At 36.2% G+C, this 144,179-nt stretch overlaps 1 long non-coding RNA gene across 1 annotated transcript; it reads left to right on the forward strand.

Moving 5' to 3' along the window:
• Positions 1-25,375: 25,375 nt before the first annotated feature.
• LOC144378313 (uncharacterized) lies at positions 25,376-28,405 on the forward strand. Its single transcript, XR_013440011.1, has 3 exons — positions 25,376-25,732; positions 25,856-26,127; positions 28,156-28,405. It is a non-coding gene; the product is annotated as an uncharacterized LOC144378313 (long non-coding RNA).
• Positions 28,406-144,179: the final 115,774 nt, after the last annotated feature.

Genomic DNA, 144,179 nt, shown 5'->3' on the forward strand with positions numbered 1-144,179 from the left:
AAAGATGTTCCTTTCACCTTTTTTAGCTCTAAAGTTATTTCGGGAATTGTAAAACAAAGTAAAATATTATAACAAAAGATGCTCCTATTTCTCTGTTCTGAGTACTTAGGAACTATTACAAGGGTGTTAGGAGCTGTGGCCAGGAGCTGAAGACAAAGATCAAAATATATATTTCTTATTATCTCACAATATCTCAGAGACTCTCAGATGAATTGATGAAGTTGAATTAGGGAGGGCATCAGTAAAATACTTTTAGCTCTGAATTTCTTTCTTCCAAAGGTATTATCTTAGTTGATATTCTGTTGTTAACAGCAGAATAACTGAGACTGGGTAATTTACAAAGGAAAGAAATTTAGCTTATGGTTCTCGAGGCTGAAAAGCCAAGATCAGGTGGTTGCATCTGACAAGGGCCTTGTGCTGTCTTATAACATGGTAAACAGGTGGAAGGGCAAGGGGCAGCCTTGCTTTAATAACAATTGCTCTTTTGGTAACTTATCTAGTCCCAAAAATGAGTATGATTTCCTTTTAAAGATCTAATTACTTCTTACAGAACTCACCTCTCAACACCACCACAATACCAATCAAGTTTCAATATGAGTTTCAAAGGACAAACATTATTAAAACTACAGTAGATATTATGTATGTTTACCAAATTTATAAAAGAGATAGTGTAATAGTAGCCACTCACTGGGAAATTGTCCTTTGCAGAGTTGCTTGGCTCCTTCTGTCAAGATTTCTAAACTTTAAAGTTGAACCTGAATGATAAAGGTGATAACTATTAAATATTATCTTTAGATTTACAGAACCCAAAACATCTGGTGATCTTCATATACATAAAAGTATTATGTTTGTGTAAAACTGGCCCCAGGAGGTCAAAGTGGATTAGAATGTTTAAGTTCGGTGATAAAAACACAACCCAGCACATGTTCTTCCTGCCAATTTCCCCCTGTACTTCTTTTCTCTCCTTACAAAAGACCTTTCATGGACCTGATTTCTTTTAGATGCTCTTTTTTTTTTGGAGTGTGGTACACTGGAGGATAATATTTTCTTCCATTTTCTTAGGGTCATTAGATTTCCCTTCTGTCAATATTCATTTTCTAAGTATTGGCTTTTGAGTGGTGAGGAGATGGACTTGGGTCTGGCAACAGTAAAGTGGGGTTGTTTTGATTAAATATTGGGGATGAGGCAGAGTAAGTCTCCTCTTTCCAAGCCTTCAGTAACCCCTAAGTTACATTTAAGAATCCCTCATGTTCTGCAGAGAATTGTTTGAAAACACTATATTAGACAATTTCATACTTCTGCTAAAAAGTATTGGGAGGCTGAAACTCTAGACACAGGCAGAGTTTCAGGGACTGCACCTGCTAGACACAGGCAGACTTTTACATTTAACTAATCAGAGAAGAAGGGCATGTCATTGTCCCAGTTTATGATGCTTGTCTATACTTTGGAAATTATTTTATTATGGAGAAACAGATTCCAGTCTTATATGGCTCTTACTAAACTCTTAAATGTGGAATTCAATAGGGAATCAGGGCAAAAATATGGGTTCAAGCTAAAGTTCCTGCTTCTCAGTCAGACCATTTCATTGCTTTCTGAGGGAACCTAGTCCTGTGCTCCAGACAGCTCAAGAAATTGGATATTTCAGGATAGGCAGCATCTTCTGTCACATCAGGTTTCACTTTCTGGACACAGAGCAACTGAGTAAGTAGAGTAGGTAATACAGCTGCACAACGCACGTCTCCTCCCGCCCCTCACCCCTGATTTTATCAATTTCCTGAATTGCAGGGTCTTAGGTTTATCAGTCAATATAGTGATTGTTATGGCATTTATCATGCTGTTGGAGACTTGAGGAACCTAGAATCTGCAGCGCAGACTTGTTAATTTTTAGAATTTTGATCTTAGGTACGTTATGGTTGTTGGAGGAATAAACAAGTCACAGTAGCACTGTCCTTATTGTCAGGTGTGTAAATGCTATCTCTAAATTATAGGTACAAACATACCAGCAACTGTCATAGCACTAATACAATTTCTTATCTGTGGCTAGTGTTTTTGGCAGCAAAATCATACTATCATAGCAACAAAATAAATAATCATAATAAAGTAATCCTAATAAGCCCCTTTCTCAGAATAAGGAATCTTATATTCTATCCAGGAAACTTTGATCTCTCTCTAGGGTCAGATTCACATATTTGTGGGGGTTAGCAGAATGTTCTATTATGATCAATCCCAAAGTGTTCTATAGAAATAACTTTGTCAGCAACTTTCGTGAAGGGAAATAGAGAGAATGGAGTTAGGTTACTTGCTATATGTTAGGGACAGGCATGGGACAGCATTTTAATATTCTTGGAGACAAAATATTCTTGCCTGAGTTAACATCATTTATTGTCAGTGAAGTGTAGGGACCCTTTCTTTGCTTCTGATATAATGAATGGGTGACATCCAGCCTCTGAGGGCACACATTTTCATGGTGCATCAATATTCTCTTGCTTTTGCTGTTACTGACAGGAGATATATAATTGGCCTTTCCTCATTCATGAAGCTTTATCATTTGCAAGATTTCAGAGTTCAATAATAAGATATTTGATTGATAGGGGAAAACTAGAGTTTGAGGGAAACATATAATAGATCATCTATGATGTGGAATCTTACAATATTTTCTAGCAAAATATGATGGATCCCTCTGAATAAATTCAAACCAGGAAGAAACAATATTAAATAATGTTAAATATCGCAATGGAGTTTGGGATACCAAGGTTGATTGGGCTATTTGTTTTGTGATGTTCCCAAGGGTTATTTTGTTGAGAGTTTTGCCATTAAGTGGTCTAATTGTGTCAGTGGATGGGGGCCTTTTCAATTTGCATAATTTCCTCAAGGGACTGCAGCTGCTAATTTGGTGATTAATTATCCATATTACACATTGTTTATTTGACCATGCCTAGATTAATTTCTTTTTCCCAGCAAATCACATTTAGATATGAATTTGCATATCTTGATTACATTTTAATGTCTAAGCTATCATTGTCTCTTCCCTGGACACCTCATGAGATTATAGAAGAGTGCTCAAGCAGAGAATGATGGAATGTCTTAAATGACATTGCACATCAGTGGACAGATAATGCACATGACTTATTTTTAATGAAGAATGTGTTGTTTTGTAATCTAGTGAGTTATGACATCTAATGTACAATATATTTGTACTTTATTTCCATTTTACCAACAAATTTAAAAAATAGATTTTATTAACTTTTGGCATATTACTATAAATAAATACGTTTATCTCTTTGTGTGGGCAAATACTTTATTTATCTATAGTCCTGCATTGTTACCAAAAACTTGGAAGCTGTGTTAATGCTCAAGGTCTCTAATCAGCCAATCTCCCACCCAATTTTTCCAAACTTGAAAGTCACTGGGATTCTGGAGGCACTATAATATAATTTCCCTTAGAAAATTGAGAGATTGTGCCTCAATTTATTTTTTATCCAATAAAGTATCTTTTCTAGTGTTGTCATATTTGAAAAAGTAGATAATAATTAATATTTCTAGCTACATTTTATTGAGTACTGTATCAGTTCCATACCACATTGTTTTATTCGCATCACCTCCTTTTAATTTTTAATCTTTTCTTTATGAGGAAAATATTATTATACTAGTTTTACAGAGAGTTATGCAATTTAGAGACAGAGAGAGAATAATTCATTCAAGGTAAGATAACTAGGAATTTGTGGAGACAAAATTGGGAACTGTTTGATAGTGAGACTATGCTATTGTTCAACTGTATGGATACAGAATACTAAGTGATAAATTCTGTGAACAAATAAGAAATGAATGTCCCACTAAATGGAAGCAGAATGATAAATGGATTCATGTTCTTAATCACCTATGAATGAATGCTTTCAAAAACTGTATGCACATAGAATACTGAGTGAATGAATGAATGAATTGTGGCACAATATTCTTCTACATAAGAGATACAATCATATAAAGAAATCCATTCTCAACCTTCCATCCAAATGTCAAGACTAGAAATAAGAAGGTAAGATCTAAGACCTTTCAGAAGTAAGGATTGGCAGCCTTCAAGTGATGAGTAGGTTGTTTTTAGACTAATGGACAGGGCAAATGTATCCTTGACCTTCTTCTTTGTGCTGAACTCTTCCTAAACCCTATCTACTTAGTGGAGCATAGAAATTGATATTAAGAAAATCTGCATAAAATAGGAACTCCCGTTAACATTTTGGTTTTGGTATCTGCAGGTAAATAATAGTGAATGCCAAAGAACCCTACTGCTTAAATTGGGGAGGAGCTTTAGGATACACTGGCTTCAGCTTTCCTGTTTTTTCCTGATGAGAAATGCCTGAGGAACAAAGGCTCATTTCCACCTAGTGGGAAGTCCCAGGGCCTCATATGCTTGCTTTAGAGCCTACCCACATAAACACTTTTCCAGGGAAGTTTTCACCATTTCCCAGCCATGTAAAGATGTTAATCAAACCACTTAACTTCTCTTTATTTCAATTTCCCCACTTATAAAATGAAATACTAAGAGTATTAGTATATTTTTAATATATTAATTATGTATAATTTTAAATATACTTATGCATCACTATATAATTAATTTCAATATCAATGAAGTATTAATAAATAATAGTAATAATACAAAATTATTCTAACAAACATTACTGCTTATACACTACTTGGAATTTTGCCAGTCATTCAATATGCCCCATACTTTTATTTTCACAACAACTTTTAATGTTTTTGTTGTGAGCTGATGGTCTTATGAAGTTCTTTCAATTTGTTCTTACGGAATTGGCTTAAAAAATTCAAGTTCAGTATCTTTTCTTCCTGCTGTTTCTGGAATCCATGGTTCTTTTTCACCATATAAAATAATATTGAAATTAATCTATTTAATAAATATTTCCCATAAATGAAAATTCTTCAGTACTGACCTAAAAAAAACCCCTGTCATCCATATACAAAATGTGTGAATGAATAAATATAGAATATACATACTTATGATGGTCAATTTTTAACTTTATGTGTCAACTTGACTGGGCTGAGAAATGCACAGATAAAATAGTGTTTCTGTGTATGTCTGTCAGTTTGTTTCTGGAAGAGATTAGCATTTGCACTGAACAAAGTAGATTTGTCCTCCCCAATATGGGCATCATCCAATCCCTTAAAAAGACAGAGGAAGGATACATTCACTCTCTTCTTGAGCTAAAACATCCTTCTTGTTCTTCTCCTAGAAATCAGATCTCTTTGTTCTTGGACCTTTGGACTCTAAAACTGGTACCTGAGCTTTCCTCAGGCCTTCTGTTTCAGACTGGGAGCCATCTCACTGGCTCCCCAGTTGTCAGGCTTTAAGCTTGGACTGAACAACACCACTGGCTCTCCTGATTCTTCAGCTTGCAGATGGCAGACGGTGGGACTTCTTGACCTCCATAATCACATTAGCTAATTCTCATTGTAAATACATTGTGAGCATTCTGTATCCATGACTTCACTTCTGTGGACTCAATCAACTGTAGACCAAAAATATTTTAAAAATTTACAACTGCATTGAATACATGATAGATATTTTTTTCTTTTCATTGTTCTCTAGAAAATGTAGCATAATAGCTATTCACATAGCATTTATATTGTCTTAAGTATTATAAGTAATCTAGAGATTATTTAAAGGATACAGAAGTATATGTGTAGTTATAAGCACATACGGCATAATTTTATATAAGAAACTTGATCAACTATAGATTTTAGTATCTTCAGAGAGTCTTGGGACCAATACCTGGGAATAGCAAGGAGAAATTATATATATATATATATATATATATATATATATATATATATATATATATACTCTTTTGTTCTGATACTCTGGAGAAGAGTGCCTAATACAATTTGGAGGAGAAAAAGCTTGTTTTGATTGACAGTTTCAGAGATTTAGTCCATGGTCAGTCAACTCCATCACTCTGGGCCTGAGATGAGGCAGAACATCATGGCAAAAGGGTGTGATGGAGAAAAACTGCTTAACTCAGAGTTTCTGAGGGGTGGAGGAGGGAGGGAGAGGGAGAGATTGAAGTGCCAGGGAAAACCTGAAGGTATCTGAAGCCATGCCTCCAGTGACATACTTCCTCCATTTACACCCTATTTTCCTACAGTAACTCCCTAGTAGAGTAGTCCTTTCAAATTATTAATCTGTCAAATTTATTAATCCACTGATTAGGTTACAGCTCTCATAATCTAATCACTCCACTCTCTGAATATTCCTGCAGTAACACAGGAGCTTTTGTGGACACCTCATATTCAATCCCTAAAATGATCTAATCCCTAAAGATTAAGTAAAATCACAATAAAGACAAATAAAACAATGTTGAAACTGCCTATAGCAACTATGAATTGAAGTTATACATGGTAGAATAGCTTTGGAGCTGGTAGATGCTACTTAAATCTTCTTTCTACTTTGTGCTAAAGATAGTTAGAAGGTTGATTTAATTCCTTTAAGCATTGGAGTATTTTAGTGAGAACTAAATGCAAATATCTGGGGAAGCATTGCACATACAGTGTTGGGCATAGAGTAGGTGTCCTGTGTCCCCCAAACATTTCTTTCCTCTTTTATTCTTCCTTCATCTCTAGTGGTTCTCCTCCCTTTATCCTTTATTTCCTCCATTGCTCTTTTTCTTCCTTTCTTTTCTTCCTGTAATGCTCCTTTTTTTTCTTTCTTTCATCATCTCTTAATAGTTATGACCATATATCATAACCAATCTCTTGCTATCAGTATTCTCTTTTAAAATGTGTTCACCATTTTTTACAAGGTCTCTCTGAAAAAAAAATTGATTTATTTCTCAAACACTTTTTAATAATTTTCTTAGGATGCATTCTACTTGCCTCTCAAATCCTCTTGCTCTTGACTATGACTTTCATCCCCTCTCTGTACTTCCCATATCCTCTGCTTGCCTACATCACCTCTGCCAGTGCCTACCTGTCCTTCATTACCCAGGACTCCTCAGTATAGCTGGAGTGTGTCACAGAATCATAATGTATTCTCTATATTTTTCTCATTTTGTAACTTAAGTTTCATAACTACTTCATGATTTTTGTACATTCCTTGCTAAAAAAACTGAATATTTTAATTATCTTACAACTTCTTTGCATTTTGTGTGTTTCTATGTGTGTGTGTGTGTGTGTGTGTGTGTGTGTGTGTGTGTGTGTTTCTTGATGGTACTTCTTAGAAGGCAGTCTTAATTCTCTAAAAAAGTGGCCTATCTCCTAAATTTATATGTATTTAGTTAGATAATATTTATTTAATAAATGATCTGTGAGAGATGTCATAAATAAAAGGAATTCATTATGTTGTAGCTTTCATAATCTAATCACTTCATCCTCTGAATATTAGGTTTTTTTTTCTCTCATGAAACTGATATTCTATCAAGGGATTGGCAAAAAATACATAAACAGATAAATAAGCAAGTAGTAGATAGAAACTAGGCTACTTATCCCCTGAAGATTACGGTTTCTGCTTTAAGAAATGGTAAAATGTAGTTCTTCTCAGCCTTTTAGGACTTGTCTGTACATATTAGGCCATGCTCGTGTTCATTACAAGATTACAGCGTTCATGACAATCAAAATGGAAGGACTCTTAGATTAGATGCTGGGGGCCACAATTCTACACACAACTTACACAGATTAAGGTTTCGTCAATTATTCTCATTCAGTCCCCAGTGACCTCACCTATAAAATGAAGGAGTTGGTCTGAGTGATTGTAAAGGCTCATTTGAGCTTGGACCAGTACCTCTTTATGATCTGTGATGTGGCTGTTCATATATACAGGCTCCAGTGAATTTGTTCAAGCCTGCAGAGTAGCTTTGAAGATATTGTAACTGTCTTCTGGGAAGAGTTTTATTTTAATAACTATTAGGACAACAGGAACATTGTGTCTTTTAATAAATTTGTCTGTTCCCTGGTGCTGATAGTATCTTCTGAATATAAATTGTGCAATAGAATATAATAAAGCACCGTTTAGAATTGTTTTCATAATAGTACATGCCATAGTACTAGGCCATAAAATAAGAACCAAAAGTACATCTTGTTCTGTAAGCTCATAATTTTCAGCTGTCTAAAAATTGAGAGTAAAAAAGGAAATTAATAAGACAAAAACATTTCACAGCATGCTTGCACGGCTTTAAAGAAGATAATGTTCTTTTTAGAAAAAAAATCAGGAACTTCATTCTTTTAGAATTTGATAACTTAAAAAATAGCATATTTAATTGCTTTGTTTTTGTGAGTGATTGTCACTCCTCATTTATTTACTTATTTGCTTATTCTTTCATTCTCTTAACAAGCAGTCTTATGTGCCCATTTGTACTTTGAGATTAACAGATATGAAAATCCATTGGATCTTGAAAGAAAGGGTAGTCTCAGAAGCTTCTAGAGCATATAACTTTACAGCAAGAATAAGTAAATGTTTAACTGATGTTGGAACCCTTTAGTTTTGCCCACCTATGGGATTGGTTTGAAAGTGGTTTATTCTAGCAGAATTGCTCAATAACCTTTAGGAGATCATTAGTCATCACAGATGACTAATCATAGATATAAGAACTACATTAGGTACCAAAAGCAGTGTTGGTACAGTTCTGTTGATTGACTTTCTTTTCCATTGAGACTACAGGCATGGGTTTGATTTTTGTGAATGTAGATAATAATGGCATAAGTAGATCACTATTTAAGGTATACATAATTATGCCATGAGCTTCATACCTTTCATTATATTGCTATCACTTTACTGTGTTAGAGGTACAAAAAAGAAGAAATGGCCAGACCATTGTTGTCAAAATGCTAATACAGGAGGTTCACAGCTGGTGGTACTGACAGGTGCCAAGTTGTGATGATATGGAAACACAAAGGAATAGGAAGCAGCTTTGGAATTAAGTTCAAGAATACACTTTTCTGCTCCTTGAACACCGAGGCTCACTCCTTTGGGGCTTCCTTTGCACATGCTTTTCCTCTGTGTGGAATGATTTTCTCCAGGTATTTGATTCCTCACCCAGATTCTTCACTCCATTCATTTGTTTACCAAAATGCACCTTGTATTGAGGTTTTCTCAGGCTATTCTCCTTAAAATTGTGTCTTTATTTCATATTTCCCCTTCCTGTTCTGTGTTTTTCCTTGGCAATTACCACTGCCTAACGTAATTGATATTTTATTCACTTGTTTTACATCTTATCTATCTCTTCCATCTATGGAAAATAAGTTGTAAGTATATATAAGTGCTCTAAAGATGAATTATCTGGATAAAGATCTCAGGCATTCGATTTTGTATAAGCACAATCTGAAGATAATTTTCATCATAGAAATGCTTATATCCATTTCTTAAACCAAAGGCTATTGTACTGTAACAGAGAATTTTGGATAAAAGGCAAATTTACCTGGACATGCATGCAGCTATCACAGAAATAGCTTAGGCCTAGTTGATTTAAGAAATTCTCCCTAGGAAAGCATCATAAAACAAAGCATCATAAAATTTGGTTGCTGTCACAATGTGAAGCAAAGTTTCAATATAGATTATTCAGTTGTAGCTTCAAGTACAATTTCTTTAGTAGATAAGAAATCTGTGGTTCTGGCAAATATAGGGTAGATATATTTGTATATGTATGTGTATATATGTATATGTATATATACACATACACATACACACACATATATATGTATGTATATACTATATATCAATAAACGTCTGCACTTTCAAGTTGAAGTTAATATAATGAATGAAATTGTGTTTTCATCCATCAATACCGAGAAAGTGCTGTCCTTACAAATGAAAAACAAGGAAACATTAAGTTTATATTGAAATATCTTTAAGACAGTTGAATAATAACATGAGAGTGAGTAGGAAATCCTGAGAATCCTTTTAACACATATTTTCAGGACTTATTATGTGTCATCTAACTCTATCGTACCATATGGTATCTACTAAATATTACTGTGTCTACTAAATGTTGCTTTGTTATTGTACTGTAAGTGAAAGCCATATTAACAAGGATTGGGTTGCTTTCTCCATTGTTGATTGTGTTCCTGCTTATCTACCTCACATACCAGATCAAATAGGAAGCAATAATAAGCCCAAACTGGGGACAAATTCAAGAAACAATGATTCTGTGGGATCAATTGTGGGATGATCAGTGTTTCCAGCATCATGCAGCAGGGTGAGGATTTCCCCCAAGGACTTCCATATAGTTGATACAGAGGCGATCTGGTAACCTTCAGATAACTAGTCTTGGGATGATTTTTAGAAATTCATGGTCATTTCTAGATACTGGGAATACTATAGGGAAAAGTGCAGACACAAATGCCTTTCATTATGAAAATGGTATGGTACGGGTAATGGATGGATAAGTAAATATATATAGCATAACATAACATCAGAGATATAGATACTCTGGTCTGAAATTCTGTATCCCCTCAAATCTATCTGTTGCAATAGTCTTCAGTGTGGCAATATGAAGAGTTGGGGATTTGGGAGGTGATTAGGTCATGAGGACAGAACATTTGTCAGTGGGATTAGTGTCATCATGAAAGGAGCCTGAGGAAGCTAGTTCACCCCTTCTGCCATAAGAGGACACAGAAAGCATCATCTATAGGAAATGGGCCTCCCCAAACACAGAATCTGCTGATACTTTGATCTTGCACTTCAGAGCCTCCAGAACTGTAAGCAATATAGTTTTGTGGTTTATAAATCACTCAGTATAAGGTATTTTGTGAAGCAGCTGAAAAGGATTAAGAGTAGAAAATAATGAGACAACAACAGAGTAAAGGGAGGCTGCTCTTTTTTTCACATTTTTTTTATGAGAAGGAAAGAAATGATTTCTCTAAGGAAAAGGCTGGGAGAACAATTTGGTGAAATCATTTGTGGAATGCTGTAGGCAAGACTTCTCCAACCAGAGGGAATGCCAAGATTCTGGGGGTGATGGGGGAGGGAGAGCATTTTGCTGTATTTGAAGGACACCAGAAAGCTGGTGGAAGTGCTACTGCGGAAGAGCATGGGGTGTAGGGTTTTAGAAGTCATGGTCAAGCCTTTAGATTGAGTTCTAAGTAACTCAGAAAGCCGCGGGGTAGGAGGCTTTGGTTTGCAACACAGGGTGGATATATACTTCCTATTTTAAAGGATCATTCTAACTATTGTGTGCAAAGTACACTCTAAGGGATGCCAAGTGGGATTGGAAAACTAATTAGGATGCTATTCCATTGGTGCAGGGGAGACATGATGGTGGCTCACACCATGTGCAGTGGAGAACTGGGAGGAGCTCTGTGACTCTAAGGAGAGTGAGAGGAGGCAATTGGAAACATAGTGTAGGTTTATGACCTCACCTGTTGGCTGAGGTAGAAAATACTTGAGGATAGTGAAGCTTGGGGAATGCTGAAATGAAGAGTTTGTTTTAGGCTCATGACTTTCAACGTTAGGTACCCAACAATTAAGGACTAATGTCAAATGGACCATAGTATAGATGAGAGTGAAACTCAGAGGACTGGCCCATGGACAAAATATGAACCAAAACAAACAACAAACAAAATAAAATGAACTTGAAAATATCTGCATGTTGAGAAAAGAGAACTGTTAGGTGCTCCTATCTGATCCATCCAAAAATACAATGAAAGCAAGAGCTGGAGAGCTGTCAGGAAGAGTGAAATTTAGGTCCTACACAACTTAGTCCTCTGCAGGCTCACAGTGCAGAGTACTTACCAACACACTTTCAGACACAGGGCAGTGGGCTGCTTTCAGCTCTTACTCTTGGTACCTCATGAAGCAGGAGGCCCGTGGTGTAGGACCATTATTTACTGACAACACTACTGTAGGTCAGGTCAAGTATGTCCTTTACATCATGCATATGGGGTCCTGCAGTTCTGGCTGGCTGAGTCAATTAATGATAAGAGCTTTCCCCAAAAGAATTGAGTTTCAATTTTGCCAACATCTTCTTAAAACATTGATTCAAACAAGAAGGCCTTGGAGTTAATACATGAATGATTCTTAAACAGTGGCCGCAAGTCCAGCTTTGATTAGTGAGGGGACATCACCCTCTTTGGGTACTTGTAGCTTGTGCTAAACTCATATGCTATGGCAACCCGTTTTTTTCCTCTAAGAGAACAAAACATTTTGGACCTAAAAATACTTTCCTTTGATACCTCACTAATCCTCTTCTTCAATTTTAAATAACTGGTTTTAACTGGTTCATATCCCCAATGGGTTCATTGGGTCTTATCCTGTCTGTGTGCAATTAATCATTTATGCATATTGTCTTTTTTTGCAGCAAAGCTTCCTCCCCAGATTTATTAAGGCATAATTGACAAGTAAAAATCATATATATTTATGGTGCACAATATGATGTTTTGATATGTTTATATTGTGAGATGAATAAATCAAGTGAATTAACATATCCATCATTTTACATACTTGTCATCTTTTGTGGTGAGAATATTTAAGATTTATGTTCAACAATTTTCAAGTATACTATATATTTATAAGCTATAGTTACTTTAATTTACATTAGATTTCCCAAAATTATTTCTCCTGTCTAACTGAAATCTTTGTATACTTTAATCTTATCTCAACATTCTGCAACCTTCCACTCTCACAGATCCAGGCAACCATCATTACACCTTTTTCTGTCATTTTGATATCTTTAGATTCCACATACAAGTGAATTCTACATATGTCTTCCTGTGCCTGGCTTATTTTTCTTGACTTAATATTCTTTTTTTTTTTTTTTAAAGAGAGAGAGAGAGAGAGAGAGAGAGAGAGAGAGAAGGAGTGAGAGAGAATTTTTTTAATATTTATTTTTTAGTTTTCGGTGGGCACAACATCTTTTGTTTTTTTTGTATGTGGTGCTGAGGATCAACCGGGGCTGCATGCATGCCAGGCCAGCTTAACGCCAGAGCCACATCCCCAGCCCCGACTTAATATTCTTTAGGTTTATACATTTTATCATAAATGACAGTATTTTCTTCTTTTTAAGACTGAATAGTGTTCCATTATAGATATGTGCATTTTCTTTCCCTAGTCATCTATTCGTAGTGGCTCAGATTGTTTCCATACATTGGTTATTGTGAATGATGATGCAATGAACGTGAAAGTGTTGATATCTTTTCAAGTTATTGGTTGAATTTCCTTCAGATACATACTCAAAAATGAGATTGTGGGCTGGGGATGTAGCTCAATGGCAGAGCCTTGCAAAGCATGTGTGAGGCACTGGGTTCAATCCTTGGCACCATATATAACTAAAATAAAGGCATTTTGTCCATGTATAACTATAAAAAATTTAAATTAAAAAGATCTTTTTAAAAAGTGAGATTACTAGACCATATTGTAGTTCTATTTATAATTTTTTGAAGAACAATCACACTATTTTCTTTAGTGGTTACATCAGTTTACATTCCCATCAATGAGTACAAAGGTTTCCATTTTTCTAATATTTTCCAACACCTGGTACCTTGTTTTTTTCAAAAATAGCCCTTCTCACAGGTTTGAGGTCGTATATTATTTTAAAATATATCAGTTGTTCATTTATCTGTCTACTTTTCAGAAATGTCTATTTAGATATTTTGCCCATTTTTAAATTGGGCTACTTGTTTGGGGGGCTTCTTTTGCTATTTAGTTGTTTGTTTTGTATTTTCAATATTAATCCTATATCGGGGCTGGGGATGTGGCTCAAGCGGTAGTGCGCTCGCCTGGCATGCGTGCGGCCCGGGTTCGATCCTCCAGCACCACATACAAACAAAGATGTTGTGTCCGCCAATAACTAATAAATAAATATTAAAAAAATTAATCCTATATCATGTGTATGATTTGAAAACATGATTTTCCAATTTACTAGGTTGTCTCTTTACATAGTTGGTTGTTTCCAATGCTGTGATGAGTTTTAATTTGAATAAGTTTTGTTTGTATTTTTGACTGTGCTTTTGGGATTATACTCAGAGAATAATAATTCTTATTATTATCTTAATAATAATAATTCATAGAAACATACTATGCTTTCTTCAGGTAGTTTTATAATCTCAGATCTTACATTTAAGTATTTGAATCATTTTAAATATATTTTTGTATAAGATGTGAAGCAAGGGAACAATATCATTATTCTTCATGTGGATATCCAGTTTTCCCAGTAAAATTTGTTAAGGAGATTGTTCTTTTCTCTTGTGTCTTCTTTGCATTTTGCCAAAGATCAATCGACTGTAAATGCATGGATTTATACAGAATAAGTTTTCTACTTTGTTTATTTGGTCTATGTGCTTTTAGGTTACTACAATGATGTATCGATTACTATAAATTTGTAATATGTTTTAAAATCAGGGAGTGCAATGCCTCTAGCTTAGGTCATATTGCTCAGGATGGCTATAGCTATTTAGGATTTTATGTATTTCCAAACAAATTTTATGATTTTTTTCATTTCTGTAGAAAATGTTATTGGGACTTTGATAGGGATTCCATTCATCCTTAGATCACTTTGAATAGTTATCATATTTTAACAATAGTAATTCCTTCAACCCATGAAAGTGATGTATCTTCTTATTTGTGTCTTCTTCTGTTTCTTTTATTAATGCTTTATAGTTTTTTAGGATATAGATTATTTACCTCCTTGTTTATTTTTTCCCTAAGTATTTTGTCTTATCTTTTGATTCTATTTAATTCTTTCCTTATTTATAGTTAAATATTTTGTTGTTAGCATTTAGAAATGCTACAAATATTTGTATGTTGATTTTGTATCCTGTGATTTTACGTAGTATTTAGTAGTTCTGACAGCATTTTGGTGGAATCTGAGATATTCTATATGCAAATATATATTATATACAAACAGAAACATTTTTACATCTTGCTTTCCAATTTGTCCTCTCTCCTTTCCCGGCCCCCTCGTTCTTTCTTTCTTTCTTTCTCTTGTCCAATTTCTCTGGCTAGGACTTCTAGTACCATATTGAAGAGAAGTGACAAGAGTGAGTATCATTACATTGTTCCTGAACTTAAAGAAAAAACTTCCATCTTTTCAGAATTAAGAATGTTAACTGTTACCTGCGGACTTGGTATACATGGCCTTTATTGTATTCAAGTACATTCTTTTTATATTTAATTTGTTGAGAGTTGTTCTCATGAAAGCATATGGAATTTTGTCAAATTATGATGCATAAAAGTATAGAAACTTAAAAAGTATAGAAATCAGATGATTTCTCTATTCCATTATTATGGGAGACCAACCTTGCAAGTGATTGAGTCATACTCCCCAGCTGGGTGCTGAGGCGCTCAGTCACAGAAATGTGGCAGAGCTTTCTCCACCCTTCTTGGGTGCGAGGGTCGGGTGTCTCATGCATGGGTGTGTCTTGCTACAGCCCCATGGGTGAAGCTATGCTCACCTGTTCCTTTGTAATATAATCCCTTGTCCTATTTAGGATAGAATCTTCCATGGAAGTGCCTTGTGTGTGTCCCCTCCTCTTACTGTGCCCTTGGGTGTGGCCTACCCAGGTGTCAGTCAACCTGCTGACAGTGGACATCATGAAGATAGACTCAGCCCCCTGAAACCTGACTCCTTGCCTCATTTGAATAGCTTCTCCTCAATAAAAGGGGTCAGCTTGTGCTCTCTCTCTCTCTCTCTCTCTTTCTCTCTCTATCTCTCTCTCTCTATCCCTCTCTCGTGGACCCCTAAGGTCAGAGGAGCCGTCACATTGACCCCAAACAAAAAGGTATTTGTGTCTCTTGTGTGTTTATTTTGCATAGCACAGTTAGCCCAGTTCAACTGGAGTGAGCCCTGAGCCTTTTAGTTGCGAACCAAAACCTGGCACATTATCTTAATATGGTACACTGTATTTATTGATTTGTCTATGTTGAAAAATCCTTATATCCTAAGGATAAATTCCACAATTGTAGTGTATGATCTTTTAAATCTACTATCAAATTGTATTTGCTGCTGTTTTGTGGATTATTGTGTTTATGTTCATGAGTGATATTAACTTGTGATTTTCTTTCTTTTTAGTATCCTTGTCTGGCTTTGTTACTAAGGTTATGCTATCTTCATAAAATTAATTTGGAAGGTTAATATTAATTTTTTTAAAAAATTATAGATTTACCTGTGAAGCTATTAGATCTTGGACTTTTGGGGGGTGGGCAAGTTTTGATTATGGATTCACTTTTCTCATTCATTATTGTTCTGTTCAGATTTTCTGTTTCTCCATAATTCAGTCTGGGTAGCCTGTATACTTCTAGAAATTTTGCCATTTCCTATGAGTTATCCAACTTGGTGGTGTGTAGCTGTTCATAGCAGTCTCTTTTAACCCTACTATTTCTATGGTATCTGTTGTAGTGTCTCCACTTTCATTTGAATATTTTTTCCCCTTAGTCTCTCTTGCTCAAGATTTGTTAATTTTGTTTTTCTTTCTTTTAAAAAATCCAACTTTTATTGTCAATGATCTGTATTATTTTCTAGATTCTATTTTATTTAATTCTATTCTGATGATTTGTTTCCTCTTTCTTCTGAATTAGGGCTATGTTTGTTCTTTTCCTACTTACTTGAGGTATGAAGTTATTTACTTTAGATGTTTCTTTTGTTTTTAATGTAGGCATTTACTACTACGATGTACCTGTATTTTATTTATATATATATGATGCTGAGAATTGAACCCAGTGCCTCACACATGCTAGGCAAGCACTCTACACTGAGCTACAACACACTTGGTCTTATTTTTATTTGTCTCAACATATTTTTCATTTTCCTTATGATTTTTACTTTTATTCATTTGTTGTTCATGAGCAAGTTATTCACTTTTGTGAACTGTGTGATTTTTCTCTTGTTACTGATTTCCAGTTTCACATCATTGTGGATAGAAAGGATACTGGATATTATTTCAGTCTTCTTAAATTCGTGAATTTTTTTAATGCCCTATTTTATGATCTATCCTTGACAACTTTTTACATTCTCTTGAAAAGAATATACATTCTTCTGCTATTGTTATTTGCTCTATTGTGTTGTTTAAATCAGCTCTTACTGATTTTGTGTTTGAATGATCTATCCATTGTTGAAAATGTTAAAGTTCCTATTAATCCTGGGTTGCATCTATTTCTTCCTTCAGGCCTATTAATATTCATGTTACATATTTAAATGCTCCACAATTGGGCACACATATACTAATTGTTATAGCTTCATAAAAAATAAACCCTTTATTATTATACAATTAACTTTTCTTGTCTCTAATGACAGTTTTTAACTTGAAATCTATTTGGTCTGATATAAATGTGGCTACCCCTGCTCTCTTTTGGTTAAAATTGTCATGAGACATCTTTTCCCATTCCTTCTGTTTCCATTTATATATGTCCTTAAAGCTAAAGTGAGTCTCTTACAGGCCAGACCTACAGTGGACTGGACCTGAAGCTTGGGTTAGGCCTGGAGGCTTGGTCCACAGTGATGACTTAATAGTCAGACCCATGAGGGTTAGTCTACAGTCTGGGCTGTGGGTGCTGACCGGGAAGGTACATCTTGGCTGGCCTGAATTCTGTGTCCATGGGGGTCAGTTTGACATGAAAACCCACATGACAGGCCTGGACACTGGGTCTGCTGGAGGCCAGAGCCATCAGAGCTGGCCTGGAGTCTTAATTTCTGCCTAGAACTGGAGTAGCCCTAATACTTGGTATCTTATGGGTTTCCGTGGTACCTGGGCTCCTGGCTTTGTCCTGGATTTCACTAAGGCTGGCCTAGAACTGGAGTCTACAACAAAGTCGATGATTAGTTTATTCTCCTTCCTCCCACACAAATGCTAACTCTTTCTACATTGTCCAGGTTTGTGGGAATGGGGAATGGTGACCTGGATAATGCTTCTATGCTACAATCAAGTGCTATAATCTTTTACCTGACTCCTCAGTTCATATATATATATATATATATATATATATATATATATATATATATGAATGGACAATTCTTCAAACCTGTTTTTCTCTGGGCTAAGAACTGGAAAGCTAGAAAGTCTTAGTCATCATCCCACCCACGTCACTCCCAGTATGAATTTCTTTCTTCAAGCATTGGCTGTTTTAATGGAAATAAAGGGATATCTATTCTAAGATGCTCAAATATGCTGATGGTCAAACCCCGTTTGGCTAGGAAGCATTTACCTTGAGGGAGCAACTTAATTGAATTTATACTGAGATATTTAATGGGCTATGTTTGGCCCTTGGAAATCTCACATGGGAGCCTACACCAAATCACTACACAAATGTCTCCTGTAGGAACAAATTCTTAAAAAATGAAGACACTAGGTCAAAGAGTTGGCACATTGAAAATGTGGTTTGTCCCCTGAAGACTTTTACTTATTATTATTTTATTCATTTTTTTTTTTCAGGGCTGAGGATCAAACTCAGGGCCTTGTACTTGGTAGGCAAACACCCTGCCCCTGAGCTAAATCCTCAACCCCAGACTGTTACTTATTTATGTTCTACCAATAGAATATTTACGTGGTTGTTTCCTCATTTCACAGGTGATCTTGGATACCAAAATTTCTTTTCATATTTATCAGATTTTTATTATTATCATAGTGCAAAAAACTTTCAGATACCCCTCCACTATTTTCCTAGAAAGATTTTTTTTTGTTATTATTGTATTTAATGTATGGTAACCCATATTTTTCTCTCATTTGCCTTTTTGTCCTAAAAGTTAAAGTGTATGTTTTCAGATCATGGCAAAATGATATGTACCATTGATTTGACTTTATTTGAGGAAGTTGATTTGATGTACAGGAATATCTTAGTCTTACTGACACACTTCATAAAAAGATTTGATTATACAAAGTTTTGGGCTTCTTTTGGATGGTGTTTTCAAGTTTGTGAGAGCAGATATAGATATTAAAATATCTTATTATATTTGTAAAGGCTGTTCAATCCATTGCTATGCTATTTCCCTTGGTATGAACAAAACTGATTTTATTGGAATATTTGCCAACCATAAGCTGTATCTATAGACAGTGTGTGTGCTTTATATTAAGCTACTTCAAAGCCTGTGTTAATAGAATCATCAAGTCCCTTCAGTACAGACATACTGTACTTGTAAATTGCTAGTGTATCCTTTTATCTTTCAAGATCTTCTGATGTGGAGAGTGGATAAAAGTTTGAAACCATTTTTAAAGACTCATTTAAAATTTCATCCATGTAGACACAGACTTTATTTGTATTTCTTTTACTCAAATGCCTTTTTTATTAGATTAGTCCACATCTTATCTTCCTTTTAATCTATTCCATGCATTCACATTTTAATTAGGTTTACCATTTTTGGATGTCGAGTAAACATGTAGCCTCTAATAAAGAATTAGATCTCCCTCTCAGCCCAATACAACAATTAAGAAGCATAGAAAAGGTGAAGGCCAGCTGTTCTAACTATTTTCTACAGAACAACTAACAATTCCCCAAAGGAAGAGGAATGGCTGATCTTATTTTAACATGATTTAAATAAGAAATAACACTTATTTAAGGGTAATTACATGCCAAATACAACTGCAAACATTTTGCATGTATGAACCTACTTTACTTTATGCACCCTACTTTTCAGATGAGGAGACTGAGGTCTAGATTAAGGCTAACATGTCTTGCTCAAATCAAATGGATTTTGCCTGGGTCATCTCTCTGAACCATTATGTTGTACTACAGAAAGAAGGAAGTTTGCTTTAAACAACACAGGATTAGCCTTTTGCCATATTTTCAGAAGACAAATGCAATTTAGTGAAATGAATATTTGCTATCCCTTCTCTCCATCACCATTATGCTGCATTAAAGATGTAGTTTTGCCCTTTGCTGTTTTGGTAAGTCAAAGGAGAGCCATCCCTGGGTCTGATTAAGATTTAGTAGCAAATATTAACTTGCAGAAATTGGCAATGATAAACTAATTTAGACTAAAAAGAGATTTTTTTCCCACTTGATAAGCAAGTGAGAAGAGAAAGGAGGATGAATACCCAAGAATTCAATCAGAGTATATTAAAATCCAACACAATAATTAAAACTTAATAAGCACCTAAAGCACACTAATGGAAAACAAATTTCTTTTAGGAAAGCATTCTAAGTAACTTCTTTCTCATTCTTTATGGAATCTTCCCAGCTTATGAACCCTAATAGCAATGAGAGTAGTAATAGTAATAGTGGCAATACTAGCTTAGCAGCAGCTGTGGTCACAGTAATAGTATCAGCATGGAATTTAGAATCAGATTGACTTGACTCTAAAAATCAAGATCTCCCACTCAATTATTTTTGAAGGTACAGAAATGAATCTATTCAAGTGCTAGTTTCTTTAACTAAAAAAGTAAATGTTAAAGCATTTATCTAATTAGATAGTTAGGGATAATTGAGATTATTAATATAATCACCTAGACTACACCTGATACAACAGGTCCTTAATATGATGTAATGCTAGTTTCTTCTCCCCTGCCCCATCTTGTTATTCTTTTTTCTTCAATTAGAATGGAAAGAGCAGGCTGTCTGATGGTTTGCAAAAACATTATTTGCTCTTCAAGATTGGCATGCTCTTGTTTGTATCTCCAATATCACCTATTCCCAAGATCTGAAATAATTATTGATGGGTGCAATATTTTAATTGGACAGGAAAAATAAGATCTAGTGTTTTATTGCACATTAGGATGACTATAGTTATAATAATGTATTGTGTATTTCAAAAGAGTCATAAGGGAGGAATTTGAATACTCTCACTAAAAATAAATTCCATATTTAAGTTGATGGATATGCTAATTACTTTGTCTTGATCATTACATAATATAATACATCATATTATCCCTGAAAATTATGCATATTTTTTACATAATAATAAAAAATTAAATACAAGAAATCAATAAATAAAATAATTATTGAGTGCTTTTTTTGTAGGATTGGTAAGGTCTTTCTACTGTTTCTTTGTTAGTTTAGGTACATGTAAAAATTATTTTTAAACACATATATTCAATTTTCTATTCTTTATAACAAATCATCATGGATACCAAATTTAAAAATTTCATGCACAAATACAATTTATTAGGCCTTCTATGCCTAATACTTTTATTTTATTTACATTTTTTTCCCATGACATTCAATAATAAGACAGTTGGAACTTTTCATTTATAGACTGAGATATGGTGTATATTTTGATGATGCCTGCGCAGTAATCATATTTTTGGTAATAAGTACAAGTGTCAACCTTTATTATTTATTTATTTTACAAAAGACCAATCAAGCATATGCATGGAATAAACGAATGATGTCAACTCAGTGCTGATTGGAAACAGTACTTTTCCTGGTTCCATATACTCTGTCATTGTCACACCCTTCCTCAAGTATACTGATAGAAAATGTTATCAGTCACTCCCCAGTCAATGCACCCAACAGAAACTGATTTTAGCTAATTCATGTAGAAAAATAAATAAATAAATAAAAATTAAAAAGGATATCATGGAGTTGGATGGTAAGTAGAGCAATGGGAAAGGTAATTAGAAGAATGGCAGGAAGATTGAAGAGTTGAGCTTTTGTGAAGGTGAGACTCAGGGAAAACTCCTGATTTTATGTAAAAAGAACTGTTCAGCATGGATGTTCTTCAGGTGATAATGTCTTCCTGCCCTTCATCACACACTCCTTGAGAGTTCAAGTCTTGCAAAATAGAATCTGGTTGTATTAGCTGGGGTTAGTTGGGGGAGGGGAGTGGGCAGGGCACAGTAAATAAGAGTCCCATCATGACTGTGCTCCATGGAGACAAGGTCATGCCATGAATTACTAAAAGAAGAAAAAAAGCGTGAATGGATGCTAAGCCAGCACAAATCTAGAAAAAAAAAAATACCCCATATGGAAAACAAGAAGTTCTTTCTGGCAATGACCCAATTGTTAGAAATCAAATTTTTATAAAATTGTATGCATGTTTTATAATAATTTTTTCAAAAATAATATTATTCAATATGAATTAGAATAATAGGTAATAAAAGATACTGAAGTAGCAATGTTTTTTAGCCATTCTTAGCTACAGTAGGAACAAAGGTGGATTTTATAATTCTGAGTGTGCCACAACCAGCTCTGACTTAGGGTTGATGATATTACCTCTCTGAATATCTAATTTTGTGAATATTTAAAATGAAGAAGTTGGGCAAGTATCTCTTTCAGGTGTCAATCACAACACAAAAGTGATCCCTTGCCCCCCAATTCCTTTTTCAATCCTATCCAAAGTTTACATGGTCAGTTAGGCTGGGGCTATGCCTTCTAGCTTTGGCCATAGGGAGCTGGATTAGCTTTTCTTGATTAACTCATCTTTAACAATAAAAAAAGGAAGTTCCATAATTATTCTCGGCAAGCATCCAAAAATATGCCTCACTACCCAGTTCCAATTAATAATGTGTGACTTGTTAAAAACAGATTTTGTTCATTTGAAGGTTTTAATAGCACCCAGTTTCAACTTAGTTCTCTTGGGAAAATATTTAGCGTGCATTTAACTAGCTTGACACATACAACTAATTAATTTGTCTAAAACAAAATATTATATGAATCATAAAGAACTAAAAATTGAAATAGTGCCAGAATTAAAGCTTGTACCCTATGCTTAATTAGCCTTGGTTGGTTTTTAGTTGTTGTTGTTCTTTTGGTCCTTATTTCTACTAAATAAGGTACGTAGAATAATATTATGTCATCTCCAGATAGAAAATTAAAAATTTATATAATTATGAAAGTGAGCTCTGTATGTATTTTTGGAAATTAATAGAGCTTTCAGAAATATGACTTTGAAGAGTTGTATTTAAATGACACAGATCAAATAGAGAGATTGTCAAACAAATGGGCCTCTATTATTCTCATTTTTAGCCCAAACCTGGAGATGCATAGAAGCAAGAGAAGGGTTGATGTAACTAAGTTAAATATTTGAAAGGCAAAACTTATTTTATATTCAATACTTTCTATTTTGGGGTATAGGTAAACTAATTAAACCTTCAATTCTTTTCTTCCTTTGATGTGACTATATATGTACTATCAAATATCTTGGGAAACAGAAATTCACTGTGTTCTAGTGTGAGAGGGTAACCATTCCTCAAAGTAGACAGAAGATGATTAGGCATAATGAGAGGAGAGAGGTAGATAGATTTTAGTCATGATGTTTCCCCAACCACTGTGCTACCTACTAGCATTGCCTTAGGAAGGTCATTGCCTACACACTAATCAAGGCAAGTTAGCTAAACAGCAATGCCACATCTGCTTTGGGGCTCATAGGATAATATGTAGCTTAGGTGGGGTTCAGATAAGACGTACAGGTAGACTGTCAGCCTCTGATCATTACTTCTTCTCCACACCTATTTCTCAAAAACAGAGGGTAAAAAAATTGTATTCCAGGAACATAATGTTGGTGGAAATTCAAGGTAATTCTTTGTGAGGTAGATTTGCCTGGGTTGAGTCTATAAAGCAAGAAGCCCTGTGTCTTGAGGTACATTCATTCCCAAGTCCCAAACTTATGGGAGTCTGCTAAGAAGGTAGTGAGCTACTTCGATTGCTTCTCCCTGTACTAATGTTGAATACTTCCAGAGAAAAGCATATCACAGGGAACCCAAACTACTTACCTGAGGAAGACAATCACTACACGGGACAGATAACACATTCAATAGCTTGCATTAGAAAAAGCAGAATTAACCAGAAGGAGAAGGCATTTATAAAATGTCTTCAAAAAGACATTTACATAGCCAGGAGTAAGCAGTTACACACAAGAACTAATTTGAAGTATTGTTGGCTGAAATAATTCTAACAAACAAGTCAACAGGATAAGTACTTGAAGAGTAAATTAGGGACCTGAAAGATCAAGTTTCAAAACTCTCTTAATACATTTTAGGAAGGGATTGGTAAGGGATCGAGAAATGAAAAAAAAAAATCAATATGGAGAGTTAAGTCATATGGAGGATAGAAGAAGTCTCAGCAGCAATACTATGGATTTCCCATAAGTGAGAGAAAGAATAATGAATGGGAGGAATTCGTTGAAGAAGTAACCTATTATTTTCTCAGATTACAAGAAAGAAAGCTCTCATTTTGAAGGAATCAATAGAAAGTCAAACAAAAGAGAACAAACAGAACAAAGTTAAACAAACAATAAAATCTCTAAAAACATTGAACTGAATTTTTTAAATTCAAGGGGTTCTAAAAGCTCATTAAAACTACTTTATGAAGAAGATTTTGATTGGTATCACTCTTCTCAAAGCATTCTAAAAGAGTGCAATGAAATATTTTCAAAGAAAAAGAAAGAAATTCTAACAGAATTTGATATTTGTTTAAATTCACACAAATGTAAGAGTAAGATATAAAGTTCTCAAGTTTATAAGATCCCAGAAACATTACTGCAGAAAGATGAGTTTTGACAAGAAGAATCTTGAAAAAGTAATCAATAGAAAGAATGAGGATTCTAGGGGATTGCCACAAGATATGTGGGAACCAACAATGAATAGAATTTAATACACTTTTAAGTAAATGCACATTAAAAATGTCTATCAATAGCAATTCACAATTGAAATTTTATGGTGCAATCAGAAGCAGAGCATATACTAAATTATCTTCTTTGTGAGGAAGATATAAATAATAATATTTAAGAAATTCATGTAAAATAAGAAACACAAATAAGAGTCTTCAATGATTTAAGTCCAATATTTTTCTTCAAAATGTAAAGAGCTTAATGTATGATTTTAATCAACCAAAAGCAGGATATGAGAAAGCAAAAATAAAGGAGTAGTGTGATAAATATGTAAGCTGAAATAAAACGCAGAAAATGGTAGAAATCATCTGTAACCACAGTAAATGTAAACCAATTCAACTTGCTGATCGAAAGTTTCTCGGAGTGGACTGAAATTGTGTTTTTGCCTAATAATTTTAGTTCTCCAAGAAATAGACTTTGGGGCAGAGATCTGTGAGCAGGAAGTCTAGGAAGTGCTCTGAAAAACCACACTTGTTGGCCTATGCCTGTAATCCCAGTGGCCGGGGAAGCTGAGACAGGAGGATCGCAAGTTCAAAGCCAGCCTCAGCAAAAGTGAGGCACTAAGCAACCCAGTGAGACCCTGTCTCTAAATAAAATACAAAAAAATAAAGAGGGGGAGTCTGGGGATATGTCTTATTGGTTAAGTGCCCCTGAGTTTAATCCCTGGTAACACCCCCTCCCCCCCAAAAAAAGAACCACACTGTGGGAAAGGAGAGAAAGAAGATTGAAGACAGGAAGAACCTGAGCCTGTGATCCAGTTTCAACAAAACCCTCAGCTCATTCCACAAGGAATTATTCTGAAGCTGGGATGTCCTTTCAGCTGTGTCTGAAATTGAGGCAAGTTGCTGGCACTTTATACAGTCACATTGACCAGATAGATATTGGGCGTGGGCTGACACTGAGAGGTGACCTTGAGTTAAGAGCTCCATTTGGCCAAGGGAAAATCCCTGGACTGGTTCTCAGCTGTGAGTCATAGACCAGTACCTCTGGCAGAGTGGGAGAAGGGAGTTTCTCAGTCCTGAAGAGGGGAAGGGAGGAGGGCAGCCCAGTTTAAAGGACAGTCTGCCCTTTGAGTCACCCAGTGTCAATTGCCTCATGAAGCGAGTTTATGTATCTCAGAGCAGATTCTCCAAAATTCCAGCTGGTAACCTTCTTCTGAGAAAATGGGACCACAGCTGCTACTCATCATCTTCCCGCACCCCTTCAAGTTCATGTAGCAGGTGTATGTGACACTAATGCCTATGGGCAGTCCAAGCCTCCAGGTGAGTCTGAGTTCATTCCCTGGCTGCTACACTACTTCTTTTATTGCCAAGATGGGAGAGGGTGATAACAAGAAATGCCACAGGAGATCACTAGGTGTCAAATATATTCTCTTCTGCTTCCAGGTGTCATAGCAGTCCTACGTCCCCATGATGACCAAGGTCAAATCTTCCCACCAGGATGTGTCACCTTTCCTGTCCTGATCAGCTGGTCTTTTCACCTGAGGAACCTGAAATAATTAGGTAGCATACAGCCACAGCTTAAAATTTCATGGAAGGATGGTGGCGCATTGCAGTAGAAGTGCTTCCCTCTGGGAACCAGAATCTCTAAATCCACAGAGCCTAGAACTCCAGAGATAAGAATCATGTATTTCCCGAGTGAATTGCTGAATGAAATGGTAAGCTGCTATTTTGGTCCTTGGATTTATGCAGGCCATTATGGTTTTAGATTAGATACTATTGCCTAGAAGATAAACCCTGTCCTTTCTGTGTACCCTCCCAAAGCTGGTAGCTCAGTTTATGGGTAGTGTAGACCACTGGTGGGATCAGTGTGTTCCATGGTATGGGAGGAACATGTCACCTCCTTTGTGTGAATGGAGTTTCTTCCACTGAAGTGTTACTATGTGAAATTCCTTGTTGTTCTAACAAAATTTGTAAGTCCTCATAGAGTGATGTGAACTGAAGCCACTTAGGCAAAGAGATTCAAATCCATGCCAAAAATAAGTGTCAGTATATTTCCAGGACAGAAGAAGTCCAATGTGGTTAATTTACTTGTTACTAGGTGTCAAGGAAGGGCTCTGTTGCTGGCAAGGTCGACATCCTGAAGTGGAAATACCCACAATTGATTACTTTTGATCATAGATAGCTTTTGTGCCAACACTGAGGTAGATACTGAAGCAGAATGATACCAACTGTCCAACTGCTTAATTTTTTAGTGCCTCTTCCATGGTAGACAGTCTTTGATAGGCATGAACATATACACAAATTCTCATGCTTTGCGAGAATTCTTGAATGTCTCTCCATGTGCCTCTTCTCAAGGCTTCCTTGTCATGGATCTGTCAATACTTTATTATTTAATACTCTTATTGATGCTTCCAGGCCATTTGCCACTGCCTATAAATATAAATATATTATTACCTCAGGACAGTTTCCTTCCACACCAAGTGGAAAGCCAGGTTCATTGCCCAAAGCTCTGCCTGGTGGCAGTGTTCATCCTCAACGCTGTCTCACAGGGAACCCAAATAATGTGGCTGGAGGGTAGCTGTAATCCATTTGTGGCCTTCATCGTCAGCATATTGAGCCAAGCCATTTTGAATCAAGTTTACACTTTATATCAGTATCCCCATGTGGAAGTTATTTCTTTTCTCCAGGTGGAATGAGTATACACCAAAGGGCAGCAGTCAAGGGTGACATGAGCGTCTAGACCACCTGCTCCTGAGCTTATTCATGTACTCTGTTGCAATGGAAGCTTAATTCCACAATAGCTAGCTATCGGCCCACACAGTCTGATCCACTTTGTGATTGACTTGCTGATGCTTGCCATAAATTCCCTAAGCATATTTTCCACCATAGGCACCTCTACTATCATAGATTCTTCTGGTGGCATGGCCCAAGAGGCAGGCATGTTTGCTCTGTAGCTCTTATACTTATTGTTATGTCTGTTCTTAGCCTAATTCAAACAGCAGTATCGCTTGGTAGATATTTGTGGTTGTTTTACAATAGTGGGATAGATGAGCTTTGATAGGTTCTCTGTTATTTTTGAAGGGATTTTGCAGCATTGCCCAAATCAGCATGTCCTTAAAATATTTATTAACATATAGATCCTTGCATCTTTTATAGCATGAGTAACCAACACCTTAAAAGTTCTTGTTTATCCTGTCAGTAAAAGTCTTGCTCATCCAGATGAAGATTCTACATTGAAAGAAAGTACTCAAAGAAATTTTGCAAAAATTCCACAGGGTCCAGGTCCCTTCAATCTCTATCATGAGAAAGGATGGGAGAGTTGGTATAAAGTGGTCCATCCCCTGTGAAGAAAATGTGCTTCCTTCTGATCCTGCTTCTGGTCCTGATTCCTAAGATGGATGGAAAATGATACACTTGTCAAATAAGTGGCTGCATAGCATGTACTTAGTCTAGGCTCATCTGTTCCAATAACTTTCCCTACAACTTGAACAGAAGCTACTTTTTGGTAACGTTTGGTTAGTCTATGTAATCCATCAAAATTTGTTTTTTTTGAAAGGACTTGGACTAGTGAATTAAGTAGAGATATGACAAGAGCCATTACCTGCGGGAAGTCATCTATGAGCCATGGTGAACTGGGCAATGTTCAAGCCATTAGGCAGGGAAGCCTGGTTTTGAGAACTCCCAGTCAGAACCCACTATTCTGAGAATGTCCAATTCACGTGGTGCCCTGTCCTGCTTCACAGTTCAAGTTCAAGCACCGCCTCCCAGAGATACGTGTAACTTGTCAAACGCCCATCAGTCTATTTACTGCAAAAGCCTCTGCCACACAAGAAACAAGCACCAAAACAAGACTCCTCCCATTGAAACCTTATCCTTGCCTTTGATGTACTACTCCCCCTTAAATAAAGAATTGGAGCCCCTTTTTCAGTTGTTCAGTTCTCGCTCCCTTCAGGACTGGAAGACCCATCAGATGCTCCGCTTTTTAAAATCTAACCTTTGGCTTTGTCTTATTTCTTGCTGATTAGTTCAGACTTTCAGTTTTCTCAGGCGGCTCACACCTCCTGGGCAGGAACCTGCTCTGTCCATGTGTTGGCCACCCTGTTATAATTACCTGTGTATCATTTAGTTCCTTCGGGGTGGCACCAATCTCTCTCTATCCGTGGGACACAATATTGCTTTGTGTTTATTATTTTTTTTCCTTGTCTTAGGGGTTAGGTATTTTTAGTCTTTCTCTTTGACTCCCCTACTCTGAGAATTTTCCCACCAGAGGAATTAATACATCTGTTCTGCCACCTAGCAAGTATGACCATTCTAGTAGCTGGGGAACTGACTCCATGAATGTATCTAAAACCCCAATGAACTTACTGTAAGCTGAATCTAGACCCTAACTCCATTAATTTGTCCTGTACATCCTCATTCCAACAGGGGCATGATGGTTATGTTTCACGTCCCCAAACTGTGAGTATCAACTCTCATTCAGTATTCAACATATTTTCTAATATCCGAGTAGTCTAAAAGTCCCCCTTCCTCCACTATAGAGCTATTTGCATCAATGGTTATAGTACCCTTTGAAGAAGGTCTAAGAGGATAAGTACAGTGCACGCTGGTGATGGTATTATAGACTACGTCCTCTTGTGGATCTGGCTTCTCCTTCAGTCATTCAGTTCTGGATTTAAAATCTGACTCAGATCTATAAAATGGTAAGGTCATGGTTTTTATTGGAGTGAATACCCTCAACTTCCTAATCACCCATCCTTGAATTATTTCGATTGCATAGATTGAGGAATAACCCATGTGGGTCGCCCATCCATCTTGCCTCTTGGGCACCATGTGTTGTATAAATACCTCCAGAACTCTGTGCAGGTCAGCTCTCCCCCACTCCACCCCCCCCCCCCCGTTCCCCATTTTCTGGCTGCCATTCAGACCTTGCTCCTTATTTCTGTAATTGTAGCCACCTGCCTTCTCAGAGTTAAACACCACCAGCTGGCTTCTATTATTTCGAGATCTTATCACATCCCACTCATATCAATTCTATCATAGTTCTTCTACCGCCAGATGGCGAGCTCCTCAGTGATGTTGATATACTGCTCAATGGTGCATTCCTAATGGTTTTGGAAAACCAAAGGTCTCTGCGTTCTCCCAAGAAACAGTGCAGGATGATAGGTTTTCTAGTTGTTTTACCTATCACTGGGGGAGGCTATAAGCTGAAAGGGGCATGTTATGGTTGGAGCAAGTGTCAGTCAGCAAGAGAATGCAAAGATCCAAGGTGCACAAAATGATCCAGATGGTATCTGTTGCAAAATAATTGACTTTATTTTCCTTAATAAATCAGTTCTTTCTTTCTCTTATATAATATATGTACAGCCAACTTTAACCCAGTGATGCTAACAAACAGGAAAATTAAAAACAAAAACCTTGAGCCAGATTCTTATTAGCATTAAACCCATCTACTTCTAATTTTATTTCTGAGTTATTAAAATCTTTAAATTTATTCTTTTAGAGAATAACATTAACTCTAGTATAAATTCCCGACTAAAAAGTAAGAAGCCTGGGTACTTGGATTCAAAGTCACAAAGATTTTGTCCTATATTTTATTCTAGATGCTTTATAGTTTTCAGTTCCACATTTAAGCTATGGCCAATTTTGGGCTAGTTTTTGTATATGGTGTGAGGTATGGATGTGATTTTATTTTATGCCACATAGAATCCAATTATTTATGCTGTGTTGAAAAGATAATTGTTTTTTTACTAAACTCTCTTCTCTCCTTTTGTTGAAAATCAAATGACTATCTACACATAAATACATTTATATGTATATGTATTTATTTCTGTACACTATTTTGTCACATTGATTTATTTACCTAACTTCATGCCAATACCACCCTGTCTTGATTACTAAAATTTTAACGTAAGTATTGAAATCAGGTAGGGTAAGTCCTCCAACATTCTTTATTTTCAAAGTTTTTTTGGGTGATATAAGTCCTTTACATTTTCATTCTAAAGGTACAACCAAATTGACAAGTTCTACACAAACCCCTCCCCTCAAAAAAAAAAAAAAACCCTTGTAGAGACTTGTATGGGGATTGGATTGAATGTATACATCAAATTGGAGAGATCTGATATCTTAATAATATTGATACTTTTAGTTCAGGAATATAATATATCTGTTCACTTATTTAGGTCTTCTGTAATTTTTCTCAGCAATAAGATGCAATTTTTGGTAAACAGTTTTGCATATATTTTGTGAGATATACCCTCCAGTGTTTCATGTTTTCTTGATGCTATTATAGACTGTATTTTTAAATTTCAATTTCTAGTTGTTCAATCAATGAGTTTATACAAGTATAACTTAACTTTCTACATTGATATTTTATCTCATAAAATTGGTAAATTGACTAATAACTAAAAGTTATTAGTTATAATAACTTTTTGATTGTTTCAACTTGGACAGTGATTTTTTTTTACTAATAAGGAATTTAACTTGTTTCTTTCTAGTCTAAATAATTTTTATTCCCGTTTACTGCCTTAGATAGAAAGTTCAGTACAATTTTGAATAAAAATGAGTGTGGATGTCCTTGTCTTGTACTTGATATTAAGAAATAAATTCAGTCTTCAAAATTAAGAATAATATAAGTTATGGGCTTATTATAGATAGAGAAAGGTTTTTATTTTCAGTGTGTTAAGAATTATTATTTTTAAAATATGGAATGATGTTGGATTTTGTCTATTTTTTGCATTTAATTAGATTATTATTTTTCTTTTTTAGTTTCTTAATGAAGTGATGGGCATGCATTTGTTTTCAAGTTTTTGACTAGACTTGTTCTGCTGAGGTAAACCCCTTGGCACTGATGTCCTATCTTTCAATTTAATACATCGGTGGTTTCGACCTGCTGACATTTTGTTGGGCATTTTTGCATCTTTGTTCAGGAAAAAAACATTCATCTGTTTCTTGTCACATTTTTCTTTGTTTGAGTTTCAGAAAAGCATTTGTTTCATGAAGAACTTGTAAAGCTTTTCCTCTGCTAACATTTTTCTGGTAGAATTTTAATTATTTATTTCTTTTCTGTTTGATAAACTTAACTCATAAATCTATGTAGGCCTGGAGCATTCTTTTTAAAAGACATTAATGTAAAATTTAATTTCTTCAATAAATATAGGAGTATTCAGGTTATCTGAGAAGATTCAAAGTTCACTTCAACCACTGACCAACTGATAGACTCACTTCTGAATATAATAGAGACAAAGGAGCACTTGCCAACACTAGAGACTTGTAAGGGACAGAGGAAAGAAAATAGAATAAAGTTAGTTTCGATGAGAATTTTTAAAATTTTACTTATGAATTATGGCAGTGGGAAAAATGATGTCAAGGGGTTTTCTTAGTCTAATTTTCTTAAATTTATAAGTTAGATTCTTATCAGATTTCATTAACTTCCATATGTCATATAAAAATAAAAAGCTAGATAGCTCACAGTTAGTAATACTGATATAATCAGGGTAACATAAATATAAAGAAATTAAAATCTTTTACTCATGAATTTTTTTTGAAACCTCATTTATATATTTATTCAATTGTTTTCTTAATGCATTCATAAAGGTAGTTATTCTCAACCACCGTTTACTCAAAGAAGTTTATGTGCAAGGCACTGTTCAAGGTTTGGAAATTTAATGCTAAAAATGTTAAAACCAGAATAAGGAATAAAATAAAAAATAAAAACATAAATCTATGGTCATCCAAGATTGCGATAAAATGAAGCCAGAAAATGGGGAAGATAATGATCTAGGAGCTTGCTGTAGATTGGGAGTTCAGACAGATATTAGTATGGACTTTAAGTTAAAACCTCAAGGATAAAAAAGAACTTGGCACAAACAAATTCTCACAAAGGAAACAATTCACGTTGGAATGAATGGGGGCCTATCTGAGGATCTCAGAAGCCAGTGAAGCTGGAGCAGACAGGGAATTGCAGCCAGGGGAAGATGAAGTAAGAAAAGGATCAAACATAAGAGGCCTTTTAGGCCAAAGTATCTTAGTGTAAGAGGAGGGCCTCAAGTAGAAAAGTGACATTCTATGATTGACGTGCTTAGGGGATTACCCCAGATAGTAGACTCAAGCAAGAGTGGAAAGAGGTAATCGGGTGACAGATGATGGTGGTTTGGAATAAAGTGACAGAAATGAAGACAAGCTGATAGGTATGTGCTGTAGGTTCACCTGAATAAGCAGAGGTGCTGGTGGATTGAATATGGAATTGGGGAACATCTCCCTTCAGTTCATTCTCAAACTTTTGGCCTTGGCAATGGTGCATGGTGCTGTCATTTTCTGAGATAGGAAGTATTAATAAGAAGATTTGAGGGAAAGGGAATAAAAACACCTTGTGGATATGTTAAATTTGGAGTCTCCAATGGATACTCCAATGGAAATGTCAAATATGCATCTATATGTCAATGCAGAGCTAGGGGGAAGCTATTCATTGATTTATTGATTCCACATGCACTTGTAAAGAACTATTATGTGTTAGGTAACTGTGTTAGCAGTGGGGATATTGATAAAAGGAAAAAGTAAGATCATCCCTTACTTTAAAACATTTGCTTTCTGGTGGGAGAAAAAGATATATAAAGGCATAATTACTATATAGTACAATAAGTAATATAATAAAGGGGAAGAACACTTTATATATAAGATGATGGCATAGTTGTTTCTGCTAAAGGGAGCCAGTAAAGGATTTAGTAAGAAGGGAGATTTTAGGGAACTGGAGTTGTGGCTCAGCAGTAGTGCACTTGCCTGGCATGTGTGAGGCCCTGGGTTTGATTCTCAGTACTGTATATAAATAAATAAAATAAAGGTCTATCAAAAACTAAAAAAAAAAAAATCTAAAAAATAGAAGTGACATTTTAACAGTTGCTTACAATTTTAAAGTTGGTAGTATTTTATCTTTAGTGCATACATGATGCCAATTGGCTAGAGTAGAACTTCTGAAAATAATCTTGTAAATGTGCATGAGATCATTGAAAGCTGAGCTTAGTACCTTCAGAAAAACAATATGGGAAATTATCTTCAAATATAAATAGAGACACATAGAAGAATCAATGAACTAACTTAACTGCATGGGCTAAATGTAGCACATTTCTCATATGTTGTATTTTGTCTGATTAGTTTTATGATATTTTTATAAAATACAATGAGTAGTTCAATGGACATCAATTTCCTTTTCATCTCCTTTAATATTGTCTAAGCAGGTGAGAATATTTCAAGGTGTATTTTAAAAATAGCACTAAGCGTTCATATCCTTCAGGTAGTTTCTTGGCCTCAAATATATACCAGATTTTATTTTTAAAAGCTTGCTACTATTATTATCTCTTCTACTTAATTATGGACTCTGTTAACTTCGTGTCCTACCTCTGTCTCTTTCTGCTTCACATATAGCCTTGAAAGCAGCAGTGAAACTGTTTGAAACCAAAAGTTTAATTGCATCCTGTGACCTCCTGGAAATTGTGAGGGCGGGAAGGAGATGAATGATTAGGTAGATAATTTTTTCTCTGCATTCCTGGTACAGAGTAAAGAAACAAGGAATCTCTACAAGGAGGATGCTTTCTGTCCCCTGTCTCCCTCCCCAGTTCCTTGCTAGCCCTTGGGATTATCCACAAAAGCCGATCACATCCTTCCACAGAGCAGGGGCTCTTCCCACCCTCTTGGTTCTGCAGAACCTGCCTCCTGCAGACCCTGGTTATTCACTGTGCTCTGGAGTGTAATCCCCATGGGGCTCTGAATTGTATGTGTTGTCCTCCTTTCCTGGGCTGTGAGAATATGCAACTAACAAACTGCTCTTTCGATCTCATCTATCCAGTGTTCAGCCATCCCCACAACCCTAGACGAAGATTTTCTCCATCACCATTGGAGTGAATAGGAGATAATTAAAACAAGTTGATACTGGAATACACACAGCTCTGTGCCCTGGCCTAGCACAGAGCACATTAAGAACAGGGAGAGTGTACCTTTACTACAAGAATAGTGATTGGATGGCAACTAATTGTTCAAGATAACCATAAGAAATATTTTTGGTTCCTATTGTACCATCTTAATCTTTCCTAAATGTCTTGGAAACTTGATGCTGCATGTCCAAGGCTCAAGTTTTCTTCCTGCCTTCTTGCTTTCACCATTTGGTCTAGTCCTTTACCTGTATCCTTTTTTTTTTTCATTCTCAATTCTGCATGAATTAGTTCTTTTTTAATGATACTCTTCTTCCTGGGTGTGTGTGTAAGGGGTGTGGGTGTCTTTCAAATGTATATATCAGTTGTTTTCACACTAAGCTACCATAGGAAAGGGGTCCAGAAATAAATTTTCTGCCCCATCAAATCTTTCCCATTCTCTTGTGGCCCTTGGCTTCTTCAACTATGATGCTTCAAGTTTGGGTTGGAGCCTATTCTTTGGGCATCAGATCCTGTCAAGTTCAATAGTTAAGATGCTTGTATGAGTCTCATCATTTTGTTTGGAGTATTATATATTTTCTATTGCACTGGGCAACTTTTCTTTAGAAATGTGAAAAAAAATTCCTTATAAATCCAAGCATCAGCTACAGGTATTACTTATATTTCTGCTTCTTGGAACAGCATGGTGAATCAAAAGTTGACTAACATCTATTAACCATACAGGTGTGCCTGAGACTATTCACACTATAGGCTGTGACCCAGCTGCAGTTCAGTCTCCAAGTGCATGGGATTTTTCAGGAAAATAAGAGTTAACATATCAACTTTGCAGCTATTGCATGCACATGCGTAGCCACCATAATCACACATGGTATACACATACAGCTACTCATCTCTTTCCCATTTTTACATAATCAATTTCTGCTTTATTCCCCATCTGCCTCCCCCACTGCAAAAAATATTCTATTTCCATTTAACTCTGATGGAAGATGTGCTCCCCTGTGTAGGGGACACCTGATTGTCCTATGAAATGGAGCTGCAGTGAAAATACTTTGCATTGTCAGTGAGGAAAAGATTGATTTTCTGCAAATGGAGTCAAATTGCAACTGAAAGTGATAGCCCCAGAACTGCCTTCCCCTTCTGTCGGACACTGATTGTCTCTCGATGTGCCAGCTTGTTATTGTATGGGCAGAGGGGAATTGCAGCTTGACGTAATTCATAGCAGTTTCACAAGGGGGAGAGATTGGAAAGAGAGATTGTCACGATGCTTTAATTGACAGAGGTTTGCAGCCCACAATGATGGCATGAGCCATTCGAAGAGGAAGGAAAGTATGTGTGGACTAATGTTACATTTAAATGTCACAGAGATCATTTTGAAAATGGTAAGAAACCCCATAATACCCAATTCTAGTCCAAGCAAGTATTTAAGAGAATTGTCTGTAGTAACATGACATTTCCCAGCTCAGATTTCGGTCTACCCTGAAGCTTTATGATAATTTAATTCCCTTTTGAGTCTTTGTAATGCCTTGGTGAATTTCCAAGGGCAGATTAAAGACAGTTCTTGGGGTATGGAATACATCACCATTACCCAAGTTAGGACATGGTAATTGGTACCAATGAATGAACGCATTTACTCTGGGAAGGTTCTGAGATCAAACAGGTCTAATGAAATTGTCTTAAAAGGATTCTTCACATCATTCTTAAAAAGTGTCTGTAACCCCATCAATTTACATTAAAAGTTTCTTTCGGCCTTCTGGAAAGATCAGGGTGGACATTTACTTTTCACAAATCCGAGTGGATGCCGTCCTCTATTACATAAGCTATGTGCATCCAAGCGTGCTCTCAGTCTCTGTTCATCTAAGACATTTTGCATTAAATATTGTAGACAATAGAGTTTTAATGGAGAAGGAAACTAAGGGAGATAGGAACAAAAACTTCCTCTTCTCAGGAAAGCACTTAATTGAATATTAAAATACATTGCAGAACAGGAGCTTTCTGCATCCACAGATTCAGGTTTTGAAGAGTGAATACAGTCATTGTCATGTCAGTGGTGTAAATCTTAGGTAAGACATAGCTCTCATCTTCCCTTCAGTTCCCAGTTGTTCCTTGACTTGGATGCCCTACCACTATGACCCTCACTCACAACAGATAACATTGTCCCTGTGCCTTGAAAAGACAGCAGTGGGAAGCAGAACCCTGCACACATGTCTTCTTCTCAACTCCCTTAACAGCAGCTTCTTGGAGAGGAGACCATGTGACTCTTCCTTCCCTGACTCTTCCTTCCTTCCATGATCTCCACCTGCTACCCCCCAGCTCCTCCCTACACTGTTCCACTGGAAAGTTTTCTACCATCAACAGTGACTTTCTCACCAGCAAATTAAACCAATATCCCCTGCATGGCAATACTGAAGGTTAGTGGCACCTGATTTTTAAATCCACTCTTCCTTTGTCTTCTGTTTTCTTCTAACCCCAAATACCATTTTCTCTTGTTTTAACTACCCCTCCCCCCCCACTTTTTTTTCCTAATATCTCAGATTTTCCCATTTCATTTTGCACCAAGATGTTCCCTATGCTTGCTTGAGATTGACGGGGGGGGGGGAGACATATATTTGACTCTAAGTATTCTTGAAGTCAAGCAATATGTGACCCCTTAATGCTGACACCTCTTCTCTGCCTTTTTAAAATGTGTGGTTACCCCTCTGTTACCATTTCCCCTCCAAGTCTCTACACAGGCATAGGGATAGAAAGTCGCTCAATCAATAATTGGTACATAGTAAATGCTTAATTAAAATCAGCTAATAATAGGTAGATTTAAATAAACTATTATAAATATTTTAAAGTTTTTTATAATTTGCTTTTGCCATTCATTCTGAATAGTGCTTCCCCCTCTTTAAACCAATTTAATTTACATCCAAATTGAAACTATCCATAAATTATCCTGTCATTTCTTTCTTCCTTCCTCTATATTAAATCATTTCTTTTTTTTTTTGGACTTTAGGTCAGTAGCTCTTTATATATTTCAACAGAGTACCAGTAAGCTTTTCCATAATTTCTTACATAATTAAAAAATACATAATTACATAAACGGGTGTCAAATATTTTATTGTAAAGGCAAAGGTATTGCTTAATGAAATGAAATTGGAAGTTACATATTTGCTTAATTTGGTCATTCAATTATTCTAAAAGCTACATTAGCAACAGAAATCACCATGTAAAGCATTTGTGGATTTAGTTTTCATCACAGACACAGAGTCTCACTCCAAAGCCTCTGAAAAGGTTGCTAATGAGACCAAAAAATGAGCCACATCCTCTGGCTGGCATAAGGAGAGCACAAGTATGAAAAAGGAAAAAAGAAAATATAGAGAAATCAAGCATTTAGGTTTGTCAGAGGACCAAAATTCAAGTTATACCTTCAGTACTGCTAGCTTGCTGATAGTACATTTAACATCTCTAAATGGGATTTTTTTTTTTTTTTTTTGGAAGGGGGCGAGATGTTGGATTCAGGAGATTAAACCTAGGGATATCTAAATGGGATTCTATGAATTGGGAAGAATTCCACATATTTCCTGGTAAGTGCTGAGTTGTTCTTTACAAACACTAAGTGCTGTATACATCTAAAAGGTTATTTAAACTATCTTCCATCCAATAAATATATATTATCTCCTGATTAAGTTAAATTGAACCACAGGAATCTCAATTGCCTTTTTCCTAAAAGACAACACCTTCATGGATCATGCAGATGGCTCCTATACTGCCTGAAGCAAACTGTTCTTACAGTCCTATTACATTATCTCCCTAAGTTTACTTTGTGCATCTATAAAACCTTGTTGAAGGAGTTGTAAGGAGTTATTGAGATACTACAGGTACCTGATTGACACATGGTAAACAGTCTACATCTCCACCTACTTTTCTTTTTTTCATTTCCAATAATTCTTTCATGTCCATCTTCAGGAACTTCTTATACTACCCTGTGTTCAAGCTCAGCAAGGTCACACTGTCTCATCCTTGCCTGCTTTCACTCCTCTCTGGGGAGCGTTTTTCTCTCATTTGCTTTTCTGCTCACGTTTGTCCTGCAAAAATATGTGTGCCTCCATAAAGACTGTTCACTTGTCTCCCCGATGTCTGTCACTCCCGACCGTGGAGGTGAGAACTTGATTTCTGTTTGGAATAAATAACTTCTATTCCAAAGCACTCTATGACTGTGTTAGCCAGTTTGATTTTTTTTTTTTTTTTTTACTATGGTTTAAAAAAATGGTAGGCAAGGTAGGACATCTGGCAACATTGGTCACTGTCCTTTAGGAAGGATGTTTCTTTTATAGTGCTAATGTTTGAAAAAAGTCTATAAAAAAAAGCACTTTCAAAAAATAAAGCAATATCTTTAAAACACGTCTAGACTTGAACTACTACAAAAATCTAAGGAGAACAAAGCTCCAGAAAGATGAGAAACTGTTGTTGTGCAAAGAATTCAACTTTAAGTTGCTTTTTAAATAACCGTCTTGATTTTAAAGTGTTCCATTCAGTAGCGTTAAGTACATTTACACAGTTTTACAACCAAGCTCCAGAATTTTTTTCTTCCTGCAAAACTAAAATTCTAAAATCCTTAATCCTTCATAGGTCTCTACTTGCCCTGTCTCCTCAGTCCTGTTTCTAAGAGTTTGACCATTCTGGGTAACTCAAATGAATGGAATCAAGCAGAATTTCTCTTCTTCCCTTGACTCTCCACCTCCCTCTCTCTCTCTTGTGGCTGGTTTGTTTCGCTTAGAGTTATTCAGATTTTCTTTATCTTCATGTTTTCATTGAGGCAGGTTTTGTGATTTTAGGAATTTGTCTCTTTCATCTATGTTATCACTGTGTCTTGGTGTACAGTGACTCATCCTCATCAACAGTTAATTCTGTAGAATCAGGATTAACATCTGATTTTAAAGAGTGGAACATTCTCTTTTTCCCCTCAGTCTGTCTAGGAAAGCATTGCCAATTTTGTTGTATTTTTAAATAACTTTAGTTCCATTGATTTCCTTTATTTATTTTTCTTCTTCTCAGTTTCATTTATCTCTGTTCTAGTAGGTATTATTTTCTTCCTTCTGCTTTTTCAAGACTACATTGTTTAATTTCCAAAAATTTGTGAATTTTAAAGTTTACCATCAGCTGTTGATTTTAATTTCTTCCCATTGTGGTCAGAGAAGATACTTTTGTAATAGCTATCTTCTAAAGCCTATTAAGACTTAATTTGTGGCTTTGATTAAATTTAGGATAATTTAATTTAAATTGAATTTAAACTCTAGAAAATTCTCATGACACTTGAGAAGAACATGCATTCTGTTTATTTATGTATTTATTTTTTCCTTCCTCTGGGGATTGAACCCAGGGGTACTCTACCACTGAGATACCTTCCCAGTCCTGTTTTTTAATTTTATTTTTAAGACATAATCTTGCAAAGTTACTGAGGTTGACCTCTAACTTGTGTACTGCCTGCTTGAGACCCCACGTCTCTGAAACTGTTGTTTTTTTGTAAAACATTCTGCATATGTTAGATGTAGTTGTTTTATTTTATGCTGTTTATGTGTTTTCTCATTTATTTATCTTCTATTTGATTATTCTATTTATTAATTATTAAATGGATTATTAAAATCTTTTAAAGATTATTGAATAACTGTCCATTTCTCTCCTTAATTATACAATATTTCTCATATTTTTATGGTCTACTAATAGGTATGTAAATGTTTGCACTTGTTATATCTTTGTGTTGTTTTGAAACTTTTATTCTTATATAGTGTTCTTCTTTGTCTGTTTTAAGTTCTATAAGTTTAAAGTTTATTTTGTGTTATTAGTACAGACATGCTATTCTCATTTAATTATATTCTCCTCTTTGACTTTCTGTGGTCAGTTTTCACTTCATTATAATATTTTCACCTTCAGAATTTATATTTTGATTCTTTTCACGTTTTCTATTTTTTATCAATATATACATTTCATTCATACATCATTTTATTTACTTTTTCCATATTTTCCTTTAAGATATTTATTTTAAAGATTTCGTCTTATAGAATCATCACTAAGTTGTTTTTGGAATTTTGTTTTTTTCTTAAAAAGGAGACATAATTTACTGTTTCTTTGTCTTTTAATTTTGTTATTGTTGAAAGTAGATATATAAAACCAAAAGTATGGTAATTATGAATAGAAGATTCTTTTCCACACCAAGTTTTTTTTCTCCCTTTCTTTCTTTTTTTCTTTTTTCTTTCTTTCTTTTTTTTTTTTTTTTTTTTTAATTGTCGAAGGCTCTCTCTGTGCCAAGAATACACAGGTGTAAATTGTAGGGCTTCTTAGGTCTTTTCTGAGCTAAATATTTCTCTGGAAATGCAAAACAACATTCTTAATATTCTCGTATGTTTGATTGCTTTTGAATATCCTAGCTTTTGTTGTTGTTGTTGTTACTGGAAATTGAACTCAGGGGCCCTCCACCACTGAGCCACATCCCAGGGCCTATTTTACATTTTATTTAGGGACAGGGTCTCCCTGAGTTACTAAGTGCCTTGCCATTGTTGAAGCTGGCTTTGAACTCTCAATCCTCCTGTCTCAGCCTCCAAAGCCGCTGGGATTACAGGCATGTGCCACTGAACCAGGCTGAATGTCCTAATCTTTAATATACAAATCCCAAGAGGGGATAAAACGTAAACTGAAGAGATTAGAAGGTACTCCCTCTTTCAGTCCTCTGGATGGGAGCTCAACCAATAGAGGAAGGACTGGCAACAATGATGGGAAATGCCAAAATAATGGCCTCACTCTTCACCTGTGAGTCAGAAGCAGTATGATCAGTCCTAAGAAAATAGATCCTCAGTATTTAAAGGACAGAGTTTTGTTTTATTTTATTTTTTTTTCACAGTGTGGCTCCCGCAAGTTGTGTGCAAATTTTTCTGAAATGAGCATATAGCTGCCTAACATGGGGCTGAAGCATGGGTGATGAACAGCTGCTACTGTGCACACAAAACTAACTAATCTATCGTTCAAGTTTTGCCCCTTGAACTTGCATGCCTCAAGTAGGTGCAAGAATTCCAGAGTGATTGCCTCAGAGAGATCCTACAAGCGTACTCTCATCCAGGTGGGGATGCTTCCCGTTCTACCTTCACCCCTGGATCCTTTATTCATTCTGTCTTTCAAAGATATTCCACATATTGCTTTAGTTAACACATTTCATCATAATTGTTTGTATATTTGCCTCTAGAGCAGACCCAAGGGACCTATTATCCTTCCCTTTGTTCTTGCTAAAATACTAGGGTATTCTTTTGAACAGTTTTATACCCATCTAAAGGCCTCTATTCTCCAGAATTCCCTGCTACTAAGACTAACCTCATGGCACAGTTCTAATCAGTGGAGTGAATGAAATATTATTGGTGATTATTAAATAATTTTGATTGTTGGTGTAAGTTGGCCTTCTTCATAACTGGATTTCTGTTGAGAAGCTAGACATAAAGCATCCATTTTGTAGTCATAAGGTAACCATAAAATGAAAGTCTTATAGAAAGAATTGTGAAATAAAAATGTAAAAAGGAAGCTATAGCAACATTATAGAGCTTGTTTATCATTCCTGAGTGTGCACTTTGGATTGTTTTAATACAAAAATTATCAACCTTTTTGGTAAAGCCAGAGTTTTCTAATTTTTTAACATTATAAAACACATAGAAAATTGAAATATTTGATAATTATATAGAAAAGTAAATTTATGGACAAAGTTGAATGTTCATAATGCTCTGTCTACTCTCAGGTAGAGAAATGGGGATCATAAACTTTTCATACCTATAACACATTGGCACAACATGGCCATATTTTACAGCACATCTGTTGGAAATCCCTGATAAACCATAATAGATTGTTCAGGCAGATGAACACAATTTCTTGTTGATTTAGTTTTTTTTTTTAGCTACATGATGAGATTATTCAGAGAAAAACTATCCACTGTTTACCTTGTTTCTCTATCACAACACAGTGCCAGAAACTTAGCAGTACCTCAAAAAATGTGTTTTAAGTAAGTAAAAAAGAAAAAAAAAATTCAATGGTCCAGACTGACTAGATTCTTCACAGTTCTGTTGATTTCTGATTCAAAGCCTTTACTCATTTTCTCTCTGCCTGGAAAAACTTGACTCCTATCCACATAGCCAAATTCTACTCATCACTTGGTATCCTTCTTCAGCCCACCTCTTCTGCGAAGCTGTTTTAAATATTGACTTTTAGGCAAATATCCTGAGATGGATTAGCTGCATCTTTTTAAAATATAGAACTAGGAGAGTTGCACACACCAAATTGGTCAGAATCTCTCTGAAGTCAGCGCTACGCTTTTCCAGAATTCCAAAATTCTTGGAACCACATACAAAGATACTACTATTCATCACAGAATTTTTACTGGATTTGATATGCAGCCCAGCTTATGAAGATGTTTTGATGGTAAAGTAGGATTCAGATGCTTTTATTTTCAGGCTTTTTATTTTCTTGAACAGTTTACTGCTATCTGACTCATCAACCTTTAGCATCGTGGAGAAGGGTCCACGTGTCTGGAAATATTTAGATGCCTCTAGATCAATGCTTACAGTGTTGTCCTGAACTCTAATTTTGACCTTGAACGATGGAATTATTTTTTGTTCACTCTGAAACTTCTTCCTTTGAGTGCTCATTTTTCCTTCTTCTTCTTCAGTATTTGGGGCAAAATATTTGCCCAGGTGTATCTGGTTAGGTGTACTTTTACACCACCCAAAGTCATTTCCACTTGTGTACATATATGCTATCAACTGGACTCTGATTAGACAGTCTGAAGTACTACCTTTCTACTGGGTTCCTTTAGTGGTTTTTGGAAAATTATACAGAAGGTAATTTGATTTTGCCACAAGGAACATTGCCACCTAACATAGCAAGTGCTTTTGTATAGTTAAGATTCCTTCAGTGGTTTCAATTTTTTTTTTTAATTTGTGATTTTTGTGCGAGGGATTGAAGCCAAGGCCACTTTACCACTGAACTATAATCCCAGTTCTTTTTTTTTTTTTTTGATTCTGAGACAGTCTTACAAAGTTACTGAGGGTCTTTCTAAGGTAATTTCCAATTTAATGTATGCATGATTTCTAGAATTTGTAGCCTATAAGGCTTTTGTTATTTGATGGGATTGAATAACTAATTTCTACTCATAAAAATGACAGAATTCTTAGAGATGGCAAAGAGGAGATAAGTATTGAAAAAATGAACACCGGTAAAAGGACCCAAAGTCTCTACCTTACCTTTTAAAATCTATGTGACTTTTGGCAGTAAATATGTTTATTTGAGACTTAGGTTTCTTACTTTTAAAATGAAGAGGGTTCTAAACTTATCTACAAGAACACGGTACAAGATTCACATAAAATATCCAAAGTACTTTGTAAACCTAAGAATTATTTTGAAAATCCAAGCTGTATTTTTTTTTTGTTATCTAGTAGCTACATATTGACCTTCATTTTCCCCACTAAGTGGGAATTAAACTGTTCATATTTTAGAGGCCCATTTTCTATTGGATTTGTTCAGTTTGCATTGAACAAATATTCTGAATCATTGAAATAATTTACCCCTCGACTAGCTCTGTGTTGGTTTGCTCCCAGTTTTGCCTCCCAGTTGAAGTATTTCTGTGCCATAATTTCTACTCCATGAGGAAGGAAATACTGACTTGATTTAAAGCTGAGGTGATAGCTTGGAACTTTTCCTTTACCTTCAAGGTAGACTAGATCAGTTCATAGAGGCTCTAAATCTGTGAGCATTTCAGCACTTAAGGCTTATTACTGGATTTGGTTGGATGTGTCCTATTTATTTACCCTTTTAGTTTCCAAATCTAGTAGTGTTCAATCCTGAAGGAGAAGTAGCTCCATTAAAATGTATTTAAAACAGACTACTCACTTACCATTGGCTAGTCTATTGCCCTGTAAAATTTGCAACTACTTGACTCAGGGTGAGATGTATCATTGGTTTCTTCTAAAAGGAAGCTCACAGGGCCTGTTTACCTATAATGCTGCCACATACACTCAACTTGCAACTGTTTTTGCATTCAGAGTCATAAGGCTTTCTGCAGGTATGGCTCTCAATCAGTTGTAAAATGCTTAAACAGATGGGACATTGTTATTAACATGGATAATATAGTTTCATTGTATTAGAGTTGCAAGTGATTTTCCAGATAATGGCTTAGACAAATGTTTGTGGAATCTGTCCAGTTAATCTACCAAAAATGCAGCCTGACTTTCAGAAGCAATTCTACTGTTATTGAATGTTTTCCATTAAATATTTAACTTCAGTGAATTTCTCACAAGATTGTTGAAGGACCTGTTCGTTTCTCATTGGAGTCGTTATTGTTGCATTATTTAGAATGATAGTTACCTTCAAAGACCCATTTTAAACTAAATAGCCACATGCTTTATTATATATCAGGTGACTCTTTAAAAAAAATACTCTGCAAAGATCTTTTAGAGGTCTCATGGAGTAAAGGTCAAAGGGTTGTTTGATAATTATTATATGAAATGCTGTAATAGGGACCCAAAGATTAAATTGTTTACTCTGCAAGCTATGAACTAGCTACAAAATGTAATATCATCTATTTATCCCATCAACAGATTGTCTCTTATGTAGCAGTCACTGTATTAGAGGATGATGACAAAAAAAAATAGAGAATTCAAGAAGATGAGAAAATGACTGAAGTTTACTCAGGACTATTTGTTGGACTGTACTATTTAATAGATGTATAACCTTGACTCAATTTTCCTATTGAAAAGGGAGGAATTATAACAATAAAAACCTCCAGAGTTGTTGGAAGAATTAAATGAGATATGGCTGTCTAGTACAAATGTAAGCTCTCTGTAGAGGGAGAAAAAGTCAAGCAAACAAAGAATCAAAACTAAGGTTTTGAAGAATTAGGCATTGTTTTAGTCAGCTATTTGCCAATGTGACCAAAAGACCTGACAAGAACAATGAAGATGAGGAAAAGTTTATTGGGGTTTATAGTTTCAGAGGTTTTGGTTCATAGAGGACCAACTCAATTGCTCTGGCCATAGATGAGGCACACCATCAAGGTAGAATGGTGTGGCAGAGGGAAACAGCTCAGGACATGACAATCTAGAAGAAGAGAGAGAGCATATCAGGGACAAAAAATACCTAAAAGGCACAGCCCCAGTGACCCAACTCCTCCAGCCGCACCCTACCTTCCTATAGTTACCATGCAGTTAATCTCTATTGGGGGATTTATGCACTGATTAATTAAGTTTAGGCTCACAAAACCCAATTATTTCTTGAATTATCTTATATATGAGCTTTTAGGGACACGAGAACAGGAGTCCAAAGTAGACATCACTTACAGCTTTCCCAAGATTTCTCAACGGATTAATACCTTAGCACCTTTCTTCAGATTTTATTAGTTCCTAGATTCTTTGTGACTCTTAACCTTCCTGACTTATTAATACCTGTGAGAATTTGGTAAACCACCATATCTACTCCTGGTTTGGGAAACTTGCTTTTCCGGCATTATATCCACCTCAGATTTTTTTTCTAAATTATAAAATATGTACACCAACACTAATACCCCTTCACCAACCAATAAGCAAAAGACCGTGAAAATAATCCCGGTTCTTTCCTGTTGTTGTTATAACCGATTACCATAAATTTAGTGGCGTAAAGCGACACCAGTTTATTAATGTGCAGTCATGGAGGTAAGAAATTTAATTTGGGCCAGGAAGTAAGCTCCTTCTGGAGACTCCAGGGAGACTCCTTTGCTTTGCCTTTCCAGCTTCCAGAGGCTGCCCATATTCATGGACATTGGCTCCCAATCAGTCCAACCTTAGCTTTTCTTGTCATATTGCATTGTCTGACTCTTAACTCTGCTGCCTCCCACAAGAGCCCTTGTGACTATCATAGTCCCATTTGGGTCCTCTGTAACATAACATATTCATAGGTTCCAGGAATTAAAACATGGCTATGTCTGGGAAGCCATTATTATTCTTACCACAATAGCATAGGAAGATGAAGAGAAATCTGATCAGGCAGTAAAAAATATGGCACTTTCTTTCAATAACCATGATCAAATTCATTAGGATCAACTGAGAAAAAAAGTTTAATGAAAAGTGTGAGTTATAGAATTTTGTTTGTAGAAATAGTATTTTTTAAAATAATAGTTTTGAATAAAATAAAAGTTGATCAGATCTAAGATAGCTGGAAAGGGCATAAGAGACATCGCTGATAAATTTGTCTTATAAAACATGCAGGAATATTTAGAAATTAGCATATAGATTCATAATGAAATAATCATAGTTTATTATTTGTTGTAGGAATTTAGAAATCACAGAGAAGTTTCTTGGATATTATTTTCTTCTTAATACACTGAACACCCTTACATGCTAGATGGGATGTAATTTGAACTCTGAGATTCTGTGGTATTGAATGAGAAGCTCAGGGTTGTAGGTTGGAATGCCAGTTGAGGGTTAGAGTGGCAAAGCTCAAGTTTGTGGACTCCAATGCTTGAGGGTACCAGATCCCCTTAGTCACTGAAAATTCCCTTTCAAGTCTTGTTTATAGTATAGAAGCTCCTTGACATTCTGGAAGGCCATACTCTAATCCTACAGAAAAATTTCTTAATTCACAAATAAGCACGGTTCTTATTTTCTTAATTCTAGTAGCACTTGTATTGCAAGCACGGATGTGAGTGGCTACTACCTTCCAGGTGACTCTTATTCCACCTTCTGTTACCACCACCTGAAAAACTATTGTCTTTTATTTTCTGGACCATTTCTAATAAAGGATCAAGTATTTTTTGATCACTTTTGAAAATGAGTTGCCTGAAATTGCTTTGAGGATTATTAATTGCTGTTGAATAAGGAACCATGCACCTGCAGCTATTCAGCACTGGATATGGCTTACCAGAAACTTCTCATGTGAAAGGCAGAAGCTCTGCAAACCAAATCTCCACTCAAGTGCATCTGCTTTTGGAAGGCTCCATGTGGGGTTTATGGTACATGTGCCATCCGTGTTCTCCTTCTTCAGTCTCTTCCCTTGAGGGTTCCTACTCAGGTCAGGGGTTTGATGCTCTCACTCCACTGAATACATTTTGTATGTATCGGGAAGTCAATGTTTTAGGTCAGACCAAGACAAGTATAGACCTAAAATTTGGTACAAAATCTTCAGTTATATCTGGTCTCAAGGATAATACCTTATCTATAAACTATCTCCAAAAGATCCCAGAGTGAAATTACATCATTCTCAATTTATTCTCTAGATATAACCAATTAGTACCCCGCTGTTTTCCTGGGGTAAGACAAAAATCTTCATTTTTATATAAAGGTAAAAAGTCCTGTTTATTGAGAGATAAAACAAACAACCAATAACAAAAATCACCAAACACTTTTCTGGGCTCTCTAATTTTATAGAGACTATGATTTAAATTTTGCCTATGCAAAACAAATCACTGTGTTTTAGGTCATAGGTTTCATGCCCACATAATCCACCTGAATATTTTTCAATCTTCTTCCAAATTTACTTAGCTAATTTCATAAGTACCCATTAGTAGGATCACAAATAGCTTATAAGTGAACTAAATTATCCAGGGAAATTTTCAGTCTAGTCTCTGTGTAGATCACTTCCGATCTGCTTATTGCAATTAGTCAAGTGCATCTAGGAAAACCCTTACTCCATCTACAACACCTTTTTCTCCACCCTCTTCACAAGCAGTTTGCTTTCATCTTGTTAAAAACAGGAAAAGCTGCTATTGCATCTTCTCGGAATAACTTATTTTTCCTTAATAAATTCCATCACGTATGTTACTATTCAGCCAGGGTTATGACTAAGGTGGAAAGGAACCAATGAAACAAAACATTTGCAAGGCACTCTATCATTTTGAAAGATTCCAGTTCCATAAGTCTTTATGACAGACTTGTGCTGTATTTTGTATCAACAGCTTGTCACATGGGTTCCAGTTCAGAGTATGGGTCATTATTTTCCAAATTGAATTTGCTTATCTCTCCCTTTATGGAAAACACTACCCAGGAAGCCAGCTCACACTGCTTTTAAGAGTATTCATCTGAACTCTATTTCTCTCTTTTTTAGAGCACTGTGCACTGGAATTAATAAAATAATGCATGTATATGATAAGATTTATTTTAATCAGACTCTTCTGTTCCTCTGATGCCTGAGACTTCAGGAAAAAACTTAAAACTTTGATTCTTTTCTCTATTTCACTTTGAAAACGCTCATTTTACTGACTTTTGCTGAAGATATATTTTTTTTTTTTAAAAAAGCCTTGCCATTTGGTTCCTTGATTATTTAAAAGTGTTAGGTCTGAGATCCATCCCCCCCTTTTTCCTCCCACATATTCTCAGAGCAAGTGACCTTGTTTCAAGCTGAATATAGTGCTTTGCTTTGATGTTTGCATCCCGCCATCTTGTACGCTCCCATTACTGTTGTCTGTTCTTATTGGTGTTGACGGACTCATCCCTAGGAAACAGCCAACCAAAGAAATTGCCCTAGGCCTAAAGTGCTGGGGACCTTCAGATTTTTATTAGTAGGCTGCAAATCAGAGCTGGAGTCAGGGTGAGCCAGAAGCATAAGGCCATGGCAGGGGAAATTCTCCGACAGAGGATACTGTCAGAACCACACATCTTTCAATGGTTTATCAACCTCACCTTCTACTCTACATCCTCCCTTCCCCCACAAAATGTAAGCAACACGATTTCCTCTGTGCATTTATGTATCCTGTGTATTAGGTTTGGTTTCAGGCAATTATCATCACATCTGGCTGTCTCTAGTTAAAGTGAAACTTATTGAGCTGTTATGGGGCTTACAATATTAATAGGAGGCCAAGTGTAGAAAAAAATGATATAAACTGGGGAAACTTGAGGGCTGGGTAATAGGAAGTATGTCAAAGGTCACGCTGCAGAATGTTTCTGCAGTAGCTGAGATGTCCATAAGGGCAGTTTTAGATGCAAAGTCCTAAGAACAAGATCTGAGTGACCACAGAAACTGTGTAGTCAAAACTGAGTTTTTGTTTGAATTGCAACATCTCTTCGGCTGACACCTCATGTTGAGAGAGGTAGGCCTATAGGTAATAGCCTTGGTAAGCAGTTGAATTGAAGTTCCCATTGGTCTCAATGACAGATCACCCTTATGAATAAGATAACATGCCCATCCTTCCTGTGACTCAGCATTTGGAAAGTGGTACTACACAAAGTTGGGAATTCCCAAAAGTTAAGAAGGGGGTGGGTAATTGAAAAGGAATTTAAATATTGGAAACATATTGAGAAAAATCCACTGCGTGCCTAGGAAACTAAAGATCTCCTTTGTTGTTTATTTGTGCTTTCATTTTCCCCTAGAATGAAACCACTCACAGGGTCAGAAAGAGGCCAAAAATAAAAAGGATTTCCCTACTTATGATTGGTGTGGTCTCCAACATGTCTAAGTTCAGTTCCCATAGAATTTCATAAGATTTCATGCAAGTGATATTATAGAAAAAAGATAAATTAGTGGTTTTAAGAACTAGGGAGACATTTTTACTATAGTGATTATAACATCTTTAGGAAGTGAAAATTGTACAAGTTGTATAATTTATGAATTGTGACATTTAATAACATGGAAGTTTAGACTAGATTTTGGTTTTGCTTAAATTAACTGCATTCATATTAGTAATAATATATTCTTGGTATAACTGGAATAATGTAGCAAAACATCATTTAGGTTTTTATTTTGAGTATTTGTAACCATTAAGTAGCTTCCTGATTAAAAACACAGGCTTTTAATTCCTATTCTTCCCTAATATCGCAGTAAAGGTAAAGAGTCAGAAATGGTAAACACACACACACACACTCACACACACACACACACATACACACACACACACACGTGTGTGTGTGTACGTGCAATAGGAGACCAGATTAGACTGAAATGACAATTTTAGCAGTAAATGGAAAGTGGAGGGAGGAGTTGGCAGACCTAGGAAAGCTATGTTGAAGTTCTAGGTGGAAAGAAAAACAAAATCTGTACTTAATTCTCTCTCCAGAATCCTGGAAGCTTCTGGAAGAGGGCATCATATAAAGCAGGAAAAGTTGTGAGGCTGCCATGAGGAAGGTTTCAGTCTTTCTGGAGGTAGGTAAGTTCTCTTTCCCTGGGGTGTACAGACAACATACTCAGTCATTCTAAGCCTAGCAGGAGACTGGGTGGATTTATACAGAATCAGAACAAGAGGCTCTGGGCTAAGGGGCAGAAGATAGAATAGAAAGCACAAGAGAGAAGTCAAACTGAACACAGAGTATTAGGTCAAAGTCTACACACCAAACTGCACAGCCCCAAGTTCCTGTCTATAGATTGGCATACACCACCACTAGGGGGTAGAAGGGTTCATCTCTGGGCAGATGTCAAGCTTGAGTGTAGGGTTTAGGGTTCCCAATATGAAATAAAAGGGTCCCTAAGAGATCATTGTTAAAGACAGCTCTCTCCATTGAAAGGCTCCATCTTCATTTCAACTTTTAATGCTTTAACTTATAAAATAAATGGACAACCAATGTTGTTTATTGAGAAAGATCCCCCCCCCAAAAAAAACCCCACTAAAGACCAAAGACAAAGAAAAAAGGAATTCAGAAAACATAGAATGAAGAGAACAGATGAAACCTAAAATTAAACTGTAATTTATATTCTCAGATAAATGAGAAGTCATTGCATCCAATAGGGTAGTAAAAATGGAACTGTCAGTTTAGTCAGATAAAGCTCTTGAAAACTAAAACTAGAAATATTAAAATAGAAATGGGAGTTTTATTGAAAGAGCTAGATTACAAAACTAAGGTACCCTCATAGATTCTAGAACATAGCAAAATGGGATTACAACAGGCATAGAAGGATTTTAGTCCTGGACATACAAACATAGTGAGAGGTTAAAAAACAAGAAAGAAATTAGAAATAAATAATCAAAAAAAAGTTTCAAGACTTAAGCACCCAAATATCCAGATCAAAAAAGAAACAAACAAACAAGGAAGAAAGGAAAGAAAGAAAGAAAGAAAGAAAGAAAGAAAGAAAGAAAGAAAGAAAGAAAGAAAGAAAGGAAGAAAGACCTAGCAAATGTTCAATGCAAGGTTTTTTCATAGTGATCACACTGAGGCCAAACATTAGAGTGTTTAAAATTACTTAAACATTTTTCAAATAACAAAATTAAATAGGTCACATCTAAGGAAATAATTTAGTATCATATTGAACTTCTGAAGAGAAATACTTCTCAGCCACAAATCAGGGAAGAAATGCTGATAAAATTCCAAATCTTCCAAAACCAGAAAAAGACATTACAAGAAGAAAAACTTGAGATAAATATCTCCCATGAACATAGATTTAAACATCCTCAATATATTAGCAAGTCAAAGCCAACTCTCTCTCTCTCTCTAATATATATATATATATATATATATATATATATATATCAAATATATCTGTCAGCAAACTAAGTAGAAAAGGATTCTTCAACTAGATGTAGAACATTAGCAACAACAACTACCACCACACCCAGAAAACATTTACCATCATGCATAATGGTGAGTATAACTAAATGCTTTCCCCCAACGAATAAATGTCCTTCTTGGTACTTTTATTCAACATTACAGTAAAAATTCTAGCTTATGCAATAAGACAAGAAAAGGAAATAAAAAGTATACAGATTCAGAGGGAAAACATAAAACTTCATCCATAGATGACATGATTATATAAAAAATATCTCAAAGATTTAACAAAAAAAATAAAATATTGACAGTATAACTGCTGGTGGGGATGTAGAGCAACAGGAACTCTTATTCTTTACTGGAAGGAACACAGAATGGTGTCCATTTGGAAGATGGTCTAGCAGTTTTTTAGAAAGCTAAACATAGTTTTATTATGCAATCCAGAAATCCAGTGTACAACCTTTGTGGATCCATTTGTTTTATTAAATAGTATGCACATATTACACATAAGTTTCCTCCATATCTTTTCATGGCTATATAGCTCATTATTTTTATTGCTGAATAATATTCTGTTGTTTGAATGTATTAGAGTTTAGTTATCCATTTGACATTTGAAATTCAAATCATGGGTACATACCTGTTGAATTCTAGACAATTGTCCCACAAACAGAATGAACTTACTCTTCCACAAGACTCCCCATTTTTTTTTTAAATCACTTGTAGGAGGGAGCAGGTTCAGGCTCGAGTCCAGAATGTTTCACTATCTAAATATGTTTTAGTAGAGTGGGGGTAGGAAGAGGTTTTTCAGAAAAAGTTTTTCATTCAAAGCATCTTGAGAATGGTTTCTCTTTCCTTGAAGGTTGTAAACTAAGAAATTATTTGACTTCTTCTTCAAACTCTTACTATGCAAGCACCGATGATCAATAATCACAATTTTTAATATAGGCAAATAGCAGGCCCAGAGAAGTTGCTGGTCAATAACAATTTTAAAATCCAAGCAAGCACCAGTTCATTCCAGTCTTTGATTAAGGTTTATTTCTATTTATTTCCATTTTCCACAACTGACTTTCAGTACTTCTTGATGAATCTTCTTCTTTTTCCTTAGAAATGCACTGTGTTTGGACTGAGTAGCTTTCTTAGTCTTCTTCCAGCTTTATAAACTTTGGGAAGTCCAACACCTCTTTTCAGTATAAGTGAACTCTGTCCAATACAGTTAAAGTCAGCAGTGTTTCTACCACTATAATTATCTTACAAGTTGACTTTCTTATATGAGTTACTTGATTCCATTGGATAAAACTCCTTGAGACAGGTAAAACTCTACTATATGTTAAGTATAAGGTTTTTCTAGGTAAGCTTTAAGATTCTTAAAGACCTTCATCTAGATAAGAGACTCAAAAATATAATCTTAAATGTTTCTGAGTTCACAAGGTGTCTTATGGTGTCCTTTGATATGATCTTTACCCTGGGACCATGTTTTCTTGGTAATGTCCTAGCTTTAGCCTCTGCCCTGAGACTATTTCTCAGTTTTACCTTCTTTTCGAGGAAAGACCATGATAATAACTGATCTTAATTTTCAACACATCAAGACCTGATTTCTTTATATTTCTTATAAATAAATTCTGTCTGGAGATGATAGTCACTTTTATTTTTTTGCTCTTCTTACTCCTCCAACACATTATCATAAGCAGCAATATGAACCCAGATGATATTTTTGACATTCTGCCTAGGAATCCCTTCAGCCATATTCACAAGTTCCCTAGGTACATGAGCTTCGATTCACATTACCCCAGGTGGCAATTTCACAAATGACTCTAAAAGTACACAATTCATATCTTCTTATCTCCAGTCTCAAAGGCAACATTTTCCCAGCTTTTCCAGAGTCTAGACTAGTTTCAAAAGTGAAAGAATTATGAAAGTATTACTAACTTCCCAAACAAATGAATGTCACTCATTTCAGATTTTCATTATAGCAACACTTGACCTTGAGACAATTATTTTATTTATTTACATCTGTTTATATTTTGAATTCTCGATGCACAACAAATACCCCAACACCTAATGAATTCAACCAACAATCATTTTATTTGTTTTAAAGTTCTGCAAGAAAGAAGCACTGCAGCTTAGAGGTTATTTTGATAGTCTTTCTCATAGGGGCTCATCTGTCTACTGTCCCCTGAATCCAGAAGAGGTTGGTTTAGATAAGGTGCTGCAAGACTTTCATCTCTCTGCCTCCATCTACTTTCTCCTGCTCCATGGCATTTCTCAATGTGAACTCTCCTTACACAACAACTCAGGGCTCAAAAGAGCAAAGAGTGGACACTGCGAGGTCATCTCAGGGCTTGGTCTTGTAATTATATAACATCACTTCTGATAATTTCTATTAGTGTCAGTGAGTCATAAAATAGACATAAACCACATTTAAAGGGAGGGCCCCATACAAGGGCATAAGCACTGGGAAATCTGATCAATTGGGGACCACCAATGTGAAAGGGTACCACATTCCATATTTAACCAAACAGTTTTCTGAAGACTCTAGCCTCGATATATGATTGAACCTTCCAATCCATTCTCTATTCAGTAACCAGGGCATCTTTCAAAAGTACAAATAAAATAATTTATTGCTTACAATTCTGTAGTGGATTTATATCACATTTAAAATGTTTTACAAGATCCCACATACTATATATATTTTTTTGTTTTTATTCTGCCATCCTAACTCTTCTCATTTTCCCTTAGGCGATAGCCACACCGACCTCCTTTCAGTTCCTTGAACATATTTAACTAATTCCTGCTTTGAGATCTTTGTACTAGCCATCACTTCTCCTTGCAATGTTCTTCTTTCAGGTATTTGTAGGTCTGAGCCCTTATCACCCAAACTTCAGCCTCAACAGGAAGACCTTGAAAGGGACTCTTTGTCAATTCAAACAAAGGTGATCCTTTGCCCTTCCTCAATACACAGGACTTAATGTTTCCTATTTAATTTTTATTTTCCTTTGCTCATTCAAATGTAAGATCCGTGGGGCAGGGACTATGTATGCAGGGTCTAATATAGAATTTGTTATATAGTCACACATGTTTGTGTAAATCAATAAATGAGCATCCCTACTTGTGGTGATATTCTTACCACTATTGTTATGGTTGCTTATTTAAAATAGCAATTACAATAGAAATAGTTCAGAAGAAAAACTAAATGTTTCCATCAAAGATGGTTTCTGGATTAATTGTAGGGTCCTTGTGGCCAATCAAGTGGGTAGGGAGGGAAGATATATTCCCAAGAGGTCTCATCACACTCTCTCTTGGCCTACAACTGCATGAGACTTCCATGTCACTGGAATTAACTATTCTTGGTCCCAGTTTCCTATTTTTTTACAAGGCTATTAAAAATTAAAAATAGTATTATAGTGCTTGACAGAGGAATCACCTCTGAAAAATCAGCTGTCATTATGGTTAAGAAGAGAGGGAAAGAACCTCCAGTCCTGGAAGGGATCCTCACCTTTCATCCATCATCTATACGTTAGTCTCCAAATGCTGGACCATGAATGTAGTTAGTGTGTATTTTCTCATTATGGCACACATTAGTGTGTTTCTATTTATTTAAATAGAGATCTCCATCATGAAATGTATAGTAATAACAAGAATAAAAGTAATAACGTATAAGGAAATATTGTCTATGGGAAAATTTTACTTACAATTAAAATGGTTGCTGAATATATCATTTAAAAGCATAGCCAAATTACTTATTGTTAAAACTGATTTTAAAAATTGGGGCATTTCCATTTTTCCATAAATAACCTGTGACACCACCAGGCATTCTTTCAAATGGAAGGAAAATGCTAATATACTGGGATTATTTCCCAGCTCTGTCTTTTTTTTTTTTTTTGTCTTTGTGAGGTCTTCCCATATAGCCACACACTCATTTTCATGGGTGGCATTATCTCAAGTGTTTTTTATTCCTGAAATTTCATGTGCCAAGCACTTCATATAATTTTCAATCCTCATGACAACTGCAAGGCAGGTATTACAGCAGGGGAAGACAAACGTTCTCCTGCAAAGTGCCACAGAGTAAGTATCTTAGGCTCCTTGGCACATATGGTCCCTGTGGTAAACTTTTGCTGTTGTATCATGAAAGCAACATAGAAGGCAGAGAGAGACAGTATGCAAACAAATGGACATGGCCATATTCCAATAAAACTTTATTTATAAACCATAAAATTTAAATCCCATGCAGTGTTCACGTGTCGCAAAGAATTATTCTTTCTTTATTTCCAATACTTAGAAATATAAAAATCATTCTTAGTTTACAAGCCATACTAGATCTGGCCCACAGACCGTAGTTGACTCAACCCTATGGTGTATACTTTAGGAAACTGGAAGGTCATAGAGTCCCAGAACTTCCCCAAAGTGCCTCCCTCAACTATGGGGGAATCAGCACTCAAAACTCAGTAACTCTTTCTCAAACTTGTAGTAGACAGCTGTCTTCACTCTTATTTTTAAAATTAAGTCATAAACGCTAGTTCAATAAAAGCAGGGGTTCAGATCACTTTTTTTTTTTATCCTAGAAATCCAATTGCTACTTACAATATTACTTATATGGCTTAAAAAAATTCTATTTTAAATTCACATTTTTATTTGGGGATTATTTTATGTTCTGGGAACAGCCTAGAATCATATATATGCTCACATATGAAAACATATTTCTTCCTCCTACAAGCATTTAAATGATAGTGTTACAATTTCATCTGTGATGATTAATTTGTACCAATGTGTAAATAGATGCATTTTCTACTAAAAATCAGTTTCTTCTGTGACCTATTCATAGTGCCAACAGTTGCAATCCCTCACCCTTACCTCCCAGTTTGTGGGGAAAGAGGCTTGCTCATCAGCTAGACGGGAGACCACAGATTTCCCCTGGATGATTCAGAATGATCATAATCATTGCACAATGCTCTGGTCTGCCTCCTGTTAGTGTAACTATAACTATATAGCTGAATGAGCATCTGGGACAGAGCAGGGTACAAAATGATTTTCTCAAACCTGAAAAAACAAACAAATGCTTATGTTTCTGCCTGCTCCCCCCCCCACCCACTATGTCTTGGGCACCCCACTCCACAGATATTTTCTCTCTTGGGGAGGCATGGCCCCGTCTGTTTGCTGAAGCTCTACTCATTATCTTGAACTCTAAAAATCTAACCCTTCATAATTTAATTCAAAAGAGAGCATTGTTCCAAATCATCCATTATTTTCAACAAGGGCAAAATAATACAGGCTGTCCAGGGCCCTCGAACACGGGTAATTTATTGCTTTGAAATATTGGATTGAATGTGTTCCCCCAGGAAAGCATTCTTCAAAACCAAATATCAGGCACCACCGTGCAGGAATCAGACTGTAAATGATTAAAAACACGATGGATCACTGGTCAGTTGTTCAGTCTGTCTAGAATCATTATGCTTGGAAGAGAAGTTAAGAAGCTGGGAAAGGAAATCCTTTGAGGTCTATTCTCTATAAAGAAAGAGGATTAAAAAGAAAGCTGGGTCCTCCTCCCCCAACATCATAGACAGCGTATGTATATACACAGACAAACACACACACAGCCATATATTGCTCAAATAGCCCAGGGCTAAGGGTTAAGGATTATAATGGAAAAGATTTAAAAATACAAGTTTGAGCAATGATTTAAAACAGGGAAGAAAGAAGACCAAACACACGAGCATTATTTAATCCTATAAATTTGCTATCGTATGCTCTACATAAAGATGTAGGTAAGAGGCATTTGTTTGCTCACTGTTGTGGCTAGAAGCCTAGAAAAATAAATTTATTCAAGCATGCCAGTCTGTCTGCAAAGACTTCCATTTTGCCTTTTATGGAAATCTCGAACAAAGAAGAGTATCTTTGCTTCTGTCAGGAGAAGAGTTTCAATCAGACTGATGAATAAAAAGCAGAGCTGCCAAAAATGATCCATGGCAGGGTAAAGTTTAGGTGCCCAACTGCCCATTTTTCTATTAAAATATGTCATTAGCACTGGCCTGGACTGATAGAGCAGGGCGATACAGCACTCTAAATTGCTTCTTAATTTAAAAAATATCAATTCCAGGAAGAATTCTGTAACATAAAATGTAGACCCTCAGTATCATAAAACAGAGACTGTTCAGTATAGAAAAAGATTTGACTTTGTAGCCACTGAGTATAGGTTTATGCCATTTACATATTTGATAACTCTATGAGTATGCATGTCTCCCCTGGAATGAAGTCCAATAAAAAAAAAAAAACTTGTGGAATATTCATATCTTTTGTCTGAATAAAGGGGCCCAGTGCGGTCAAATTATTTTATTCAAAATGGGCATCTTCTAATATCTGATACTTCTAATGTTCTTAAATAGTTCTGAGACCTTAGAAAGTTCCATGAAACCTAGATAACATTTGTTGGATAGGCCCTCGCATTGTCACTGGGAATATCTGGGATAGAATGAATATGACTCCCTCAAACCACAGTCGCTGCAATCTTAAATCCTACACCTAAACTCTCCACATTCTCAGTGGAGAAACACAGAATTTGTAGGTTCTGAATAATATTTCCATAAAGTGACACCTGATGTTTGGATTATTATAGACAACAAACAAAACGACAATAAAAAGATATCTACAAGAGTGAAAAATACCCTTCAAATGCTGCTTCTGCTATGTTCTATCAAAGTTGTCTCTGGTGTATCCAAATAGCGTTAACTCCAATCTCCTAGTGGGCTGTTGCTTCCTTCTTTCGCATAGTACTTTGCTGTACCAGAGAAACAGCAAAAACCTGTTTTCAATACATATGAATTTGGATTATCATAAAAATAAAACAGAGAATAGGAGAGAAAGGAAACAGAGTACACCACACCAGAATGTCATTTTATTTTTGTCTAATTTCAAACTAATGGCTTTAAGTCCTTGTCTTCCTTGTTTATTTCTCAAAGATTGTTGTTTTAATAACCTATTGATATATATAGCAATTACCCATCACTTACTAGTTTAAAACAATAAGCATTTATTGATTCATAGTTCTTTGGACCAAGATTCCAGATGTGGCTGAGCTGGGTCATTCCGTCTTATGGTCCCTCATAAGGTTACAGCTAAGACGTGAGCCCAGGCTGCACCATCTGATGACTTTGATGAAGATCTGCTTCCAGAACAGATTACTCACGTGGCGCTGGCAGTTGGCAAAGAGCCTCATTTTCTCCCTGAAAAGTCCCTCTATGGAATTCTTACTTGTTATCTCAATATGGTGGCCTGCTTCCTCCAGGAAAATCAATCCAAAGCAGAAGCCACCAGACTGTAATGACCTAGCCTTAGAAGTCACACAGTTTTGAGAAATTAATTTCCTCACTATTCTATTGATTATTGTATTAGACAACTTTTTGTCTCTGTCACCAAAAATCCATGACAGGAAACACTTAGAAGAGAAAGAGCTCATTTGGGGCTCACAGTTTCAGAGGTTCAGAACACCAGGGTGGAAGAGTATTGTGAAAGAAAGCTCTTTAGCTCGTGGAAACTGGAAAGCAGAGAAAGAAAATGTTGTGCCAGAGAGAAAATATAAACCCCAAATTATGCACCAATGACCTACATCCTTTATCTATGTCCTGCTCACCTGCCTACAATTACTACCCTCTAATCCATTTAATTTCTTAATCCACCAAATAGATTAAGCCACTGATGAAGTTACAGCTCTCAGAATCTAATCATTTAACTTCTAAGCATTTCTGCATTAACATATGAGCTTTTGAGGGATATATTTCACATCTAAACCACAATATTTCACTCCTGGCTTCCAATAAGCTCATGTGATCGTGTAAATTGCATTAAATCTATCTCTAAGATTCCCAGAGTTGCTACAGTTCCAGCATTGCCCATGAGAAACCAGCCTCTACCTCAGAGCAAAGCCTGGCCAAGGAAGGGGGCATGACCCCTGTCCTTGGAAAGACCACAGAGCACTCCTAGGCACACACCCACTCTGCTGAGTTGTTTATCTGCAAATAACAGGAGAAGTCTGCAGAGGGGAAATAATTTCCTGTCTGTGGTGGGTGTGGTCTTCTGGATTCTTGAAATGCTCTTAAAATCGTTTCTATTGACTCTGAACAAAGTGCTTAGCTCCTCTTTAGTGATGGGAATCTATTCAACAATCACACCTTCTTTGGCCCAATCTTACATGTGCTTTTTTTTTTAATCAAACTGCAAGATTTAAAAATCTTTATTTTTAGGTTTATTTTATTTACTATTATTAGGTTCTTGCTTAGCATCTGGATGGCCGTCTTAAGAAACACTTTTGCTTTTCTGCCCAAAGGCCTTTCTGAGAAAGGCTCACCACTCCCTCATACCAACCCAACCCTTACCTGCTCACATTAGGACTCAGCAGGCTCTAATCCCAGAATCTCCCCCATAAAGGTCTTGAATCCCAAGCCTGTGTTGCCTCTCTCTCCTATAGACAGATGGCCTTTATTTGTCAGCTCTGACAAGTAAACTCTTGTGTGTATCTCTGCCTGGTCTCCGTCTTTCATGCCTTTCATTCTCACTTCCCTGTCTCCTGGTTTCTCACTTTCCTTTCACGATTGTTTTGTTTGTTTTTGTATTTATTTATTTATTTATTTATTTATTTATTTATTTATTTATTTATTTATTTATTTATTTATTTATATGGTACTGGGGATTGAACCCAGGGGTACTTATCCTACCCACTGAGCCACATCCCCACTCCTTTTTCTGTATTTTATTTAGAGATAGGGTCTCACTGAGTTGCTTAGGCCCTCACTAAGTTGTTGATGCTGAACTTGTGAACTTTGAACTTGTGTTCCTCCTGCCTCAGCCTCTTGAGTAGCTGGGATTACAGACATGTGCCACTTTATCTGGATAGATTTTAAAATCTTATCTGCTTTCTTCTCCCAATTCTCATGTCAAATCTGGCTAAAATCAGCCCAAAGCACTCATGCCATAGCCTGAATGCTGCATTGCCTTAAAATTTCCTCTGCCAGATTAATAAGTTCATCACCTTTAAATTCAGCCTCATAGAAAGTCTCAGGACATGGACAAAATGTACAGTTACTTGTGAAAATGTAACATAAATGGACTCTACTCCAGTTCCTAATAGAGTATTCATTTTCACTTGAAACTTTGTGAGTATTGTAAGGTCCTTGCTTAGCATCTGGACAGCCATCTTTAGTAACAGCCGCTATCTTAAGAAAAAGTTTTGCTTCCCCACCAAGGGCCTTTCTGAGAAAGGCTCACCACTCCCTCATATCAACCCAACTCTTAACAGCCCTCATCAGGATCTTCCCAGCTCTAATTTGTGATTCTGCCCCCATAAAACTCCCAGAACCCAAGTCTGGTTTTCCCCACTCCATCTATGGAGAGATGTGTCTTTACTTGTCAGCTCTGACAAATAAACTCTCCTGTGTATCTCTGCCTGGTCTCTGTCTTTCATTTGTAGCTCTCCTATCTCCCCGTTCCTCACTTTTCTTTCAAGCATAGTCTTTACTGTCCACATTTCTAACAGTATTCTGGTCTGAACTCTCAAAAGAAATGTTCATTAAGTTCTGCTAACAATATTTTAAGGCTTCTCCAACCTGTGTTTCCAAACTTTCCCAAATTTCTCCCACAAATCCGTTCCAAAGGTGTCTGAACAAAGTGGTTAGATTAGTCACAGCAAGGACCCTGCTTGTCAGTACCAATTGCTGTGGGTCAGCTTTCCATCTCTTTCCATCTCTGTGACTAACATACCTGAAAAGAACACTTTAGGGGAGGAAAATTTTCTCTTGGGCTCACAGTTTCAGAGGTCTCAGTCCATGGTCAACTGATTCTATTGCTCTGGGCATGAGGTAAGGCAGAATATAATGCCAGAAGGGCATAGCAGTGGGAAGCGTCTCAGCTCAAGGAAGCTGAGAGACAGAAAAAGAAAGCAAGGCATCAGAGAAAAAAATATAAACCCAAAGAACATGTTCTCAGGGACCTATTTTCTCCATCAAGGCCCCACTTTCCCACAGTAAGTAAACCTTTCACATTATTCATCTAACAAATGGAATAATCCAGGGATCAGGTCAGGGCTCTCATAATCTAATCATCTCACCCCTGAACATTATTACATTCACAAATGACATTTTTTGGGGGACGCTTCACATTCAAACCATAACATTTATACAAATGGTCCTGAGATAATATGGGAAGATTCCACAAGGGACAAAGACCAACACTGGGTTCATTGTGGAAGCTTCCCTGACAACTGTGTTCAGTTAGTTAGAATTATGTTGTGTCTAACATGGATATTTGCTTGATTTGGCTAAATGGGCTGTTTCATTTAAATCACCTAGTTATTGCCTACTTTAAACATACTATTGTTTTCTAAAGCACTGATCTTTATTATGATTTAAATAATAATGATGATTAATTTAGCTCTGTACTATTGATAATATTTTTATATGCATTATCTTATTTCATCACAAATCTCACTTTTCATAACTTAAAAAAATTTTTAATGACTTTAGCTTTATTATTTCATTGCATTTTTATAAAGAGTCTCACTATATTTTCCAGGCTGGCCTTGAACTCTGGATCTTCCTGCCTCAGCATCCTGAGTAGTTGGTATTTTAGGCATGTGCCTCGGTATCCAGCTGAATTGAACTGCAAAAAAAGAGTTGCAAAGATAATGAAAATAATTCTTTTCTCTCTTTGCATAGCTTCTCCTAATGCTGATCTCTTTCATAGTCAAAGTTCAGTTGTGAAATGAGAAATTAACATTGCCTAATCAACTTAGCAAGAATCTGTCTCAAAATTTAAAAAATAAAAATAAAATGGGGCTGGCAATATTGCCCAGTGGTTAAGCACCCCTAGATTCAATCCTTGGTATCAAAGAGAAAAATGAAATTAACATTGTTACATTATAATAAACTAAACTATAGATTTTATTCATATTTCTCCCATGCTTCTTGGTAACCATCCTTTTTTCTGTTATAGATAATAAACTAAGGTTGCAGAGCATTTACTAATCACATTCCTTATTATTCCTTATTATTATCAGTTACTCTGATCAGTGACTATTTCTCACTCTTTCTTTTTCACTCACAACTTTGACTTCTGTAAGAAGTAGTGGTCAGGTATTTTGTAGATTGACCTTCAATTTGAGCTTGCCTGATCATTTCTCACTAGACTGAAGTCATGGATTTTAAGAAATAATACCAGAGAGGTGATGCCACCTTCTCATGATACAATATGCCTTATTATCACTCCTGATGTTAATCGTGGTTACTTGATGAAGTTGCTCTCTGCCACTGTAAAATTACTGTCTTTCAATGTTCACGCTGTATTCTTCAAGGTGAGTCAATAAATCAAGTCCTATTTGAATGGGAGGAGAATCAAGCTCTACTTTCTGCAGTGAGATATGTCAAAGATTTTGCATGTTTAGTTAAAACCATCATGGAATTATTAATCATTTGGGTGAGAGACTGAGAAGCTAGGTGAATATCCTTCTTCTTAAAGGTTTGTCCACTAATTTTGACAGACATCAGTGGGTCTTGCTGTGGTATTCTAGTTCCTGCATTCCTTCTAAATGCATTCATTGCCACTATTCTTTAAAGAAGAGCCCACTTTATACTCCTCCATTTACTTGTGCATAGAATCCTTTTTTTATATCAGTATAAGCTCATGATTCTATGTTTTATGTATAGGCTTAAAACATAATATGATCATCACTTATTTTAGTGTTCAAATGGTAACACGTTTGGCTACTGGAAGTGTTTTAGGTTGCTGTCTGTGTCTTTTCCATGTGACATATCTCTCCCACACCTGTTTTTTATTTTTTAAAGTAGAATTTTATTTTTTAGAGTAGTTTCAGTTTCACATAAAATTGAGCATTGAGCAGAAGGTACAAAGAATTCCTGCATATCTCCTGCTCCTACGTAGCTTCCCCCATTATCAAAATCGCCCACCAGAATGGCATATTTGCTAGCACTTTCTTACTTTCTGGCATATATATATATATATATATATATATATATATATATATATATATATTTTTTTTTTTAAGCTTATCTCAAATTTTTTTTCTGCCCCAGTTCTGGAACTGTGATTTTTTTTCTTCAAGAGATTCTATTTCTTTTTTATTGGGGAGTGATATTTGGAAGCCAAAATCTGAACATTACTTTTGCTTATCGTTCTTGGGGCAATGAATGTGCAGTTACACTCCATGTGCTCAACTAGGGGCAAAGATCAAAAGTGGAGGGATTATTTTTCAGGTTTCTCCACTGCAACATTATTGATTTTCAGTTTCCAAATTCTGTTCTTTCAAGTGAGTCATTCAATCCAATCCTACTCAAATGGGAGAAGAATTAAGCTCTACCTTCTGGAGGAAGGAGTTTTAAAGATTTTGTAACTTTACCACTTTGCAGATAGAGATAAGAAGTACAGCTGCGTATTTCTTTTACTTTTGCTTGGTTTCTATATGCAAGGCACAGTACTTGGAATTATATAGCATTTCATCTTAAAATTACAGAAGCTTCATGGTAATGGTTCAGATTAACCTCATTGTATAAAGAAAGTAATAAAAACTCCAGGTTAATGCCACACACCAGAGAGGGGGAAACTGAGACTACAAACCAGCTTGGTGGACTTTGAATCATATACACTTTTCTTTGAGGCAGTTTATTTATTTATTCATTTTGCACAACTTTTTTAAAAATTAATTTATTCTAATTTTTTATACATGACAGACGAATGCATTTCAATTCATAGTATACATTTAGAGTACAATTTTTCATGTCTCTGGTTTTCCATAAAGTACAGTCACACCATTCATGCCTTTATACATTTACTTAGGGTAATGATGTCTATCTCATTCCATTGCCTTTCCTGTCCCAATTCCCCCTTCCTTCTTCTCCCTCCCCTTTGCCCTATCTACAGTTCCTCCGTTCTTCCAATGCCTAATCCCCACCCCCATTATGGATCAGCATCCACATATCAGAGAAAACATTTGGCCTTTGTTTTTTTGGGGATTGGCTTACTTCACTTAACATGATATTCTCCAATTGCATTCATTTACCTGCAAATGCCATGAGTTTATTCTCTTTCAATGATGAATAATATTCCATTGGGTATATATACCACAGTTTCTTTATCTATTCACTTATTGAAGGGCATTTAAGTTGGTTTCACAGTTTAGCTATTGTGAATTGCACTGCTATAAACATTGATGTGGCTATGTCCTTGTAGTACGCTGTTTTTAAGTCTTTTAGGTATAGACGGAGGAGAGAGATTGGGAATGGTATTCCATTCCCAATTTTCCAAGAAACTGAAGAACTATCTTTTTAATATGGATTTTGTATTCAACTTGCCAGAATTTTATTGAGAATTTTTGCATCTATGTTCACTAGAGATATTGGTCTGAAGTTTTCTTTCTTTGATGGGCCTTTATCTGGTTTTGGGATCAGGGTGATATTGGTCTCTTAGAATAAGTTTGGAAGTGTTCCCTCTTTTTCTATTTTATGAAATGATTTAAGGAGTATTAGTATTAATTATTCTTTGAAGATCTTGTAGAACTCAGCTTTGTATCCATCAGGCCCTGAGCTTTTTTTGTTGTTGTTGTTGGTAGGCTTCTGATGATGTCTTCTATTTCACTGCTTGAAATTGATCAGTTTTTCTTGTGTAATTCAATTTGGGCAAATCATATGACTCTAGAAATTTGTTGATGCTTTTATATTTTCTATTTTATTGTAGTAAAAATTTTCAAAATAATTTCTAATTATCTTTTGTATTTCTTTAGTGTCCATGATGATACTTCCTTTTTCATCATAGATGTTATTAATTTGAATTTTCTCTCTCTTTTTCTTCATTAGAATGGCTAAAGGTTTATCAATTTTATTTATTTTTTCAAAGAACCAACTTTGTGTTTTGTCAATTTTCAATTGTGTCTTTTGTTTCAATTTCATTGATTTCAGCTCTCATTTTAAGTATTTCCTGTTTTCTATTGCTTTTAGTGTTGATATGTTCTTTTTTTCTGGGGCTTTGAGATGTAATGTTAGGTAATTTATTTGTCAATTTTTTCTTCTTTTAAAGAATCAGCTCCATGCAATGAACTTTCCTCTTTGTACTGCATTCATAGTGTCCCAGAGATTTTGATATGTTGTATGAGTGTTCCCATTTACCTCTAAGAATTTTTTAATCTCCTCTTTAATGTCTTTCGTATCCCATTGTTTATTCAATAGCATATCATTTAGTCTCCAGGTATTGGAGTAGTTTCTATTTTCTATTTTCTCATAGCTTTCTAATTTCATTTCATTATGATCTGAAAGAATTCAGGGTAGTATCTCTACTTTTTTGCATTTGCTAAGACTTGCTTTGTGGCATAATATATAGCCTATTTTAGAGAAGGATCCATGTGCTGCTGAGAAGAAAACGTATTCACTGGTAGATGGATAAAATTATATATATATATAAATTTCTGTTAAGACTAAGTTATTTATTTTATTATTGAGTTCTATAGTTTCTTTGTTTAGCTTTTGTTTGGAAGATCAATTCAGTGGTGAAAGTGTGTAAAGTCACCCAGAATTTTTGTGTTGTAGGTCTATTTGGCGCTTGAACTTGAGAAGAATTTGTTTGATGAATGTAGTTGCTCCAAAGTTTGCTCCAAATTTATAATTGTTATGACTTGTTGATGTATGATTCTCTTAAGCAGTATGTAATATCCTCTTTATTCCTTCTGATTAACTTTGGCTTAAAGTCTACTTTATTTGATATGAGGATGGAAACCACTGCTTTTTTCTTCAGTCCACGTGAGTGGTATGTTTTTTCCCCAACCCTTCACCTTCAGTCTGTGGATGTCTTTTCCTATGAGATGAGCCTCTTGGAGGCAGCAGATTTTGGGGTCTTTATTTCTTTTAATTCAATCTGCCAGTCTATGTCTTTTGATTGGTGAGTTTAGGCCATTAACATTTAGGGTTATTATTGAGACATGGTTTGTACTTCCAGTCATTTTGGTTAATTTTTGGTAATTTAACTTGTTTTCTCCTTTGATTGGTTTTTCCTTTAGTCTAATACCTCCCTTTGGTGATTTTCATTGTTGTTTTCCATTTCCTCCTCATGGAATATTTTGTTGAGAATATTCTGTAGTCCTGGCTTTCTAGTTGTAAATTATTTTTAACTTTTGTTTATCATGAAAGGTTTTTATTTTATCATCAAAACTAAAGCTTAAGTTTGCTGGATATAAGATTCTTGGTTGGCATCAATTTTCTTTTAGAGCTTGGTATATGTTGTTCCAGGATCTTCTAGCTTTCAGGGACTGTGTTGAAAAATCTGCAGAGATCCTAATTGATTTCCCCCTATATATAATCAAATTCCTTTCTCTTGGGCTTTTAAAATTCTCTCTTATTCTGTATGCTAGGCATTTTCATTATAATGTGCCTTGGAGTATATCTGCTGTGATTTTGTACATTTGGTGTCCTGTAAGACTCTTTTATTTGATTTTCCAATTCATTCTTCATGTTTGGGAAAGTTTTTAATATTATTTTATTGAATAGATTGTTCATTTCTTTAGTTTGTAACTCTATGCCTTCCTCTATCCCAATAATTCTTAATTTTTGTCTTTTTATGTTATTATGTTATCCTATAATTCTTAAATGTTCTACTCGTTTTTTTACCATCTATACTGTGTGATCAACTTTATTTTCAAAATTATATATATATTTTATTATCTGAGTTTCTGTCCAAGTGATCTAATCTGTGATTCGTTCTATTGAGTTTTTAATTTGATTTATTGTTTCCTTCATTTCAAGGATTGCTTGTTTGTTTGTTTTTTTAAGAACCTCTATCTCCTTATGGAAGTAATCTTTTGCTTATGTAGCTTTTTATCAAAATGATCTTTTGATGCCTATTTGCTTTCTTTATTTCACAGAACATTTTAATCATGTACATCATGAGCTCCTTGTCTGTTATTTCTTCTGCTGTGTTGGCCATGGGTTATAATAATTTGGTATCTTTTTTTGTCTGGGGCACTTTCTTCTCTTGTTTTTTCATGTGTCTTCCCTTCTAGCCCTGTGGATCTGAGATATTACCATTTTACCCTATAGGCTTACAGTGTCCCTGCAGGGTTGGAAAACCTCTCCTTTAGGGGGAGAATAATATTAACAGATTCCAATACAAACAATATATACAGCCTTAAGCCAAATAACTGCTATTAAGATGTTTATGGTTTTGTCACAATATACAAAAACTTTGAGTTTAATTATTATCTACAATATAAACAGTAGGTTTTCAAAAGAGTCTACAGTTTCTGATAGTGGACAAAGAGAGAACCAGGGGTGGAGTGTAGGATGAGATGTTAAGGAGGTCGTAGGTGAGGATATAGAGTTATTAGATCTTAGTGTGAAAGACTAAAGAACTTGACTAGTCGCAGGAAAAAAGAGAGAAAGTCATTTTGGGGAGACAAATAAGTGGGAAGACCATAGAGAGAGTATAAAACACAAACAAACATAAAACTTAAGAAAAATAAAAAATTTAAAAATAGGAAATAAAATAATATACAACACAACTGCAATATACACTTCAGAGATCCTAGTCCTCAGTAGCCTAAATCATAAAAAGTACTTAGTTTCACAAATGTTGGGAATGTGAAGATGGGAAAAGAGAGAGAGGGAAAAAAATAAGAAGAAAAGAAAAAAGAGGAAAGAAAAAAAAATCTTGAAGAAAAATAAAAGGATTGTTTTTGTTGAATTTCAGTATCTTTCCTGCTTCCCTTCTCATCCAACAGGTGGGGTAGTCTGTTGTTTGCTGCTATCTCCATCCTCAAATGGTGAAGTTTATTAAGGTGGAAGGAATGGTCTTGGAGGCCAGCTCCTTGAGGTGGCATATAACACTTGCTGGTCTCTGATGGAAGACTGCACCCCAAAGATCTCCTTTGAGGCCTGCTCATGTGATGGGGGTCCCTGGTCTTATCTTCTTAGATTGCCTGTAGACCTTACAATTCCTGGTCTCTAATTTAGTCTCTAAACTGTATCTCACTCACCCACTCCTTTTCTACTTCCCAATCAGGAACCTCTCTCTCTCTGGAGGTCTTCTGGGTTCCACTCTGGAGGCTGCACACCCCTTGCAGAGAGCTGTTTTGTATTGGGCAGTTCAGGGCCAGGCTTTGTGAGCTATGGACTGCCCACATAGTTGCAAGCACTCTGCCCGGTTAGTGGCTTCAGGGTAGAGGGGGGAGTTGGGGACTATAAGTACTTTGATATCACTTCTAGGGGCAGGTGTCCCAATCTCCAGTTGCACCAACTAAAGATGGTGACAAAAGTGTCCCAAGATGGAGGTGACTGCTTTCAAAGATGAGTGTCTCGTTGGGTGGGGCCAGGTGGTAGTGTTTGGTGGTATGTTCAGAGATGTAGCTCTGTGGTATTCAGTATTGTGGCTGGCAGCTCTTCACAGACCCTGTGTCCTGTGTCCCCAGGTGCAGTCTACCACATGTAGGGGACTGTGGCAGTGGTTGCAGTGTCCCAAGATGGAGGCGACCAGGGAAACCCCACATTGGTAGGAGTGTGTCCACCGCATAGGAGTGGTGGACAGAGCTCCTGTGTGTGGGCAGTGGTGGGGTATCCTACACGGGAGTGGTGGCCGGAATTCCTTTGTGAGTGGGATGCTAGGGGTTCTGCACGGGTGCTAATGACAATGGTCCTGCATGGGTTCAGTAGCCAAAGGTCCTGCGTGGGCGAGTGGCATCCTGCCCACATGCTGAGGCCTGGGGACCTGTGTGGACATGGCAGCTGGAATTTCTATGCAGGAGCTGCTGTCAAGGGTTCTCTGTCTCTCACAGAGAAATGGTATTCCCACTACTAGAATCACAGGTCACGGAGCAACACAGAATGCAGCCTCCCTCTAGCCCACCATCTTGGATCCCCCTGAGGCAGTTTAAATAATGTTTTAGTCAGCCTGTTTTTGCTGCTGTGACTAAAGAACCCAACCAGCACAATTATAAAGGAGGAAGAGTTTATTTGAGGACTCATGGTTTCAGAGGTCTAAGCCCATACAAGGCTAACTCCATTCCTCAGGGCTTGAGGTGAGGCTGAACATCATGGCGGCAGAGGGTGGCAGAGGAATGCAGTTCACATCATGGCGATCAGGAAGGAGAGAGAGAGAGACTCCACTCTCCAGATAGAAAATATATACCCCTTAGCTATGCCTCCAATTAACCACTTCCTCCAGCCACCTGACTCCAGTTACCACTCAGTCAATCCCATCAGGGATTAATTCACTGATTGGGTTAAGACTCTCACAACCCAATAATTTTTCCTCTAAATCATCTTGCATTGTCTCACATGTGAGCTTGTGGGGGACACCTCACATCCAAACCATAACAAATAGTTGGACTTTTCCCCCTTCCATGTCCCTCTTTTTCTTTTTCTGTTCTTATATTCTTCCCCATTTTCTGTCCTCCCCTTAGAGTAATTGTACCATAAAATAATAGATGAATTGCGTGTACATTTAATGCATTGAGTCTAGTTAGTAGAACTACTGTGACTTTTGAAAAAAAGTTTAGCTTCAATTTTTACTTTCTCAGAAGTGTGATATTTGAATTGAGACCTACCAAGAAATTTTCTTCAAGAAATATGTAATATTATAATCCTTTATTCACCATTTCCATAGATATTCGTAATTGTGTTGTACATGGCCCAATTGTTGAGGCTTGGAATATACTGGAAGATGAAGTCAACAAAAGTGTGTGGAAGTTATCATTTACAATGGAAGAAAAACAGGGATAAAATATGATCAAATAAGACAAGCAAATCCTAGTTTATCAGGATAGTAAGAAATCCAGTTTATTAGAAGGAAAATCAAGAAAGGGAGGTTTTATAGTTTTAATCCAGGATGCTCCCCCAAATTCATGTGTTCAGAGGTGGGGATTTGGGGAGATGGTGTGGTCAGGAGGGCCTTTCACCACATCACTAGAGTCATCCAATGATGACTGAATCAACAACTGGGAGTGGGAATTACTTGGAAGGAGCTGGTCACTGGGGGCATGCTCTATAATGGTTTATCTTCTATCTGGCCCTTTTCCCTCTCTCTTTTTCTTGGTTGCCATGATCTCATGATGTTCTGCCTCACCTTAGGTTCAGAGCAGTGGGGCTGCCTGACTATGGACTGAATCTTCTTTTTTTTTTTTTTTTTTTTTTATTGGTTGTTCCAAACATTACAAAGCTCTTGACATTGGACTGAATCTTCTGAAAAATGGAGTCAAAATAAACCTTTTCTCCTTTAAGGTGCTTTTGTGAGGGTCACAGTAATGAAAGGGGATGAGAAGAGTCAGAGGGATCACAATCTCCAATAAACTGATATCAGTCTCACTTAAAAGGTCACAACTGATGGAGGAGTGTGGGCGTTGTGCGAGTGGTCTCCAAGAATTTCTGGGGGCAACACATTTTGTACAGGAAGAAAAATCAATGATCAAACAAATAGAAGGTCAGTGTGACATGAGCCAAATTAGCCTAAGAACAGATGATAAAGAATGGAGTGTTATGAGATGGGAGTAAAGTACATATAGAACTTTTGAGGTCCCGTAAAGGATGTGGCCTTACCTCTCAGCAATATGGGTGACATCAGAATGACATAAGCACAGAAGTGACATGACCTAACTTGAATTTCAAAATGACCACTCCACTTACTGAATGGAGAGTAGGGAGAATAGTTGGGATGCTCAGTGTAATGATTCAGCAATGGCTTAGAGAAGTGTGGTCAGTCTTTGGGTGGTGAAGATTTTCCAAATATTGAAGACAATTACAAATTGAGCCAAGAGGATTTTCTTAGCCATTACTTAATTAATGTAAAAGACAGGATTTCCAACAATTTATTATAAGCAACTGGAAAGAGGAAATTGTCAGCAAGGTAGGAAAACCTTTGGAGTAGGTGACAACTGGTTCAATTTTGGATGTGTTAGACACAGAATGTCTGTATATGATTTGAATGATGTGACATTTAATGAGCCTGGAGAAAATCAGAAGCTCTTTTACACAGAGAATTTGTTCTAGCTATATAACCTAGGCATCAGAGCCATGTCCTATTCCATGGAGGTCAAAGGTGAACCATGGGTGGCTGTGTATTCTGGAGAAATAGCAATCTCAAGATGAGCAAAATCTCCAAAATATCCACCACAGTGGATCACCCAACTCTAAATATATTTATGTTTTAAAATGTAATTTTTATTTCCCTTCATTATTACAATTTAAAAGAAGACTTTCTTTATTTTTGTTAACAATGAAATTTGATGGCAATTTTATATTCATCCTCAACCTACTTTATGTGTCAATGAGCATTTGTCTTTTCTGACTATTCAGGTCTAAATTTTATATTCTCTTTTCTGATGATCAGTCCTTATTGAAAAGAATTTCCAACAGAAATTACTTTTCCTTTTTTAAGAAGGTCAAATAAATAGATTTTACAGGAGCAATTACAAAGCCAGATAGAAGCTCATGTGCATACATGGACAATGATTTTTTTAAAAAAAGGAGAACATCCTGATGGTGAGATGGAATTATTTTTTTATCAGAGACTGCTTCTTCAAGGAGAACCTCCAACCTAGCTTTAAAGGAAATGAAGGTACTTTAAAAGGAAGGTCTGTTTGTAAGATTGCTTAGCCTGGGTATATGAGTACAATTCAAATGTGCATTTTTTTAAAGATAACTATAGATTTTCTCATTCTCTTTTACTTTCTATTTTCGATAAGCACACTATTTCTAACTCTCATGTAGTTTAAAACTAACCTAGACATATGTTGTTAATACTTTCGTGTATCAGGAGCCTAAAGGGTAGAAACAATTTTAACTTGAACTTTTTAATTGTGGTTTCCTGTCATTGCCTCTTTCCTGACCTCAGGAATTTTACAAAGCCAAAAGTTATGAATCATCCCCGACTCAAACCAAAAACCAGAGTGACGTGAAACAGATGATTGATGACAAAGAAAACCATGAGGTTCAGGGAACTATCCTCATCCTCTGGCATAAATTTTGGGGTGTCTCTATCATGCAATTGCAAAGACTGACAACTACAAAATAATAATTAAAATACAGGAAGGGGAATAATTTAAAAAAACAGTAAGCAAAATGTAATATGCTAGGATGTCTTTTCTCCATAAAAACGACTTAAGCCTTTGAGGACAGGCAGCATGTCAACCCCAGTAGAGAGGTAGATTATGGCAATAGTAGCCCTGTGAATATATTTAAATTGAATCATTATGACTCATTTTTTTACATGTTAATTTTGCAGTCTGAAAAAAGATCAACCCTATTTCTCTCATTGGGGGAGTATTTTCAGATGGCGGTTAAAAGGCTTTTTTTTTTTAACCCCCCCTTTCTTTTTCTTTCAACTGCTGCAGAGCAACTAGAAACAAATCTGTTCCTTGGAATAAATGTTCAGTCCATATGTTATTTTTCATGGTAACTGATGGAAGTGTGAAGTCCTCCTCAGTAAATTCTGCCTGCGGTCTTGCTCTACTTCCCCAGCCCCCACCTCCTGCCATATGTAACTCATCTTGGGCATGGTGAGAGTCATTCCTTTATCATTCGACTTTTGTAGCTTGCATTTTTCCTAGAGTAACATAAAATTTTAAAGAGAATCAGGAACAGTACAAAAAGTGCACCGACCACCTTCCCTGATCTGAAGGGCATTAGGGAGAAATGATGGGAAATGGAAAGAAAAAAGAAAAAAAATGCTACAGCTGTGAACACAAACCATGTTCCCCGGATCTCTGTGCAGTAGGAGGCAGAAGAACAACTGTCATGGGCTTTGGAAGCAGAGAGTCTTAATCAGCTCTTGGTGCCACCACCTAAGTATGTAAGCTAGGAAGTTCCTTAACCTGAGTCTGAATTTTATCATCTGTAGAAGGTGGTACCTAACCTCATGGTGTTAATGCAAGCATTTAACTAAGTGATTCAATTAAAATAACTAGCACATGGTAAGTGTTTAATAAATGTTGGTTTCCTTCTTTTTAACCTTTATCTGTCATTCCTGTTATTGATAAAAAAAACTCTGGTTTTTGTTTCAATGATTTATGAGCATTCAACCAAGACCGTGAATGTGGTCAAGGACTATTTAATGACAAAAGATTTAGCAGAAGTTTTCTTCTATACTAAAAAGCCAGCCAAAGTTGACTTCTCTTGGCAAAACTTCCCATGCTGCTCGTTGAAAACTTGGGAATTTGAATACAGACCAATATTTTAGGAGAAATTAACCCCAGGCCTAATGTTTTATGCTGAGAAAATAGTCTTTGATGTTTGAATAGGTCTGACTGTTATGCTGAGAGCCAAATGTGTGGGGTAAGACCCCTTGTGAATTGAAACATCAAAAAAGATTTGCATTAATTTCCTGCAAACCAAATATATAGAGTTTCATGCCGCTTTAATTGAAATGTAATAACTGTTTACAGATTTGACTATGCCATCACCACTGAGTAATTGCTTTTCCACACCAAGAAAATGGGGATGAAGTAAATGTGCCTAGAAGGGTTTGGAATTTGGAATTTCAATGAAATGTTTCTCAAATGACTGTTAGGAATGGTGTCTTCCATGTTTTGATCTCAGTCAGGGCTAGACCCCTATAGGGTCAAGTCACTGCTGACCTAGGATGCCCCAAAAGACCCTTCGTTATTGCAGCAAGACCTTTCAAAACAGGAGATTGAATTATTTCAAAATGTAGCATTTAGGGCAGTTTTTCATTGTTGGTTTTTCATATGTTGTGCATAGTACTGGGTTCAACAAATAAGAGGCATCTTTGCTTTTATTCATACTATGTGTGTTGGCGTCTCTGCTGACTGTAGAAGGACAGAATGCATTGAACAGTGACAAGCTTGAAGATCTCTGATGAATCCCCGTGCAATTTGTTCATTGAGAAAACGCTCAAGAATCATTTATAATGGAATAATGACCAAGTCTGCTCAAAGCAACTGAAAATGTCATGTTTTTAATGAAAATAAAAACAAAGCAGTACTTGGGAAACAACATAATAAGAGCTTTACTTCATCCTCAGGCCCAAAGACTTCAGGATATCTTTATAAATGGAAAATGATCAGGCCAAAAGGGGAAAAAAAATATAGCTTTAGAGAATGTTATAAAAAAGAATACTTTGTAAGAGAAAGAATCTGTCTTTTATGAGAATTTCTGAGAATCCTATGAAGCTTGTTTTACTTTTCTCCATGTTAAAGAAAAGGAGTCTAAAGCTCTAGAAAGTTAATTATTTTCCACAAAGAGAATAAGTTGCAAAGTATGGTCAACCCAGTTTTTACTTTCTCAAAAACCAGTGGTCTTCCTGAAAAAGTGGTTGATTTCAAAAATCAGTTTTTTTTAAATCAAAATATCTATCATAATTTTAAAGACAAAAAGTAGTTTATTGTTAGAAGATAACTTGAAGTTTAGGTCATTGTTTTCACATATTAAATGCTGCTGTTCGGAAGGTTTAAAAAATTGAGAGGATCATTGAAATACAGTAGGTAGTCTACAGGTTCCTATCCTAATAGATAAAAAATACAATGAGGATTTTCCCAAAGGCACTGTAAAAACAAGTGAAAACCAGTTAAAAGGAAGTTAAAAAATACCAGTTGTTTTCATATCAGGCTCAGTGGTACACACCAGCGGTTGGGGAGGCTGAGAGAGGAACATTGTGAGTTCAAAGGCAGCCTCAGCAAAAACAAGATGCTAAGCAACTCAGTGAGACCCTGTATCTAAACAAAATTCAAAATTGGGGTGGGTATGTGGCTCAACGGTTAAGTGTCTCTGAGTTCGATCCCCAGTAGCCCACCCTCCCACCAAAATAAATAAATATCAGAGTTTTTCATGATGACACTTCCTGGTAACAGAGCCATATTGTTCTAGCATGTGACTGTAAGCATATCTGAGTTGTAATGCCAGTTCCACTGGAGTAATAATAATAACCTTACTTTCTGCATGTGTAAAGTATCTATCTCACAATGTAGGGCAGTGCAGATGAGGGTTATAGTGTGGTTAACGTGTAGCAAGAATCCATTATTGATTTTTATTAATGCACTAACTCTAGCAATACTGATAACTAGCAAGCAAAAGAACAATTGCATATTTTCCAAATAAAAATAACGTCCTGTAAATTATTTTAGGTCTTTGTCAACACACCTCACAGGAACCATAAGAACATTTTCCAACTGCAAACATTGGAAAGGTATTTTTATAATGACTTTAAGATTTTTTGGTTTTAAAGCAGCTTGTATGGGGCATTCTAGAACAATGACATTTTTACATATGAAACACACCTTACCAGAGAATTTTTACATTGATTTTTATTCATTGCTATATTTCAGGTTTTCCTACCGCCTCCTTTGATATGAAGTACATGTGGTTAAATAGGAATCTTGAAAACCCATCAGCCAACATACTTAAAATAAATAGAAAATAGTAGGGCAGAGGTACCATGGAAGGCAAAATTATGCCCTTCTCCCAACCGAACATATCCAAATGCCAAAAAACTATGAAATGTTCCCATGCCTGGCACTTTGTAGATGTGATCAAGTCCAGATTATTGACATGGGAAGGAAGACTATCTTGTATTATCCCCATAGGCCCAGTGAAATCTTAAGAGTTTTTAATAAAAACAAGTCAGAGAATCTGCATCAGAAAAAAAAAGATGTGACCAGGGAAGCAGAAGAATTTCATGGCTGGAATAGGTCTTGAGCTGGAATGTGGAGACAGTTTCTAGAAGAGGGAAAAGGTGAAAAAGTGGGAGTGGAGATCTTCTAGAGTCCCCAGAATGAACACAGCCCTCTTTACACCTTGCCTTTCATCCCGTTGGAACCATTTTTGGACATCCAGAAAAGTAAGGCAATACATTTGTGTTGTTATAATCCACCAAATTTCTGCCTATTAACTCCAGCAGCAATAGAAAACTAATATAGTGCCTTTTCATTTTAAGTACCTATTATAGAGATATTAAAAGTTATTATAAAGATGAAAGCAACTTGTTTTTGTTTACACACACACACACACACACACACACACTTGTCAAAGATATGTCATAATAATATTATCTTACATGTTCTTTTACTTTAAACAACCGTGTATGAAATTGAGGATAAAATCATCTTAGAAACAAATAAAAGTGAAATAGATATGGTTGCATTACTCAGACTTTGAATGAAAAAAAAAATTCTCTTTCTTTTTTCAAAACCATTATTATAGGGTATTCAGTAACCTTAACCACAATCTAAAAATACTTGAGAAATTGAGTTCAATGCATTTTAAAGGAAAGGCTCCCTCCCCCCCCCCCGCCCCCATGGCATTTTCTACAGATTTTGGATCTTACTGCCCTAGGACATACATTTTCTTTTTTTTATTTTATTCAAACATGTTTTCAACAGCTGAAAGAAAAACTGAAAAAAATTAGAAGATTTATTTTGTGTTCTTCAGATGTGTCTCTTAAAATGGGAGAATGAAGAAGTGATTAAAACAAGTAACTAGTTTCTTGTCTTGTGATTAAGATGTCAAGAGCTTTGTAATGTTTTGAACAACCAATTAAAAAAAAAAGAAAGGCCACCTAACCTCAGAAAACAGTAAAAAAAAATTATAACAAAATGGATTTATGTGGCAAATATATTGCTTCCTAGGTTGATAAAATGAAACCCCAAAAATTAAAACCTTTTTTTCCCCCCTGTTGTTATTGGTAAAATGACTGTTGAAATAGGCCAGCTCTGTACATTGGATTCCATTATTTTATTTTGCTCATCGACCTCAAGCTAGTCATTGAAGTTGTTGTTTCTCATTCAAAACATAAGGGAGAAATCAACTTGCTTGTAAAAATAATTTTAAAGGGATTTACTAAAATATTTCAAGCATATAAACTGCTCCACAGACTATGTTCCATGCCTAAGCTGTTAAAATTAACATTGAGCTGTTGAAATTAACACACAAAGTGTCCTGAAACCATAACATTTTTGTTGGTCCCTAGAATAAGACTGATAAATGACCATGACAGAACTTTCGAATCTTTAACTCTGAGAATGAATTTTGCAGTCTCTGTGAATTCCAAAACCAAGTCCAATCCTGACTTAGTTTTATTTTCAGATAAATGTTGTGTGATAATCCAGGTAAGTAGTGCCTTGTAGTCATATGACTCGGAGATTCATTGTAGGTTAGAACTGGAGTGGATCTTAGCTGTAAGTTGGACACCTTGAATTTACATCCTAAGGCAGATGACTAGAAGTTCCCAGTTGTGCAGTTAGATTGGGGCAGGGCAGAAATTGAACCTTAGTCTACAGCTTGATGAAGTGTGCATTTCACAAACCACACTATTTCTCTTTGGAAGTATTTCCAGAAGGTGTAAGACCAAAAATATTATCCTTCATTTCTGAGATTGGTTCTTGTGGAGTTGTAAATGCCAGTTTTTCTAAGTTCCTTATTGCCTGGCCCATACTGCTAGCTAGAATAACAGTCTTAACTTCTAGTCCCCAGGTGGTACCTATTGAAGCCAAGTAGTTAGACTAGGGCAGAACAGTGACCAAGAGGGTCGTAAGGTTGGGGAAGAGGTTGGAAAGTGAAGAAAAGAAACCAAATCAGCAATGATTTAACACATTTTATATCCTTCTTTTCCTCCTAATAGGTAGCTCTTCCTAACTTTTGTTATTAAACTAGGATCAATTGGAGGACAAATTTCAAACTGTATTTACTTTTTTACTTACTTTTTTTTTCTTTATTCTCAACATACTAAACTCATAGTAAATTCAGTAAATTTGTTAAACGAATAAATGATTATATTTCCTCTTTATAAAGTGCCCCAGATTGTCTAGCTATAAATCCCAGCTCTACTAACTGCATATTAGCTGTGGAGCCATGGCGGCTAATTAACTTACCTGCCAGCATTTCCACAATTTGTAAAACGGGGTTAAAACAATATTTACATTTTAAGGTCATTTTGAGGATTAAGTCAATTTATATTTGTAAAGTGCTTAAACTTTGTTTTTGTAGGGGCGGTAAAGTTTTACTTATACCCTATTAGGGTTGTTGGCTGGACCTACACATTCAACTCATATAAGATGGATTCATAGGAGAAAATTTGATTGATAAAAGCTTTGTATGACTCAGGAGCCCTCTAAAGAAATGAAGACCCAGAGAAGCTGTTAGAGTAGAACACGTACATGCTAAATTGGACAAGTAATGAATTGTAAAAGTGACAGGGAAGGGGATTGGGCTCTGGTGATCAATCATAGGGAAGTGGCTGGAACAGGAAAGCTTGTTTGTAAGGTGGGGTGTTCAGGTTTCTCTGGGGCTTGACTCCCATCCCATCCCTGGTGATGAGAATGATCTCTTCCTCCCCCCTTACCTGGTTTCATCTCCTCCCAGGAAGCAAGAAGAGGCCAGGGTACTCCTCTTGCACTGTTGTTTTTCAAGTGTTTTTACCTCAAAATAATCCTTATGTCAAAATGACACATCCTTCACTTAGGATGTCATAACTTCTGAACAAAACTCTAGTTATTACCAATGGTTCCTACCTAGGAGTAAATTTTGTTCCACAAGGGACATCTGTCAATGTGTGGAGACATTTATGGTTGTCACAACTGAGGGAATGCTACTGGAATCTACAGGGTGGAGGCCAGAGATATGCTAAACACTCCACAATGCACAACACAGACCCCATGACAAATATTAAGACAGCTGGAATTATCTGGGGCAGAAGTATCCACCCCAAAGTATCACTTGGGCCAAATCTAAGGAAAAACACCTCAGGATTATGAGCTGTTGCTATTGCTGTTACTACTATTGCTGCCACGACACCTGAGTCTTTCTTTTAAAAATGTGTTGTTGTTTATTTGCAAATAGAGATACATCATTTATTTGTATTAGGTAATTATAAGAACAGCTTTTTGGAGAAAAAGGAATTTAGTAAAGTCTGATAACTTAATGCAAAATTTCTTCTTACAGATGATATGTTTAGTAGTTTCAGTTCAGAGTGGGACAAAATTAATGTTTTAAGAATACCATGAAAGCTGGTCAGAATCTTAGGTGTTAAAATTCAAAGTGAGTTTCAAAGGCCAGTTTAACATGCACATTCTCAAAGATCAGGAGACTGCATTTGTGACTTAATCAAAAGCATTCAAGTCTGCTAGTTGGATAATTAAGAATGTTATTTGATCACGTAAAACTCATGTTCATTAGGTTACTGATATCACTGAGGTCCTCAATGTGTGGCTATATTATATTTTTCTAATTTTTTAATTCAGCTGGCTCAGGGGAATGGAAATAGAAAGATGAAAGCAAGGAGTGAGAGAAGGAAATTGTATTCTACTCCATTGTAATCTCCCACTCTCTTTGGGATTAATTAGAGCTGGGAATTTTATTTGAAAGCATGTTTTAAATTTTACATGTTACAGTTAATTAATTCTGAAGAAGATTCCTCAGACTTTCTTTTCTTTGTCTGGTGTTATTTTCTACTATGAGTCTGAGAGATAGATACAGAGAGAAAAATGTTCACGATTAAAAATATGCACCGGTATATGCCACATCTGCATTTTTTTTATTGTAGGACAATGTTGATGTTATTAAAAAGACCATGTGTGAAGATCTTTCCAATTTTTAAAGCTGAAACATTTTTTCTGACCATAATTTAATCTTACACCAAGTGACATTCTCTATATAGTTTCAACATTTATATCTTAAAAAGTGTTAATTAGCTTTGTGTAGTTTATCACTGGGAAGAAAAAATGAGACTGGTGTGTTTTGAACGTGACTTTGGATAATCTTTAAAATATTTTAATCATGAAAAAGTTTAAAGTTCCACTTACTCTAACTTACTAATTTGTTGAAAACATCAGGTCATGCTGGGTGCAGTAGCACACGCCTGTAATCCCAATGGTTTGGGAGGCTGTGGCAGGAGAATCACGAGTTCAAAGCCAGCCTCAGTGACTGCAAGGCACTAAGCAACTCAGTGATATCTGGTCTCTAAATAAAATACAAAATAGGGGTTAGGGGTGTAGCTCAGTGGTCGAGTAATCCTGGGTTCAATCCCTGGTACCAAAAAAAAAAAAATGAAAAAGGAAAACATGAGGTCAATTTCCTTCTTTCTTTCTTTCTTTTTTTTCTTTTTTTTTTTTTTTGACTTTCTAACTAGGTCACCAAAATTTCCACCGCCATCTTCCTTTTCCCACTTTGCCCTCTTATCTTCCTTGTTGTGATGAAGTTCTGTGTCATTGGGATTTGAAAAGAGTTTAGAGACAAATGTCTTTACTAAAGGTATGGAAGCAAAGTCTATCATATGTGACTGATGACAGCATTTTGTGGAATTCTTCTCCAGGCCTGGTGATTATCTCTCCAGCATAATTCTTTATGATCTTTCATTAGAGATGGCAAAATCTCTCTCATGAGCAGGATCCTTCACAGATGGTCCCACCCACCTCCCACCTTCCTCTTCAGTTCCTCCTTCACTGGGACCTCGTCTCAGACTATAACTAGATAAACATCTCCCTCCACGTAATCCTCTCTTCCCTGACCACTTTGGTGAAAGTAAACCCCAGCCCTCATCAGGTTAAAACCTAACTCTCTATCTCTCCTTTACTTTCTTCATAGCACTCGCTGTCCTTCAAAACCCATGTCTACATTTCTGCTGTTTCACATGTATATTGCCAGTGTCATCCTTGCATAGTCTTGGGCCCATTAGGCTACTTTTTTTGGTTACATTATTGTTGTACCCTTTTGTCTAGATTGGCATTGGCACATTATAGGTATTTTTTATATTAGCATTTTTTTTGTTTTATTTCTATATTGCAAAATACAAAACAGAATAGTTTTTTAATGACTATTTATTCTCTCATGATTTCAGGTCAAAAGTCTAGCCAGGACTATCATATGTTTTCTGTTTAGAGTCTTATCAGAAAGAAATACAGGGATCACCCAGGCTGAGTTATTTTCTGGAGCTTGGGAATCCTATTTCAAGTTCACAGGGCTTTTGGTGGAATTCAATTCCATGTGGTTTTGCCACAGGGTCCTGTTCTCAGAGGGCTATTTACCAAGGGCTTCTTGGAGCTTCTGGGGACCTCCTGCAAACCCTTGTCATATAGGCCCTTCCTGAAGCCTTCTGTTTTGAACCTTTCCAACATATTCTGTTTGAACCACTATCACCTGATTAGTTCATGCCCTCCCACCCTCAAGGAGAAAGAATTATGCAGGAAATGAACACTAGGGGTACGTATCTTTGGTGCCAGTTTAGATTTCTGCCAACCCCATGCTCAATAAATTCTGAACTTATAAAGGGCTGCCATTATACGGATGTGACCAGTTTCTAAAATGAAAGTGCAAAATGTGAAGATAATAAATGACCATTTATTTAGCATGTACTAAGAAATACTTTCTTGTTTCTTTGTTTTAATCTAATGCTATTATGTATCTTTTTTAAAAAAACTATTTTCTTAGTTGTCAATGGACTCTGTTTATTTATTTATTTATACATGGTGCTGAGAATCGAACCCAGTGCCTCACACATGCTAGGCAAGTGTGTTACCACTGAGCCACAACCCCAGCCCTTATTTATCTTTTTAACTAAAATTTGAGGATTTGGTCTCTTTTAACTCTCAAATATAATTAATCTGAATTTAGTTTCCTGTTTAGGGGTACACATGTTCATAGACAATTAACCTTTCATTAGAAATGTAATATACTTTCTCATTTTAAACTACTCTCTCAAAAATGTTTATCTTGTTCTTCCAATTTTTAAAAAATTTTCTGTTAAGAATTTAGAAGATGTCATTGACAATACTGTCATTCTCTTGCATGTTTCCTTATTTGTCAGTGTTTTTCTCTCCAAAGTGAAAATACAAGCACAAATAAAGCTTTATTCCCAGTTATTGCTCATAGGTGTTTTTATCCTGTTAGACAGTAAACAAGAATGAGCAGGACTTTTGGACTTATCAGCCTTTGTTTGCATTTTGACTCTACTCTTTAAGTAATGAGAAGCATATCTTCCTTCCACATTAGTCTTTCGATATAATGGGAATAACAATGCTGAGCTAAAAATATTGGTGTAAAGAAAAATAAATCAACTATTTGCCAAAGTGCAATAGAGTAGGCCTCTAGTGAAAGTGAAATTTCTTTTCCCAGGTGGAAAACACAGCATAGACATGGGTACTGTTTCCATGAACATGATCCAAAGGTACTTGCTATTTTATCTGCTTTTAGCAGATTTCTAGACCCTTTTTTTAGAGCAACCAGGTCAGATAGTTTAGAACAGGCCCCGGGAATCTACATCTGAAATAAATACCCTAAATTGGTATTTGTGCACTAATGTTTGAAACCAAAGACAAGTATAGAAATAATTCATTAGGGAGAAATATAATGTATTTTTAATATATTTAAAGAGTTAGAAAATACATTTAATATCTTTAAAGAAATAATCATCATGTGAAAGCCCAAGTTTTACTCCTTGTTTAGTTAAAATCCACTTTCTACAGAATTCAGATCTGCAGATTCCAGACTGAATTAAAATACACATTGCATTGTTCCAAAGCTATTTTCACTTCTTTTTTTCTAGTGTATTGCAAATTGAAATTGCTTCATCCCTCCCACCACCCAGTGCCTGATAGTCCTGTCTCTATTTTCAACGAACAATATTCAAGAAGGCAAGTAAGAGCCACATTCTGACTCCTTGGTTTGACATGATAAAGATGTGTTTATTTCTATTCATTGATGTTTGGTCTTTTGATTAAAAGCAGAATAGTGATGATCACAAACTAACAGCAGCCTAATCTTCTACAAATGTGTGTATAGGATATGAGCATATTTGGGGAATAAAAAAAGATCAAGATGTGATTAAAATGGAAGGCGATTAGAAAATATTTTATTATATTTGAATATTCAAGCATATCCTGGAAAATCCACCAAATCCTGAGGTTCACTAAATGTTCGTATGCATAATTACACTACTGAATGAAGAATTAGGAAAAGCTCCTAGATGTTTCTCTTTTAGTGTTTCATGTTTCTACTGGTATCGATTAAATTCAGAAAGATGTCTCTCTTCCATAAGCCCTCCCCCCACCCTGACCTTGAACTGTCTCTAGCTCTTATTTTTGATTGGAACCATGTGCAGCAATATACTTTAGTAGGATGGAAGCTGATGGATGCAGAGCAGCATAACTGAGGCTCGTAAAAAGCTTTATTGCCATCGTCCTTTGAAACTGGTAGAGAATGTGGCCCATCTTCCACTGTGTCACATCAGCCCAGCAAATTATATTTTTTCCCTTCATGATAGACTGCAAAACGCCCAGATGTTTTTTTGTTTTATTTATTTATTTTTTTTCCCCAAAGCACAATCTGAAAATAATGAGACAAATTCTGGACACAACATGCTCTTGACAGAGGCCACTGAGTGGAAAGTGGAAGTTTGTGGAGGAGAATTAATGTGGCCAGATGCAGCCGCGAGAGCATGGCCTACCTCACTTCTGTGATTGTTGGGCCATTTGGATTTAGGTGATATCCATGCACCGATCAAAAATTATATTCTGAAATGAATGAGGCCATTTTAGAATTCTCAGTGATATGTGGCTTTGTTCTGGGATAGAATAAAAAAGGTGAGGGGGGTAGCTACTTACTTATGTGGGTTAAATTGCTCATAGGAGGATATGGATTTTAAACTACCATCATCCTCCCAAATGATATTGGTTCGTTTTAATTTTAAATAAGTAAAGGGATTCCAAAATTTCTTTAGTTGTTTCTATCATGATATTCAGAAGATCCTCTGTGACAATAAATGATAAAATTTATATAAAGATCTCGTACAGTTAATAAAATTAATAAATAAAGAACATAACAGTATTTAAAACTAATTTACAATTAATTGTATGCCAGGTTGCCTACTGAGGGAAGAGACTTTAGAGGCAGAATTATTAGCAAGTTTTGAACCACAGAACTTTAGAGAATTTGCTTAAATATTTGGGGCCTTGGGCTGGGGATGTGGCTCAAGCCGTAGCGCGCTTGCCTGGCATGCATGCGTCCTGGGTTCGATCCTCAGCACCACATACAAACAAAGATGCTGTGTCCACCGAGAGCTGAAAAATAAATATTAAAAAATTCTCTCTCTCTCTCTCTCTCTCTCTCTCTCTCTCTTTAAAAAAAAATATTTGGGGCCTTACTTTCTTCTCCTATACTATGAGTATAGAAATAACCACTTAGAGTTGTAGTGAAGAATATATATATAATACTTGCAATACTGTCTAGCATATCCTAAGTACTTAATAATTATTATTATCACCAATGTTAACCTTAACTTTCATCATTAACAATTAGTGATAGTGACAGGGAACAGACAGACATGAGTGGTGGGAACATGAGGTTAAGGAAATATAAGGAAGTAATTCTATAAAATGGTCCCACTGTGCTGAACTCCATATACTTTCTTGTTTTTGAAAAAAGCAATTTACCTGCAGCTCTGCCTGGCTTAAGTGAACAGGGTATGTTACATTCCTCAGCAAACAACCTGTTATCTACAGGAGAAATGCAGGCCTGAAATGCCGATAAGAACAACACAAGTTATGCTGGAAGGGGGCACTTTTGTGACACTTACATAGACCAGATGCAAGAACTCAGGGAGATAAGGATAATTCCCCCAATCATAAAACCTGTAAGAACAGGTTCTAATTAGAACCAGTAAGCCTGGTCACAGTGACCTAGCGTTGTCATGGCAGTGGGGACTTGAAAATCTGATGTCATTCTGTTGTCACTCTCAAGTCAAGAGGTGGGCTTGGGCAGGACTTTCTGGAAATTTGCTTGGGGCCTCCAATAAAACTGAAGGGCAGGAGAGGTACACCATCCTTCCCTCTGAGAGGACCCACTCTCTCCCTTGAGAGTGTCCCCTTTTCCCTCTCCCTGTCCCTTCTAATAAATTCATGCCCGTTACTCTGAGTAACATGTCTAAAATCTTTCTGGCATGATTGCAAGAATGAGACTGAAGGGGGCGGGGGCTTCTCCTTATCTCAGGTTTGCAGAAGGTCCATGTCCTATAACAATATCATTATCAATGTTAATGTTACTAGTTATTATTAATCATCACTCTGAATGCTGATGTTACCACTAACGATAGTTATCATTAGTGAACATATTATCATTATTGATAAAAATGATCACCACTGTAAGTAGTGATGATACAGGATACCTGTCATTATTTTTTAAACTTTCTCTCTTGTGATTGTAGAAAACTCTTTTTAAACCCTGGTCCTAGCTTCCTTTTATGAAGATGCTAAATTATACCAAGTCTAGAAAGAAAATATAAATTTCTTGAGATCATATGATCAATCATTGGTAGCACCAAGCAGAAGTTATCTGTCCATCACCAAACTATGAGGCATTACATATTATTATTAAACAAATATCTTTTTAAAATGTTACAAAGATAACTTCCATTTTCTAGTGTATGCTAAAATTTAAAAAAATTGTAAATTTAAGAGGCAGCTACTCATACAAACACCTGCACAAAAAATGGTTCTAGCACATTTCTTTATAATTGCGAACACTTGGAAGCAACCAAGGTATATACTCCAGTAGATGAAGGGTTGAATAAACTATAGTTTATCTAGAAAATGAACTGTTACTCAGCACAAAAAAAGAATGGGGCTGTCAGGCAATGAAAAGACAGGGAGAAAACTTCAGCACATATTATTATGTGAAAGAAGTCAATAGGAAGAGTCCACATTTTGTATGATTCCAACTATATAAGATTCTGGAGAAAGTAAAAAAGAAATCAGTGTTTGTCAAGAGTTGAGGGGAGGAGGTATAAGCAGGTAGAAAACAGAGGATTTTAAAGGCAGTGAAACTAGTCTGAATGGTTCTGTAAGATGGATCATGTTGCCAAGAATGAACCCTAATTTAAACTATGATCTTTGTTGAGAATGGTGTATCAATGCAGGGTCATCAATTGTAACAAATGTGCAACTCTGGTGAAGAATATTGATGGTGGGTGAAGTTGGCAAGGGTAATGGGAACTCTACTTTTTGCTTAATTTTGCTGTGAAACTACAATGGCATAAAAAATAAAGTCTTAGGGGAAAAAGGCAACTACTGATTGCTGGACTCCTTCCATGCCCAGTAGGGATCTTTCTCCTGTATCGAGATTCTTGTTTTCCCATTGAGAAACCTAAAAGTAGGTCTGCAGCTGGTTTCTTTCACTATAACAAAGTACATATGTATATGGAGAAGGGAATATGTGAATAGGGAGGTTCCTGTCAAATCTCTACCACCCTCCTGCAGCATTCTTAGTAAGTAGTTATGAGCATCCTGGGACACTGAAAGTAAGCTAGATAGGATCCAGGCAACATCCATGACAAAGATTCCATCCATTCATTTATTCATTATCAAATTGATCTCCCAGATAGTGTTCCAGGAATGGCGGAAGATGGTGGGGGGAGGGTTGGCACTGAAAAAAGGAAACAAATATTTCTGTTCACATGGAGCTTACAACTGCACAAGGAAGACAGAAGAATAACCAAGCAAACAAATACCATATAAATATTTATAAGTGTGAAGAGCTAGACTTTGCATGACAGAGAGTAACTGGGTGGTTCTATTAAATCTTATGATTAAGGAAGACTGCTTTGAACATGTGAGATCGGAATGAAAAGAAAGAAGAAGCTATGGAAAGGTTAGAGGGAAGTACATTCTGTGAAGAATGAAGAGTTAAAAAAAAAACGTCCCAGCATAGGATAGCTTGGAATTGCTGAGGTCTGTCTAAAAACCAGGATGGAAGGGGATGCTGCATACTATCTTCTAAGAAGAGCAGTAGAAAGTGTGTTTGGATTAGTAGATGGGGGCCAGATGAATGAGCTCCACAAGCCAAGTTTCCATTGCCAGATACCACTGTGAGTGGCAAGATAAGCCATCAAAGACAGTGGAATGATCTGATTTGCTTTATGACATTTTCAGTGATCCTGGTTGCTGTGTAAAGTATGGATTTTGATAACACAAGAGAAAGAATAGATCACTGAAAAACAAGCTAGAAGCTTATTATTAGGTTCCAGGTAAGTTGTGGGATGGATTGGATTGAAGGACTAATTAAAAAATACAGGGAAGTGAACAGATCTGGGGCTGAGCCTGTGAGGTAATGTTGATGCTCTTACCAAAGTGTTTTATGTAGATGCACTGAAAAAGAATGAAGGATGGCCATACTTCTAGTGGTCAAAGGTCAAAGTTTGCATATAGATTTCAATGTCAATAAGAAGCACAGCCAAGGTGGTACCTGAGCCTAGATACAGGATCCCATTGGGGATTTGGGGTGTTCCTGCCTGTGGAGCTGCTGAGGTGTGCAAGACAGAAAGTGTGCTCCCCATCTCTGGATGTTAACTCCCCTTCAATTCATGTGGGTCTACCTGATTCTGTTTCCTCATTTGGGGGTTCAATGACCTTTACCTCCTCAGTCTGATTCTCTACTGTCAGTGACCAAAGACATACTCCTAGTTTTAGGAGAGGTAGTCTGCTCTCTCACTCATTGCACATTCCCCCACACCTCCTGCCTAAGCACCCAGTTCTTCCGTTTCTCAGGTCTAGACTTCTAAACTAGAAATGCTACTCATGCTACAAATTTACTCCTTTTTGTTTTTACCCAGACAACCATCACTGCATCACAGATTCTGGACAGAAATTTAGGTTCATTGGCTGCCTACTATCTTCCATGAGTTTAAGAAAATATGCAGTGGAACTTGTTACTCTAATTTGTGTACCTCACTCAAGTTCAAGGATATGTGATAGGGGGACAAACAAGATTGCTGGGGTTCTATTTGAACTGGCGCACAGGATGCTTTCTAGAAAAAGAAGTCATCCAAGAGGTCCAGATGTAAACCTTTACTTGTGAACTGGGGGCCAATCTGAGAATAGAAGGGGCCTGGAGGGAGATAACAGCTTCTAGTGGTAGCAGCTTAACTATGAATTCTTAAGGAAACAGATGAATTATGGGGGTGAGGAGAGTGTACAAGAAGAAAAGAAGGAGAAAAGGATAGGAGACGAGGGGAGGGAAGACAAAGAAAACAGGAGAGAAAGAAAACAGAAGATGCATGCAGTGTGTTTATTCATATTACATATATAGGATGAGAAACCACAGAGATAAATGTCAGGGGGTAAGAAGAGGATAATTTGATTAGAGCAATACAATAGTTGCTGGTTATACAGTTCATATTCTAATCTGTCAAACCAGAAACTAAAATCTAAAAATCTTAATAACATTGCCAGATTTATATAACTAGAAAAAATTAAAAAGGAATTAATTTTTCAAAAATTATTCATGGGCCACTTACTATATGTATCTAGCATCATTTTAGGCATTGAGGATACATGTGACAGATGGTGCTGCTGACATAATGTAACGTATATGTGACAGCAAACAAAATGTATATGGTGCATCAGATGATGATAGATACTGCAGAAAAAATGGAACAAGTTTAGAGGAAGAGAATGGAGGGGACAGGAGGGACAAACTATGTCATTTTTTTTTTTAATCCAGGAAATTCTCTCCATTGAAGCACTTGATAATGTTATTGCACCAAAGCTTGAATAAATGTGTCTGGTCTACACACTTGATCCCAGAAAGCCTGGGTTGAACATATGTTCATTAAATATGTATGATTCCAGTGACCATGTAATTTTCTGGTTACAGCAATATCTTATTCATCATATACTCAATTCTGCACGTAAAATAATGTACAGTGTAGATGAGATCTGGAAGAAAATTTTCTTTAGGATATTAAAAATCATAAACCACACCAGTTTTTTACCTGCTTGAATTGAGGTAAAAAACTGGTGTGGTTTACGAGTTGTAGTACCAAATATAATATCGCAAATCAGGACCATACAATGAGAAAAAAATTATGAGGACATACAAAATCAGAAGTAATCTAGAAAACTGAGGTAGGTGATCGAAAGATAAGGAGTCGCTTACATTTGCTCTGTAATCGGAGACATTCTGGTGCCAAAACACCATTACTGATATTTTATTTTCCTTAACACCAAAGGAGACCTTTCAGATGTTTTTATTAAAATCGTTAATTCAGGCTCTCAGGTCTTATTGAATCAATTAAAGAGAATCTTGCTTGAATTTTCTTTAACTTTACAAATCAAAATACCAATTGTGTTTTCATCCCAAATAAGGAAATGAGTGGAAGCATATTGCTAGATATGGGGAATTGCTCATTTAATTGTGTCCTTGATAATTCCTTAAGTTTGAAAACTAAGAAATTGATATTTCTATAGACAAACAAGGATGTGATGCTAAAATATTACCAGGGAAATTGGCAGTAAACAGCCTCAAAAGTTGGGGTGGAATATTTTCTGAACCCTGTCACCTCTACCCTGGTTACCCAAGAACTAGGACCTACCATCTGTCATGGTGGGAATGAGACTCTAATTTCCTGTTGCAAAGCTTCTGGTTTCTATTCGGACCTTTTCATGCTATGAAATCTTGAATCTCTAGATCATTGCTTCCTCCTCTTTAAAATAAATGTTAGATATTTCTAAAATCTCTTTAAGTTCTAGTCATCCCAAGTCTTTATAAAAATCGTAAGAACATTTGAAGTCTCTGAAATAATAGAGTGCTTTTTGAGTCAGATAAACATGCATTTGAATCCTGATTCCTCAACTTTTTGTTGGCTAATAATTTTTTTTTCTATTTAAATTGATGACTAAAAACAGGTCATTTCTTAAAAGAATAAATGAGTTAATGATGAATGGAAGTACTTAGTTCAATGTCCAGAATTTAACTATTCAATAAATAAATATAGTCATGAGTTGTACAGAACATTTCCTTAGATTCCTGGTAGAAGTTGATCATTGTTCTATTCATCATATTGCCAAACAATATTATTTAAAAAAAATACAGAAATTAGAATGCCTACACAGTCAGCATTTTTAAGTTTAAAGAAAACATCCTCTTTGAATGAAGATGATGATGAGATGACAGGCGCTCGACTTCCGCCTAGCCAGGAGCTTCCTTGGGCTTCTTGTCACTAATAGTCCTTCCAAACCAGCAAGAGAAATCATCTTCAACGCAATGAAAAAATGCCCAGTTCTTAGCTTTTATCACATTTTCTGTTATCCTATAACCACGTGGCGAGGTCCAGACTCAAGGAGGGAAGATTCTAGCCACTCAGGGCCCTGGGTAAAGGAATTGAAATTTATGGCCACTATTTTCCAAAGAAACCTATCATAAATGTACGTGCTCTGTTTATTAAAGTTAGTTGCTATCTTAACATCCCTTTATAATGCTAAATATTTACTAACAGGAGTAAATAATTCCAGTCATCTTAACGTTTGCTTTTAAGAAAATCCTTTAGGCCACGAGTGGTGGTATGCACCTGTAATCCCAGCAGCTTTTTTTCTTTTTTCTTTTCTAACTTGATATATTTCAGCATCACATCCTAGTTACCAAAGTTTTCAAAAATGGTATCTCGAAGCTGGGCATAGTGGTGCATGCCTGTAATCTCAGCGGCTGGGGAGGCTGAGGCAGGAGGATCGCAAATTCAGTCAGCCTCAGCAACAGGGAGGCACTAAGCAACTCAGTGAGACCTGTCTCTAAACAAAATACAAAATAGGACTGGGGATGTGGCTCAGTGGTTGGGTGCCTCTGAGTTCAATCCCTGGTATACCCCCCTGAAAAAAAACATCCTTCAGAATTAACTCTGGTAAGTTACTCCTACCCTTTTTTTCTGTTGAATAACTCTGCAATATAAGCATTAAATTAATCAGGACATTGTGCATAAGAAAAATAGCATCTAAATATATTTTCTTGGGATATCTTGAAAACACTGGGATCTTTCTTCTTTTTCTTGATTTATACTTTCAACAGTATAAGGAATATAAAAATTTCAAATTAATAGCCTCTTCTTTTTTATATTGTAAAGCAACAATGAAGAAACCTATGGAAAATATTAGCAATTTGATTATAAGTATTTGTGTTTTTCTAATCTCTTTCAACAGTTCCAATGAGAACACAGATAAGGAAAAAAAAAATTTTAAGAGGCTCCCCTGTTTCTCTTACACGAGTAAAAAGGGGATATTAATAGTTAGAAAACAAGTCTGAAACTAGCAATAAGATGACTTCTCCAACTCTTCAGCTCTTCTCCACCTCCCCACCTTCCAAGTCCCTGGCATTATAAACCCAGCAGCAAGGAATTTACATGTATTTCATGTAAACTGGGTCTCAGACATTCTGTTAATTATGTAATAATATTGTCTCATTTATTTTCACTTTGTAGTTTATTATTTGGGATTCCAAATCTGCTGAACAGACTAGAACAAGAAGTGGTTTACACTTGGCATCATATGCCTTTTAGATTCTCAAACTATAAAAAGTAAATTGCATGGCTTTGTGGCTTTTCATTTATAACAGGGGACAATTATATACAGAACCATAATTATGTTATTCTCATGCCTGATGAGAATTTTTCCAAAAGTCTATAAAATATAAAATAATAAGCTTGAGGTTACTTCTTAATTTAATAGCTCATTTATTGCTGAGGGCCATTACCAAGTAGGAATGACGCATCGAAATTTCCTTGCCAAGCGTACCCCATGCTGCTTAGAGGACATTTGATGGAACATTGCATGCATGCTTTAATAAGGTGACCTTGCTCAAGGACCAAGGCGGATTCGGGTTTAGAGCTGATCAGGTTTGAGGAAGTAACCGGCTCCTTGAGTTTAAGGCGTTGCCAGTTTAAGATAATGGGTTTTAGGGAAGTTGGAAGTTGAAGATTATTGCTGGGATTAGGGTGTTCCTGCTGCTTGTTCCCATTGAGTTCTCGTGAGATTAAAATGGGTTTTGGAGATAGCCTCGTGAGTAGGTGGTTTGTGCGGGAGACAGGAGAACGCGTTTGCCCCTGGACCTGTGTGGAGGTGGTGTGAGAGCTGGAATAAAGAATTGCTGTTTGAACCTACAAAGCTGTGAGTGCCTCGTGATTCTGGTGCCAAGCCGAGACATTGGCCTTGGCATTATGGTGGTCCGTACGAGGGATGTCTGAAGCTTGGGGGTAAGTGAATTTGCTCGATCCTGAAGGAGAGCAAAAAAATGGGTGACCATTTCAAAAAACAACGTGTTCTTGTTTTGATTTATTTTGTTTTTATTTCAAGTTGCCTGTTCCTAGAACTTTCTCAGGCAAACTGGGGAAAATGGTTGACTCAAGGTTTGAATTTGTTCGCCTCTGAGGAAGAGAAATTGTTAGAGGAAGGAGGCACCCCAGTAAGACCAAGAACAGCTAGGGCATATGTTGATACAATACAAAAATGTAGCCCATGGCTTTTTAAAGACGGGTTATTAAGTATATCAATAGGACCATCATGGTATCCTGTAGAAGGATTTTTCTTGAACAAGAAAAAGATGGCTAGTTCTGTTTACTATACTTGTCTAAGATCTTGGTTTTTATAGACATCTGATTAATTTACAAAGCTAAAATGTTAAAATATCAACCACTAGATATGAAATCAAGTACTCTTTACTCTTTATTAAGTTCTATAAGGTAATATATTTAAACATTATGTGTGTTTTCATAAATTGGTGAATGGAAAAAGGTTTAATATTGCTTTGGTCTGTGTCTTTGCTGAAACAAGGTTACTAAGTGTTAAGATTCTATCATGTGTAATTTATATACAAAGAGTATAAGAAGTTTCAGTTGGGTTTCAATTACAGTATTATAGTACCTTAGAAAACATAAAAGTATTTTATCTTATTAAAGTGGAGTAATTTTATAAGGGTTGTTTCAGAATGTGAATTTATAAAAAGTATTAACGGTTAAAAAAGGGATATAAAAAGGTTCAAGATGTGGAAATATATTTTAATATAAAAGGTTAAAGGTTAAATAAATGTTTCTAGATGAGATAATCTCTGTATGGTAAAGTAAAAAGTTGTAAAAGGCCATTTTAAAAGATTTTGAGGAAACTAGACTTACTTTAAAAGCTTGAGAAAGGAAGAAAGAAGAAAAAAGGTATTTGTACATGGCAGATTGAGACAAAGCTTCTTAATGGAGTTAAAAAAAAAGCCTTTGGTTGAAGGGCAGCCATGTAAACTAATATTAAGCGATTTAAACAGAATCTAAGCCTCGTTTAAAAGAGTAAAGCTGTAGGTGGTGAAAAAGTACATTTAAAAGTACAGTATAGATGATAAATGAAATGCTTTAAAAGGTTAAATTGAAGGTTGTTGAGATACCTTCATGGCGGGAAAAAAAAGATTGCTTTACTCATCAAACTATTAAAATGTACTTATTAAACCAAAAAGAGGGAGATGAGATAATCTTTGTGTGGTAAAGTAAAAAGTTGTAAAATGTCTAAATAAGTTGCAAAAGGGTTTAAAAGGTTAAATTGAAGGTGGTTAAGATGCCTTCATGATGGAGAAAAAAAAAATATATAACCCATGAAAATGGGAAGATAATAAGATAAAAGATTTAGATAAAGAAGATTAAAAATTTGAAGTGGAAAACTTCAAAAACAGAAGTACAGGAAGGTAAAAAAAGAGAGAGAAGATGTAGAAAGATAAAAAAGATATAGGAAGATAAAAAAGATGTAGAAAGACAAGAATTTTAAGCCCACAAAATGGGAAACAAAAGAAAACTAGGAGAGAAAAAAGCAACTAAGGGTAAATATAAAAACCTTAGAAGAAAAGTAGAAGATAGAAATAAGATAGAAAATGGTTAAAAATGTCAAGTAAAGGTATTTCAGATAGAAAATACAAAAGGCTAAGACAACTATGGTTTAAAACCACATCTAAAAATTAAAAGGACTAAAGTAATTCTAAAAACTAAGGCAAAATGCTTTTGAAAGACTTAAATTTAAAAGGATCTTAAAGGGGTATATATCCCCCAAAGATAAACTTAAAATAACCCTTTTTTTTTTACTCTAAACTTTCTAAATTTGGAATCATCAGGACTTAGTGCTGCGGAAAGACATATGTATCCGAAAAATGTACATAAGCCTAAGGTACTTTGGAAAGATATTCTAACAGGACAATGGAAAGCTTCTGACCCAGTGTTTGTCTGGAGTCGGGGTTCTGTTTTTGTGTTTCTACAGGGAGAACATCAGCCGATTTGGATTCCAGAGACACTAACCAAAACAATTTCTACAGAAAAAGAAGATAATTTGACTCAAATCCAAAACAGCGATATCCAGAGCTCCAGCTTGGCTATTCTTACATCTGCAACAGTGATTAACCAGGGATAATGTCTCTTTAACATCATTACCAGAATTCCCATCTCCATCCCAGTGCCGGTGAAGACTAAGAAAACCAAACTACAGCTTCTATGATAGCTACCACAGTAAACTGTATAAACTGATGCATCAATGAATATAACTCAACAAGTAATGCTCAATCAAGGACTTGATTTACTTTGGGAGGAAATGGACATATTGATAGACTTCTCCGATTTGAACTGCCTGCAGAACTTGCCTGGACTATATATCAGTTGCATGCATTGTGAACTATCGTCTGGTGCAGCGAATTGTGGTACTGCTGGCATATTTTTGCTGATGGTGTCACCAGTGATGCAATTTCCTTGCCAGTGCACCCCATGTTAATTGTGGTAATGCTGACATCTTTGCTGATGGTGTCACCAGTGATGCAATTTTTCCAAAGGAGCCGTCAATTGGCTTGGTGTTGTGGCATTTCTGTATCTTCCTCCCTTCTACTAGTGATGGTCTAAAATTTGGGGGCCAACAGAGGTGAGGCAAGAACCTCACCCCCCCACTGGTGCTTAGGCCTATCCACAAGCATGGCTGAATGCTGGACCGGTAGTCAGCGACGGGTTGATCTGATTGCAGTGGATTCAACCTAAGACAGGGGACTGACGCCTAGAGGTCAGTTCATCCGATGACGGGTAAGAACCATATGTTGAATTGGACAACCTACCAGGCACGGTCCTAAGCCGCATTGCTTGTTGTTTAATTAATCAGAAGGGGGGAGATGCTGAGGGCCATTACTACGATGCGTCATTCCTACTTGGTAATGGCCCTCAGCAATTTATCAAAAATTTATATAGCATATATAATGTGATAGACACAGTCTAGACACTGGGAATAAAAGAAATGAATGGTGGGCAAAGGGCAGGATGCTAGGAATGGTTTTGCCCAGATACAGGCAATTAGAGGATGCCGTCGTCCACAAAGAATTTGAAGACAATAATAAAGGCAACCAAAAGTCAGTCTTTTGTTGTCATCATATACTGGCAATTGTAAACAAAGCCAGTGATAATATATTCCACCCCATCCCCAAATATGTTGTCAGTGAAAACAATTGCTGTAACTACTATTCAGATTTTATAACACACACACACATTCAAATTAACACTTTTTTATTATTTATTCTTTAATGATTTGATTGACACTCTAATCTACAGAGAAGTTAATTTGAAAAATTTCAATTTATACTGTTAGGCACACATCTGTGCATCCAACCCTCATGGCACTATAATATACCTTAATATAAACAACTGTTACTAAACATACAAGCTAGCGCATTATAAAGAAAGAGAACCTGAGTCACTACAAGCCTAGTTTTCTATGTGTATCTACTTGGAATTTTTATTTGTGATTAAATTTAAGATAGTGAAATAGAGTGTAAGCTCTCTGGTGTACTATATTAGGTTGGTAAGTGCAAATTTGAGTTCATCAGTAAGCATATTCGTTGCACTCTGTGATTATTATTGAAAATAATTTTGTCAAATGGGAGGATTTTAAAAAAATTATCTACCGAGGTGTCAAACATGCTAGAAGTGGCACAGAATAAAGTGCAATTAAAATGTATTTCTCAGCTTCAGGAGAGTGCAGTATACTAAAGAAAATGAACGTAAGAATGAGTAATTGCAATGCTGCATCAAACTCAGAATGGAGATTTGCACATAAGTCTCATCCATAGCCGAGTTGTTCCAGGCCAGTGATTAGTTTGCAGACAGGCTAAAGAAAGTGTCCAATGACAGTATGGGAGAAGTGGGATTTATCTGGGAAAGTTTATGAGAGATCAGTGACTGCTCCAAGGAGAGTTGAGACGAGACAGGCTGACATATAGCATCTCTGACCCTCATGGTACATGTCAAACAGTGCCTTGTAACCTTCATGGTATTTTGTCTATTGCAGCCTGGATGCATAGGTGATGCCTGTTCTTTCCATAGTGCTCTCAGTTCCACAACTAATCCCACTCAGAGAGAGGTTTTATACCTTAGACTGCAGAAGTGATCACATCACTGGCATTGGCTTGCTTAGTTTGCTTGTATGACCAGCATCCCAAAGAGTAACTGCCACAGTGAACATGTAAGAAAGTAGCTTGCTTTTGCCCAGATACAGCCAATTAGAGGATGCTGTAGTCCACAAAGAATTTGAAGACAATAATAAAGGCAACCAAAAGTCAGTCTTTGGTTGTCATCATATACTGGCAATTGTAAACAAAGCCAGTGATAATGTATTTCACCCCATCCCCAACTTTTCCAGGTTCCCAGTGTGCATGAGAGAAAGTCAGTGTCCTTCAAGATAATATGTCTCTGGGCTTTTTGACCCAAGCTTGCACTCATTTTTGCCTTAACTTGGCTAGGTTTTGGGGCACAGAAAGGGGGCACTCAAGAGTATAGTGTTTTTACTGTCCCCATTTACTTTAGGATGCAACACAGTACCCTGTTGGAAAGGAGAAAACATCAGTATAAATGGTTCTTCTTTAAAATTGCTCCAAACCAATTGACAGCAACCCTAAAATTCTCAGCAATTACCTTGGAAGGAGTTCCACTCTTCTTGCTATTATTTTCCCTCATACTAGGACCAAGAAGAAAGTTTCTCAGATTAGAACAATACATGTCAACTGCATGATTGCATTTCCATTCCCGTGTTATCTTTAATATTCTCTTCATTTAAGTGTGATAAAATGTATAGATGCAAATAAAAAGAACTGAGTAATTGTTAGCTAGACATATTTACTTCTTGGAAATCTTGTGTTTTATTATAATTTTCACACATCTCTTTGTGTATGTCTCTGTATGTACACATGTTTAATTTCAACTAAAATTTAAGACTGCATGCCAATCATTAACATGTCTCAATGCCAGAAAAGATATTCTTTTAGGGGAAATTTAAACAGGTTTGTTTAAATAAATGGATCGTAGTTAACTCTAAATTAAAGTATGCCATTTTTCTAAAAAATTCTTTATTTCTAACCTTTCTTGGAATGATATAAGTAAAATAAATCTTACACTTTTATTGTTTTTTTTTCTAAAATATGTTTTAACCAATATCATAGAATTTAAAAATATGTAATACACAGTAAGTAGCATGAGAAAGAAGTCTTGATGATATTGCAAAATCTAACAAACTTGATAAAATGAGATCAAAGATTAGAACATGAGCTGGGCACAGTGGAACATCCCTGCAATCCCAGCTACTTTGGGCAGGAGGGTTGCAAGTTCAAGGCCAGCCCCAGAAATTTATCAAGAAAGACTTTGTCTCAAATTAAAAAAAAAAAAATAAAAGAACTGGGGATGTATGTAGTTTGGTGACAGAGCTGCTACTTAGCATGCATGAGGCCCCCGACTGAGAAAAAAAGTTAGAACATAGTAGATGCAGAAATAAATTAAAACTAGAACTAATTTCTAGCCTTTTCTAAAAGTAGGTATGTGTGTATGTGTGTAAGTGTGTGTGTGTGTATGTGTGTGTGTGTGTGTGTGTGTGTGTGTAGGACACTGATTAACTGAAGACCAAAATATAATAAGAATCTACTTCTGTAGTATAGTAAAGGTAAAAGTAATGGCAATTAGGCAATGCCATAATATTTTAATATACCCCCTTTTTAAGTAATTCATATTTCTTTGGAAATCAGAGATCTCAAAAATCAATATTTAGAATGCACAGGACATAGAAAAATATTGGATTATTCAAACTCAAAGAGGAGATTCTGTGTTTTCTAATTAGTTAATAAAAAAAAATCTCTGCTTATGAGGTCTGTTTTTTGTACTAAATAATAGCAAAATATATAATGACATCAGAATGATGAACAAAAGTTAAATTGGATTTCTGTGCAAAAATACAAAGATAAATAAGTTGTGTTACTTTGCACAATGATTTTAATATCTAAACTTATAATTTTTTATGTGTCAAAATTTTTTCTTTGCATCTGATCATTTTTTTTGAAAAAACACAAGAGCCAGCTCTCATGATACTTGCCTTTAATCTTAGCTACTTGGGAAGACAGGGTAGGAAGATCACAAGTTCGAGGCCAACATGGGCAACTTAGCAAGACCCTGTTCAAAATTAAAGAAAATGAAAAGAACCAATAAAAAAAAAGAAAGAAAACAAATGGCTGGGGATGTGACTCAGTGATAGAGTGCCCCTCTGTTCATTTCCATCAACACATACACAAACACACATACACACACACACACACACACACACACACACACAAACACATGCAACCCTCCCCCTCCTTCCACAGGAACTAAGACTATCTGGGATCTGCTTTATAAATATACAAGGTAAGGACATAATCTCCTTAAATTTCCAGTAGCAAAATTAATTCTGTTTTCTAGGTGTTCAAGGTATTAGGCTTAAGATAGCTATTATAAGGGCCCCCAGAGAAGTAAGAAAACATGTTTTAGAGTAGATAGAAATGAATTGATATTGATTTCTTATTTCTTCTCATAGGAATTTGTCTAAATTCTCTCAGAGCAAACTTAACTCAAATACTATAAGACATAAATTTTCCCCTCATTAATATTTATTAGAAATGAGCAGTCAAAATATTTTTTCATGAAGAAGGATGGAAATATAAACCTTCATAAAAGCAGAATTTGCCAATAGCATTCTCTTCCTTGTTACTTACTCTTCAAAGATATCTCAATCTGGTTGTTGAGAGTTTATGTAAAGTAATACATGTTAAACTTAGTGTAAAGGATGCATTCTAACATTACAGCATTGATTTTATTCTATTACCAGTGTACGTTCTTATCCATTTGTCTCTACTTTGCTTTTGTTATATAAAATGTTAACCTTCTTCAGGCTTCCTGAGTGTGTTACAGTTAGCACTGGGTACACTATTTGTTTTTAGTCTTCAGAGACGGTGAAATCAATAGGAATCCAAGAATTCAGCTAAATGTGATCTCTTTTTATTCTATACACACAATGAAGTCTTCAATCAAAAAAATAGCTTATTTTCCAATGGCTGAGACCAACTGTAGACATGGTGCTGAAGCTCCATGGACTGGAGATGTTTTCATGATTTTTTTTCAGTGAGGTCTTAGGGGTTCCAAACTCTCAGACAAATTCTCGTGACTTTCCTTCAGAGCTGATGAGATCAGGAGTCCAATCAGAATTTCACACAATGTCCTCACAATAAAAAGAATTCAGAGTTGTAGGTTACTGGCTTTTAGAACTTGGAGTTCCAAATGTGAAATGTGGGTATTATAGTCTGGATATGAAATAACTACCAAAGGCACATTTATTAAAGTCTTGGTCCTCACCTAAAATATTACTGAGAGATGGTAGAACACTTAAGAGATGGATCCTAGTGAGAGAAGTTTAGGTCATTAGGTGCTTGCCATTGAAGTGGATATCAGGACCCCAGTCCCTTCCTTTTCTCCTCTTTCAGACACAACTATGAGGCAAAAAGACTTCCTCTGTGATGTGCTCCCACCATAAGGTACTGCTTGGCTACAGGTCCAAAGCAACAGAGATGGTAGTTCATGGACCGAAACCCCCAAAAGTGAGTCAAAATAAACTTTTTCTCTGTATAAACTGATTCTGTCTGTTATTTACAACAATGGAAAATTGACTAACACAGTGGTTTAAGTGAAAGACTAAGTCTGTTTAAATTCAATAATGGATAGGGTGTAGAGAAATCCCATCCTCAAACTCCCAACTATCCTGTGCAGATTCTAAATGTAGCTAAGAGATAAAGACCAGTAAGTCTTTATTTGAAAGTAGAAATTGGATCTCCTTTCACAGCAATTTTGGTTTATACTTGTTGCCCTATTGTGTTCCAAGGTGGGCACCCCATGAATAATAATAGTTATCATGGTTTGTGGTTTGTGCTTTTATTGTGTGCTAAGTTCTGTGTTAATGCCCTATACATTTTGTTTTCCTGAATTCTCACAGCAATGTATTCATATTTTCAGACAAGGAGGTTAAAGTTTAAGCATTCCTATTGGTTAAAAGGTGGTGTTTAAAAATGGATGTGTGCAGGGCTCAGTGGACCACACCTGTAATCCCAGGAGCCTGAGGCAGGAGGATCACAAGTTCAAAGCCATCCTCAGCAACACAGTGAGGCCCTAAGCAACTTAGTGAGACTGTGTCTCAAAATAAAAATAAAAGGGCTGGGATGTGGCTCAGTAGTTCAGTGCCCCTGGGTTCACTCTGTCCCAGTGTAGTCCTTCTGGGGGTTCGCATTCATCCTCACTGCCATACTTATGCTGTGTTTTCAGTCCTCAAACAGTGATATCTACTGTGATGTGGTCTCAGAGGAAACTGAGGAACTAAGTGTTCGCTAATGGAGGAAAGGCCACCCTTGGTATAAAATCGCAAAGAACTTGGCTGAGTTGTGTCTGGGTCCTAGAACTTTGTGAAAGGAAGAACTTGGGAAGTGACAAGCTGTCTAAGAGGTGGAACAGGAGTCAATGATTATTCCCAAACCTCAATACATGTTGTTTGACTTGTTAGGTTTGGGATTTATTGTGGTTCTATTACACCTTTCTTTTATCCAGTTGCTATCTGGCATGTCTCACCATTGTGACGTGGAAACACATGACTTATTAATTTCACAGCTCATAGCTAGAGGGTAAATTGTCTCACACATATGATGATATTTACATGAAACTTTCAACCTTAAGGTTCATGTTGGAACAAGTTCTGAATTTGAGGTGCTATTGAGAGAGAATAAATGCATTTTGTTCTTGAGAAGAACATGAATTTTAAGGGGTTGGGACACAAAGCTATAGTTTGAATAATGGTGTTCTCTCCAAAATTCATGTTGAAGCTTAATTTCCAATGCAATAGTAGTGAGAGGGGTGGCATTTGGGAGTGATTTAGAGGTGAGGGCAGAACCCTCATGAATGCAATGGGATGCTCTTCTAAATGGGCTTGGTGGCAGTGGTGCTTCCTTTGCACACTTTCCATCCCTTGGCCCTGGTGAAGATGCAGCAGGTTGACCCTCTGGAGGTTGCTGTAGTTAAGTTGCCATCTTGGGACTGGAGACCCAGGCACTCACCAGACACAGAAAATGCCAGTTCCTTAATCTCGGCTTCTCAGTCTCCAGAACCATGAGGAAATGAATTTCTGTTTATTATAAATTACCCAGTGTCATATATTTTGTTATAACAGCACAAATGGTCTGAATCATTTGGTTAATCCTTAAAATACAATTATTTTCTATATCATACAAGAATGTGTTATCACTTATGTAGATATAATTTTCTTAACAAATTCTAGTTACTGTATCTAGAATGGTTTCATGGAATGGTTTTGTGATTTTATTTAAATTATATTCACATTTCTGTGAGAAGATATATATAGTACTCGGGATTGAACTCAGGGGCACTTAACCACTGAACCTCATCCCTAGCAACATCCCCAGGATCTCATGACATTTCGTAGGACCTCATTAAATTTCTGAGGCTGGCTTTGAACTCGCTCTCTTCCTGTTCTAGCCTCCCAAGCCACTGAGATTACAGGGATGTGTCATGGCACTGGCTAGAAGTAATATTCTTCAGTTAACTATTATGAGTAGTGATCCCCAGGAATCTGACTCTCTCAGATGGGTTTGTCATCTGCATGCTAAAGACTATGTGACCTAGGCAAACTACTTAAACATCCTATTAAAATATACTAAAGTATTCAGATACATATGGACAGGTTAATGTCTTTTCAGTATGATTATCTTCCTAAATAACACCAGATCTGCAGTCTACTTTTATTGACTTCTCTTTTATACTCTGTGCTATGCTCCACCCAGAACCATAGGAATATATGCTCTTTGTTAAAAGATTACTTCTGGACCTCAGACTTTATCTGATATAAGGCAGGACCATCTATCAGCCCCATCCTTAAGACCTTTCGTCACTTTCTTTGTAAGATTGAGCCAGAACAATTCAGCCTGACACACACCCTTGATCCATGCGGGTGCCAGATCCTTGATTCCTGGACAGTCATTTTGTCTCCACTTGTCTCTCTGTTTCCAGGCTCTCAGAAGCATATACCCCCACCGTCAGGCCTTTGATTATCTTCCACCAACATTTATATGTTCACACCATAAGGCTGTATCATCTATAGAATGTTTACAAGAGGCAACAGAGTTTCAAAAAATGAAAAATATCATTACAGAATAGTAACAGTCCATATGTTCCTAAGATTATCATATACACAAGTGCTTGACTTTTTTTTTTTTTCCCTAAAGAATTTAAAACCTTATGTTCTTTTCTGGAACTCCAAGTAGTTATTGCATATTGCCTTTCACTGAAAAAATATGCATATTGCTGAGAAATAAGTAGAACATTTGCATTTCAATTTCCGAAACAAGGGGATGAATCGACTATTATGATTTTAGGAACAAAACATGTGGCAACGTGTGACAGTGATCTGAAAGACCAGTGATCCCCATTTTGATGGATAGAAGGACTCAGATAGCATTGATGTGAAAGCTCAAAGTCCTCTGAAAATGCAGTGCCTAGACTTAGCTCTTTGTTCCCTCACGCATCTGACAGGCATTGGTTAATGTCAGTGTCTTGATAACACATTTAGTGCAATCTCCTCCTCAGTGTGATTAGCTGTAATAGGGCTTCTGCTAGAAAGGTGTGCTTAATGTATTGTAAAGGGTCACAGATGGGAAGAATTAAGTCCATGATGCCCAGCTAGCTAGACTATGAAAGACATAATCCATATTTAATATCCTTTCTCATTAACGATAACAGTCACATATAAGCGATTCCAGTTAAGAACTAATCTAAAGCCGTAACAAAGTTAGATGGCATCCTTAATTATAGAAGGTAGGGCCCCATTAGTCCCTCCCACTATTGGTTGTTCACCAACTTTGTCAGAAATTAATGTGAGTCTTATGACAACAGGGTGCCTAAGGCAGATAGATGCTTAAGAAAAAAATATAGGAGGAATAAGTTTATTCCACCTCTTCAGCCCATTTTTTTAAAAGACATAATTTAAAAATTATCCAACATAAGGTCCATTTATGATTTTCCTTTAATTTCTAAAATTAGAGGCTGTTTGTTGGGAAATTTTATTCAGTATAAATGAAACCTCTTTTAAAAGATGACTATTTCTGAATCACCTGATTTTGCTCACTGGGACAAATTAAATTTACTTTATTTCCTCCTGGTAGGCTCTCTTGTTGTGGATAATACATTACAAAAATTATCTAATTCATTTGCTAATTTACAATGAGATCAATTATTATAAACCCAGAGTTTCTAGCCCTGAAAGATATTCTTCTCAAAGAAAACGTTGCATGAACAAGTTATAATGAAACTATCAAGATCCACACACTTGACTGTCTGTCTTATCACTTCTGATTTAGTAGTAATTTTCCATATGAGAGAGAGAGACTTTATGCTCACAGTTTTGCCAATTCTCTATCCCTCCTCCTTGTAGAATCAGCAGCCAAGTATGCATTCCTAACTGGCTTTATTCCTGTCATAAGTATTTCTTAGTCACCACACTGGTCAATAAGTTAGGAGTTAGAGAAGCACTTGTAAACAGATTCTGGCCTTAAATTCCAACCTTAGTAGTCTAGTAGGGAAGACAGCTTGTTCAATAAATACAAACACAACCATGTACAAAAATTGTCATGAATTTATACAAGGTAATTTATATAAATATCTAAATGTCTTTATGTTATAGTAAGCAGTGCTCTGAGTTAAACTGGGTGAAATGGTGAAGACATTTTTACATTAAATTAAATGTGGGACAAAAAAAGATGAATAAGATCTAATTGGAGAGAGGGAAGAAAATCTTACATAGGGAAGAGCACATGTATGTTCGTGGATGGTCATGAGCTTGGTGTCATCAGAAATCTGAAAGAAGATCTGAGTGGGTTTAAAAAAATAGTATTGTTCACATGATTAGTCCTGATGCAGAACTTACAATCAGGTGGCAAAGAATAAGTGCATATTTCTGTCCCACTATTGAACCTATTCTGGCCTAATATAGAAGTCTTATTTCACAGTTTTACCTGGCTTTGTGCCCAGCACCCATATACTCAGGGCCTTAGGACAAAGTGATATTCAATGCAACCACTGCAGTATGGATCCACATGATCTAATTCCACCAGCAAGCACATTTGGGGATAAACAGATGAAAATTCCCCAATTTATTAGTATTTTATCTCTTATCAATCAAACATCTTACATACTTAAAACCAATTTCCAAAGATCACAGTTAAGACAAGGAAATTTATTTTTAAATAGCATCTCTCTTCAAATTATCAGACAAGGTACTTTCAGGTGTAATGAAAATGAAGAAAATAAAAACACAAACAAAAAATATTTGCAAAAGGCACATCCAATAAATGACTGTTATCCAAAGGATACAAAGAACAGTTAAAAGTAACAACAAGGAAACAAAACAACAACAACAACAAAAAAAAAAACTTGATTTAAAAGATAGGCAGAGAGCTTAGCAAGGAGTATGTACATAGGAACATAGGAAAAGATGTTCAAAATCATATATTATTAGGAAAATGCAAAATTTTTAAAAAGAGATACTACTACCTACCTCTTAATGGGCAAAATCCAATATGCTAAGATCAAATTCTGGTGAGAATGTGAAACAAAGAACTCTCATTCATTGATGATGGGAATACAAAATGACACAGACACTTTAGAAGACAATCTGGCTTATCTTACAAAATCTGACATACTCTTACTATGTGAACCATCCATCACGCTCCTTGATATTTACCCAAATGAATTAAAAAGTTATGCCCACACAAACACTTGCGCAAGAACGTTTATGGCATTTATTCACAAGTGATAAATCTTGGAAATAATCAATGCATCCTTCAGTAAAGAAATGGATAAATCAACTGTGGTATATCTAAAACATGGACAAATAAAGCACAAATAATTCAGTACTGAAAAGGAATAAGCTATCAAGCCATGGGAATACAGAGAAAATTTTAATACATATCATCTGGTTCTAATTATATGACATTCTGGAAAAGGCAAAACTGTGCAGACAGTAAAAAGTTTAGTTGTTGCCCAGAAGTAAGTGGGTCCATGGGTAGGGAGTGGGAGGACAGGTGGAGCACAGAGGAATTTTAGGTCAGTGAAATTCTCCCATGCAGTACTACCATGGTGGACATGTGTCATTATACATTTGTCCAAACCTGTAGAGTGAAAAACACCAAGAATAAATCCTAATGTAAACTGTGGACTTTGAGTGGTAATGAAGAGTCAATGTAGGTTCAAGGATTTTTACAAATGTAACTCACTGGCATGGAATTGGGAGAGGCTGGGCTTGTGTGGAGACAGATGGTAGGATGGAAATCTTTGGGCTTTCTGCTCAAAGTCGCTTGAACCTAAAAATTCTATAAAAAATAAAGTTTACATTCAAGTATATTAAATGTTTTCATATATGTGTATTTTTTCCAAATATAAATATTACAAATTATAATAAATCTAATGAAGGAAAAGTAGAGGCAAGAGCATAACAATTTAAATTGAATATAATTTAAATCTTCAAGATGATAGCTGTTAGCTGGACAAAAATTAGGAAAGACAATTACGTCCAGAAGAAAAACAAACACGTGAAGCACTGAAACAGGAAAGCATTATTTAGCCAACGAGGTTTGTGTTCAGGAACACACTGTGGTGATGAATGTGATAAAGGAATTGGAGTGGGAACACTAATAGATATGAATTATTTTTCAGGCTCCCAGGCTATACGTCTTTGGTTTCATCCTCCTGTATTAGTGGAATATGTTTAATAAATATCATAACACAAATGAAAACATGTGGTAGCCTGTGGTGAACACTGGAAAAGGCTATGTGGTCGGTATTTCTTCATAGAGCATCCTGTAGCTACTATATTTACTAATTTGTGATATCAAGGGATGTTTTCATTCTTTGGTGTGTCACTTTTCATACACTGTTTCTGTATTTATACTGTCTACATAGTTTGGGATTTTGTTGTTGCTTTTACTTTTAGATATCAGCTATAGTCAGGAAACCTGCAGTGCAAAGATGCATTTTGCCTTTGGACTCCTCACTCTGACTGCACCTGTAACTTTCCGGGTGTTCTGCAAACCACCCTCAGGATGCATAATTCATAGAAGGACTCACTAAGAGATTCACGTCATGGTTTGCTAGAGGGAACCAGCCAAAGTTATGAGCCAGAGTTCACGTGGGTTCCACATAGAGCGCTCCCTTTTGCTCAGGCTGTCTTAACCTCCTAGCAAAGACAATGATAATGTGCAGAGAGTATTGCCAGTCTGGAACCTCACCAAAGCTTTGGTGTTTAGACCTTTTATTGAAGCTTCATTTCATAGGTATAATTGATTGATAATTGTCTACATGATTAAATGCAGTCTCCAATCATTTCCTACCATTCCCTAGAGATCAGGCTGATACTACATGGTCAGAGAGGCACACCATGGGTCACCTTGCTAGGAAAATGTATGAAATGTGGCCTTGGGAGCTCACCATGAATAACAAGATGCTTCTGTCACACTCAGTAAATTTCTTCTCCTTACTGACCTCCCAAGAATCTAGGTCAAAAGACAGACCTTTCTTTGGGGGAGGCTAATTTTTTTTTTCAGCCCTGGGGATCCAGACCAGAGCCTGTATATTGCTGGGCAAGTGTTCTACCTCTGGGTCATATTCCCAGTCCCCAGTTCTTTATGACATACTTTATTAATGGCATTTTCAATGCAAAAGTGTAGTTTTATACTAATTTCAAGAAAACAATGTAGTGCAGGCTCTAAGTGTTAAGCGTAGCACCAAGTCTGACAAATGGAGAATGGGGAGAGAAGAGTAAATGTACACACTCACACCCAGCTATTGCTATGAAGCAGTCAGAGTATCACCCCTATGGGCCACCTGGATCTACCATGATTATAATTGGAAAGGGATTAGTCATAGCACTGAACATATCAAAAAGTTTCCAGGCATGAAAAACAAATGGCAGTGTTGTCCAGTGAATCGTAACTTATATGAAATGAAATTGGAAGACAACATCAACCTTTTGTTTTGGTATTGAGGATTATAGAGATTGAACCCAGGGGCATTTAACCACTGAGCCTCATCACCAGCCCCTCTCCTTTTTTTGTATTTTTTTTTAAAGACAGGGTCTCATTGAATTGCTTAAGACCTCACTAAGTTGCTGAGGCTGGCATTGAACTCTCGATCCTCCTGCTTCAGCCTGCTGAGCTGCTGGGATTACAGGTGTGTGCTCCAGGCTCAAGATCAACCTTAGAACCTTTGAAATTTCTGTTAGCAGGATTCCATAGAAGTCAGATGGGCAAAGTCCCAGGAAAGGTAGACTAGGTGATAGTTATGGCAGATTCTCAGAGCTATAGCCAATGTGTATTATCTAATTAGACAAACTCCTTATATATTATATGCTTCACATTTCACTGAAAGAGAGAGAGAAGAAATCAGGACAAGATAAAGGGAGGAAAGTGAGTGGGGTAGGAAGCAAGAGAAAAAGAAAGAGGCAGAGAGAGAATAGGAGATGTTTCATTTATATTTTTGCAAATCTAAATTTTGATAAATTGGAACATCTAAAAAGATGCTATTTTAATTTCAACACATATGAAATGTGTTGCTTTATAGTTAGTGATATTTTGATTTATGAACTACATTTGTGTAAAAGCTAAACTTTAAAGTTTTAAAATGCAGCCTTCCTTAAGCCAACAGCAAGAGGATTTCTGGATGGCTCTGTTTTAAGAATGAATAAACAGGAGGACAATACAGACAGGAAAATGAAGACAGCATTCAAAGTTTAGCATCCATGAGTAAGCCCTAAATGAAATGAGATTGTTTATTATTTTTCATGGGAAAGAAATGATTTAAAAATTTTTGATAGAACATTATAAATGTTGATTATGTCTCGTTATCTTTCCTAGTTTCCAAAATACAATTATCAGACTGTTGAGAATAAATTGATATATGATAAACATTAAAAATTTTTAAAGGTAAAAAAAAAGCATGAACTGCAACTTTTATGTCCTTTTAAATGGGAACTGAAAAGGCAGTGCAGGTGCCTACTAGATGTCTTATTCAGATGTCAGAAGGGGCTCTTTGGGGAAGAGAGGTGAAGTTCATCTAAGCGTCCAATAAAAATAAAACATGAAAAAAACACATCTTGTGAGGCATAGAAAATAGAAAAATATTGATTGATGGTCCATTCAATCTGTATCTATTCTAAACTAGTATGTGTAAGAGAAGGTGCTGCTAGACACTGGGATGGGGCAATAAACAAATAAAAGGAGCTCCAGCACTCAGGGAGCTTATATTCTAGATGTTGAGATATGCTACATACAAATCATTGTGCAGATCATTATAGTTAGGATGTATCATTGAAAGAGAATTACAAGCTGCTGAAGAAAAACCCAGGTGGGAAATGTCACCAGGAGTGTATGTGTGTGTGAGTATACACATGTTTGTTTTGGGAGTAAGGGAACAATTAGAAGTGTTTTTTTCCAAAGAGTTGGTTTTTTAAGTCAAGACCAGAAGGATTAAAAGAAGCTAACCAAGGGAGAAAAACAAAAAGGGTAGTGAGGACAGCCTGGAACAGAAACTAAATATGCATATATGACTTCATGGTTGAGATTTAGAAAGCAAGAGGCATTGGAGCATAAAGTGAAGTTACTAATGTTGGCATGTGCCAGATAATACAGACCTGACGTGACCTGCTAATGACTCAGGCACTTTATTGTCAGTAATGTATGAAAAGACGTTAAGGATTATCCAAGTTGATCAGTGTTTTTAAAATATCACTCTGTCTATAAGATAGAGACCAGATAAAGCAGGATCAAAATGAAGTGTAAAAAGACCAATTAGAAGCGTGGGTTGGTAAACTGTAAAGCATATAATAGTATCTTGTACTGGACTGGCAGGGTCAACATGGAGAGGAGACAGATTTGGGAAACATTTTAGGAATTAACATTGACAGCACTTTAGTAATTGACAATATCAAGGCTCAGAAAAGATTAGTGCAAAAAATGGCTTATAGTTTTTTTTTTTGTTTGTTTTGATGTCTCATTCTGGAACTTAATATTTCAAAGGAAAACAAGAGTTGGTTATAATTTTTTTTTTTTTAAAAAGATGCTTGAATTTCTGACATAGAAATCTGACTCTGTGTTTTGATGTTTGTGAAGATGCCCTTCAATAGAATTAGACACACTTTTGGTAGACAGGATTCTGATTTTTCTAAGTGCTACATCAGATTCATTTCTTCAAAATTGGGGTCGAGGATAAGGGCAGCTGCGGGGGATGGGAAAAACAGGGGTCGGGTGGCAGTGTTGAAGTGTATCTGCTTGTCTCTTGGCAGTGACCTATATTGTGAAACTCTACTACCATTTCTGACAGTTTCATTAGACAAGTCAAGTTCAGGATTGTCTGGAAGGCTAAGCTCCTTTTACAAAGTCTTACAAATTGGCCTAGAAGTCTACCAAAGAATACATGCACAAAAGAGGCTAGGACTGCTATCCTTAGCTCTTAGCACCTTTTCAAAAAGGGTACATGTGTGGCTCACATTGCATTCTTCTGCCTTCGCCCATTGATGACAGCACGAAGATCCTCTCTCCATGTCAGTGCTTTGATCTGGAATTACCAACCTTAGAACTATTGGCCTTCAAATTTCAGTTGAGTATAAATTACCCAGTCTTAAAGATTTTGTTATAGCAGCAGAAAGCAAACTAAGACACAAGTTTCATGAATAGATAATATTTCTCATGTATTGTTACAAATCATTGGCTGAGGGAGTTAAGAACATTCTGTGTGACTCTGCTGAGACAACTCTTGATATCTTGGGCCTGGTTGCCTGTGAACTTTGCCCTGGGTGCCTTCTCTCTGTGGATTTTGATTTGCTTCCCTTCACTTAACTTCACCTTTTGTCATGAGTGTGACTGTAGACTGTCTTCATAGTGAGTCATCATACTTGGGATGATCCTGGGGATTCTTGACAAGCATATTCCTAGGGAACTTTATTTTGTTATCACCTAAGTTATTGCTCTTTGAAAGCACTGGGAACAATTAACAGTATAATAATTCATGAGAGCAATGATCATGTCATGTAATTGTGGTGGAGATTGTTTAGGACAATTGCAAATATAAAATCATCCCTTTACTGCATCTCCCATTTGCCAGATTCATGGGAGGTAGACAGAAAGATAACTGCAAACTACAATCCTGTTTTTTTTGTTTTTTGCATTTCATTAATGTAAGACCTTTAGATTTTATTTGTATTAAAGATTTTTTCATTGCTCTCATTCATATTTGGGGGTTATAGTTACACCATAAAGCTTTTTTTTTGAAAAGACTCTGGCATGTGAAATGTTTTATAAACAAGGCTAAAATACCTCATCAAAAATCACGGTTAAACAAACCAGATTCAGGAAGCAGCTGAAAACGGATCAAAGCTCCTGGGGCCACAGAAGATGGTACAGTATCAATAACGCTGTCAACCACACGTGATCCTGGACATGAGCTGTGATTATGGAAATGGCCGTGTCCCTTCATTGAGGTAATTACTAAGCCTCGTGGAGCACCTTGTGTATGAGGGGCCCAAGATTCTCATTACCTTCTGAAGGCTTTATTACTCTGCACAGATTTAGCACTCACTTGCTAATGCTCTGCTTTATCAAATTCTCATAAAATATCAATAACATGCCCTGAAGAATTCCCATTCCCTCCTTATGGAGCCATCATGAGGTCCTTTAATCTTGGGTTATTATTTTTCAGTTGAAACCCACTATGTTAGTCCGTAAGTGTATTCTTTGTCTCACCTGGCCCTTGGCCCATGATTTGATTGCCTGTGTGTGTTTGTGTGTGTACCTACTAAAATGTCCTTGGGTAAGGATAAAATTAATGGTGAATATTAGTTCAAACTCCACCTAAGATGACTTTTCGAAATTATTTTTAAGCTTTCTGACGCTTTGAAAATAAAAGTTCAATATTTACCAAGAGGTTATTACTTGCCCAATGCCATTCTAAATCTATTAAACATATTAACTCATCCAAACCTCCCAGTAGTTCCTGAGATAAAGTCCAGTCTCATATTTTTTATATTGATGAAGAAGCAAGACACAGAGGTGTGAAGCCACTTCCCTGAGGTCACACAACTACTGAGGGACAGAACCAGGGTGTCGGGACAGTCTGTTTCCTAAGCCCATGGGAATTACTGCCTCTGAGCACCCTTCCCTTGTGTTTTATCTTGGCTGTTGCTGTAACGCCTGGCCCCTTCCAATCACACTGCTCATCCCTGCTGCAGCTAGTCTGCCCACGCTTTCATCGCTGATTTGCCTGATCTTGTGCCTCCTCGTCCTGAGACGCTCTCCTCTTGTGCTCTTTCTTCCATGAAGCTTTTCACAGTCTGATAGGCAGCCTGAGAATCGCCATGCAATATGCGCGGGCACAATCATTGCCCGTGGGGCTCAGGCTGTGAACAAAGTGTGAAAGATTACTTCTGATTCCATTACTTCCAATAATTTAGACTGGCTTTCCCCAGTCTGAGGAAGAGGAACTAACCCCCACTCCAATCCAGATTTCTAACATCAAACAATGCAATTCCAAAAGACAAAAATTCTAACAAAGCAGGGCCCAGCCTTGCGTGGCCAGTGTTGAATCTGTGTTCAGACTTCAGGTCGTGTCAGACAGTTTTAAACACAAGCCGTCAGTTTCTAGTGGAAGGCTTTAGACCATTTTCCCTTCCAGTGAAATGATATAATCCTCATTAAAATGTTATCTTATGGTTCAGATGATGAGCAAGTACTGTATTCTCCGAATCCAAGAAGCCTGACATTTTGGAGGTGAATAAAATTCTTCTAACTACTCCATGTTTTGTTAACAAGAATCTCTCCAGCTTCTCAGCATAGAATTCTATTATTCTTTCTGTAGTTATGTAACTTTCTGGAAGCTTCTAAGTCACACTTTCTCAGTCTCCAGTTGCTTTGTCTCAGGAGTAAAATATATTTTGAGATGAATGGCAAAGTGTTTATGGTATAGCAATACCAATTTCTCATTCTCTAGATATCAGGAAGGTGGACCTGAAGGCAAATCTGTAGGTTTTCAAGTATGGTCTTCTCGTAAAGGACAGAAATTTTGAATTTTTTTGTCCTGTTTCCTAAGGAACTTTCCTAGTTCATGTCCCCAAATGTAACTTATATGAATAAATTAAAGAAATCACAACAGAAAGAAAAAAATTAATGATAAGACCAACCTACCTAACATATTTTTCAGAAAAATCAATTTTTTTTAAATGAATTTCACTTTATGACTACCTCTCAATTGTTTAGGTATGAATTATCTTGGAAATAGTAAGAAAACTTAGACATTAGCTAGAGACATTGGATTGGGGGAAAAAAGACATTATGTAATACTTGATGATGTTCTTTATTATATTAAAAATCCATAAAGTAAAATCATAAGATTGGGTCTTGCAAAGTCAACTTTAGATTTCACAAAGAAGGCTTACATAGAAGGTAGATTATGGAATTCACAGTTTGTAAAATTTATGATTCAGATCCCACTCACATTTCTTATGCATCTGTAATAATAAAATCATTCAGGTAGTAAGAAGGTAAATAATCAGAAAATATTCAGGTGGAGGGATGGGTGGACTCAACACTCACCTTACAAATAAGGTGATTTCTGATTATTCTTTCCCCCACTCTTATTTCTTCCCCTGAGCTCTAGATTCAAATATGTGTATCCACTTGGATGCTCAGTAGGTATTGCAAATGTAACTTATGGGAACATTTTCATTTCTTCCCTCTCATCTATTTTTCTCTGCTCTTACCACTCTGCAGACTTTCCAACATCCACATACCAGTTATTTACATGATCATATTTGATTTGTTCACCAGTCTTAAAACTGATACAACATCTGGGATTTCTTTCTTCAGCACCTCCCTCCACCCACTGTACCAAGCAGCCCTGGCACAAAGCTACTATCAACTCCTATTCCATTACTCAGTTTTATTTTCTTCAAATCACCTGTTATTACTGAAGTTATAATATGATATATATTTAATTGTTGAACAGCTTTCTTCCCCCAATAGAAGATATACACCATGAGACAGGGTGTTTGTTTGTTTTACTTATTTCTGTTTCCAGTAACAAGTATAGGTGTTGCCACACAGTTGAGTGCAAATAATATTTGTTGCACAAATGAACAAGTCAGATAATTTGCACAACCACTTTGTAAGATGAGTAGCACCAGCGCGGGAATTTCAGAGCTACAAAATTAGCTTTCTCAAATCATACTGGGTTGAACCCAGGACTCTTGACACAGTTTCTACTTTTATTTCCATCAATGACGACGGTTCCTCTCGAAAGTTTCTCCTTGGGAGGAGACAGTTGGATTGATGTTAAATAATGGCATCACTCAGTACATCCCCAACCTACCTTAAAAGGAAGTCAACTTCCCACATGCCTTCAACAGCAAACTGTGTCAGGAAAAAGACTTGAAGATTTATTACTGCCATGCAGAATGAGAACAACCCAGGAACTGCAAATTAACTGGACACAGTTTCGGTTCTGCTGTTCTCAAGAGCCCTTTGCTGAATGAGAAAATAAATGAGGAGAAAATGTAAGTGAAAAGGAGCAGCTTTCATCTGGGACACATAGCCAGTAGAATTGAAAACGCAGACATAAGCCCATCACTTTTAGAGAATTTCAGAGTCTGAAGAGCAGGGCTATTCAGGAAATGAGCTATTACTGCCCAAACAGAGAACAGTGTCAAGACAAGAGAGTATGTGGCTGCTGCTTTTTCGGCTGATTCATTTTAAATACCTTTGCCAAACTATCAAGTATGAATTGATGTCCCAGCAGGCATTAGTTGAATTCACTTTTCTAATGAATATCCGTGATAAAAATCTTGGGCTTTAAATGAAGTTCTAGGTTTATTTCTGTGATGGTAAGAAAGCAAGGACTCTTAATGCTTTTCACAGAAGGAACTTTTATATGGAAATATTACTCTGTAATATCATGTGACGTAGGGACTTCACATAAGAGAGGGTGACCCAGACATAGGCAGCAGAGATCCTGAAATAGTTGATGTTTTGTAAAATCTTGATAATTATCAATACCAGTAATGGATTTAGCACCAATTTTGTGGAATGACTAACAGTGAAGATAAATTTATTATACAATCAGTCAGGGATACCGTAGTCTCTTACGTGAAATAGATCCTAACTTATCCTCTACTCTTGCTTCTTCATAACACACTAATTCCTTCTGGAAAATTTCCCTTTAAGAGGTGACATGTCTAGTGCTTTCTAATCCAACAAGTTGCCTGTCTTTTGTTATTTCCAAGGGTTGGTTGTTTCCTTTGTTAATTCCCTAATGTTCTTTCTTTAAGTTACCTAGAGTCCTAGAGTTGGTTTCTGCCATTTGCAAATAAAGGATCCTAATTTTTACACTGAGTCCTGAAAGACATAGATTTATATTGTTGGAGGGCAATTTGACTACAGGAAATACACAGAAGTAGAGAATAACATAAAGACCTCTTTATTATTTTTTACTCTAGGAAGAATCTTAGCATTACTAAGGGCATCTATTAAATACTTGCTGTATACTAGATGAGTCTTAGAGATGAAAAATAAAATTCTAATCTTTGCTTTAGTTTTTTAAAGATAGCAGATTGATTCAAGAGCTGAAAAACCCAAAGAGTCCTATCAAAGAAATCATTCTTCACAAATCCACAAAAAAAAGAGGTGATAGAGAAAACAGTTGTGAAAGTTTGAAGCATTGAATTTCTTTCTCTCCTCACTGGACATTTTTAGTCAGGCAGGAACAGATGACTCTCCTACAGGGATCAGCACCAACCCCTGAACTCAGGGAAATTGGTGGGAGAGGTGATGAGATGCCACCTTCCCATGAGGCCAAAGGAAGGGCATCAGAACAAGGCAGAAACTTGCAAGAACTTAGATCTGCATTGGCTTAGTGAGAATGGGAAATCAATGTGTTTGGTGTGATGGTGCAGGTGGAAAGCGGGCGATGACTTGTGCCCCACACCTGGTGAGAGTCATGAAGTGCTGCGTGTATCTAGTAAGGTGGAATCACAGCCCTCAGAGGCCTTGAGCAATTGCCAAAACCAACCATTGATTATAATAGTATGAAGAATTTTGGTCTTGGTTAAGGCAACTCGAATTCCTTATTCTTATGACACTGGGAAGACCGTTCTATCTTCACTTCTCACGACCCTTTTTGATGCAGGTGAGGACACCTGGCCTATTTACACCTGATGAAATGACCTGGATTTTTTTCTACTTGGTATAAATGACATTTCTGGCTCACACCTGATATATGTCTGATGATCCTTTTCCTCTATGCTTTCCTAAGGATTCAAATAATTGATTCTTTAATCAACAGTTCAAGTTCATGTCATAGCACTTTAACTGTAAAATAATGTATTTCAGTAACAAATAAGATTTGAGAGTAAACATAACTCTGGTATAGTTTATTTTCTCTTGACCTCTTTAAATGAAACAAATAAAAATTCTTTTATTGGTTTGTTGGAATATGGAGATATAGCTCCATTTTAGACATAAAACATTTGGGAAAATTAAAATGAATTTAACATATTATTCTCGAATATATATGTATATATCATATGAAGAATATCAAGATATCGTTGAGGTACTTTTGCTATATGTTTAGTTTGGCTCATTCATTGGGGGCTTAGAATATTGAAGGACAGAGCAAAATTCAGTTGAAATTAAACTTAAAAATGATTATAAAATATCCAGATATCAAAGTACACAGTATTGAGAATCACAGAGTCTTTCATTAGCACATACACATACTCATAATCATCATAATCACACTTCTCAATTATGTACTGACTTAACATTTTACACTCAATTTTATATTCTGTTCATAAGAGGGGTGGATATAGTTCTGGTTTTGAGATTTTTTTCCCTCCCACAATATGAATAGATTAAAAATAGAAACAGTGTAAAATATATCAACATATGGAAAATGGGTAGGTTTGTTTGTTTTGTTTTTAAATTACAGTTTACAGGAGTTTCAGATCCACCACCCATATACTCACATTTGTGAGCTGTTATTACACTAGTTATTATGCTAATGGATAAACAGATGGGAACATGACATAGGGGCTTCCTAGAACCTGCTTTCCTTGGTTGTTTCTTTTGTGGTTCTAACAGTGCTGATTTCAAACAATAAGATTGCTACCCAATTATTTATTTCACTGATTTTGAGAAAAGGTAAATAAAATTTGTTGAATGCATACTTTATAGCCAACCATTCCTTAGAGAATGTATTTTTGCTATTCGGCTAAATATTTCCGGTACTGTCAAGAGGCAGGCATTACCTCTATGTTAGGAAACTGAGTCACAGACATTATCTAGCTTAGCAAAAGGGCTATCTAGCTTTAGTGGCACCAGGCTCCAAATCCAAATCTGTTTAACTACATGCTCTTTCCACTGCTTGCTAAATATTAATTTTTTTATCAAGTACCCCTAAAGGCAAAGGAGAGTGAATATATAGCCCTAGGGAATCTGGGGGTGTAGTTCAAAGGGAATCACAGTCAGTGTGAAATTTCTTTGAAGTTTCATCTTTTATCTTTAACATGCATACAGTCTACTCCATAATATATCTATATTTGTTTTAATATAAAGTATGTTTGTTTTCCCAACTCTTCAAGGGAAACTGAAGCCCCAAAAATATGCATTGTGTTTATCCTATGGCTTCGAGATTCTCCCGTGGGTATCTGCTATAAGAAGCACAGCCATTCACCGTACAATTTTTTTTTTAAATGAGCCATACAATTTTAACCCTATTGATTTCAATGTGAAATCTCAATTTCCCACAGTGGTTCTTTAGAAGTCGCTTAAAAAAATCTTTCTATGCTTTAATAGCACACTGAAGTCTCCTTTCATGGCATCTATCATACTTATAATTATTTTTACATTATCTTTGCCTCTTAAAGCTGTAAATTCCACAAAGTTGGGATTCTATGTGTTGGTTCCTTTCATATTCATAGCACCTATTGCAGTACCCAGAAGATAGTGTTACCAAATATAAATTTGCTACGTAAGTAATTCTTTTTTTTTTTTTTTTATACTGGGGATTGAACTCAGGGGCAGTTGACCACTGAGCTACATCCCAGCCTTATTTTGTATTTTATTTAGAGACAGGATCTCACTGAGTTGCTTGGTGTCTTGTTTTTGCTGAGACTGGCTTTGAACTCACAATCCTCTTGCTTCAGCCTCTGGAGCTGCTAAGGTTATATGCATGTGCCATCACGCCTGCCAATTGATGCATTTTATATGTAAAATCTTCTTATTTGTAAAATTAGACAATTAAATTAGTTACAGAGGAAATAATAATAAGACAATGATAAACTTCCCCTGGTTTCACAGTCTTATCTAGAATATGTAGGTGATCAGATGTCAGGTGCTCACCCTTGGATAAGTGTGCAATCCCCCATCTAGATAGGTAGGTGCTGGCTGAATATTAGCCATACTTTCAAAAGTCCCAAATTGACTTATACCAAGCTAGCATGGCAAACAACTTGGAAGCTCAGAAAGCTATCTTCACATCAGTTTGTTTGTTTGTTTGGTTGTTTTGCAAAGATAGCACAGTCCTCATTTAGCAATTGTGGGGTAGTAGATCTGATTAATAAGAAGTTCTCTTAGGCCCTGAGACAGCATGACCTTGGCAAGGTGCCACATCCTTAGGTAACTTGTTTCTGGGAATCTTCATACTCCTTCCTTGTAACATAGGAGTTCTTTTCTCTAGGCCTCATTAGGACTTGATATAAACTTTCTGAATGCATTTATCTGTAATTATTTAAGATTTGTTTTATATCTTAATACACCTGTTTATTTTACTTGAAAACCTTTATTTGAAGATCCTCTTAGAGACAAGCACTTCCTCTTAGTCAATTTGTTTCTGCAGCCTGGAGACGGGTACATAAAAATGCCCCATGAATGTTTCTGCACTTACTGAGTGAATAAGCTGTACCTCCATCTTCTAGGACTTTCTGGTTTTCATACAGGTTCTTTGGGATGAAGATGAATGTTCATTTGTATTAAATAATTACATGAGTAAGTGAAGTGATTTAATATTACCTGTGGTTACAGCTACCAAAAAGGGTGCAAGGTTGTGGTACCAGAAATACTAGAGTTCATGAACTTCATGAGATTCATATCCATTTTTGGCTTTATTGAACCTAGAAAAACTTTCTTTTCTTCCTCAAAGTGTCTTTCCCTTGTTAAAGGTCAGAGGTGGGTAAGGACAGCCCTGAGATTGCATAGGGGAAAAGAATGCTGTGAAGATGGTAAGCTGGCTTGAGATGGAGCTGTTTGGTTGGAGAATGTGCTTGCATTGCTTGGTTCCTTCTGGCCCTTGGTGTGTATAACAGCCAAATCCTTTAACAATCATGAATGGGCTGCTGCTATTGCTGTCTGCAGAACAGTATCAGAGCAATGCATCTCCTTTCTGTGCAAGGAGTTGGTCAAAGCAGTGCAGAATCAGCAAATTCCTGAGCATTTTCTTCCTACACTCCCTCCCTTTCCAAACTCCCAAGCTGATGGATTGTATCCTGGGGAGATTTCCATAGTGCTTCTCCTAAAGTGTGCAGTCAGGTCAGAAGACATCCCTGAGGGAGTAGGGTTATGGCTAGTTGCATTGAGCCTCATCTTTCCCATTTCTAAACTCGGTACTGCTGTTGTCATAGACTACTGACAATTAAAAGTTATCACTGCAAATACATTACAGAATAAAGAAGATGATATTAGCACCCTTAAACAAGTCTGAAAGACTATAAAAGGAGGCAAGCACAAATATTAGGTACAAACACTATAAGAGTTGGAACAGAGAAAACAGATAAGATTTTTTCAAAGATCTGCATTCAACTGGTGAGGGAAACTAAGTTGGAAGATCAGAGGGAAGAAGGAAAGAATAGAAGAAAGCTCAGCTAAGAGATGGTGTGTAGAAGTAGAAACTCTAAAAATGTATGGATGGAAAACTGACCTTAGGAATATGTACTTTGTTAAACCTCTGCAAAATATCCAAAGTGATGGGAATTCTCCACTCCTCCTCATCTCCTCCTCCTCCTCCTCTTCCTCCTCCTCCTCTTTCTCCTTCTCCTTCTCCTTCTCCTTCTCCTTCTCCTTCTCCTTCTCCTTCTCCTTCTCCTTCTCCTTCTCCTTCTCCTTCTTCTTCTTCTTCTTCTTCTTCTTCTTCTTCTTCTTCTTCTTCTCTCTCTCTCTCTCTCTCTCTCTCTCTCTCTCTCTCTCTTCTTATCTAATGTCAGACCTCAGCATTCTTCTGGACTCATCATCAGTAGTATTTAACACCCTTGATTTCCCCTCCTCCTTGAAACTCATCTCCACTCTGAACATGTGCTGGGTCTCCTCCTATCCACCCTCTGGTCACTCCTCATCTCCTCTGCTGGATTCTCTTCCTTTTCTCATCAAACTCTGCTTGTTGATGTGCCTCCCTGGGCCTTGGCCACTGGACCTTTTCTCTATGAATACTCACTGTCTTGAGGGTCTCATTCAATGTAGCATGCTGGTGACTCCTGAAGATGTACCTTTAGGCCCCAACAGTAGCCCTACTCTGATTCACATGTCCCCTGACACCAGCACTCACCATCCAAGTTCCTGTCATCATGTATGCTCACACTGGCCACACTCCATGTAGAGAGCTGTAGGCATTTCTCTAACATACAGGACTGCTCCCAGGCTGATCCTCCATGGCACCCACCTCGGCTCTCTGCCTTCCATGCCTTGTAGTGGACTGAATTGCAACTCTCACGATTCTTCTGTTGAAATTCTAACACCTGGGAATGAATATATATATATATATATATATATATATATATATATATATATATATGCATATATATATATATATATCCATATATATATGGAAATTTAACCCTTTATATATATAGTCTTTAAGGAAAGAACAGTAGTTATACAGATGGAGCCCAAATCTGATGAGACTGGTATCCTAAGAAAAGAGAGAGAGATCAGGGCTTGCTCACACTTGCTGTCTGTCCCTCTCTGTGGTGTGAGGACACAACAAGAAGGTAGCTGTCTGTCAGCTGGGAAGAGAGCCCTTATCAGAAACTGAACCCTTCCGTAAGCTTGATTTTGGACATTCCAGTTTCCAGAACTGTGAAAAAACAAATGTCTGTTGTTTAATCCACTTGGTCTGTTTCCTAAGCTAAGACATGCTTCTCCAGGACTCTGATGGCATTCTTTCACAACAAAGCATACTGCATACTAATTATTTGTTTACTTCTTTCTCTCCAACACAATTAAGAACTATTTGACTGCAAAGTCTCATTGTATTCTTTTTTTTTTCCACAACAATTTGCAAGTACCAATGCATAGTAGAAGTAAAGAAATAACTTTGCTATTGAATTAGCCTCCAGACTTGAGAAAGGGCACATTTTGTGAAACTCTGGATCTGACACATTTCTCAGACCGAAGATAGGTTACTTCCTACATAGGATGGGAGCTTAGGGAAACCAGCCATTAGGGCATTTTACTCAAAAGAATAACAACAGCTATTGTATTTGTTGATTATTTCAATTATTTGTTAAGGAAATCCTACTGTTTTGGGCTGAAAAGAAGGACAAGATAATTTTATTAGGAAAAAGATGAAGAACCACTCTTACCACTTACTTGGTCCTTGTGAATGATCTGAATTTTTAATACACAAGTATCCCGTTGGGCCCTTTCAGAAGTGGGGGCTTTAAATTCTAACCCACATACCTGAATTCAAGCATCCACATGTACCAGATAATGAGACAACATTTGAAAATACACTATTGAACATTAAAGAACAGAGTATCTACACTCACAGAACTGGTGACATCTGATCTAAGCAGCAACTTGTCTTTTATTTTGTTTTTGTAAATGTTGGGAATATGGAACAGATACAATGATTTTCTTTTAGCATAATTGCTATAAAAATGCCGTTCTGACAATAGTTAGCCAGCAGGTTTAGCTATTCCCAAGAACTAGTTTTAGATAATAAACCATTATAAGTGCCAAGATGAAGATGCACCTGCTGTATTCCTTAGCTGAGACATGTCATTTGATCTTTGTATTGCCACTGCATATCACTGTGGCTGGCATCCCAGCAGTGTTGAATAAATGTTTGTTGAAATTAACTGTCATCCTATTTCTTATAGCTGGAGAATACATGTTCAATTTATGTAGCAGTGGTGACAATTTATTTATATATAAATTGGAAAGAAACAGGTTTTATTCACAACTGTAAGTTATATCTAGGGGAAAAGTACCAATCAAAACACATATTTTATATTTAAATTAAAACTTTACCAAAGAGGTCAGCAACTTAATGTGACACTTTTCCTCATCTGTTTTTCTGGACTTAATGAGGGATACTATTGCCTTGTTCATATTAACCAGCCAAGAACTATAATAACTGTATGTGGAGTGACTGGTTGCTGAATTTAGCTAGGTGGTTGTTCAGTAGCACGTTTATTTGATTTAAGGTCTTGACACATGACACACTTCATGCTAACTTCTGGTGTGTTAAGAAGAAAAATGGAATACTTCTCAAATGCATTTGTTTCTCTCTCCCCCCTGTTTCAATCACCATCTCTCTACCCTAGACTAGAAGTACCCTACACACTTTCTCTGTCTTCTTTTCTATCCATCCTCAACAGTGCAGCCAAAGTGAACTTCTAAACATGCAAATAAAATCTGGATGCTCCTCCACCTAAAACCTTCATGAACTCCAATCACATGAAAGATCAAATCCCAAATTCTTAACCTTGTCCATAGAATTTGGTTTTACTCTGCAACATCATCTCTAACCCTATGCTCCTCACCCATTATTCTCCAGGTTTTCCCCTTCCTCTTTACATTTTAAATCTTGTTATTTCTACAGAAATTTGCACATTTGGTGTGCTTTGCGTGGAATGAAACATTTCAGATCCTGCCCCACTCACTGTTTTGAGACTTTAACTTCAGTGCAAATGTCATTTCTTTTGAGGGGCTTTTCTTTACTGTGCCCAACTTCCAAATCTACACTGAGTTCTGTTATGATAGCCTTTCACAGTACCCTCTATATCGCCTTTACAGAACTTAAGTTATAATTACACACTTTTAAATGTGTTTAATATCTATCTAGCTTTTGGAATAAATTGGGAGCTTCACTGTAGTGTTTAGTATAAAGCTGTCTTTTGAGATATTCGCATACTTGATGCCTCAAAGAAGCAGTAAAAATTTTTGGCACAGAAAATAAAAGCTATATCCATGGAGGGGATGAGCACCTGGGGAACACAACAATTGCAAAGGGAAATGAGAATACTGATGAGCATTTGGTAAATAAAGCAAACATGGCTTGAGTATAGGAAGAAAGCCACACACTAGCCAGGAGAATCTTAACAAGTCTAATTTAAATTATTTTACTTTATTTATTGATTGATTAATTGATATCAGGATTGAACCCAGATTTGCTGAAACCCTGAGCCACATCCCCAGCCCTTTTTTATTTTTTATTTGGAGAAACGGTCTCACTAAATTGCTTAGGGCCTTGCTAAGTTGCTGAGGCTGGCTTTGAATTTTTGATTGTCCTGCCTCAGCCTCCCAAGTTGCCGGGATTACAGGCATGTGTCACCATGCCTGGCATACTTTAAATTTTTATGTGATGAAGTCTTTAAGACAATCAAGCTTCCTGAATAAAAACAAAATGTTTAATTATGGCTAGTTTTCTGAGAGCTTACCAAATGGAACACTTTATATTCATTATTTCAGGCAGTCCTTTGCCTGATCCTGGGAGGAAGGTACCATCTGACCGAATAATAAAGAGCTGTGAGTGGCAAAACGAGGGTTTGAAAAGTCAAGCAGCCTGTTCCCACGTGAGTGGAGCCACCGTGCTATTATGCTGATTTGATTTTTAAAAGCCCGCATTGTAGAAAAATCCTCCATAATGATTTTGTTGAGTATCCTTCATGTACCAGGCACTCCTTTAGGCCCTGAGAATTCAGCAGTGATCCCAGATTGTCATCCCTGATAGCCTTTAGGTATGGGGACAAGGACTCTCTACACAAAGCAAAATCCACAGATACTCAAATCCCTTCTGCATGAAATCGGCAAATGTTCTCTCATGTACTTTACATCACTTCTATCCCTAGAACACCTAACATGATGCAAATGCTATAGAAATATGTGTTATACTGTGCTCTTTAGATAAGAAAATAAAAAAGTCTGCAGATGATCAGAAGTGATTTTTCTTGAATATTTTCAATTTGGCATTGCCTGAATCTTCAGCTGTGGAATCTGGGCTGGCTGTATTTCCACTGCTCTCAGGAAGCTTATTTTAGTAGCAATACATGATGAGCAGGTAAACAAAGAATTAATTTCAGAGACTGATCTTTATAAACAAAATGTAGCAAAGTCTTTCCAGCATAGATGGTTGTCGTAGAAGGAATCAAGTTTACATTGGATGATCAAGATGGGGATGTCTAAAAGAGCCATTGAGGCTTCAATGACCCGAGGGCCATTCAGGTCAAAGCCTGGGAGAGAAGAGGTTTGCAGGAGGAATCCTGGCAAAGACAAAAAAAAAAAAAAAAAGAAAGAAAGAAAATTCAGAGTCATGAAAGAAAGCCACTGTGCTAGAAGAGGCAAGGAGAAATCTAGAGAGGGCCTTAAAGATTTGGATAAGTAGTGTAAATTAAATCAGAAATTTCTTAGAAATTTAAGTTATAGGATTTTTCTGATTTCAATTTAACTTCATTATATGGTGATAACAGCCGTTGGTAAAATTGTGTTATGATATGACTTCAAAAGTACTGACATAATTTTATCAATCTTCTTTTTAGAAAAGAAGTAAAATTGTCTGTGGAAGGAGCATTCCTAGGGTCATCAGTCATTTATTCTAAGGGAGACTTTTTCTGAAACAAATCCTTATAACCCTGAAAAGATACCAAGGATTGAGTTTCCTAATGTTATGCCTAAACAATATGCAAAATAAGTTAGTCATGATATCTCGGTAAATAATAACTCTATTTTGAATAAATTGGATTTTTCTTTTGATATCCGAAAATTCAGCATTGATAAAAACCCTGAAACTTTTCCATATGCTCAGCTACATACTTTGTTGAGTTTTTGATTTAAAGTATATTTTCTCTCCAGCTACAGAAACTGCCATAGTTAGAGACATTTTGATAGACTTTATCATAAACAATAATAATCTACCATGAAAGGAAAAGTACCCTTTAATTTAGAAATGGTTAAAAAAAAAGAGAATATTCTCTGCATCTCTTCTTTTATATTTTATTTCAGTTAATGAAAAAAATGCAATTTCCCCATGAAATTATGGGACAGCTAAAAGTGTAAAGCAACATTAGCGAATGCAATAAAATATAATCTATGATTAATTATTGAGCACATATTCCTGAATTAGGCCCTACTGGAGGTTAGGGACATGAGCAACTTCACTGAGGGAGAAAATTGAATTTACCAGGCATAAGCTCTTTCCAGTGTCATGACTCAAACTTGACTATAATAATAATATAATAGCCATCATTTATTAAATGCATACTGTGCGTCCAGCATTGTGAAGTGATTTACATATATTATCACACTTGTTCTTGTAGAGCCCTTCAAAGGAAATATCATTACCTTCAATTTGTAGATGAGACCGGGGCTTCCTTCAGGTCAGGGCATCTGTCCACATTCTCACTCCTGGTCAATAGCAAAGTTGAACTCAGACACAGGCTATTGTGTGTACTGCTTCCTTTTATGGTTTGAGTTTCTGTTTCTTCTCAGCTTTTCCCTGGTACTAGTAATTCTGCATATTCCTTAAGTTCGATAATTTTTCAAGATTTTTATCTTTTTTAAAAGTAAGCATGGCCCTTTACAGAATTATCATATAGTTAGCTGTACATCATTTCTTTCAAAACTGGCCTTCTTTGCTTTGAAAAACAACTGTACTGAACCTGAGTTCTATGCCCTTGGAAAAAGAGCAGAGCTAAGCTCTCCAAGTCTCAGTTTCCTCATCTTCAAAGGTGGAAAGGATATAATGTGTATATCATGGGGCTGATATGAAATAATGCATTTTATAAAAAAAAAAAACTTTAAAATATTTTTCATACATATTCAAAATATTCTTCATTAAACCAGTGATTGGTATAATTTAATACTGTAAATTCATTAATTGCCTAAAGTTTAGAAATAAAAAACTTTTCAAATATTGAATTTAAAAATCATGGCGCTTTCGTAAACATGTCATTAATGAAAAAGAATATCCCAAATAATACTAGAGTATTTAAAATTTTTTTAATATTTATTTTTCCATTATTAACTTCAGTCTTTCTCCATTTTATTCCTCTGAATTTTGCCTTCTCCTGTTTTAATCGCTGACTCTAAAAGAAATGAAATGGAGTAGTTATTGAAATCTTATCTTTAAGGCAAAGAGCTTTCTGTCTCTCTCTTTCAATCTAAGTTGCGAATATGAAAAATAATTAAGGGCTCAATATGCCTGCCTGCTCAAGACAAGTTAGCAGGCCGATCCTCCTGTCAGAAAGATAATCTATTTCATCTCTGTGTTAATAGGATAATACTCAGCTACTGGAGCCAATAATTCCTGTCTAGTTTCTGCTGGTCAGTCTTCCCTTGTGAAACATTTGATGAAAAACATCGACAAACTGGAGTGGCCCCAGAGGAGAATTACCTGTTTATGCACATGGCAGACTTTAAATCCGCTATGTGAGACAGCCGCGAGTTTTGGAAGGCTTAACCTTGAAAGGAAAATACTGTCTGAAGAGCTGCCCATAGGAAGAGGAATCAATTCAACCTTTTAAAGTGTCCCCACAAGGGGAACATATTTCAAACCAATGCAGCACAAAATTTGCAGCATGAAATCCTCCCTTGTATGTGGAGTTGGCTTATTTGTGAGTTCACATTATGCAAGTTTACCATCAGTAAAATTTTCAAGAAGAAGCATTATGTCTCCTTACAGAGGAGGTTGGGGACTGGACTCCATCAGTATTTCTTATACTTTAATTTGGGAACAAATGACACTGTATTCACAAAATGGGAAATAGAATAGAAATGCATTTAATTTAATTTTGTGTAAAGACAGTTATGCTTGTAAAGAGCAGTCTTTGTTCTAAAATTGTATTCTTCTTTCTTTTTCAATTGTATAACTTCTTATCATGTGGGGATTAAAATTGTGACATAAAATCTCTCTGGCTCAAACTGTGGCCAAATGTCCTGGCATCTGTGCAATCCTGGGCTGTTTAATGTTTTTCTGAGACTCATTGTTCTTCACTGTATAATAGGAAGAATGCTGCTAACCATATAGGATGTTCTGAGGATGGAAAAATCATGATACCAGAAGGTTCTCTGCACACTCTTTGGTGCATAGTAAGCAATCGTTAAATGCCTACTTCCTTAGGGGATGGAATCTTGGTGAAAAGGAATTATGGTGTTGGTAGAAAGAGCTTTACATATTTAATTTATTCATTTTTCTATTGAATATGCTATATATTCATATAGTCCAAGATGCAAACTGTTTTAAAAGGTTTCATCCCTGCCACCAGGTATTTCTGATTTCTCTTCCTTCCTAACATTGGTTATTACCATGTTTCCTCTAATATACTTTCAGATGTATTTTATGCAATATATGCAAGTGCATATATGCACATGTATTCTGCTTCTCTTTTTTGCACAGCTAACTACACACAATATTCACTGTTCTCTGACTTATTTAAAAAATAACACAACTTGCTTATCATTGCATGACAGCATATAAAGAAGTTCACCATTATGTTCTGAATTCTATTGTATTGAGTTCTATTGATATTAAGCTATGCTAACTTGTTGACTAATCTCCTGGGTCTTTAGTTTTCTTTCAATATTTTACTATAAAAATCGATGTGCAATAAAGAACTTTGTACATAGCTTATTTCTTATATGGAGTTATCTGGAGGAAAGATTATGTAAAAGATTGTGTAGGTATTTGTTTTTAATTGTGATAGATTTTGCTATGTTACTCTTTGTTGGTGTTATCACATTGAAACTCCTACTAGCAATATATCCAAGTTTCTGGTACCTTCCTCCTTCATTACAATATTATCATACTCTTTGATCTATGTCTAAATAGAAGGTAAAAATGCTATCTCAGTTATACTTAATTTATATTTCTTTTGTGAGTAAAATTAAATGATTTTTTATGAATACATGTGGCAAGCAGAATTCTAAGATTTTCATTCTTGCCATAAAGAAAACCTAATTAAACACCAATTTAGTACTGTGATGAAAAGACTTTGCAGATGTAATTAAAGTTTCTATCTGCTGACCTTAAAATGGAGAGATTATCCAGGATTATCTCAGTGGGCCCAATCTAATCACAAAGTCCTTAAAAATAGAAGAAGAAGACAGGGGAGATGAGGCAGAAGGACTAGGCAGGTTGATTCAAGGCATGGAAAGAGCTCAACCAGCCATTTAGGGCTTTTAGGATGGAGTAAGAGGTCATGTGTCAATGAATATAAGATCCTGTAAACACAGAGTCGCATAGGCTCACCATCAGCAAGGAAATGGGGATCTCCCTGTCATAAAGACTTGGAAGACAATTCTGATAACGGGCATATGTTTGGAAGCTTCAGAACTTCATAATAAAAATGATGAATTTTGTGAATTTGAATGTATGTAAATTTTACCACAATAAGATGAAAAACACAGGAAAGCAGTGAAATATGTATTTTAAGTTAAAAGTGATAGAACATATCCTACAAACTTAGGAAAGAAATATGAGACATAAATTTTTATTACATCCTTTAAATGTAAGACAACTGACAATAAAATAAATTTTGAGTAGGGTGGACATCTGGGAATATTATCCACATGAGCCTTTCCTTAGGACTCTATTAGGAAATAAGCCCTTGCCACCACAAAATGATTACAGATACTTCATCATAAAGTCTATGGGAAGGGAATCAAATATCAAATTGAACTTTAGAAGATGAGAAAATAAAGGTAAAATTAACAGAATAGTATGAAAATATAATATTCCTTAAAAATATATTCTGCAATTATTAATAGGATGTTAGGAAAGGGAAAGAAATAATAAAAAGCAAAATTAGCTCCTTGATACTTTCCTAGTTATTATTAGGGGCTATAATGGAATAAGTTGAAATTCACAAATCAGGCAGAAGTTAAATATACTTAGAAAAATCATTTAAGCTAAAACTATGCCCACATTTAAAACTGGAAAAGCAAAAGAGTAAAGAAGAAAGAGAAGTGAAGAAGGAAACAGGTGTTGCTGCATTTCAACACTGCTTGTAGTAAAACCTATGTTTCCAAAGAAAGAGGTGTCTTAAGTGTATTACATGAAGGCATTACTTTAAAGGTAGCAAGTAGAACAAAAACAGGCACCTCTAAATACCCAAGGAAATGCCAAAACCGTAGACTAATCAAACCATCATGTGAAAGACATAAAAATAATATGAAACCATATTATAGAACTAAGAATCAACCTATTAGTAACATCAATCATGTAAATTTATTGGGCATATTAGAATAATACTTTTCAGTTTGGCTAACAAAGCAAAGTGCAACTCAGAGATATAGGAACAATTAATGTGAAGACATTTAGATGATTAAAGTGGAAAGGATTGGCAAAGAAATAATGGGCAAATGAAAGCACAAAGAAAATATGAGTCATGATGTTAATAACAGATAAAATAGAATTCAAGCAAATAAGAGCAGATTTCTTCAGATCCTTTTGCCAATTCAATATAAATAATGGTGTTTTCTCTTACTTTAAATCTATATAAGAAAGATGACTGATTAAATGGAATTCCCACATGACCAACTCTTGGCTTCAACTGTTATCAAAATTCTGCCATTTTTGTTTTAGCTCTACTTCTCCCCCACTCCCCAGTTCCCACTGGAGTATTCACTAGTCTTGGCTATCTTTTTATGTGTTGAATGTATATACCTTTAAATCCACAAATCATAATGCATATTTCTGACAAATGGATGCACTTCTTAATCTCACATCCCATTCAGATATATTCCCGTCACCCAGAAAGCTCTCTCATGCCCTTAGCCAATCAGCCTCTTCTCTCGCCAGAGACAACATCCTTTCACTTATTATTTTACTATGAATAGGTAGGTTCTAGAATCCTGCTTTAATGGAAGCATACACAATATGATATTTTACATCCTTTTTTTTCCACTTAGAATATTGTCTGATGTATTTATTACTGCTATTAGCTATGTTAGTAATTTGTTATTTTGGGTGGCTTATTATCATTTTATAGTTTAAATGTTATTTGTATATTCTTCTGTGAGTCATGAATAAAGCTAATATAAATATTCTTTTAGAACAACATTATTTTAATGGACAATTATCATTTCTACTCTATAAATACCTACAAATAAAGTTTTTGTGACCAGAGTACTTTTATAAGAAAACGACCAACATTTTCCCCCAATTTGGATCACTTACATCTTCACCATAATTTGTAGGTCTGGGTTCTCCACATCTTCCTAATATCTGGACTCATTGACACTTAAATTTTACCATTCTAGTAGAGGTATTGTGGTACCTAGCTGAGGTTTTAGCTTGTAAATTCCTAATCAAAAATAATTCTTTTTTCCTGGACCAGATATAAAAAAACTACATATTTTTTGAGCATCTATTTTTTTTTAAGAAAAAGAGAGAGAGAGAATTTCAATATTTATTTTTCAGTTTTTGGCAGACACAACATCTTTGTTTCTATGTGGTGCTGAGGATCGAACCTGGGCTGCACGCATGCCAGGCGAGTGCACTACTGCTTGAGCCATATCCCCAGCCCTTGAGCATCTATTTTTGAAGTTAGTGTGTGTATCAGGTACCATTTATTGTAGAAGTTCATTAGAAGGAGAAGCCAGAATTGGGGTATTTACATTTTTTTTTTAGATTTGGAATTTGTTGTGAAAACTTATTTACTCTATACCTTTTTCAAGTCAACGGATATGGTAGCTATGATATATTTTATGAATTAATAAAAATAGAGAAAATGTATGTTTTATGTTGCTGTCAGGAGACAAACCACTTCTTTCAACAACAGGGTATCATTCAGCCTCCCTCTGCTTCTTACAACAAAACCAGAATTAAGCTCCTGTGTGTGGTGGATGTTGTCACTCACTTTAAATGCTGCAAGCAGGTGCTTAGTTCTTATTTCAGAAAGTGACTTCAGAAAAGCCCCATGGTGTTGTGACATCTACAGTTTCCATGTTCTCTGCCACACTTTCGCTCCTTTGCTGATGCTTCTTACATTTTTTTTCCAAAATTTGGGAAAATTTTTTCCCCATTTTGTTGATTGTATGTTTTTTTACTTTTGTTTCATGACCTCCTTTCTGCTTTGCATGATTTTAGGGAAAAAAGAGGGAGATGCTAAATCTCAGCTGCCATCTCCAAACTAGTAGTGGTGTTGTTCCAGAGGCTTTTCAATATACAAAAAAAAAATTCTATGTTAATATCTTTCCTCTTTCTCTCTAGTTAATTTACTTTAAAAAGTTAATTCTATTTTTATATATTCCTAATCCTTGCTATTCAAAAGCCTGCAAAGTACAGGATAGGACAATGGGATTCTTTCCAGTTTTCATTTTTAACGTTTTCAGTGGTGGGGACTGAACTGTTTCCCTCCCCACTAGTAGTGGAGAGAGATGAATGCAAGCTGCCATTTGTCATAACAAAGATGTTTTCTGGGGGCTGAGCCATGGCTTGGTGAAGCACTCCTTCTGCTCAGCTCCTGAAGGCTCAAAGGCTTGTGTCTACCCTGGCAGACTCTTTAGTCAAGAGACAGTGCTGCTATTGTTTTTCTGACACAATGCTTGGCAGGAGTTTAGTTGTGTTTATTTGAAGTTGTAGAACAAAGTTTCTTCACCAGTGGCCACACAAACAGCCAGAGTTTTCAGTTCATTTAAAAGATATATAGACATATTTGGAGAATGAGTATGTTCATGTCCGTGTGTGAAAGTATATGCTGATGGTAGCTAGTTACCCTTCTCCCATGGACATTCAATCTCATAGTTTTCACACAAAGTTTAAGTAATATACTTTAGTAATGCAGTGTATGAGAAATACATATTTACAAGAATCATTTGACAAAGATTTGTAGATGGCTTTAAATAACAGACTTTCACAGAGCATTTCAAAAGAGTTGATGAATCCCACCCGCCTGCCGAAATTTTTATTTGGAAAAATTTAGGTACATATCAGTGGTATACTATGTGGTACCTACACAGGTATGTTTGGGTACTTCTAGAAGTTAGAAAATCCTCTGATATTGGTCACAACTAATCATTTGATAGTAGAAGCCAAGTTACTTCTGACTTCAGCTACAGAACAATCAGACTCTGTACTAGAATAGCACTTTCCTTAGGTTTCAAATGAGATCATCAATGACTGCAGTGAATGAATGATCCAGGAGGAGTATACATGCCTTTGCACACTGTTTAAAGATGTTTGAACAAGAGCAATGCTTTGGTGCTTGTTTTATGAGCAAAGTATGGCTGCAATTACAAAGGATAAGGAAAGCCCTCAGTTCTGCTGTGCATTCAGATACTAGATGTTCCCAGTTCCCTCAGATACTCAGATATTCTGCAAGTGTAACCCATGTAAGCAAATGCTGGAAATATTTCTCTATAAACTCATTCTCAAATTTGCTATATGCAACAAATTCTGTACTTTTCTCAGAACCAAAATATGAATATTTTGCTCATCTATTTCACAGTATCAAGGGGGAAAGTCAAGGGAAAGAAAATTATATTTGCTGAGAACCTAATGTGTCTTGGAACTTTCATTGAATTCTGAGCAATTAATTCAATTCAGAGTTTAATTGTTAGTGCATGTTAAAAGGCCCATGTTGTTTCCATTCTATTATTATATCCAGAGAAATAGAATTATTTATCTGAAGATTTGGGGTAAATATGAGAATAAAGCAAGGGAGCCCAGATGATCTTGAATCATGAATCATCCAGGATCTGTAAAATCCCAGTGATTTGCTCTATTTCCTTAGCTGTTTTAATTGACATAATCACAACTGAGTCAGGAACATTTAATTATTTAAATCCTAGGTTAATTTAAAGCCTCTGGCATATCCTGCCCTTTCTTTTCCTATTTATGCTCCACTTAAGGACTAAGGTTTCTAGCTTTTCTAGTGAAACACTTTTCTATCATTTGTAGACTTCCTCCCCTAAAGAATGCCAAAGGGGTGCTTTAAGTTCTACCCAGGATCTTCCCATTTGCATCACTGATGGCCAATACATGGGTGTTTTAATTTTCACGTGCATCATGGAACAGATGTGTTGTTCCTTTCTTATCTATTGGCTGTACATCCTGCCATCTACAACTTCAGAAACGTTTATCAAGTACAGTATAAACTGGTTCTATTCAAATGTGTACTTTTTTTTTGTTTAACAATTCTTCTGTCTTGGAATCTAAGCTATTTCCATCTTTTGTACAATTTTCCAACTATGCAAACCTTCCTGTTCCCTTGGTGACTTTGTCCCTCTTTCATAACTTCATGGCCAATCAAGATTTTCTCCCAAGAATTTAGAATCTTGAATAGAAAGGCCACAGTAGTTTTCCTAAACCAACTCTCAAGAGAAAAGTTTTACCAATTTCCATTGCTGAGACCCCCTGAACTACATTAGTTTATATTCTTCCAGAGACTTAGTTTGGTGGTTGCTTGAATTCCATGAGTTACCTAAATACAATTCTAACATATCTATCCTCTTGTGGTTTAAGGATAGCCATTACCTATTTTGATTACTTGCAACTAAACACATTTAAAATCACCATCCACTAATTCTTTTTTATTTATTTTTTTAAGTTGTTAATGGACCTTTATTTTATGTATTTGTATGTGGTGCTGAGAATCGAACCCAGTGCCTCACACATGCTAGGCAAGTGCACTACCACTGAGCCACAACCCCAGCCCACCATCCAATAATTCTTAATATTGTTTCCTATCCTGCTAAACAGAGCCGAACAAGAGAAGGGGAACATCTTATTCTTTTTACTTTCCTCCCATAAATCCCAGACTCCAGAATTGACTCTAAGCTTCCAGCTCATTTGCTGCCTGTACTGAGACTCAAGAAACAAACGCCCTTCCCAGGAAGTCCCTGAAAACCCCCAGTGGCAGCTCTGATGGTGCTGCCTCCACTGTTGCCCACAAATGAAAGGAACCGAGGGCAAGAGCAGGCTCCTGTAAGTCCTTCTTGTGTCTTCACAGGAGGGTTAGCTCCCTCAGGCCTTGTTACAGCTAAGAGAAGGAAACAGATGGTGAAACTTTATTATCCCTTCTCAGACTTTTCATTTCTCTAACAGCTTCATTATATGACATTAAATGGAACCCCTGTCTTTGGAAGAAAGTCTCAGGATAAAAGGGTAGGAACAGTAGTATTCAACTATGCCCCAGTTCCTTAGAAAAATCAGTCACCCCATCATTATCTCATGCCCAACATGCAATGGCACTGAGCCGTTAAAATACACACTGATCCCGGCTTAGTCAATAATATGGTCGTAAACTGCCTATGGCATTTACATGACCCACATTATTCACATTGTGTTTGTTTGAAAAGCATCCGTTGCAAATTGTGACTTCTCCCTGAACTTGTATGTTGGGCCCACCCTAAAGACAAGGCACTGACTCTGTTACTCTCTTTACCTCTTCTTGGCTTGACTTTCTTCCATGTTGATACCATTTCCAGGCCCTTCTTCTTTAACAGAAATAAAACAGCTGCCTAAAGCTTCAGATTTCTATTCTCATAGTTGAAGAGTGGCAATCAGAAGCATTCACTGATAGCAACAGTTTGACCCGAATCTTGGGTTTAAAGCTAATTGCCCCCAATAGGGCCAGGTGCCCATCTTCAAATCAGTCATGGCTGCAAGAGACACAGAAGAGGCTGGTTGGTTTAGCTCTGTGTCACATTATTTTCCTAGAAGTTGAAATTGGGGTCAGCTCAATTCAAATCAAACTGAATGGGAAGAAGCCAAATAAAGACCAAGCAGTTAAAAAAAAATCAATCAAAAGTAAGTTGAAGGGTTAAGAAGGCAGTTCTTTGTTTTAGAGGGGAAAAATATGCTAGTGCACCAAACACCAGATTGAAATTGTGAAGTTGTTTGTGCTAAGAAGCCTTGTTTGTCATGGCACTTAAAATAGTTTTTGTTAATAAAGTGTGTTTGTATGTATACAATTAAGTGCACACACATACATGTATGTGTATACATATTAACATACACACATTGTGTGTACAATATATTACATACATAAATGACTCACACATAATATCCATGTCTTAATTATTTCTTCTTCTACCTCATTCCTCTAGTTTAGGACCTATATATTTCCCAGGCAAGAGGCTAAATTTTAATGTCATTAAAATTCAGATGTCAAGTATTAAATATTTTTCACCCAGGCCAATAAATCATCACCAGACACAGCATTAGTCTTATTGTTTGTGTAATATACTTTCAAATAACTACAAATAATGCATTCACTCAAATATGTGATATATATATATATATATATATATATATATATATATAAACACAAATGTCTATGTATATGCACACTATGTGTGTATGTCTTTTTAAGGTGTGTGTGTGTGTGTGTGTGTGTGTGTGTGTGTGTTAGCCAAAGAAACCATATTATAGCGCAATTGCCAGGGAAAAATGTTTGCTGCTCCCTTTCCATATGGGAAGCATTTGTAAACCACTGCTTGGTTAAATCACTCTCCCAATTCCACTCTGAACATTTTGTTTACCTGGAGCTAAACAGATTGTTAAGAATCTACCAGACATACCTACATGCTCTAGTTAATTTGCTTGACAGTCAATTCATTTATGAACATGTCAAGCAACCTGAGATATTTGGGGGATCACTGCTTCCAAGAATCTCAACTCTAATTCAGATTTTGTACCACCATTTCCCAGAAATTAAAACAGAGAGGAGAAAAGCCAATTTTAATTTATTCCCTTCATTTCTTGGAAGAGTGATATTGGCCTCTTCTCCCTCCTTATCAAGTCTTACATAGCTTATTGCCACACACAGAGCACCTTGATTCACTCTAACTTTCTCAAATTTCTGTTTTCTGCTAAGGAATAGAAAGTAGTGTAATTCTTGATTCTGAGCTCTGTGCAGTATTTTGAAGTTAAAAGGTATAAAGTTCCTGGACTTTTTAACCCTCACACCAGAGCATGAAGCTATATATCTCTTTCTGCTTGTTCCAGCTCTATGAGCTGAAGAGGAAGTTAAGCAGACTTTTGTGGAGTCCTATGAGGGTTCAATACTAATCTTTACAGATTAAAGATGGTGTACAGGAGATGACTTTACTTAGTCTGAATGTTTCTTTCAATTGCAAACCTTCCCTGTTGGCTTGTGTGTGCATGGGCTCTGTCACTGAGCAGACAAGCTGCAGTAAGCTAAGCCACATGTTGGTGTAGAATGCACCCTCCTGTGAGCACCTACCTGTGAGCTCACATCTTCCCTTGCACACATGCACTTGACCTAAGGGTTGATTTTCCCTCTTTCTAAGGTTCTACTAAGACCCTGCAGTGGAGAAAGAATAGCTGGGAATGTAGCTGTGTGGACTATTTCAACCATAAACCTAAAATCTAATTTCAAGATTCAGAAAGGAAAGGAAATAATGCAATCCTCATTAGTTCAGATTAATGGATAGAATGAGGAAATGAACATAAAAGCCCTGGAACTGAATATTTGGCTACCTCCAACTAAAACTACTTTGGATTCATTTTTCTCCACATCTGTTTAGTGTAGAAATTTTGGGGAAAGGACAGAGTGGAGAGGATAGATAGAATTATCTGGATAAGTTATTATTTTACATTTTGTAATTATTGAGAGACAAAACCTAGCATTTTTAAAAATCCTCTAATTTAATTATAGACATTTGCTTCTCAAATTCCACTTAAAATAATTGCAGTCTAAATTTTAGAAGAAAAATGGACACATGTGCACAAAAATACATATTATGTGTACACATGCATACACACATATTTAATATTTTCTTCATTAGAACAACTCTAATGTTTTAATTCAATAAATTTGCATAAGAATTTGATTTATGCATAACACTGAGCTAGAATAAACAACCTGACATGAAGTTGTTATTGAGGATGATAAGTCACAAATTACATACTGAGAAAAACAGCAACATATATGATTTCTGTCATCATGATCATTGATATTCAGCTTTATAGCATTCGCTGACATATTCACTTAGTGAATATGAAAACTCAGTGAATGAAATAGGCTTGGTGCTATTTTTAACCCTATTTTTCAGAAGTGAAAAATGCGTAATTCGCCCAAGGCTGTGTGGTTAGGAAGTGGTGGAGCTAAAATGTCAGTAAGTCTTTGAAGGAAAATTCTATGCTTTTTTTCCATGATACCACAAAACTGATCAAATAACAACTGAAGGTCACCAAGTGCTTACAGAGGTACCTATTGTGTTATGGCTGTTCAGAGGTGAGAAAAGTATCACTGCAGGCTGAATGGGTGCAGGTGTACCACATTTATGGAACAGGACACTGTCCAGGGCTGCCCTGAACTTGAATGGCCTTGACAGCAAGTTCAGAGTCTCTAAAAGGGGTCTACTTGGAAAGAGTAAGAAAACAAAAATATCTCAGGGGAGAAGCATGCATAAAGCATGGGAAAAGGTAGAAAACGGGAGGCTTGGAATTGGAAGGCTGATATTCAAACAGTGAAGAACAAGGTTGAAAATGTAAGTCCAGGTCTCGTCATACCAGTGCCTGACTGTGGGCTAAGGAGACTGATCTAGTGCCATCCACTAGAAGTTTCTGTGATAGTGGAGACACTCTATCCCTGAGATATTCAGTGTCGTCACCACTAAGCACATGTGACTATTGAACACTGGAAATGTGGCTAGTGCAATGAAACAGCTGAATTCTTAATTTTTCTTTATTGTAATTAACTTAAATCCAAGTGAATACACGTGGCTGATGGCTTCTGTGTTAGATAACCTATCACTGAGATCATCTTCAGAAAAGTCATTAAATATCATCCAATTGGGGATGGTCAATTGACTATGTTTGAGTAAATTACAATGACTGTGCGAGATTTGTCTCTTAGGAGACATGCGGAACAGTTGGGTGAAGATTATTTCTATTGACTCGGATTTGAACGCACAAAAGTCTTAGATAGGAGGGGTGGCAATAAAAATGGAAATAAGAGAAACCACAAAGAAGCAAATTTATGGGTTTTGAGTTCTTATTCAACGTAAGATCAGTTTTCCTTCTTTTATGCCTGAAGGATAATGAAATAATTGAAAACAGAAATAGGTTAATAAGTTGAGGTGTTAAGGTGCAGATAATTTAATATTTTTAAAGGCATTTGTATAGTATCTAGAAACTGATCCATTAAATATCAAATGCAAGCAGGGTGTCAATTTTAGGGTACTTTATGAGGCAGCCAGTGTTGGATTTAAAGTATCTGTTTGGAAGTATCTGGAGACAGACCATGGTAAAGTCATGTGAGAAGCAAAGCTTGTGTTCTCATCCAGATTCTTCTTACTCCAGGTGGAGGGACTGTTTAATTGCATCATTGTCATATTCTCAAAAAATATGTGAGGGATAAACAACAGAACAGGAAAGAAGAGAGACCTTAGAAGTGAATCACACTCAGCTCCTATGAGGCTTGCATGGATGGACTGATAGATGCCTGCATCTTGAAGGTGTGGCTTTTCTATCATGATCTTCATCAATTAGCTTTGAAGCCTGTAGATGAGTGAGATTTGGCCCTTTTTTCCCCCCTGTGATATTTAATTCATTTAGCGTTGGTTGAACAATGTCTTTGTCCAAGAAACCATAGTCATAGGGATAGCTATGGGACCAAGCTCTCCCCTAAAGGAATCTATCATCTTTGGGGAACTCCAGGATGAAACACAAATATCTGTGTTGCAGTGAAGAAGGTATTGAAGTCCTTTATTGTATTTGAATCTCAAAGAGGATGGAAGAGATAAAACTTAAGAAAAATATCAGGAATGGGTTCGTGGAGAAACTATTTATTTTTCACCTTGCACGGAAGGAGATTTGAAGTTCTTTCATACGGAGATAAAGCATTCAGGACAAGAACAAGAAAGTAAAAAACAAGAAAGATTCTCTAAAGTCAGATTTTAGTGGGAAAAGGACAGCAAGCAGAAATAATTTAAAAATTAAATAGTTTTAATTGTGGAGATTTCTCTTAGGAAATTATAGATGGTACCTGAGTGAAAAAAAAAATAGTTGACTAGTGGCATCCTCTAAAAAGTCAATAAAGACTTTTCTGAGGAGGGGACTGTTCAACTTAGACCTGAAAGGGATGTGGGCATTAATTGAATAAAAGGGATTTGGAAAGTTGGCAAGAGGTTGAAGAGGTTGAAGTTTCCATGCATGTTCAAAGGTCCTGAGGCAGAAATAAACTTGCTTATCAAAGACCTTAAAAAAGTCAATATGGCTGGTATGCAGTAGTGAGAGGGTAGGTAGTGAGAGATCAAGTTCAGGAAGCAGGTTGGGACAATACTGGGAAAAAATCATGCAGGGCCTTGTGGTCCACTTGAAGCAATTTGACCTTCATCTGAAGGACAATGGAAAGCCATGAATTATTCCTGAAAGTAGGCGGTGTGAGGTTGAGGATACCATATCAAGCAGGGTTTTGATTTGCCAATAGTGTAAACAGCTTTAACTAGTTTAAGCAGAAAAAAAATATTAAAAATTTGAACTAGTTTCAGTAGAAAACTTAAATAAAAAGGATTAAGCAGTTTAAAGAGAAAATGAAATGATTGAAGAGTATTGGGGTAAGAGAATCAAGGTATAAATCCAGGGCTGTAGAATTGTTCCTTTCATACTCTACTGCAACTCCTTCTGCTCTGAGAAGGGAGCACAGATTCCATTGCTGAAGTTGGCTACAAGATGTCACCAACACTACTCATCTCAAGATGACACCATATTCCTTCTCCTTTGTTTTTATGTCACCACTTATAAATGAACCCCCATCCCCCCCAGGTTATTTCTGACACGTTATGCACCTTCTACCTTGGGCAAGTGTGGATTTCAAGATTGGAAAAGCCTCCATAAAGAAAAGCTACAAGCTGGGCTGGGTGTTGTATGCCTGTAATCCCAGAAGCCCTGGAATTTACCCAGGAGGGTGACTTCAAAGCCACCCTCAGCAACTTAGGGAAGCCCCTGTCTAAATAAAATATTTAAAAGTGCTAGAGGGCCAGGAGCTATGATGCATGCCTGTAATCCTGGTGGCTCCGGAGGCTGAGGCAGGAGGATTGGGAGTTCAAAGCCAGCCTCAGCAAAAATGAGGCACTACACAACTCACTAAGACCTTGTCTCTAAGGTCTTAAATACAAAGAAGGGCTGGGGATGTGGCTCAGTGGTTGAGTGCCCCAGGCTCAATTCCCAGTACCAAAAGAAAAAAAGAAAGAGAAAAAGAAACAAAAAGTCATTTAAAGTTCCTGGGTAACCGGAATGATGCAAATGGCAAATGTTTATAAGAGGCTACACTTAAGTTTATAGAAGTTATAAAAAAGTTTGAACCAAAAACCTATGACTGGAGCTGTATTTTGGAAGAATAAACACAACCATCACACACATCTAGTATCTGGATGCAAAACAGAAGCAAGAACTTTTAAAGGACCCACAAGAAATTGGCAAACAGAGTTGCTTTGGAGGAGTGAGATTTTTGTAATGGTAAAACTTTTCTAAACACTAACTTTTTGTTTGTATTATGTTTGCTTATTTTGTCTCAAGTTAAAAAAATAGCTAGTTAAAGAAAACAACTAGATGTGCTTCTATCTACACTCTAAAAAGAGAAAAGAAGTGAAAAGAGAAAAAGAAGAAATAATTATTCACTAAAAATAAATGAATAAAAAACCTATGCAGCAAGAACTTATAAATATTTGAGGTGATGTATGCTGTAATCAACTTATTATCCAAGGTATATATTTACCTAACCATCATATTTTACCCCCCCCAAATATGTACAATTATTTGGTCAATTAAGAATAAGTAAAACTAAAAATAATGTAAAACAAAACACACACATACACACACACAACCATTATATGAAGTCTGATGGGTGTGAAGTCTGTTAGGTGAATTTTGCAATATTTTAAGGAGGCAATAAGTTTCTCTGCTGGAGAATTGGCAACAGAAAGAACTTTACACATGTGAGAAGCATTTTGCACAAAATGAGAAAGATCGTGGATGATTGTTTTCAAACCAGTGTGACTATGAGAACAGTGAAATCAGAAAAAAAAACTTAATAAGTTTTGAAGATACTTTTTGCAAATGCAAATGAAGATATTCAGTGGGTAGTTGGAAATACTACTCTAAAAAGCAATGTGGTAGTTAGTCATAAAGTTAATACTCTTATGCATTATACTCCTTAAAAAACTGAAGTGTTCGTGGCTGGTGGGACTGCAAATTGGTGAGCAGTATGGAGACTCCTCAGAAAACTTGGAATGGAACCATCATTTGAGCTAGTTATCCCACTCTTCAGTTTATAGCCAAAGGACTTAAAATCAGCATACTACAGTGACATAGCCACATCAATGGTTATAGCAGTTCAATTCACAATTCACTATAGAAGCAAGCTAGATGCTCTTCAACAGATGAATAGATAAAGAAAATGTGGTACATATTCACAATAGAATATTGCTCTGCCTTAAAGAAGAATGAAATTATAGCATTTGCGGGTAAAAGAATGGAGCTAGAGAATATCTTGCTAAACAAAATAGGCAAACACCCCAAAACAAAGGCCAGAATGTTCTCTCTGATAAGTGGATGCTAATCCATAATGGGAGGTGGTGGTGAAAGAATGAAGAAACTTTGAAATGTGCAGAGGGGAAGGAGGGGAGGGGAGGGGATGTGGGGATGGGAAAGAAGGTGGACTAAGATGAACATTGTTACCCTTTATACACATATAATTATGCTATCATTGTAATTCTACAGCATGTTCAGCCAGAGAAGGAGAAGCCCTGTTCTATTTGTATACAACGTGTCAAAATGTATTCTACTATCATGTATAACTAACTAGAAGAAATTTTAAAATAAAATAAAACAAAAATTGAAACTGTAGCCATAATTATCCTTGCCCAATGAACTGTATGTGTGTGTGTGTGTGTGTGTGTGTGTGTGTGTGTGTGTGTTCAAAACTTACAAAAAACCAGAAACAGCTCAGGCATCCATCAACAACAGGACGGAAAAATATCCTTCCCTTCCCAATTGGTATATTCACACAGGAGAAAATCACTCAGAAATAAAAGGGAAGGACAACTGAGACATAACAGAAATAAGTTTCAAAACCATTCTACTGAGTGGAAGGATCAAGTCACTCAAGGGTGTATACTTTATGACTCTCTATATATGCACTTCTAGATCAGATATGGAAATATAGTAAGATAAATCAGAGCAATGGCTGCTTCCTGGGGGACAGGGAACAGGCACAGAGTGAAAAAAAACAGGTCTACTTCTTATTACAGGTGTGGATATGGACATTTGTCAAAACAGAACAGTTTTGAATGGTTGAACAATTAGGATCTGTGCATTTCATTATTTGTAAATCAGGTTTTAATGAAAACATAGATAATAAATGAAGAACCCTTATTTCAAATTAGAAATTTTATCAAAGTTAAAATTCTAGCAAGCACTTGTCTAAGTTTGAACAGCTAATTGAGCTTCAGTTTAACCTGGGCATCCAGAACTTCTCTAACCAAAGTTTCTGAAATGTAGAGAATAAATACTTGATACTTCTTTCCATCAATTTCTAATTCACGTGAAATTGTATTTTGATTTTAACTCCATTGATTTTTTTGATTAAACTAGAAATTTTATTTAATCTTTAATTTCTCTCTAATAATTTCATAATGTCAGGGAATTTATATTCACATTAGGAACATACATAGATTGTGATAGATTTCTAAATTTTTCTTTCCCCCTGGAGAGTCTTTATTCTTTTTATCACATGGATACCTAACATTGTCCTTTGATTTTAATGTTATTGGAGAACTTCTAACATGCTATGTGGATCAAGAGAGCTGAATAAAATTTGGATAAAAGAACAGAAAGCACATTTTTAACCTTAGTACAGAGCTTTCTGTTCAAACTTGATACTGCCTGAGGATGCCCAAGGTGAGGAGATTTGCCAGGATCCACACTAGTGGCTAATGGACCAGGAATTATGAGGACTAGTTAGCCAGTTCATTAGGTTCCTTTGTAAAACTGTATCCTCCCACTTAACCTTTAGTGATACAAAAGTGGTTTTGTTCTCCATCTGCAGATTCATGGTTTCTATATTAATGTAGAATTTGGGTAAGGTGGAGACACAGAGGTTTCTTTAGAGGTGATATTTCAAATCAGTAATGCTTAGGTTATCCATAAAAAGAATAAACAGAGAGTACTGAGGAAGGATTCTTAAAATGCATTATTTATAAAGACAGGAAAGAAGAAAAGGTGTCCATCTATGAAAAGAAGAGTTGGTCAGTGAGAGTCTGGAGACATTCTTGGAAGGGTAAAGACAGCTGAAAAATAGTATTGGGAATGTCAAGTCAGCCAGCTTCAACGATGCAGAGGTTTAAGAGGAGCACAAATCAGAATAGCAATTCCATGTTCTGTTAGCTATTCAATTACAAAATATTCAGGAATCTCCAAAGAGCTTCAAAACACATTGCCATTGTTCACTGATAGACTAGAGTCATTATTGGAAGAAATCTAAGCTCCTCAAGAGATATGGCTCTGTGCCCTTCACTTGTGAGTGCCAGGACCGGGACCCTGGGTAGCACTGAGCAAAGCATTTATGGGATAAAGGATCTGATCTTTCCTCACCATAATCTTGAGTAGATATTTTCCCTCTTTTGTTTCCTTACAAATAAAAAGACAAAGTACTTGGGTATGACCACCAAGACAAGTTCATGCTAGAATCAGACCCATTATAATGGGGAACTATGCTCTGTTCTGTGGCAGGAAGACACCCAAATCTCCTGTCCTCCTTCCCCTCCTTGGAGTCTTTGTTCAAATGTCAATTTTATAATCAGGACCACCTGGAAATTCCATTTAAAACTACACTTCCTCTAATGATCCTCACTCTGTTGTTTGTTCTTCACGGTGCCTATTACCTTCTAAAGTGTTATAACATCAACACATTGGCTGCATTTCTGGCTTATCATTGGTATAGAAAATGAGCTAGGAGAGAGCTATTCTTCTCAGCTTTATTCACAAACATGTTCCAGA

This window comes from Ictidomys tridecemlineatus, chromosome 6 (genome assembly GCF_052094955.1).
Source record: "Ictidomys tridecemlineatus isolate mIctTri1 chromosome 6, mIctTri1.hap1, whole genome shotgun sequence".
Classification (NCBI taxonomy): Eukaryota; Metazoa; Chordata; class Mammalia; order Rodentia; family Sciuridae; genus Ictidomys; species Ictidomys tridecemlineatus.